Source organism: Lepus europaeus, chromosome 16 (genome assembly GCF_033115175.1).
Source record: "Lepus europaeus isolate LE1 chromosome 16, mLepTim1.pri, whole genome shotgun sequence".
Classification (NCBI taxonomy): Eukaryota; Metazoa; Chordata; class Mammalia; order Lagomorpha; family Leporidae; genus Lepus; species Lepus europaeus.
The window spans coordinates 89,549,806-89,679,702 of NC_084842.1; the positions used below are offsets into that span (position 1 = coordinate 89,549,806).

At 68.6% G+C, this 129,897-nt stretch overlaps 4 protein-coding genes across 4 annotated transcripts in view; 1 reads left to right on the forward strand and 3 right to left on the reverse strand.

The window, feature by feature from the left end:
* The window catches only part of LRPAP1 (LDL receptor related protein associated protein 1), an 8,078-nt gene extending 1,011 nt beyond the window's left edge, over nt 1-7,067 (forward strand). The window contains exons 2-8 of the mRNA XM_062213457.1: nt 1,805-1,949; nt 2,592-2,716; nt 4,444-4,564; nt 4,935-5,093; nt 5,542-5,624; nt 6,237-6,413; nt 6,803-7,067. Coding sequence (XP_062069441.1) covers nt 1,805-1,949; nt 2,592-2,716; nt 4,444-4,564; nt 4,935-5,093; nt 5,542-5,624; nt 6,237-6,413; nt 6,803-6,865 — 873 coding nt within the window. The 3' untranslated portion in view covers nt 6,866-7,067. The remainder of the gene's footprint in view (nt 1-1,804; nt 1,950-2,591; nt 2,717-4,443; nt 4,565-4,934; nt 5,094-5,541; nt 5,625-6,236; nt 6,414-6,802) is intronic.
* Nucleotides 7,068-10,143: 3,076 nt separating this feature from the next.
* On the reverse strand, nt 10,144-29,461 carry DOK7 (docking protein 7). The gene is made up of 11 exons (XM_062213198.1): nt 29,370-29,461; nt 29,250-29,295; nt 23,512-23,742; nt 21,322-21,522; nt 16,560-16,679; nt 15,458-15,577; nt 14,369-15,090; nt 11,664-11,685; nt 10,771-10,788; nt 10,406-10,549; nt 10,144-10,280 (listed from the first exon to the last, which is right to left on the reverse strand). Exons 1-11 carry the CDS (start codon nt 29,421-29,423, stop codon nt 10,144-10,146), a joined length of 1,815 nt encoding a protein of 604 aa, XP_062069182.1. The 5' UTR covers nt 29,424-29,461.
* A 3,394-nt stretch (nt 29,462-32,855) lies between these two features.
* On the reverse strand, nt 32,856-38,740 carry HGFAC (HGF activator). Its single transcript, XM_062212934.1, has 14 exons — nt 38,589-38,740; nt 37,990-38,170; nt 37,804-37,900; nt 37,628-37,704; nt 37,040-37,162; nt 36,833-36,964; nt 36,260-36,370; nt 35,992-36,166; nt 35,816-35,904; nt 35,129-35,384; nt 34,517-34,656; nt 33,820-33,960; nt 33,605-33,753; nt 32,856-33,102 (listed from the first exon to the last, which is right to left on the reverse strand). Exons 1-14 carry the CDS (start codon nt 38,691-38,693, stop codon nt 32,920-32,922), a joined length of 1,959 nt encoding a protein of 652 aa, XP_062068918.1. The 5' UTR covers nt 38,694-38,740; the 3' UTR covers nt 32,856-32,919.
* A 3,999-nt stretch (nt 38,741-42,739) lies between these two features.
* RGS12 (regulator of G protein signaling 12) lies at nt 42,740-121,442 on the reverse strand. The gene is given in 18 exon segments (XM_062213199.1): nt 42,740-43,783; nt 44,521-44,674; nt 47,050-47,129; nt 49,049-49,145; nt 50,020-50,146; nt 50,285-50,358; nt 50,435-50,629; nt 51,540-51,616; nt 54,613-54,766; nt 54,937-55,116; nt 55,538-55,681; nt 56,050-56,142; nt 57,979-58,148; nt 70,522-70,543; nt 89,387-89,467; nt 89,469-89,504; nt 101,707-103,589; nt 121,381-121,442. Coding segments are annotated over 17 exon segments (3,981 nt in total). The 5' UTR covers nt 103,513-103,589; nt 121,381-121,442; the 3' UTR covers nt 42,740-43,292.
* Between the last annotated feature and the right edge of the window lie 8,455 nt (nt 121,443-129,897).

Here is a 129,897-nt window from a genome sequence, read left to right on the forward strand (position 1 = left end):
CCACCCACCCCCTGCCGGTCCAGGGCGCCCGGCTGCCTCACTGACCTGCCCTGAGTCTCCGCCGGCATCGCTGTGGCTGCGGCCGGCGGGGCTGTGCGGGCCGGGGCCGGGACCTGCGTGCCCTGTCGGGCCCCTTCCAGCCCTCAGCAGCCTCCTCGCCAGTCGTTTTGCCGAGCAAACGTGGGATTGTTCCAGGGGGGCTGCGCCCGCCGTCTTCCCCCCCAGGCGGGGAGGGGGCTGTGTCCCAGCTGCGCCCTGTGGGCGAGCCCCCAGCCCTGGCTCCCGTGGTCGCCCAAGTCTTCCAGGCACATTGCTGAACACGGGGCAGGGGTTTGAGCACGGCCCCCTCGCCGCTCTGCCCGGGCTCTTCCTGGGGCCTCACAGCGAGGAGCTGTGGCACTGCCGCCGCAGGTGCCACCGTGGGGCTGAGGCCACACCTGTGACATCCGTGTGTCACCTCGCTCCAGCCCGGGCTCCTGCCACGCCTGTGACATCCACGTGTCACCTCGCTCCAGCCCGGGCTCCTGCCACGCCTGTGACATCCACGTGTCACCACGCTCCAGCCCGGGCTGGGGTGACACGCGAGTGTCACGGGCGTGGCAGAAGCCCAGGCTGGGGTGGGGTGACACACGGATGTCACAAGCATCCGAGCGGTGGCAGCAGGAGCCCAGCTGGTTGGGAGCTGTCAGGGTCTCACGGCCCCGTGCAGGCCTGGCGGCGCTCTCCTGCTCTGGCGTTGCTGTGTGCTGGTTAGGGCGCTGTCGCGGGGAGGGTCCCGAGCAGGTGCGCGCGGAGCTGCTGCAGGGTCTCCCATCGCCTGACTGGGAACCGGGGAGCGGGAGTGGAAGGATGGACGCCTGCCGGGACCCCAGGTGCCGCCTGCCTCCGTGTGTCCCGTGTCCTTCTTCTCTGAGGTTCCACCGGCCTGCCGTGGCCTTCACCCTCCCCAGGGGCCCCTCAGAGCCTGGGGCAGGTGGACAGGACGGCGGTGCTGGGGTGAGACCGCCAGGGGGACAGGACATGACGGCGGTGCTGGGGTGAGACTGCCAGGGGGACAGGACATGATGGCGGTGCTGGGGTGAGACCGCCAGGGGGACAGGACATGACGGCGGTGCTGGGGTGAGACCGCCAGGGGGACAGGACAGGACGGCGGTGCTGGGGTGAGACCGCCAGGCGCAGGGGGCTGTGGCTGCCCCGGCCAGCAGATGAGCTGAGGGGCCTCTCGCGCTGCCCCGGTCACCTGCGCAGCACCTGGAGGCCATCGCGGAGCCCGCGGGCCGTCACCAGCCCTCCCGGCCAGTCTCCAGGCCCTGCCTGCCCTATGCCGGGTGCGGCGCTGCTTGGCCGGTGCCATCCGTGTCCCGGCAGGGGAGGCAGAGGCTGGGTGGAGACCTGCGGCTCCAGCTTCGTGTTCTGGCCTGGATTTCTGGGGGCATTGAGAAAGCAGCAGATTGTTGGAAAGTTCCAGAATCCGCCCCAGGGGGGCTGTGGGTGGTGCTCAGCTGGGAAGGGCAGGTGTAAGCCACGGGCGGCATGGGGTCCTGGGGCCGGCGCGGCCGCTCCCTCCACCCGGGGGCCCCATTCGGGGCCCCTGCACCCACGTGGGAGACCAGCTGGCATTCCTGGCTGCGGCTGGCCACGTGGGCACTTGGGGAGTGAGCCACAGCCTTTCAGGCAGTTGTAAACCGAGTTCGCAGGGGCGACCGCACAGGGAGTGACCCTGTGGCCGCTGCCCTGCTCAGCCCAGTCCCGGCCGTGCCCCCGCGCCTGCCGCTTGTCACCGGCCTCTGCTCTCCGTTGGCAGCTCTCCCTGTCGCCCGTGAAGCTGGCCGAGTTCCACGCTGACCTCAAGATACAAGAAAGGGATGAACTCAACTGGAAGAAGCTGAAGGTCGAAGGCTTGGACGAGGACGGGGAGAAGGAGGCGAGGCTGGCGCACAACCTGAACGGTACCTGCTGGTGCCCCGGGGACCCCGCGGCCCTCAGCCAGGACACGGCCGTCAGTGCGCACCCTCGGCCCGAGAGCCCGGGGCACCTGGACACCCAGGGGACGCAGGGGTGTCCCCAGCCTGTGGGGTTCAGGGGCAGTGCCGAGCACCGCAGGCAGGGGGGCGACTGTTCTCCCAGACCCCTCCCTCGGCAGGCCAGGCGCCCGCCCCAGGCGGCTCTGTCCGCAGCGCCCAGGGAGTGGCGTGGGCCGGCTGCTTTCCTCATCTGTGCCCTGGGGACGCTGTCCCGGCCCTGCTCCCTGCCCTCGCCCGCGAGCTGGGCACGGCGCTCGTGAACCCAGAGAAACACTCCCCGGGGTGGGGACGGAGAGACAGCCGGGAGGGCCCGGGCAGCGCAGCCCAGAGGCCACGCTTCCGCCCTTGCAGCCTCCGTGCTGAGCCTGGGCTTTGAGGAGGGGGCGCGAGGAGGACCCAGGGGGAACGGCTTCCCAGCCTCCTGACTCAGAAGGACTCGGCAGGCTGGGGGACTTGGGGCCTCGGGTCTGTTCAGGGCTTCCTCCCCACCACATCCTGGTGGCCCCTGGGAAGGAGGCAGCGTGCCGGGGGCTGTGGCCGATGGACACACCCTGCCCTGCCCTGCAGTCATCCTGGCCAGGTACGGGCTGGACGGCAGGCGGGACGCCCAGGCGGTGCGCAGCAACGCCGTGGAGGACGGCGCCCCGGACGAGGGGCTGGACGACCCCCAGCTGGAGAAGCTGTGGCACAAGGTACCCTCCCTCCGCCCTCCTGCTGGGCTCGCCTGCCGCTGTGGCCCTGCCTGGCGTCTTGTGCACCTGCCCCATGCAGGTGTGGGAAGGGGTGGAGCCATCCTGTGCCAGCTCTTTTCTGGGGGAGGGGGCAGCCCCAGTGGTGCCCTGCGGGGGCTGGCGGAGCTGGGTCCCCCACAGTGGCCATTCACTTGCCTCAGTCTCCCCTTTGTGCCAGCCCCTCTTCTAGAATCTGGCTGGGGGGGGGGGCACCCACCATTCTGTGAACGGGAATTGTCTCTGCTGGTGAAGTGGTGTTGTTGGGAGCCGGGGAGTCAGGGAGCTGGGGAGTCGGGGAGCTGGGGAGTCGGGGAGTCAGGGAGCTGGGGGGCCGGGAGTCGGGGAGCTGGGGGGCCAGGGAGCCGGGGAGCTGGGGAGTCGGGGAGCTGGGGAGCTAGGAGGCCGGGAGTCGGGGAGCTGGGGGGCCAGGGAGCTGGGAGCCGGGGAGTCAGGGAGTCGGGGAGCTGGGGGGCCGGGAGTCGGGGAGCTGGGGAGTCAGGGAGCTGGGAGCCGGGGAGTCAGGGAGTCGGGGAGCTGGGGGGCCGGGAGTCTGGGAGCTGGGGGGCCGGGAGTCAGGGAGCTGGGGAGTCAGGGAGCTGGGGGACCAGGAGTCAGGGAGCTGGGGGGCCAGAGAGTCGGGGAGCTGGGGGGCCGGGAGTCGGGGAGCTGGGGGGCTGGGAGTCGGGGAGCTGGGGGGCCGGGAATCGGGGAGTCAGGGAGCTGGGGGGCCGGGGAGTCGGGAGTCAGGGAGCGGGGAGTCGGGGAGCTTGGGGGCCAGGAGTCGGGGAGCTGGGGGGCCTGGAGTCGGGGAGCTGGGGGGCCGGGAGTCTGGGAGCTGGGGGGCCGGGAGTCGGGGAGCTGGGGGGCCGGGAGTCGGGGAGCTGGGGAGTCAGGGAGCTGGGGGACCGGGAGTCAGGGAGCTGGGGGGCCAGAGAGTCGGGGAGCTGGGGGGCCGGGAGTCGGGGAGCTGGCGGGCCGGGGAGTCGGGGAGCTGGGGGGCCGGGGACCTGGGGGGCCGGGGAGTCGGGGAGTCAGGGAGCTGGGGGGCCGGGAGTCAGGGAGTCAGGGAGCTGGGGGGCCGGGGAGCTGGGGGCCGGGAGTTGGGGGGCTGGGAGGCCGGGAGTCGGGGAGCTGGGGGGCCGGGAGTCGGGGAGTCAGGGAGCTGGGGGGCTGGGAGTCGGGGAGTCAGGGAGCTGGGGGGCCGGGGAGCTGGGGGCCAGGAGCTGGGGGGCTGGGAGGCCCGGAGTCGGGGAGCTGGGGGACCGGGAGTCGGGGAGCTGGGGGGCCGGGGAGTTGGGGAGCTGGGGAGTCAGGGAGCTGCGGAGTCGGGAGCCGGGAGTCGGAGCCCCCTTGGTCTGGAGGGACGGAGCAGTGGAGGGGTTGGGAGTGGGAGGGCCCCGGCTGCGGTCCTGCCTCTGCCGGCTGTTACCGCACAGCCTGGGAGGCCAGCGGGGGATGCTGAGGGGGCAGCTGCGGCCACTGCCCCGCCCTCAAGTCCTCCCGCTGCTCAGCTCCGCCCCCATCCCCCCCCCCCCCCCCCGTCGAGCCTGGACACACCCGGGAGGAAGGAGCTTGCGGCGGCCCCTTCTCCCCACACCTGACGCTGTCTCCCTGCCGCGCCCACCGCTAGGGCAGGGCCCTGGCCAAGCCTGGGCGAGGCACTGACTGCAGGTGCGGCCCCCTCCCAGGCCAAGACCTCGGGGAAGTTCTCCCGTGAGGAGCTGGACAGGCTGTGGCGGGAGTTCCTGCACCACAAACACAAAGTCCAGGAGTACAACATGCTGCTGGGCACGCTGAGCCGGGCCGAAGGTGCGGGGCGGGGCTGGAGGGCGGGTGGAGGGGCGGGGCCCGGGCGGAGGGGCGGGGCCGAAGAGGAGGAGCCCGGGTGGAGGGGCGTGATTGAAGGGGCGGGGCCCGGGTGGAGGGGCGGGGCTGAAGAGGAGGAGCCCGGGTGGAGGGGAGGAGCCCGGTGGAGGGGCGTGATTGAAGGGGCGGGGCCGAAGAGGAGGAGCCGGGATGAAGGGGCGGAGCCTGGGTGGAGGGGCGGGGCTGAAGAGGAGGAGCCCGGGTGGAGGGGAGGAGCCCAGGTGGAGGGGCGGGGCTGTGGCGGGGCGGAGCCCGCCGAAGGCCAGGACCCGCACGGCCTGGGGGCGCCCCTCATGGCCGCTTCCCCGCGCAGAGCTCCAGGAGAACGTCATCAGCGCCGCGGACATGAGCCAGGCGCAGGGCGAGGCGCTGCAGAGCAGGCACCGCGAGCTGAAAGACGGCATGCGCAGCATCAGCCAGGGCCTGGAGCGGCTGCGCAGGGTCAGCCTCCAGGGCTACGGCGCCGAGGCCGGTGAGCTTGGTGCTCGGGCGATGGGCGGGGAGGGGAGGGCGGGGAGACCCTGGCTGGCTCGGAGCCCGCCGCCCACGGCCTCGCACCGAGCGGGCGGGCAGCGCAGCCTGGGTCTGGCTCGCGTCTGCCCCTGCGGTCGGGGAGCTCGGTGTGTGCTGGGCCAGCTGCCCCTGCAGGATCGGACGGCCACCCTCGGGGGCTCCCGCAGAGGCGGCCCCCTGGCTGGCACTGCTGGTCCACGGCGGGAGGCCCAGGCCCTCGGCTCTCACTCGCTCTAGGAGCCCGGTCCCAGGAGCGCACTTCCGGCAGGGTGTGCACAGTGGGCCCTGGGCCCCTCCATGGAGCCCCCACAGGCCCTGCCTGTCACCTGTCCCACCCCGCATACCTGTGGTCACCGTCCCCCGGGCACTGGCTGTGTGGCCACCCAGGCGCTTGTGCTCCTGTGCAGAGTTCGAGGAGCCCCGGGTGATGGACCTGTGGGACCTGGCGCAGTCCGCCAACCTCACCCAGAAGGAGCTGGAGTCGCTGCGGGTGAGGCCATGGGGCGGGGCGGGAGGGCTGGCTCGGGTGGGGCCCCGGACGCCACGCCAGGAGTCGGGGGCTGGTACCCAGGCCCCTGGGCTGCGGACCTGCTGGTCCACATGGAGCTGCGCCCCGGGAGGGGGGGGGTCAGGGTCACTGGAAGGGGCCCGGGCAGCTCAGCGGCGCCCCCTGCTGCAGGAGGAGCTCAAGCACTAGGGGGCCAGGAGTCGGGGTCAGGGTCGCAGGCAGGGCCCGGGTAGCTCAGCGGCGCCCCCTGCTGGAGGAGCTCAAGCACTAGGGGGCCAGGAGTCGGGGTCAGGGTCGCAGGCAGGGGCCGGGCAGCTCAGCGGCGCCCCCTGCTGCAGGAGGAGCTCAAGCACTAGGGGGCCAGGAGTCGGGGTCAGGGTCGCAGGCAGGGCCCGGGTAGCTCAGCGGTGCCCCCTGCTGCAGGAGGAGCTCAAGCACTAGGGGGCCAGGAGTCGGGGTCAGGGTCGCAGGCAGGGGCCGGGCAGCTCAGCGGCGCCCCCTGCTGCAGGAGGAGCTCAAGCACTAGGGGGCCAGGAGTCAGGGTCAGGGTCGCAGGCAGGGGCCCGGGCAGCTCAGCGGCGCCCCCTGCTGCAGGAGGAGCTCAAGCACTTCGAAGCCCGGGTGGAGAAGCACAGCCACTACCAGCAGCAGCTGCAGCTGGCGCAGGAGAAGCTGCAGCACGCGGAGCGCCTGGGCGACGAGGCACACGTGCGCCGGAGCCAGGAGAGGCACGCGCTGCTGCAGGAGAGGACCAAGGAGCTGGGCTACAAGGTGGGCGCGGTGGGCCCTGCCGGGTGCTGGGGAGGGGCCCTGTCCCGACCCCGCCCCGGGCATTGAGGTGATGGGGAGGGGGCCGTGTCCCGCCCTCACCCCGGGCACTTCGGTGATGGGGAGGGGGCCTCTCCGGGATCCCTCTGGTTGTGCTGGAGTGGGAGGGAGGGCACCTGGCTGCCTGCCAGCTGTGGCCTTGGCGGCTCAGAAGCAGCTGGGGACGGGTGGGGGGGGGGGCTGCTTTGGGCTCTGAACTGAGGACAGAGGCAGGGAGCTGGCGGTGGGTGGGCACCTGCACCTGCGGGAGCAGAGGGTCCAGGCTGCGGGGTGGGCGTGGTCCGGGTGCCGGGTGGCGGGGATGTGTGCTCATGACGGCCGCACCCCGGCAGGTGAAGAAGCACTTGCAGGACCTGTCGGGCAGGATCTCGCGAGCTCGGCACAACGAGCTCTGAGGGCGGCGGCGGCCGGTCCCCGGCAGGCACTCGCCGCGGTGCCCCCGGAGGATGCACCTCGCACCCGATCCCCTGGACAGTGGCTTCCTCCCGCGCCCCCGAGAGGACCTTCCCGGGCACCGGACAGTGTGTGTGTGAGATGTCTCTGCCCCTGGAGACGCCGGGTACAGCAGCCTAGAAATACACCAGCGCCTGGACCTCAGCGCCTGGTCTGCCTGGTCTCTGGCCGCCGCGCCACGGGTTCCGTGAGGCAGATCGCGGCCGGGCTTGGGGTGCCTCCGCCGGGCCCTGGAGGAGGGGCTTCCTGGTGGGCTGGCACAGCTCCCGGTGCGGCGCTGGTTAGAGGCCGCACCCCAGCTCCAGCGTGCGTCTGCCACAGCCGCAGGTGCAGCAGGCCGGAGCTGGCGGCACCCAGCACACCACGCCGGGCCTCCGCGTGGTACCTCCTTCACGGTGGCCCGTGGCCAAGCACGGCTCTGGTGGGCCACACAGTCCGGGGTGCAGGTGCGAGGCCTGGGATCAGGCTGGCTGGGCGCCGGGGCTGTCCCCAGCCAGGGAGCCGGCAGCAGTGAGTGGCCGGGGCGGGGCTGTGAGCGCGCCTGCCCCCCGGGCGCCTCCCTGAGACCTCGGTGGCTCCCTGCCCATCACAGACGTGAGGGGGCGCTGCACACGTGTGTGCATGCGTGTTTCACGCCTCGGAGCCGCGTTGCTGAGCCCTACCAGGTGCGTCTGCTCAGCCCCAGCCTCTGCCCGAGTGGCAGCCCCGAGCCTCGGCCCCCAGCGTTTGTGGAGAGTGGCGCTGTGGCTGGTGCTAGCGGCGTCTGACTGGCGAGTGCTCTGTGAGAGAGGTGGGGGGGGGCGGGGGACAGCAGCCGATGGTGCCCTCCCCTGCCTACCCCCAGCAGGGTGCCGCCCCCTCCCAGAGGCCGTCCCCGCGCATGTCTACCCGTTCTTCGGCTTCCCCCAGCTCACCGTCCACGCGCTGACCGCCGGGGTCTGTCCGGCCGCCTGCTCTCCTTCACACACTGACCGCCGGGGCCTGTCCGGCCGCCCTCCTGCTGTCCACGTGCTGACCGCCGGGGCCTGTCCGGCCGCCTGCTCTCCTTCACACACTGACTGCTGGGGTCTGTCTGGCTGCCCGCTCTCCTTCACGCACTGACCGCCGGGGTCTGTCCGGCCGCCCACTCGCCTTCACGCACTGACCGCTGGCGTGGATGCTTGCTGACGCTGACGCGGGTCACAGCCAAGCCGAGGTTCCCCGTCTTCAGTGGCTTACAGAGCTGGCGTGGCACAGGTGTGCTGTCTCGGAGCCACGTGGCTCCCGGGCCCAGCCGGCGCCCCCCCAGCACTCCTCTCTCGAGCCCCGTGGGCCCTTGGCTCCTCGGTGTTTCCATGCCCACGTGCTGCTCGGGTGCTCGGCTTCTGGGCTGAAGACGGTGAGTGCGCGCCCATACGGTGCCCGGCTGTGCCGCATCACACAGCTCTGGGCTGGCTGTGCCGAGCCCCGGAGGGCAGCGGATCTCTGCCAGGGGCCTGCTCCTGCGTCGCCTCCCGTGCCCGGCACCCTCAGCTCACACGCTGTCCTCCGTCCCACTGGGTCTGTGGCCCACTTCCTGCCACACTGGGGGGGCAGCGTCCTGCCCTCACACCAGGCGTCAGGGAGCTGTGTGGTGTAGGCGCCCGTGTTGGGGGAGCCGGGGTCAGAGGCGTGGCCGTGGTGGGCGACAGGCTCAGGTGTCAGGGGGCCTTGCACCCGGCCGCGGCACCCCGCCCACGGGAGGCCTCTGTCGCCGTGTCGGCTCGCTTGCTCTGCCGCGGTCCGCACATCCCTTCTCGGTGAACAGAGGACTCAGGCCTGAGGCCGTCTGTGGCGTTTTCTTTGTTGCCAAGGTTTTTATTAGGAATTCAGTGTTTAAAAATCCCCACCCCCAGGCTGGCGTGGCACGGCGTGGGAAGCCACTGCTGGCCACGCTGGCTGCCTGGGTTGCAATGCCAGTTCCTGTCCCAGCTCTCTGCCGATGTATCTGGGAAGGCAGCGGATGGCGGCCCCAGGACTAGAGTCCCTGCCACCCACGTGGGAGGCCTGGATGGAGCTCCTGGGTCCTGGCAAAGCCACAGCTGTTGGGGACACTTGGGGAGCGGACCAGCGGGTGGCAGCTTTGCCTCTCTGCCTTTCAAACAAACTAAACCTAAACCTCCAGCCCAGGGCCGTTCCCGATGGTGCCAGGTCCCTCTGCTCGGTCCTGCCGGCCCTCCCTGGTGCCGTAACTCAGGTTACAGAGTTGGGCAGACACCCAGGCAGGAAGGGCAGAGGGCTCCCGGCCCCGCGACCCCCCGGGGCGGCAGGGGTCCGGAGTGTGGCATGCGGTCGCCAACATCCCCATCCTGTGACCTGGGCACCGAGGGACCGGGCCGGGGTTCCTGACCTGACCGGGGGCACCGCCAGGAGAGGAGGGAGAAGGGAACTGTAAGGCGGAAGCCACTGGTGGCGCCTGGAGCCAGAAGCCCCCTGGGACCCTGCCCCGTGCAGGGCAAGGGCAAGCGCGAGTATCCACACTGGCCGCTGAGCCCCAACCACCCTGCACCGCCGTCACATCCAGCAGTCCAGCCAGGTGGCGGCCCCGCCCCTGGGACACTTCCCCACAGCCTGGGGCCACGTGCCCTGTGAGCCGGCCGTGGACGTCCTTGGCTGGGGCCTGCTGACCTCACCGTGAGCCCTGGCTCCCCCAGCACAGCTCCTGCCCTGGCCTCCTGTCACCATCTCCAGGTGGGCGTTTCCCCGGGAGGTGGCTCCGTCGCCACCCAGCGCGGGCACAGAGCCCGGCCATGGGGAGTGGAGTCCTGTCCACTCTGTAGCTGGGAAGCCCCAGGTCTGGCCAGTCATGGGATGGGAGCCAGGCTGTGGGCTCTGCGTCCTGAGCAGGGTGCCAGGTGCTGTGGCGTGGAGGTGGCTTGTCTCACACGCAGCTCGTGTGGAGGCATGGTCTCCAGCCCAGGTTGGTGGGGGGTCGGGAGGCCAGTGGTCCTGACCTGAACCATGTGCACGGCCGAGGGTCCCACGCACGGAGCACGTGACGCGGCGACTCGGGCTGGGGCACGGGTGGGAGCAGAGTGGCCAGGGAGGGAGCCTGCTGCACGTTGACCCAACCCCAGTGCCTCCTGCGCCCCTGCTCCTGGGCCTTCCACGGCCCCGCCCTGTTCCAGGACACCCGCGTGGGGAGGGGGAGGGGAGCCCCCCGCCCCGTGTGGCTATCCTTGTGGGGACGCGTCCGTGTGGGTCAGCGCGGGGCCCCCTTCCTGCGCTCCTCCAGCTCCCACAGCCGCTCCTGCCGGGCCTGCGCGTGCTGGGCGCCCACCCGCTGCGCCGTCTCTGTGGCCGTGATGTCGATCTGGGCGTAGCGGGAGGCGCCTGCCCCTGCGAGCCGTGGAGGGAAGGGGCTGTGGTGGGTGGTGGCCGGCACTGCCCACGCCAGGCTCCCGGCTGCACCCCGGGCCCACGTGGGAAGGGGCCTCCCTGGACACTGCCCCCCAGAGACCTACCTCGGACCCCGGTCACAGCCTCCTGCAGCTCCAGCCCCAGGTAGTACAGCTGCTTCCTGCAGGAGGGGCTTGCCGGGAGGTTTGCGTAGGTGGGCGTCAAACTGCCACCCCGCTCGGGCCCCGGGGAGCCTGTGGGGAGAGGGGCTGTGAGTCCCCAGGCAGGGCGCCAGGGCTGGCTGACCCCTGAGGCCCCGCCCGCCCCCTGCCTCCTCCAGGAGCCCAGGGGTGCTGCCTGCACCTGCTGCCACCTGCCCCTGTGGCCCTTCTCCCACGTCTTCCCATGCAAACCCAGCAGGCCTGGCCAGGGCGGGGGAGGGGCTCCTGCTGCCTGGACACACCAGGCCTGTTCTTCCTCCGGGCCCGACAGGGAGCAGTGGCCGGGCCTCAGGTCACGTCCACTGAGCGAGGTTGACCTCCAGGGTCTGGCACAGGAAGCAGAGGCCTGCGTGTCAGGAGGAGCCCTCTGCTGGACACAGGGGGCCTGACCTGGCTGCGACCACTGCAGAGCCGACCTCCAGGGGCCACCTGCGGCCAGTCCTGCCTCTGTCCCCAACGCAGCTCTCTCCCAGGTTCCCAGAACCTGCCATGTTTGTAGCACCCGGGATCTGCCAGAGTGACCAGACGGGTAGGCATAGGGAGAGCTGGGCCATCTCGCCTACCGCACCGCAGGGCCCCCCAGCGCTCTGCCCCCGCCTGGCCAGAGCCCACGCCCTCCCCGGAGAGCCGGGCCACCTAGCCTACCGCGCCACAGGGCCCCCAGCGCTCTGCCCCCGCCTGGCCAGAGCCCACGCCCTCCCCGGAGAGCCGGGCCACCTAGCCTACCGCGCCACAGGGCCCCCAGCGCTCTGCCCCCGCCTGGCCAGAGCCCACGCCCTCCCCGGAGAGCCGGGCCACCTAGCCTACCGCGCCGCAGGGCCCCCAGCGCTCTGCCCCCGCCTGGCCAGAGCCCACACCCTCCCAGGACTTGCGAATCCGCTGCTGCACCCCAGACCAGGCCCTCGCCAGGCCTCTCCCAACTACCTGGTGACCAGCCAAGGGAATCATGGTAGGCTGCCTGGGGGCAGGGGTGGCTGAGTGTGGGGGCAGGGGCCTGGGGCAAGTCTGGGGGGGTTCAGCCTGGACCCAGGGGGATGCTCCTAGGGTATGGAGAGCACAGCACAGGCGGAGCCCCTCCCGTGCCCCCTTCCCCCGCCCACCCCAAGCTGCTGGGAGCTGGGCTCCAGAGCCAGGTTCCTACCTGGATCCACCGCCACAAGGCCAGGGGCTGCGGCTTCTGCGCCCTAAACAGGGAGAGGCGTGGTCAGTGTGTCCACCGGCTCCCCTCAGCCTGCCCCGGAGCCCCCAGGGTGACCGCCAGCGGGACAGGAGGGGGCGGACCCGGGCCGAGTGCCCGCCCCATTTCTGAGCTTGGTTATGTCGGTGCACAGCCTGCAGGGGTTCCCCGGGATGAGCACGGCCCCCCAAACCACACTGTGACCTCTTCCTCTGAGGTGGGCAGTGGCTGCTTGGAGGAGCAAGGAGGGGACAGCCGCCAGCCTCGGCCAGGAGGAGGCCTGGGCTGATCACCAGGGAGCCCCGTGTCCCCCGCACTTCTTTTAAATCTGCTTGGACTGTAGTTGAAAGGTGGAGAGAGGGAGAGAGATCTTCCGTCCACTCGTTCACTTCCCCAAGTGCCCACAGCAGCCAGGGGCAGCCCAGGAGCCAGGAGCTCCATCTTGGCTCCCACAGAGTGGCAGGGGCCCACGCACTGAGCCATCGCCGGCTGCTCCCCAGCTCCCCAGGGTCAGGCCTCGAAGCCTGGCTGTCTGATTCCTGACACCTGAACCGCTGCGCCACACACCGCGTGCCTCCGCCGGCACCTCTGGGGCGTCCTGGCCACCAGCACTGGCCCAGGCGGAGTGGAGGGAGCTGGTGGCCTCAGCTGGGGGCGTGCCCCAGGACCAGAAGGTATCCCCCCACCGTGCGCCTCCGGGGCGCCTCCCCTCGGGCAGCAGCCGGGCAGGGTGGCCCCCACACGTTGGCGTGGGCAGAGGGCAGGAGGCCTCGCTCAGGGCATCAAAGCTGCACCCTGCGCCCTGCCTGGAGCGAAGTCGGGGTTTATGGTGGGCGCTGAGCTACCAGGAAGCCGGGACCCGGGGCCTGACCGCCCGAGGACAGGGTGAGGGGCCCCACAGGGAGACGCCCGCTGGGGCTCTGGGTACCGAGGCCCGAGTGCACACAGAGCCCCCTCCCAGGAGGGCCCCTGCAGCCCGGCCTCTCCGGCTGCACCCCGCCCGCCAGCCCGGGGCTGAGGCACTTCACGTGCTCGCTCTCACGTATGTCCTCTGTCACGCACGTTACACACGCTTTCTCATGTTATCTCAGCGCTCACGGATCTGTCACAGCACATGTTAACTCTGCAGGTCATCTCATGTTCTCTGGCACGCTCCTGTCACACGTTATCACACGTTCTGTCACATGTTCTCAGAGTATCTCAGTGCTACCTCACATGTTATCCATCATGTTATATTCTCATGTTATCTCACATGCTGTCATGTTGCCTCTCGTACGTGCTGACGTGCTAGCCCACATGCTACGTCTCACACGTTATCTCAGTTCTACACGTTCTCACATGCTCTTACATGCTGTCACATGTTATATATGTTCTCTTGGACATGCTCACATGACCTGTCACACAGGTTATCAGGTGGTTTCACATTATCACGTGTTACATCACATGTTCACACGTTATCAATGCTACCTCATGTTACCTGTCACGTGATCACATGCTGTCCTATGCCTCGCATGTTAGCCCCTCGTGTGCTCTGACATGCTATCATATATGTCCTCACATGTTCTCATGCTCTTACATGCTGTCTTGCGTGTTACCCCTCACGTGTTATCTCGCAGGCCCTCAGGGCAGCCCCAGGAGGCAGGGCCTCCTCGGGGGGAGGTCCTCAGCGAAGCAGAGACGCGCTGGCGCCACCTGCTGGCGGGGCACGGAAGTGGTGCAGCCCTCAGGGCGGCTTGCAGGAGCCCAGCCAGGAACCCAGCAGGTCCGTGGCACGGGTGACCAAGGTGGCTGGAGGGAGCCGCAGTGGGCCGGGCGGGGCTCCCTCTGCCCTCACCAGCCCCTGGCCAGTGTAGGGAGCATCTGGGACCTCACTGGACCTCACCAGGAACACGCTACACACAGGTGTGCACACAGGCACACGCAGCACGTGCACAGAAGCACAGCACATGCACACACAGCACTTGTGGGGACACACACATGGGCACACACGTGACACGCGCAGCACACGCATGGGCACACAGGCGCTCGTGTCACGCATTCCCCAGGCTCTGGGGACATCTGGGGCAGCCTGTCCTTGGTGCCCCGGTGGCCTCCCTAGGGGTCCCGGGGGAGGGGGTGGGGCAGGCCACAGGGAGGAGGACAAGGCGGTACGAAAAGAGCACTTTATTTCCAGTCTGAGAATGTTACAAACAGAGACGGGGACAAGGACAGGGCGGCCAGGATGGGGCCGGCTGCCATGAGCGCCCCGCGCCCGCCCCACCAGCTTGGAGGTGGGGCCCCTGGGCCACAGGGGAGGATGCAGTGCAACTGCCCCGCCCCCCCCAGGGGCTCGGGGGCGGAGCCATGGGGCCCACCCGCGAGTGCTGAGGGGACGTGGCGGGTGGCCACGCGAGCTGCCCAGGAGGCCTGGCCCCGGCGGGCCCAGGGAGCACCTGCTGCTGGGGGCAGGAGGGGGGCTGCTCTGCGGCAGTGACCGGCAGAGGTAAGCAGCGGTCACTCACAGAGCAAGAGAGGGACAGGGCCAGCCCTCGGAGGTCCCCCGCCCTCGGCAGCCCCCGAGGCCCCACCCTCCCCAGCCCCTCCCCGCCGGTCAGCGGCTTCTGCGAGGGGTCGGCGCCATCCAAAGGGGCCAGCACCCGCCCCCTCGCAGCCACAGGGCCCGTCCGTGGCTCTCAGGGAGGGGACTTTACCTTGAGACCTCCACAGATGGGACACGCAGCAAAGAAGGCTGGAAGTGGCCCGGTCGGGGGGCCGCCCGCCTCCCAGGGCTCGCTGGGGGCCGGGCCGGGCAGCTCGGCCTCACCGCCCATGGCCTCGGTCGCCTGTCCCCGCCGTCTCACGCCCGGCCAGCCAGGACAGCCGGTGGACGTCTGGCCGCCTGCGTCCCCGGCCGTGCCGTCGTGGGGCCCGCCCTTCACGGCGGGGCTCTGGTCCCTGGGGGCCGGGCGCAGGCTGCGGGGCCGGTCGTAGTGTGGCCGCAGTGCCGCAGGCACCTGGTACTCGGCGGCCCCGGGCGGGCAGGTGCACAGGCTGGGCTCGGGCACCCCGGCAGCCGGCGGCAGGCTGAGCAGCGAGCCGAGCTCCTCGCCCGCCCGCCACACATCCGGGCTGCTGCCCGTGCAGGACGAGACGCTGCCGCAGCAGGAGGAGCGGCTGCCCGTGGCGATGCCGCTGTCCGAGGAGCTCTGGCGGCCGACCTCCTGCAGCTGCCGCGGCCGCAGCGGCTTGGGGGGCGGCCTCGAGGCGCCCAGCACGGTGTCCCCGGGGGCCTGGGCGCCCGCCAGTCCCGGGCCCTCCTGCGACGTGCTGGCTGAGGACGAGGACTGCTCGGGCCACGGGGTGAGCCGGCTGCTGGCGCTGACGTCCGAGTGGCTGGCCTCTGAGGACGAGCTGGACAGGCTCCGGTCGTCCCCTGGGACAGGCAGGAGCAGGGGCTGAGCTGGGACAGCTGGGCCCCGCCCTGGCTCCGCCTCCCCTCCAGGGCCCCGCCCCTCTGACGTGGCCTGCCCTCCCACTGGGGAGTCCCCCACGCGCCAGCCCCTGCCGCCCTCGCCAGCCATCTCTCTGGGCTCCTGGAGGAGACTCGGGGCCATCTCAGAGCTTAGGAGAGGCGGCCCGTCCACCCGCCACCGGGGCACAGGCCACCTGAGCTGACCCACGGAGGCGGGGGCAGTACAATCCAGCGGTCACGGCCACTGTGTGTGGAATGCCACGTGAGGGAGGGAGCGGCTGGCTCCAGGGCAGGGGGTGCCGGGACCCCAGGGCGGACCGGGCCCTACCTCCGCTTCCCGGCCGGCCCGCGTGCGAGAGGAGGCTGAGTCTCTTCTCCAGCTCCAGGGCCTCCAGGGCCTCCTGGGCCACACGCTCCCCGGCCGGGGAGGGCCCCCTGGCGCTGGGGTCTGCAGCACAGAAAAGCACAGTGAGGGGGCGGTAGCCCCCCCCAGCCTGGGCCCCTGTGCTGTGGGCGGCCCCCATGTCTCTGCTCATCAGAACCCTAGGCCACACAGCCCTGCCTCAGCACCCCCAAAGTCACCAACCTGCCCCAGGCGCCTGCACCTGCCGGGTCCCCGCCGGTCCCGTCAAGGGGGGCGGCTCCCCCACGCCCACGCCTCCAGGGCCCCACCCCCCGAGTGAAATGCCCCCCAGCCCCGCCCTCAGCTGTGTCCAGGGAGCAGCGACCCCGCCCCCTCTGGCCTCAGTGTCCACGTGGGTCAGCAGAGAGGTTTCCGAGCCGAGTGGGAGGCTGTGCCTAGTGGAGGACCTCCAGGCTCCCACACTGGGCATGGGGTTTCAGTGTGACACCCTGCCCATACGACAGCGGCCCCCAGGCCCCCCCCCCACACACACACATACAGTCCGCCCTGCAGGGGCTGAAGCCACTACCACCAGCTCAGGGTGACAAGGCCCTCCCACACCTGTGACTCCTGGTCAGCCCACCCCCCACTGCAAGGGGACAGCCGGCAGCTCCAGGTGGGCTGAGCCCCTCCCCACCCCCAGCATCCTCTGCTCGCTGCTGAGCCCGGCACACGCCCTCCTCACCTGGGACCACCTGCAGGGGCAGCAGAGGCCAGGTGCCCTCCCGCATCTCCCACTCCCACTGCAGGGCGAGGACTGGAGGGAGAAACCCCGGGCCACATCCACGCCCTGATGCCCACCATGGCTGCCGTTGAGAAAGGAGCCAGCAGGGGGCGCTGTGGCACCGTCCAGCCCAGCCAGGGCAGTGGTGGAAGGACTTCGACCACGAGCTGCCCCTTCCTCCCAGGCAGCCATCCCACCAGGGGCCCTGGGGTGCCCTCAGCAGCGGGGGGGAGTGACCCCTAACTGGGCTGAGGAAGGCGGGGCAGCAGCCCCCAACCCGCGGGGCCCCGCCCCTGAGCCCACCTGGGAGAACCGGCCGCAGCCCAAAGGGGCCCTTGGTGGGCGAGATGCCGCGGACAATGCAGTCGAACAGGAAGCTGATCTGCTCCCCCTCAGCCGAGGACAGGAAGAAGACCCCGGCCCCTGCAGAGGGAGGATGCAGGAGACGGGTCAGCCTGGCCCGGCACGGCTGGGGAGACCCCTGCGGAGCGGGCCGGGGTCTCAGAGTGGGGTCGCAGGTGCTCCCTCCACACTCCCGTCCAGGTCCCCGCCACCCGACTCTGCTGGGCTGGAGCTCCTGCACCCCAGTGAACCCCACCGCACCCCACAGTCCCACCAGGCCTGCCCACGCCTGGCCCCCAGGGGCAGCCCCGCCTCCCTTACCTGGGACAACGCAGCCCCCAGGCGCCAAGGTCGGCACCACCCTCCCACGATGCCTGGGTGACCGGCAGGGACAGGCAGCTGGGCACCCGGCTGGGGCCACGCCGCGGGGACAGAGCACTGCCCGCCGGTCCACCCCGACGTGGGGCAGCAGCTGCCAGATCTGTCCCCGCCCCCCACCCCCGCAGCCTCAGATTCCACCGGCCCCGGGGAACGGCGGTCCCCACCCCACATATCCGCTCAGGGTGAGCGGGTAGCCCAGAGCCGGGGCACATGGGCAGGCCTGTGAGATGTGTGGCACAGGTGGCCCCACCCCACTGGTGACAGGGCCACCACACTCGTCCAGCCCCCTGGCCCCCGAGCTCGCACGGAGAAGCCCTGACCACACACGTGTCCCGGGCACCGGCTCCTCCCACCGAGCTCACTCAGCAGAGGGGAAGACCTCATGGACACGGCCTGGGTCACTTGGGCAGAGGGACAGGGGGCAGGTGCTCGGGGCCTGCATGCCCAGGAGCCCAGAGCAGTGAGTCAGCAGGGAGCCACGCCCACAGGCCACGTGGGCCCAGGCGCCTGGCCGGCGGCCTCCCACTGGGCTGCACCGCGCCCAGGGTGAATGAAATCCCTGCTGGCCGAGTGAATGGGGAGGCCGGGCTGGCCGGGCACGTGGCATCCAGCGCACACCCCTCCCGCTCCGGCCTCTGCCCGTTGCCCAAAGAAAGGCAGGCGCTCCAGGGACGGCTGGGCGCTGCCGCAGGTGCAGGGTGGCGGGGCCTCCGGCTGTGCCCAGCACTGCGGTCCTGGTGTGCCCCTGGCAGCCCACACTGCCTCAGCTTCACCCCAGGGGACGCCCCCGAGCTGCCTGTCCACGCCCACACAGCCAGGAAGCGGGCCCCCCTGGACACCACGCTCAGGGCAAGGGGCCACTTGTGCAGCCCAAGAGCAGAGGCAGGAGTGGGGCGGAGGCTGATGGCCACCCCAGGGATGCCCGTGGCTCAGAGAGGCCTGAGGGCGTGCCCCCGCCCCGAGCTGGGGGGCAGGGGGCGGGTGCTGGCGGAGAACTCCCGCCCAGGACCGCGGCCCGAGGGCAGGAGAGGAGAAGGCCCTGCAGGCGTCTCCCGTCTGCTGGCCGCCAGCCGGAAGCTCCCGCCACTGCCCCAAGTCCCACTCCGTGCCCCACCCGTCCGGCCCCAGCACTCACAGGGCTGGGCCTCTGATCCTCGGCTTACAGACAGCTGGCAATGGCCACAGCACAGTCAGTCCCCCGACTATAAAAAACCACATTACCGAAGGCATGGAGCCGGCCCGGCATTCCACGCCACACTCCCCGAAGACATGGCCCGACGCCGTCCATGCCTGCAAAGCTGTGACCTCAGGGCCTGGGGGACCCCTCTCTGCGTGGGGAGGTGGTGTCTGGCCGGGCCCCGGGATACAGCAGGGCTGTCCCCCCTGCCGCCCTTCCTGGCTCATTCCCAGCCCCTCCCAGCACCCCACAGGCTCTCAGCAACACCCAAAGCTCCCAGCGCACCCCGGCCCACAGGACACACCTGCACCTGCACGCCCTTGGCCGCCAAAAATGCTGCTGGCCTTTCACGACCCCTGACCCCCGGCCACAGTCTCAGGGAGCTCACCCCGGGGTCCTTCCCTTCTCTGGGGTTGGCCTGACACACCCCCATTTGCCTCTCGCTGCCCCCTGGCCGCCGCCTGGCCCTGGTCCCTGCCCACGCAGATGCCCTCCACAGCAGGCCGGGTCCACCCCGGCCCCGGAGCTGGGCCAGCCTGGGACTTGCTCTCCAAGTCTGAGACCAGGCCCTCCGGGGCCCAGGAGCCTCCTGCTGCCCTCTGGGGCCACCTCCTGGCGAGAAGCCCCTGTATCTCCCCCAGACCCCTTGGTGACCGGGCCAGCTCCCGCTCACCCGGAAAAGCCTCACTGAGGCCCCTTCTCCGGAGTGCACCCCGACTGCCTCAGGCTGGGGTCTGCACCCTCAGTGCGCGCTCTGAGGCACCCCCAGGCCCAGCCTAGGGAAGCGCTGGGCTCCCAGGGCGCGGGGCCCAGGGCGCCAGCTGCTGGAGCCGCCCCTGCTGATTCGCCAGCACCGGGGCCCTGCTCCTCTGTGGATGGGGCCTGGCTCACCAGACTCCCCCACAGGGACAGCAGCAGACGGGACTCCCTGTGGGTGCCCCCTGCAGACACCCCGCTCAAACCCCCACCCTCAGCGCCTTGGCTTCCCTGACACAAGGCCACCTCTGCAGAACACCGCCCCCATCTCTCCCCACGCGGCTCCCACACAGCGCTGAGGCTGCCTGAACCGTCCCCAGGCCGCCCTCACCGCGCCCAGGGCCTTCCCAGCCGGGGCTCGGGGGACCACACACAGGCTGTGACCACAGAAACAGAGAATGGGCCGCCCGGGAGCCGCCACAGGCCCCGGTCCCCAGCCCTCCCCTGCCGGGTTCCGAGCAGGCCACAGTGCCCACATGGGCTCCACGGAGGGAAAGCATCCAGCCTGAGGCACCGAGCCCCAGCCGAGCCCCTGCACCCTGGCCGGGACCCGAGTTCCCAGCACAACAGCCCTGGTCACCCCATCCCCCCACTGACCGCGCCCACCCCACCTGGCCAGGGCAGCACCCTCTCCCTGCTCCTAAGAGCCGGCTGCGAGACACCAAGGACAAGTCCCCGAGGGAAATGGCGATGCTACCTTCACTCGGCCAAGACCCCAGGGCCCTCCGACGACCCCACTGCAGATCCCTGACAGCCAAACAGACATGGCCAGCACAGACCCGTGACCCCACCTCAGAGCGCCCCAGGCCCGGGCGCCCAGAGCTGGGCACGAAGCCTCTGCCGTGGAGTGGGTGCTCGGCGTCCCTGCAGGTGCGACTGAGTTCTGAACCTCAAGAGGAGGTCCTGTGGCCTGTCCAGGCGGGCCCACAACCAGGGACAGGGCCCCATGGGACAGGAGACTCCCAGAAGGTCCTGTGGCCTGTCCAGGCGGGCCCACAACCAGGGACAGGGCCCCATGGGACAGGAGACTCCCAGAAGGTCCTGTGGCCTGTCCAGGCGGGCCCACAACCAGGGACAGGGTCCCATGGGACAGGAGACTCCCAGAAGGTCCTGTGGCCTGTCCAGGCGGGCCCACAACCAGGGACAGGGCCCCATGGGACAGGAGACTCCCAGAAGGTCCTGTGGCCTGTCCAGGCGGGCCCACAACCAGGGACAGGGTCCCATGGGACAGGAGACTCCCAGAAGGTCCTGTGGCCTGTCCAGGCGGGCCCACAACCAGGGACAGGGCCCCATGGGACAGGAGACTCCCAGAAGGTCCTGTGGCCTGTCCAGGCGGGCCCACAACCAGGGACAGGGTCCCATGGGACAGGAGACTCCCAGAAGGTCCTGTGGCCTGTCCAGGCGGGCCCACAACCAGGGACAGGGTCCCATGGGACAGGAGACTCCCAGAAGGTCCTGTGGCCTGTCCAGGCGGGCCCACAACCAGGGACAGGGTCCCATGGGACAGGAGACTCCCAGAGGACGGAGCAGGACAAGGCAGCCTGGGGAGCCCCCACTGCTCCTCCCCCAGGACCTACCTGGTCTGACCATAAACAGCCAGCCGAGGGCCGGCGCTGCAGGCCCCCGCCGCGTGCCCACTGAGGGCACCCACCAAGCTTCAGGCCGGCAGCCAAGCGGAATGGGCGGCGGGGACCCACACAACTCCCAGAGCCGGAACAGGAGCCGGCCCGCCCCAATGTCCGTGTCTGGGACACGTTTAACAGGGCTCCAAGGAATGGCCCGGCCCCCACACAGCTGGCCAGCGCCCCAGGGCCCTCTGCTGCCCCCACAGGAGTTCCAGGGAGGACAGGGTCTCTCTCCAGGGGCTCCCGGCAGCTCCAGGAGCCTCCCGTGGGCGGCCTCCTCTGGCAGGTCCAGCCCGGGCTGTGCTCACCACACAGGAGGAGGACCTGACCCTCAGCTCCCAGTGCCTTTGTCAACATCCCCCCCCCCGCCCCGCCTCGTGAGACCCGCAGTCACCCGCCAGCCCCCGGCCCTACCTTGGGCTCGCCCCTGCCTGGGCCTCGAACCCCACGGGGACCGCACCTTCTCGGGTCTCCCCTCCCCTCCCGCTATGGGGAAGGCAGCGGCTGGAGCCCCCACCTCACTCCCTCCCGACTGCTGCGGGCCGGGTCCCAGCACCAGCTCCGCCCAGCGCCACGACCCCCAAGGCCCGCGGACCCCCGGCGGACTTTGCCAAGGGCCTTGGAGCCCCGCCCACGTGCCCACGCCCGCCCCGGGATCCGTGGGCGGGGTCGTCAGGGCACCTCCTCGCCCCGCCCAGACCGGCGGGCAGCGGACACGCCCCCACCCCGGGCCGGGGGCCGCGCCTGCGCAGGGGCGCCAGGGCGCTCCAGCCGCCGTACTTACAGTACCCACACCTGGTCCCGCCTTCGAAGATGAATCCGCTGGGCACGGCCCCGTAGCGCCGCAGGTCCGACAGCTTCCACTGCCCCGTGACGGCCGGAGGGACGTCCCTGGCCAGCGCGAGCCCGTCGTTGCAGAGGTGCAGGGTGGCGGGGCCGCTCTCCAGCTTCGTGCCCGGAGCCACCGTCACGTGGAACCTGTGCACTGAGGCCGGCAGGGGCAGAGGCATCACCGGAGGAGGCGGCCGCCGCCGGGGTCGCCGGAGCGCGAGGCAGAGGACCACAGCCCGCTGGAGGCTGCACGGACTCCCTGCTCCGTCCTGTGGGGACCGGCGGCCGGGCGGCTGACCACCGGGCCCTGTCCGACAGAGCGGACCCGGCTCCCACAGAGGAAGCTCTGCGGCCCAGGCAGGACCTGTCCCCCGGCACCTGCTCCAAGCGGCGGCAAGGGAGGGCCCCTTCTGCAGACGGATACCCCCAGGCTCGGGGAGGCCCCAGGCTCGGGGAGGTCCACCCAGGCTCGGGGAGGCCCCCACCCTGCAGCCCCCCCACACACGGGGAGGCCCCCCGGCCCTGCAGCCCCCCCCACACATGGGGGAGGCCCCCCACCCTGCAGCCCTCCCCAACACACAGGAGGCCCCCCACCCTGCAGCCCCCCACATACACGGGGGAGGCCCTCCAACCCTGCAGCCCCCCCACACACACGGGGAGGCCCCCCCACCCTGCAGCCCCCACACACACATGGGGGAGGCCCCCCACCCTGCAGCCTCCCCACACACGGGGAGGCCCCCCACCCTGCAGCCCCCAACACACGGGAGGCCCCCCACTCTGCAGCCCCCCCACACACGGGGAGGCCCCCCACCCTGCAGCCCCCACACACACATGGGGGAGGCCCCCCCACCCTGCAGCCTCCCCAACACACGGGGAGGCCCCCCACCCTGCAGCCCTCCCCAACACACAGGAGGCCCCCCACTCTGCAGCCCCCCCCCACACACAGGGAGGCCCCCCACCCTGCAGCCCCCCCCAACACACGGGAGGCCCCCCACCCTGAAGCCCCCCCCACACACACGGGGAGGCCCCCCACCCTGCAGCCCCCCCACACACGGGGAGGCCCCCCACCCTGCAGCCCCCACACACACACAGGGAGGCCCCCCCACCCTGCAGCCCCCACACACACACAGGGAGGCCCCCCCACCCTGCAGCCTCCCCACATACACGGGGGAGGCCCCCCACCCTGCAGCCCCCACACACACACAGGGAGGCCCCCCACCCTGCAGCCCCCCCCACACACAGGGAGGCCCCCCACCCTGCAGCCCCCACACACACATGGGGGAGGCCCCCCACCCTGCAGCCCCCACACACACGGGGGAGGCTCCCCCATCCTGCAGCCCTCCCCCCACACACACATGGGGGAGGTCTACCCACCCTTCAGCCCCCCCACACACGGGGAGGCCCCCCACCCTGCAGCCCCCCCACACACACAGGGAGGCCCCCCACCCTGCAGCCCCCACACACACGGGGAGGCCCCCCACCCTGTAGCCCCCCCACACGGGGAGGCCCTCCCACCCTGCAGCCCCCTTCCCTGCAGCCCACACACACACAGGGAGGCCCCCCACCCTGCAGCCCCCACACACACACGGGGAGGCCCCCCACCCTGCAGCCCCCCCACACACGGGGAGGCCCCCCACCCTGCAGCCCCCACACACACACAGGGAGGCCCCCCACCCTGCAGCCCCCCACACACACACGGGGAGGCCCCCCACCCTGCAGCCCCCCCCAACACACAGGGAGGCCCCCCACCCTGCAGCCCCCACACACACATGGGGAGGCCCCCCAACCCTGCAGCCCTCCCCCACACACGGGGAGGCCCCCCCACCCTGCAGCCCCCCACATACATGGGGGAGGCCCCCCACCCTGCAGCCCCCACACACACACGGGGAGGCCCCCCACCCTGCAGCCCCCCCACACACACGGGGGAGGCTCCCCCATCCTGCAGCCCTCCCCACACACACACATGGGGGAGGTCTACCCACCCTTCAGCCCCCCACACACACACGGGGAGGCCCCCCACCCTGCAGCCCCCACACACACACAGGGAGGCCCCCCACCCTGCAGCCCCCACACACACGGGGAGGCCCCGGGACAACACGGGGCGGGGGAGCCCCAGCCGGGACCCGGCCCCTAGCTCACTCACCCTCGCCCAGTGCGTAGCGGATGCGGGTGTCCCAGGCGCACATGGCCTCGCGGCTGTCGAAGCCCAGCATGACGGCCTGGGACAGGCAGACGATGGCCAGCGTGTGGGCCAGGCCCTCGTAGGGCAGGCCGGGCTCCAGGCCGCAGATGTCCTCCAGGGTGAGGCCGCTGCGCTCCCGCAGGCCCTGCGCGCGCTCGGCCTTGTCCTTGTAGACCAGCATCAGCAGGCAGTCTGCAGGGCGGGGGGCCTGTCAGGACACCCAGGAGCCCCGGCCCAGCCCCAGCCTCGCGTGCAAGGTGGGACCGTGCCCCCGGGAGGCCAAGGGGGTCCTGCCCGCTCGCGCCAGGCCGGCGTCCGGCACGCTGGGCCCCAGCCCCTTCCTGCCCAGCTGAGCCTTGCCCCCGTACCCTCCAGGGCAGCTCCGTTCCCCCGAGGCCACAGTGTCCGTCACCATGGCCATCACAGTCCCTCGGACACCACCAAGCATGGAGCAAGCCCACTGCAGCCCGCCCAGCCCAGGGCCCAGCTCAGACCCAGCAGGGCTCGTCCACCTGCATGGCCCTGGGCAAACCGCCGACCGCTCAGCTGGGAGAGCGCCCGGAACGGGCAGTACACCTGCGCCAGCACCCAGACGGGGCACCCCCAGGCAGCAGCCAGGCCTGATGGACAGGTGTTCTGGGTCCCCAGGCCCCCAGGGTAGCCCACGTGGTGAGGGCTTGGGTTTGGGAGACAGCCCCGAACTGTGCCCGAAGCTACAGGGGCAGAGAGGGGGCTGCGGGGAAGACCAGGCCAGGAGGACGTGTCCACTCCACACCTCTGGAAAGCTGGCGGCCACTCTCCCAGCAGCCGCCCTGAGCACCGGACTCCCAAGTGACTGGCCAGGTCCACGCCCAGATCAGCTCAGAGCCACACATCTCATGTATGCAGCCCCTGCCAGCCCAGTCCACCAAACCTGGACCACAGGCCCTGGGGCCAGGGAGTTCACTGTCTCCATGGCAACCACCGTGGTGCAAATGCAGCCACAGCCGGCACACCCAGCACGGGCATGGCTGGGACCCCCTGGGAAGCCCCAGCAGCGGTGTGCCTGCCGGCCTGCTTGCTCATTTCCAGGGTGGGGATGAGACCCGCCCCCCTGCAGCAAGGCCCTGGGGACCACGTGCAGGGCAGGGCGTGGAGGCCTCCGCCGCCAGCCACACGGCCACGTCCCCAGGCCGCACCCTGGCCGCTCTGTCGGCACAGGGGACAGTCGGATGTCCTGTCCGGGGAAGCCCACCACCTCCTGTGCTCCTGAGGCCACAAAGCAGCCAGAGCCCACACAACGCGGACTTAGGAGCAGAAGCAGGGGCCGCGACCTTGGTCTGCTGGCTCCCGGCCTCCACCAGCCCTCCTCACCCCTCCTCCGCCCCTCCCCCGGGGCACTGGTTCCAGGGCCACAGGCAGGAGCCCGCATTTGTGCCCCACACACTTTCTGGATTCCTGGGACCTGAGAACCCATGGGCGCCTGCGTGCGTCTGCAGGGTCTCTGCGGGTGTCATGGAGCCCGGAGACCCAAGTAGGGTCATCCCTGGACAGAGGCAGGGACCGTGTGAGGAGGCCACACCCCAAGGGGCACCTGCAGCTCTGAGCTCCCACCTGCCTGAGGGCTGTGTGGGGGAGGGGCCCCTGCAGGAGCCTGCGGTGAGAGGGGCCAGGTGGGCGTGGACAACAGCCCCCGCAGGGCCAGCAGGGAGCCCAGCAGCTGTTCCAACTGCTTCCCCTTGCTGCCCCCCCCCCCCAGCCCACGCCACTGGAAGCGAGGCGATTAGCAGCCAGCTGCTGCAGTGAGGGGCAGGAGACTCGGGGGCTGGGTCGGGGTCCGGAGACCGGCAGGGCCAGGCCCCTGTCTTCCTGGGATGCGGCCGCCACTGGCCGCCTGCGGCCGGCTGAGCGCCTTGAAAGCACAGGCCCTCGAGGTGTCTCCCGCCCCGTGGCTGAGGGGGCCCTGCCAACCCTGGCCACCCCACACCCCACACCGCCCCCACGTGTCCGGCGGCTCCCAGGAGATGGAGCCATCGCTGGACTGGGTGGTGGTCCCACAGCTGCCTCACGGCCCGTTCATGTCATCTGAGAAGTGGGCACAACGTCCAGCCTGTGATGACAGGCCAGGCCATGGACAGTCGGGCCAGGTGTGCTGCCGGGGGCCATCACTGGACACTCAGCAGGATATGGGGTCGGAGGGCCCTGCCCAGCCCCGCCTGCCAGAGACTTCCGCCCTGCTGGAAGCAGCGAGGCAGGCAGCCACGGCGGGCCGATGTCCCCATGATGGCCACCAGCCGGCTCAAGGTGAGTCCTGCCGTCTCCCCACTGTGGCCCCTCAGAGCTCAGCCTGGGTCTGACCCCGCCTCCCCGCGGGACCCAGGGGACAGAAGCGGCTGCTGCAGGGCTCACCCCCGCAGGGGAGCCGGCCACAGATGAGGGCAGAGAGCAGGCACTGTGTGGCGAGGGGCAGGGCCGCCAGGGAGGCGACACAGGGCTCCCGAGGGGACGGGGATCCAGGGTCAGGTGGTGACTGGGCACAGAGCTCTGTCCCATGGCCAGGGAGCTCCACAGGGCTCTGCAGGGGGCCCAGGAGGCAGTAGCGGGCCCTGAGGGGACCACGCCCCAGGCTGCAGGGACCATGGCAGCCTCCCTCCCCCCCAAGCCTGCCCCCGCTCCCGAGGCACCTGCTGTGCAGGAGGGGCGCACCGGGGCCAGAACTAGGGGTGCTTCCTGGACACACGGGACCCCGAGTGGCGCAGCGGACAGGCAACTGGACAGGCGTCTGGAGATGTAAAAATAACCGTGCACTCATGAGCACACGGAGGCCTTGACGGCCGGCGCGAGGGCTGCCGGGAGGGTGAGCTCGGAGGGGGAGGGGGAGAGGGGCTGGGGAGAGGGGAGGGGAGGGGGGAGGGGGAGGGGGGAGGGGAAGGGGAGAGAGGAGGGAGAGGAAGGAGGAAGTGAGGAAGAGGAGGAGAAGGGAGCTCTGGGCGGGGCTGAGGGAGAGGAGGGGGAGGGAGAGGAGGAAGAAGAGGAGGAAGAGAAGGGAAGGGGAGGGAGAGGAGGAGGGAAAGAGAGGGGGAGGAGGGGGAAGAGGGAGAGGGAGAGGAGGAGGAGGGAGAGGAGGGAGAGGAGGAGGAGGGAGAGGAAGTGAGGAGGAGGAGGAGGGAGCTATGGGCGGGGCTGAGGGAGAGGGCGGGGTGGGAGAGGCCCAGGCACCCAGGAGCTGCAGGAGGCCAGAGGAGTGGGGTTGGATCTGTCCCGTGGAGGTCACGGCGACCTTGACCTTGAGGCAGTGCCCTCCTCCCTGAGCTAGGCAGGCACCTGTGCAGGGCTGTGCGGCCTCACACAGGTGGGCCCTGCCCGAGAGCAAGGCTTCCGCTGATGGCAGCCACGGCAGGTGCAGGGCCCTGGGCAGGAGGGCCCGCGACGAGGGGTCAGCGCCCGGGGCGCCTCCTTGAACCGAGGCTTGGCCCCAGGTGCTCCGAGTCCCTCTGCTGACACATCCAGTGATAGTTCTGCGGCCGCCACCCCACCGTGGCCCTGGCCCCAGCTGAGATGTCCCCCATGGTCACAGGGAAGGAGGCAGAGGGGCAGACTCCAGGCCCTGTCCCCCGGGAACATGGCCCCTCCGTGCTCAGCCCTCCTGCAGGGAGCAGAGAGGCCAGCTTGTGAGCTGGGAGGTCTCCGCCCTGCTCCCAGGCCGCCTGCGCCAGGCCATGCCGAGTTCGAGGACCTCCGCCGAGATGGACAGCGGGGGGCCCAGGGAGACGCCGGGCAGCAGGTGCTGGCCCTGCAGTTGGACGTGGCCAGGATGCCCGGGCGCCCCAGCAGCTCCCTCAGTCCCCTGCCTGAGCCCTACAGGACCAGGTCCAGGGTCTCTCCTGGCTGGCTGGGACCCCAGGGACAGGCCCTGAGGGAAGCAGTGCAGCACGTCCTGCCCGGGAGGCCCGGCAACCACCTCAGAGCACCTGGCCCACCCCGGGGGCAGGCGGAGGGGCTGAGGCAGCAGCCTGTGTGTCCCGGGGGAGCCCCCTGCCAGGGCTCCAGGCATGCACGCCCCACCAGGACGGAGGGGCACCGAGCAATCCCACCCACAGAAGAGCTCCATCCCTTGGGGGCCGCCACGCTGGGGACTGTGGCCACGGGACCCCAGGGACCTCTTCTGCTTCCTCGGGCTCCCCCGACGTCACAGCCGTGTCACCCCGACACTTCCCACCCCCCTCTCTCACCAGAGACGACCCTCACAGGCAGGACAGCACGGGTGGGGGGCAGGCAGGAGCGGGTAAGAAGCTGGCTGTCCCATGCTGCCGGGAATGGTGGGGGAGGGGCCGCCCCAGGCACCGCGGGGGGTAGTGGGGGGCAGGGCAAAGAGCCCAGAGGGGCCTGCGTGGGCCCTGCAGGGGCAGGGAGGGCCGGACAGGATGGGGGCAAGCTCTGTGCAGAGGAAGGGGGCGGAGCGGGCCAGCTCCAGGATTCGGACAGGGCTGCTAAGGTGACCGGCCCAGCAGTGGGTGTGTCTGAGCTTGGGGGACCCACACAGTGACATGGTGGGGACAGGGCCAGGATGGACATCAGCCCGGGGCAGGGGCACCTGCTGCCACACCCTGCGTCACCACCAACCCCCTTCCAAACCCAGCTCCGCCTCCAGTGTGCCCCCCCCGCCCCACCCCATGGCTCATGGCCTCCAGCCCACACTATAAGCAGGAGAGGTGCCAAGGCCACGGAGGCCACTCAGAGGCTCTCGGGCCCTGGGGACCCCCACACACCCAGGCCCCCGGAGCCCTCCCTCTCCTCCCCCAGGGCGAAGGCCACACCTGGGGATGCTCCCCTGGGAGGAGCACCTGTCCTGGGTGCTCTCTCCAGAGGCCTTGCCCAGGTCCCCGCCACCCCTCCAGCCGGATACCGCCCCTCCAGTCAGTCCGGCAGTGCCCCCCCCCCCCCACCAGAGTACAAGGACCCTCGCCGGCCGCCAGCTCTGGACCCCTCGGGTCCAAGAGAAGACACCTGCCGCAGTCGGGGCCTGAGCCCGAGACAGCCCCGCCCGCGGCCAGCGCAGGGGCCCAGAGCCGCCCCCCCGCCCCAGGCCTCTCTGGAGGCGGAGGACGATGCCAGCCTCGCACGTGCACAGCAGCCCCGCTGGCGCTCGCCGACCCCGCGGCTGGGCCGGCTCCAGCAACAGCTGCGGCTGCGGAGTTGGCGCGCGGCCGCGCCCCGAGCCCAGGAGCCGAGGCGCCGCACTTGGGGGGCTCCTCCCGCACTGGCCGGGCGGGGCTCCGCCTCTCCTCCCACAGCGCTGCTCGCCCCAAACCAGGAAGACGCCCCCGCTCTCCCACGTACCGGCCGCGCCTCTGCCCCACTCAGGCTCCCGCCCCTCCGCGCAAGCCCACCTCCCCAGCGGGCGGGGGCCGCCTGCTCTCGGTCGCGGGGCTCCAGGACCGGTGCACGTGCAACCTCCAGGGCCAGGCGGCCCGGCCTCCTCGGGGACGGGGAGCCCCGACCCCCGCGGCGGGGAGGGGTGCGGGGCGCCGCGCGGCCGGGCGCTCTCCGGTTACCCGGGGCCGGGTTACAGCGGCGCGACCGCGCGGCTATTTCGGGCGAGCTGGCGGCGCGCCCCGGCGGCCAGGGTCCGCGGGGCCCGGGGTCCGCGAGGCCGCGGGTCCGCGGGGTGCGCGCCGCGCCCGGCCGCCCGCCCCGCCGCCCGCCGGCCCCGCGCTCACCTGCCACGGGCGACGGCTTGCGCAACACCAGCCACCTAGTCTTCCACTGCGGGGACAAGGGGGCGCGTGAGCGGCCGCCCGCGCACGCCCCCCCCGCCCGCGCCCGCGCCGCGCCCGGACCTTCTTGCCGTCCCGCAGCTTGACCTGGCCCTCCACCAGCGCCGCTCGCGTCATCTTCGGTCATGGTTCCGCCCGCCCGCGCCCGCTCCGCGCCCGGCGCCCCAGCCCAGGGTCACTTTCAAAATAGCTCCGGGCCGGGAGGGCGGGGACCTGCGGCGCCGGGCGGGCGGGGCGAGGGCGGCGGACGCGCGCTCCCCCGGGCTCGCTCCGGGCAGGTGCGGGACGTGGGAGCCGGCAGCTTGCCCGCCCGCTGCGCTCGCCGGCCCCGCTGCTCGCTGTCCACCCTCTGGGCCCCGCGCACAGGCAGACAGGCAGAACCACGGGTGGGGTTGGGGGGCGGGGAGACGTGCTTCCCTCCAAAGGCGCCAGGACAGGGGGACAAGAGGCTTGCAAGCGGCGCGCCGGTTTCCCAGCCCACCTGCTCTTCGCTTCCTGGACCCCGCCCCTCCCTCCGGCCCAGGGGCCCCGCCGGGCCCCCTGGCCAGTCCCCAGGCCCTCTCCCGCTCTGAGCGGTGCCCATCTCCCGTCCTTTCTCCCATTGTGCCCTGAGCACCTGGTGGCCAGGACTACCTGTGCAGGTAGCGCGGGGTCACCATGCCTGGTCTCCCCGCCCCCTCCACAGCAGCCCCGCCCCCGCCTGGCCTGTGGGCTCAGAGTTCCTGGATTTCCCCTCCTCCAAGGCACAGCCCCCACGGTCCAGCCCGAGCTGTCGAAGCCAACTCGGTTCTGCTGGACACCAGGTGCTCTGGGGAGCCTGGCGGGCCCACCCAGGGGCTCCAGCTCTGCCCTCCACGTCTGCCTCCAGCCCCCAGGGCTTCGGGGAGCAGCAACAGAGGGGTCGGAGTGCCGGGCGAGCAGCAGAGCGCCCGTCCACCTGCCGTCCTCAAGGCCACGGCCGCGGGGATGGGGAGAGGAGAGCAAGGCAGAGCCCTGAGGGTCTTCATCCCGTCCTGGCCAGGCTGGGGTCTGCCCCTCTACAGAGGCACACTGGGGCCCGGGGTGGGGGCATACGACAGGGCTGCTTCTGATGCGGCAGCATTGTCTTGCTGGGTAAGGCGATGAGGACCCCAGGCCCCGGAGGCAGCTCTGCGTCTCCCCCACCCCCAGCCGTCACCTGTGCCACCAGCGCCTTCTGCAGAACAGTTGCTGGCCACAGAGCCCCATTCATGCTCCCTGCACGCCTCAGGCCTCAAGGGGCTGGCCCAGGACAGCCGGCATGGAGTCGGGTGGCAGTTGGGGGCTGTAGCCACGGCCACATCCGCTGCCCTGGGCGCCTGGCACTTGCTCGGCCCCCGGGGAGGGGCAGAGCCCGGCTGCATTCCGAAGCGCTGGCTCGCGCCCAGGCTCCAGCCACGTGTGGCAGCTGCACCTGCTGCCACGCTGGCCCGGGGAAATGCAGGCGCCATGGGGACAGACAGCTCCCTCTCCGGCTCCACGTGGCCCCAGGGCTCTGAAAGGTGGAGACAGCTTCCGCCTGTGGAGGAGGAGGCCGGCTCCCACGCTGGCCAGGAACGCCGTCTGTGGCCAGGGGTTGGCTCCGGTCCCTCTGCCTGTCTCCCAGCTGTTAAAGCCAGGGTCGCTGGTTGCAAACACTGGTCTCTGAGCCAGAAGGGGTTAACTAGAAGGCGGTGGGGCACTTGGGGAGGTGGGCAGGAGGAAGGGGCCCTGGCCATGCCACGGTGCAGCCGGAGACCACGCCTTGGGCATGGCTGCCACCTTCAAGGAAGCTCACGGCTGTCGTCAGAGCAGCAGTACTGGCCACGCAGCCACGGGCACTGCGGCCACCCTGCCACTGCCGGCGGCCCTGGCGCCCCATCGGCCTGCTGCCTGGTGCACGTTCAGTGTCTTGGAAGCTCCCGCTTCTCTGACGGTGCTGTGGTCGGGAGCCCAGGGGAACCTACGTCCACGTGAACGCAGGTTTTACAGACTCGAGTGGTGACAGGGACTCAGGCAACTGACACGGCCAGCACCGTGCGCTGGGGTGACCCACTACCGTTCCCAGCGTCCGGGGGAGAAGAGGCCCCCAACTCCCCTGGCCTGCAGTGCTGGACAGCATCTCCCAAGCCTTTGCACTCATCGCTCGGTGAGACAGAGGTGTTAGGGATACACCTGGGTCCCCAGAGTTGGGGGCCGGAGCCCCAGTGAGGCTGTGTTGGGAGCCAGGTCCTTGAAGGTGGTTGTTAGGGCGGGAGGGGCCTCCAGGGTGGGCCCTGGTGAAGGTGGACGTGTCCCTGCCCCCATAGTGTCCTCAGCACACCCAGGAAGGCTGGGGAGGGCCCAGAGCACCCTGTGTGCGGGAGCCCCCAGCCCGGCTGCTGAAGCCCCCAATCGGATGTCTGTTGGGGCGGCCGGGGCGGTGTTGGGAAATGCATCCCGAGTTTCTGTGGGAGTGGGCTTGGAGGCGGGCCCGTGGGGAGGGCCCAGGGTCCGAGGGAGCAGGGAAGGGGGTCCCGCGCTGGCGCTGGCGGCTCTCGCCATGGGACACCCATGCCAGCACCCACCCGGGGATGCCCCAGCCTCCCAGACCATGAGCCAAGCAAGCTCCTGTTGTCTGGCCTTGTCTATTTTGTCACAACCTCATGGGGATAAATGTGAATAATTAGGTAAATTCATAACAGTGTGCATTCCTTGAACTGGCCCAGGAGGAGGAACCTGTCACCAAACAGCCCGTGGAGGAGACGCCAGGCCAGGCGATTCCATGGGCAAATTCTCCCAGGCGATCCGATCCCACCGGAATCCCCCACGGACACACTGAGGACTGCTGTGAGGCGGGGGCGAGCCCAGGGCTGCGGATGGAAGACCCCGGGTGCCGTCAGAGCCACCCCCCGCCTGTCCCCCGTCCCCAGGCACCCCACAGTGTGTGGCCCAGGGAGCGGGGCAGGGCTGGCCTCCGAGCACTGCTCTGCCCCCAGAATCCCTGGAGAAGCGTCTGAGCCGCTGGCCGCCATTCTGTGGCCTGACCCCAGCCCTGTTCTAAGGGGCTGGGCGGCAGCGTCTGGCCTGCGGGGGAGAGGACCCCCTGCGGGGCCCCCAGGAGATGGGAGGAGGGGCCGGTGCACCTGCTCCCCAGTGGGGGTGCTGGAGGCAGGGCCAGGCTCTGGCCACATGGAACAGCTGGAATCGGGCCCTCCTGCAGCCCAGGCTGAGCACGGGCTGGGGATCCCTTGCGTGGCCCGCCTTCCTGCACCAGTGTTGGGGTGTCCTGCCCTACTCCGGCTCCCTGCCCCACACAGCTAGGCCTCAGCGTCCTGGCTGGAACCGGGGGCCTCCAGCTCACAGCCAAGGGGCAGCTGCCCGTCAGGCCGATTCCGCACTGCTGTCCACAGCCTGGGGGAGCCCCCAGGCCCCGGGCCACAGGCACTGCTCCCCTCTGGGGAGGACCTGGCCTGGGCCCCTTGCCTGCCCCACAGGCAGCAGCCACCAGTCTGGCTCTGGCCCAGCCTCCAGCCACGCGGTCCACAGATCGGGGATCAGGGTGGGCGGGGGTGGTGGGATTCTGTTTATTGTCCAGGGCAGGGCCTGCAGAGCAGGTGGGAGGCACCCCTGGGGCTCAGGAGGGAGCCGCAGGCCGCTTGGAAGGCCGAATCCGGTCATTGATCCAGTCCACGTAGTTGGTCACCCGGGTGTAGACGCCGGGCTTATTGAGCCTCCCACAGCCGTCGCCCCAGCTGATGATGCCGTACAGGTAGGCCACGCCGTCCTTCTCACAGGCCAGGGGCCCGCCCGAGTCGCCCTGGACAGAGAGCCGGCTCAGAGCCCCGCCCCCCGCGGCCACACGGCCAGGACTGCCCAGGGCTGTTGGGCGGCTGGGTGGGCGGAAGCCCTCTCCTCCCCCGCCAGGCCGGGCTGACCCCTCCCGCCCCCCACGGCCCACCCCTGCCTCCCCGGATTCAGTGGGCAAGTGCTGGCTCCTGAGGTCAGGGCTGCCACGGGGCCTGGGCTCAGTGCAGGACACGCGGGGTGGGTGACCGGCTGAGTGGCAGGCGCCTGTCTGCGCTCCCTGTGTGAGCAGCGCCCCCCCACACCAGGAGACTCCAGAAGTCCTGGGTGCTGCCCGGCTGGCCCAGCAGGGTCAGGCGCGGACGGGGGCGGGGAGTGGGCGGGGCGCGGGCTGGTCAGGGCTTGGGCGGGGCAGTTGTGGGAGGGGGGGCTGGTGGGCGGGGCAGGGGAGTGGGCGGGGCGGGGCGGTTGTGGGCGGGACCGGGCGGGGCGGGGCGGGGCGGGCTACCGCTCACCTGGCAGGCGTCCGACTTGCAGTCGAAGTAGCCGGCACAGAGCATGTTGGGCGTGATGTCGGCGCCGTACACCTCGGGGCTGCTGCACTTGTGGTCGGCGACCAGGGGCACCAGTGCCTCCCGCAGGACGCTGGAGTAGCCGCTCCCGTCTGCGGACACGGCGGCTCAGGGCGGGCCCCGCAGGCCGCGGCTCTCCCGGCCCCGCCCCCACTCACTCTCGTCCTCGTGGCCCCAGCCGGCGATCTGGCACTTGTGTCCGGCGGGGAAGACGCTGCCCGGCTCGGGCAGGCAGATGGGCTGGACGAACTGGGAGCGCACGGCGCAGCGCTCGCCCCTCTTCTTCAGCCGGATCAGGACTGTGCGGGAGAGGGGTCAGAGGCCAGCGGGGCGTGGGGCCCCGGGGCAGCCACCCCTACCGCCGCCCCCTCTGCCTGCTGAGCCCCGAGCTCGGGGCGTGGGGCCCCGGGGCAGCCACCCCGCCGCCGCCCCGTCTGCCTGCAGAGCCCCCAGCTCGGGGCGTGGGCCCTCCCGGACGGCCACCCCCGCCGCCCGCCCCGTCTGCCTGCCGAGCCCCCAGCTCGGGGCGTGGGCCCTCCGGGACAGCCACCCCCACCGCCGCCCCGTCTGCCTGCCGAGCCCCCAGCTGGGGGCCTGGACCCTCCGGGACGGCCACCCCTACCGCCGCCCCCTCTGCCTGCTGAGCCCCGAGCTCGGGGCCTGGGGCCCCGGGGCGGCCACCCCGCCGCCGCCCCGTCTGCCTGCCGAGCCCCCAGCTCGGGCGGGGCGTGGGCCCTCCGGGACGGCCACCCCCGCCGCCGCCCCGTCTGCCTGCAGAGCCCCCAGCTCGGGGCGTGGGCCCTCCCGGACGGCCACCCGCCGCCGCCCCGTCTGCCTGCCGAGCCCCCAGCTCACCCAGGTCGTGGTCGCTGGGGCTGAACACGGAGTACAGGGAGTAGGGGATGTACTTCTCGATGCCGAACACCTGCGTCACGGCCGTGGTCTGGTTGAAGAGGTGCTGGCCCAGGACCACCGTGACGCTCTCCTTGCGGGGGCTGGGAGGGTGGGGGCGTCCGCTTGAACCCTGGCCCCGCCCAGTGTGGGGGAGCAAGGAGGGGCTGGAGCCCCACCCCGCCTGGCCCCGCCCCACCTCCTGGCTGTCCATACAGCCCCTTGCCCCTGCTGGGCAGAGCCTGCGCCGCCCTGGTCAGCCCTCGACCTCAGCCTGGGTGGTTTCTGATCTGCAGGGAGGGTCTCCACCCACCTGGGGGTGAGCACCAGCAGCCCCGGAGCCCAGCCACCGGCACCAAGCCTTCGCCACGGCTGGGGGCCGGGGACAGCTGGGCAGCCACGTGGGGGCACGTGTGGGGTCCTCACAGCCCCTCCTCACCAGCAGCCCCCCGCCGTGCCCCCGCCTCTAGAAGCTCTGGCAGGGGCGGGGGCTCAGGGGCTCTGAGCAGGTAACAGCGAATGGCCAAGCAGGTGGGGCGTGGGGCAAGGCGGGCCAAGGGGCAGACGCGCGGGCACCTGTTGGAGAAGCAGTGGGCAGCAGACACTACCCAGCAGGTGTGCACCAGGCTCCCTGTGCAGAAGCTGCTCCCGATGTAGATGGCGGCCAGCCAGGGGTGGGAGCCGGGCAGCGAGGAGGAGCCGCCCACAATGCGGGGCCGCAGGAAGCTCCTCTTCTTGTGCCTCTTGCCGCAGTTGGGGCGTCCAGCTGCCACCGGCTCAGCCAGGGTCACCAGCACCTCGGAGACCGGGGGCTGGGATCTGGCCTGGGACTCTGGGGGCAAAGGTCACCGGGTCACAGCTCCAGGGCTGGGGGGCAGGGACGGGCCAGGGAGAGTCCTGTGGGGCCCAGTACTCACCCTCCTTAACCCACGAGGGGCCAGGGCCCAGGCCCTCACTTTCCTGATCCGCAGGGCCGGGGAGATGGACCCTCAGGGGGCTTTGTTCCTGGGACCCCACAGCCCAGCACGTGAGCCCTGGGGGGCACCTGCTGCGCGTCCACTCACCTTGCCCAGCCTCCAGCTGCCTGGCCGGGTCACGGCTGCCCCTAGGGCTGAGCCGCGTGCTGCTCACCCCACTGCCAGCCCGCTCACCACCCTGGGCGCCATGCTCCCACCAGCCTCGGCTTGCTCATCCCTCGGAGCGGGCAGTGGCCGGGGAGGGGCTGGGGTGGGAGGGTGACAACCCCCCCGGGGCCGGGCGCACCGCGGCAGGCCTCCAGGCGGCAGTACTCCCAGGAGAGCGTGTGGTCCTTCATCACATAGCACCAGGGCCGCTCGTCCCCGTCCGGGTTCCTGGGGACACAGATGGTGGCAGGGGTGCCCCCGCCCACGCAGCCCTCCTCCCCAGCAGGGGCCCCGGTGGCCTGGCCTGCAGCTGACCGGCAGTAGGCGTGGGGACCCAGGCCGAGCAGGGCCGCAGCGGCCACCGAGTCCACGTGCAGCTCCTGGTAGAGCAGGTCGGAGTTCCAGGGCAGGCAGCCGAGGCCCGAGGCGGCGGTGTCGGCCACGCCGCGGTACTCGGAGCCGTTCCCCAGGAAGCAGCGCTGAGCGGGCACTGGGGGTGCACGGCAGGCCGTGAGGCGGCCCCGCTGGCTCCGCCCCGCCACTGGCCCTCAGGCGCCGCTCGGCCTCGGCCCCGGCCACTCACCGACGTTGCAGAGGCGACCCGCGTAGCCGGGTGGGCAGGCACAGATGGTGGTCCCGGTGGCCACCAGGAGGTGGCAGGTGCCCCCGTTCAGGCACGGGCTGCTCATGCAAGCTGGGGCAGCACCAGAGGCTAGGCCCAGGCCCTGGGGCCCCGTGGAGGGGGACAGGGTCCGGGTCCCTCCCTGGGGCCCCTGGTGCAAGGGGTGGGGCCCCTGGGGGGACGGGGACGGGGCAGCACCCCTGCCTGGCCATGCGCACCTGTGTGGCGGGCGAGCTGGGGCCCCGTGGTGGGAGCAGGGCCCCTGGTGGGGTGGGGGACCCTCGGGTGGGGTTGGGGCAGCACCCCTGCCTGGCCATGCGCACCTGTGTGGCGGGCGAGCTGGGGCCCCGTGGTGGGAGCAGGGCCCCTGGTGGGGTGGGGGACCCTCGGGTGGGGTTGGGGCAGCACCCCTGCCTGGCCATGCGCACCTGTGTGGCGGGCGAGCTGGGGCCCCGTGGTGGGAGCAGGGCCCCTGGTGGGGTGGGGGACCCTCGGGTGGGGTTGGGGCAGGCACCCCTGCCTGGCCATGCGCACCTGTGTGGCGGGCGCTCTGGCACTGAGCCCGGCCGCCCACGCAGTCACACTGTTCCACGTGGCCACGGTGCACGCGTGCCCAGCGCTCGCCCAGATCCAGGTACTCGTGACGGGTCTCGTCGAAGCATTTCTCTGGGGGCGGCACGGTGCAGCCGGCTCAGCTCGTCCGCCCCCACCCCAGCCCTGGCGGCCCCCAGCCCGGCTCACCTGTGCGGCAGTCCTTGCCGGTGAAGGCCACGGGGCAGGTGCAGTGGAACGACGCGGGGTCCTGGGAGTGGGAGCAGGAGCCCCCGTTGTGGCAGGGGCTGGAGGCGCAGGGATCCACAGCAGCTGCGGGCAGCAGGAGGGGCCTGAGGGGGCCCCCAGGAGGCAGGTCCCCGCCCCGCACTGAGGCAGCGCACCCCCAGATGTGCACTCGGCTCCCTCAGTATGGGGCGGGTCCATTCCCTCCCCAGCGCCTGCCCACTCCCTCTCTCGGCCCCGCCCCCGCGCCTGGGCTTGCCTCTGTGGCCACAGGGCTTGGCGTCACCACCAGGGGGCGCCTTGGCACCAGCAATGGCCACACAGCCACACAGGCCCAAGAAGGTGGGATTCTGGGGACCCCTCTCCTCGATGTTGTGTCCTGAGCTGACGGCCCCACCCCTACTTGGCACCTTGACCCTGATACCCCCTCCCCAAACTAAACTCGTAGCTGGAGCTCAGGCTGCACCCATACACACACACACAGAGTTGCAATACACACACACACAGCTGCACACACACGCACACACACAGCCCGCCAGCCTTGGCACCCACCTGAACCCTCTGGGGGCGGGGTCTCCACGCAGTAGCCCCAGGCCCGGTCCCGGTCGTAGTTGTGAGTCGTGGCACACCTTGGGGGCAATGCCAGGGAGCCATGGGGCCCCAGCGCTGACCCCAGTCCTCCATCCCCCGTGACACCCGCCATGGCCCCCACCCCGCTGGGGACCTACCACTTCCGGTGGGCGCCGCCCGCCGCGGTGCAGGAGTGCAGCATGCGGCCGCCGTAGCGGAAGGGGAACCTGCAGGGCTGCCCGGCCTCCGTGAGCACTGCAGGGGGGGGGGCGGCAGGGCGTGGGGCTCGCGGCTCCACGCGGCCCACCACCCTCTTCTCCAGCCTTCCAGGACCCCGGACCCACCTGGGCCCCCAGGGCCACTGCTCGACGGAACTGCCCTGGGCAGGGGCGGGAGCCCCCCACCTCGGGGTCCCTCTGTCTCCTGGGCACTGGTGGCTGGGGTCTCGGGGGCCACGGAGGTCGCCAGGGTCACGGGGGTCCCAGGGGTCACTGTGGTCTTGGGTTCTGGGGGCTCTGTGTAGTTCTAGGTGGAGCCCAAACTGCTGTGAGGCGTGGGTGTGGGGCGCCAGAGCCGAGAGTCCTCCCGTGGGGTCCCAAGGCCTCTGGGCGGCCTGTCCCCTCCCCCATATGGGGGCTGGTTAGGGTCATGTCCCCGCCCACGCAACCCATTGCCCCAGGGCTGAACCCCAGATTCCATCTGGGCTGGACAGCCCCTCAGGGCCCCCCTGCCCCCCTTCCTCAGATATTAGGGCCCAACAGAGGCCCAGCGAGCGGGTGGCCCCCATACCCACAGGATGGACAGCTCCCTGTGGGCCCAGCCACGTCAGCCCCCCCGGGAGCCAGCTGCCTCACCCCTGGCCCAGGCCTCCCTCTGGCCTCGTCCCAGGGACCCTGAGTGGGCGCAAGAAGCCCCGGGCCACGCGGCGGTGGGGGTCGCTCACCCTGCCGGCCTCAGGCTGCGCCCCTGTGGGCAGCAGCAGCAGGAACAGGAGGGGGCACAGCCTGGGTCGGGGGTAGGGGCAGGGGACCCAGGCCCGGCGCCCCATGGCTTCCGTGAGCTGGCGTGCGGGGTAGCAGGGGGCGGGAGCAGAGCCGCAGGGGCAGGTGGGGGTCAAGGTCGCCTGGCAATGATTAACCCCAGCTGCCTCCCGCGCAGAGCCGTCCCCGGGCGCACCGGCTGCTCTCGGTCAGTGCCCACTGTCCTGGCTCTGACACTGCCGAGCTACCACCCCCAGCCTAGGGCTGCCCCGCCCTCAGGCCCACGTGGGGCCCAGCCCGAGGGCGCCTCCCTGGATGGAGCAGGGGACCCTCCGGGAAGCAGGGGCAGCCCCCCCGGCCAGCTTCAGTGACCCAGCGACTCCCCCGCTTGGCTCCTGGGGACTGGCCTGGCAGTGCGGCAGCCTTGCGGCGTGCCCAAAGCTCCACGTGGGTCCTAGGGCACTGTGGGTGCTGGGTGCACAGTGAGTACTGGGTGCTAGGTAGGAACTGACATAGTGGGTCCTGAGTGCACAGTAGGTATTGGGGGCACAGTGGGTACTAGTACATAGTAGGTGTTGGGTGCACCATGGATGTGGGATACACAGAGGGTACTGGTACATGGTGGAGGCTGGTAGCAGGGCACAGTCGATGTTGGGTATTGGGCATGGTGGGTGCTGGGTGCACAGTGGGTACTGGTGCACAGTGGCTGCTGAGTACACAGTGGGTGCTGGGTGCATGGTGGGTGCTGGTGCACAGTGGGTACTGGTACATGGTGGAGGCTGGTGGCAGGGCACAGTTGATGTTGGGTATTGGGCATGGTGGGTGCTGGGTGCACAGTGGGTACTGGAACACAGTGGATGCTGAGTACACAGTGGGTGCTGGGTGCACGGTGGGTACTAGGTGCACAGTGGATGTTGGGGGCATGGTGGGTGCTGGTGCACAGTAGGTTCTGGGTGCCTGTCTTCCATTCCTGTGGCTTCCCTGGCCCTGTCCAGTGTCGCCCACTGGTGACCACCGGGGCAACCCAAGGGCTCGCCACGCTCTCGGCCAGGGGCTGCTCCTGAGGAAGCTGCTAGCCGACCGCACACCTGCTGCCCCGTGGGCGCCCGGTGACCTGGGCGGAGGGCTGGGCTCTCTGACGCAACCCCGCCCCCACGTGGCCCCGCCCACCAGCCTGGGCCACCCCTTCTGGCCGACTCCACGTGCCTGGTGCTCTTGTTAGAGATTTATTTATTGACTTGAAAGGCAGAGTGACACAGAGGCAGGTCTTCCATCTGCTGGTTCACCCCCAGATGGCTGCCACGGCCAGGGCTGGGCCAGGCCGGAGCCAGGAGCCGGGAGCTCCACGCGGGTGCAGGGCCCAAACGCGTGGGCCCTCGCTGCTGCCTCCTGGGCCGTCAGCAGGGAGCTGGGCCGGAAGGGGGAGCGGTGGGCAGCTGTGCCACACCGTGGCTTTGCCTGCTGTGCCGGACAGGGCAAGGGGACGGCAGGCAGTGGAGCCGCGCCCCCGCCCGCTGACGCCATGCTGGAGAGGGCCGAGGCGCCCTGCAGGCGGTGGTGTGGTGTGGACAAGCTCGGGCACCGAGGCCACGCTCACCACCTGCAGGGCCTGGCCCGGGGCGCCTGCGGCCGCCTCACCCCCTCCAGCCCTCTCCTCCGCCTCCTGCCATCACGGCCCTGGCGGCTGGCCCAGTGTCCCCACCAGGCTGCCCCCGGAGGCCCAGGGGCCAGGCCAGTCCCGTCCTCTCCCAGGTGCTCAGGGTCCCACTTCCCAGGACGCACGCGGCTGCCCCTCGAGGTTGGGGCCCCGCACGTGTGTCCAGTGGGGGACTCCAGGACAGGGTCTGGGCAGCTTCAGACGAAAGTGGCGTGGTATGTGCTGGCCGTGGGCGGGGTGGGCTCGCCGGGGAGGGCTGGCCTTGGGGGCCCGCCGGCGACTGCCCTCCGGGGGCTTGGCTGCATCTCCATGACGCTGCCCCCCGGGACAAGGTCCACGCCGGCAGTCCTGTCCACTGCCAGGCCTCGGCCGCCACGGGCCCCGCCTCCTGTCAGAGAAGAGAGACACTGTCACTTGCCTGGGCTGTCCTGGAACCCGCCAGACCCGCCCACTCCCCGGAACACCCCTCAGCCCTCCCGGGGCAGCACAGCACGCCCCCCTCCCTACATGTGCAGGCCCCGCCCATGCGGCCATCTCCCGGGAGGCTCTTCCAACCCTGCTCCCCTCCCCTCTGCTGCTGTCCCCCAGCGGGGGGAGGGGCAGTGGGCAGGGCGGGACCGCGGGACAGAGGGGGCGTGTCTCCACAGCCTCCCAGCCCCCACCCTGCCTACTGCCTAGTGGGGGCCTGGACCCAGGGGGCGGGGGCCACACCTGGCCTCAAGGCCCTCGGGCCTGGCCCCGGCTGCTCCCAACTCCTGGCCACTGGTGTGCACCTGCCACCCAGCCGCCAGACATGGGTTTTGCTGGGGCCTGAGCAGTCCTCTGCTGGCGGAGCCTAGGCCAGCCCCCGAAGCCATCTCCCCATCTGCTCCGGCACATTCCCCGCTCGGAGGAAGGAGCAGCCGGCCTGCGCCTCCCACGGCCCCTCCCTGGGCCCCCGGGTGCCGGGCCCTGTACCATAGCCCCAGGCTTCAGGAAGCAGCCTCAGGGGGCAGGTGCTGGCCCGTGGCCTCGGCAGCAGCAGCACCAGGGCCTCTGGTCACCAGCAATGCCCCCCCCCCACCAAGCCAAGCCCGCCCTTCCTGCCTGCCCAGCCCAGACAGGCTCTCCTGAGTCACTGGCAGCCCCAGGCTGTGGGGCAGGCCCAGGTGGGGCCTGTCAGCCCAGCTCCCCGCCTGCCCAGAGGGGCACGTCCTCAGCCCCCCAGGCCTGCTGTGCGGGATTCTGGCCTCAGCTCCAGGCCCGGGGCCCACCCTGCTCTGCACCCCCAGTCCCGCCCCCACCTCCCTGTGGCCTTAGAAGCTCCCAGGGCACAGGGGACCCTGAGGAAGACCCCAGGGGGCTGCAGAGGGAGGCGGAGGCCAGGGACCCCGCCATCTGCCCACAGCCTGGGCGTCCCCGTGGCCTTGGCCTTGTCTACAGTGCATCCCGCTTGGCTGGGGCCGGGGTGCTGGGGGGAGGGCAGACCTCTCTGTGGGCCACTTGCAGGTGGAGCAGGGGCCTTTGGTGGGTGCAGCCGGGGGCAAGGTTGTCACAATGGGGCAGGAGCGGGGCCTACGGGGAGACCCCCGGAGGGCTGGGCAGGCCTGGGGGGGGGGTCTCAGGGTGGGTGCATTAGGCACCAACCACAGGGCCACCCACCCAGGCTGCCCCCAGACACCTCACAGTCCTGGGGTGGCCACCCTAGGGCTGCTGTGTCCCCGAGAAAGCCAGGCCCTCCCACTCCCATCACGGAGTCTGCCCTGTGACCTGAGGGCCGGGCCATCTGCCACACAGGCAGACACAAGGGGGCTCCGTGGGAGCCCACCGTGGCCGGGCGGGGCTTGCAGGGCGGGTGCCCCGGGGGCAGAGCCAGGCCCTCAGCAGCTGCTCAGCAGGGCTGGGTCCAGTCTGGGGCCAGGGGGCTCCCGGGGCTCCAGCCGCACCAGGACAGTGGCCTGGCTGCCTTCCCCGCAGGGCGCAGGGCATGGTTGGCCCTGGGTCACGGCCACCCTGGCGGGTTAGGGTGTGTGGACATGAGTGTTGTGGCCACACACCAGAGGGACCCTGGCAGCTGAGACCCTGGGGAATGAAGGCTCCGGGTCCGGGGCCTCCGTCCTTGGCCAGGCCCCTACCCCCTCCTGCGGCTGCTCAGTGCGCAGGGCTGGGCCGGGGGAGGAGAGGACTGAGCTGGCTCTGCCGGGGCCGTCTGGGACTCGGACCGCTCCACACTCACCCCGGCCCGCAGCTTCCTAGCTGGGAGGTGCACCCGACTCCCCCTCCCTGGGAATGTGCAACACCCGAGGGAGGGGCTGTGGCCTGGAGGCTCCCCGACGGCCCTGCCAGGAAGAGGCTGGCTCGGAGACGAGGCGGTGCCCACTGCTGCCCAGGACGGGTCTCCCGGCCCCTGGGCTCCCACATCCCTGGAGTGAAGCGAACGTGCAGGTGCGAATGAAGAGTTTCAGCCGAGTGCAGCGACAGGTCTCGTGTTTATTGGCCTGGACACATGCGTGGGGCCGCGGGCTCCGGGGCCCAGGGAGGTACACACGCGGACATGCAGACGGGCCGTCCCCGCCCCGGGAGTGCAGCGGGGGGCGTCCTTGGCGCCCACAGCGACGGGCAGATCTGAGTGGAGTGCACCACGGCCCGGCCCCGGAAACACCAGAGAGGTGCTGGCAGCGGGGCTCCGGGGACGTTGTCCCTGCTGGCTGCGCCGGGGGCCTCGCTCAGTTCTATGCCCCGGCCCAGGCCGCACCCCCAGCTCCCACGGAAAGCTCGGGCTCCCACCAGAGATGCCCGCGGGCCACTCCGGACCGCTCACTCCAGGACCCGCCACGGGTCTGCTCGCGGCCCGGCCCTGAGCCCCTCGGGACAGGCAGGTGGCGCAAAGCTGCAGGAGCCACGGAGCGCGGCATCGCGTGTGCAGGCTTGGACGCCGCTGCTCCCCAGCCCCTCCTTCCAGAAGAGGGGAAGGCGGCGCAAGCAGCCCAGGAGCCGCCCCCGCGGCGGCCGCGCCTGTGCTGGGGCAGGGTCAGAACGTGGAGGTACCTGGTTGCGGTGGTCCGGGGGTGTCCTGGGGGCTGGGGGGTGGCGGCAGCAGCGTGCTGTTGGGGCTGCCGATGTCGCCCTCCCCCACCAGGGTCAGCTCAGCCAGGTGGTCGTCTTCCACAGTCTGGATGGCCGTGGCCTCCACTTCCGGCGACTGCCTCTTCCAGATGTGCGTGGCCCCCTCCTGTGCGTGGGGGGCAGGGGGCAGGGGCGCGCAGAAGGGCCCGGGAGGCCTCGGCCCAGGCGGGGTGGTCCCAGGAGGCCCGGGGGGGCTGTGGGCGGAGCCAGAGCTGGTGGCGGGGCTGCCGCTGGAGTCGCGGGCCGAGCCCCCCGCCTCGCTGAGCGGGGACGCCTTCTCCGGGGAGCGCAGGGGCAGGCGCAGGAACTCCGGCAGCACCAGGTCCTCCTTCCTCAGCAGCCCACGCTGGTCCTCTGCTCTGCTGCTCTGCGCCTTGGAAATGAGCTCAAAAAACTCTATGGGGAGGGAAGCCACACGGGCCACGATTAGGCTCTCGGGGCGCACGGTCGCCCCACAAAGCTCTGGTCGCCGCGGCCCTGGTCTGCACGTGGCCAGCAGAGCAGCCTCACCCACCAACCGGGGCGCTGCTCTCGGCACTGGAACAGCCACGCGCGGGCTCACACCTGGGCACAGGTGCCGCTAGGGAGGGCACTGCCACGCCCGCCTAAGCCAGCCCCCCCCCCAGGACGAGGCGGACGCCACGGCGGGACCCAGGGGCAGAGCAGTCAGCTGGGGGAGCCCCTCGGGGTCACCCGCCGGGCACCACAGGCCTCCACGCCCCGCCTGCAGCCCCCGCCCGCTGGAACAAGTTCCCCACAGCGTAGACGCCAACTCAATTTCACTTTGGGTTTCAAAACAACCACAGGAGCCTCAGGCCGACGTTTCCTCTCAGCGGTGCAGTCTGGGAGGGGCTGCACTTGTGCTCGGGGCCCATGGGTCTCCCTGGGGCCAGGCTTGCAGCCAGGCCGTGGGACAGCGGTCGGTTGTGATGCCCTGGGGGTGCCGCTCTTTGGTGAAGGACCTTCTCTCCCTGCCAGGGTTCCTGGCCCCCCCAAGCCCGGGCCGTGCCGCCCCCGGAGCTCTTGTCAGGGCTGGGCGTGGGAGGGGGAGGCCAGGAGCCCACCCTCGGTCCCCCAGAGCAGGTTTTGACGCCTGTCACTCAAGATCGTGCAAGGTGGAGAAAGACACGTACCCTCCGCTTCGTCCAAATTAATTTTCTGATATTTTTTTTTCCCAATCTTTGCAATAGATTCTTCTCTCTTTGAAAGCCGGGGATCCCTAGCACCTTTTCCATTGTCTCCTTTTATTTTAATAGAATTAGACTTGCCTAGCGCTCGCTCCTCTCCCTGCGTCAGAAGGAAAGCCAGAGCTCGGTGTACATCCCGCACAGGGCAGCGCCAGGCCACACAGCCCACCCGCACACGCGTGCCAGGGACGCACAGCCCACCCGCACACGCGTGCCAGGGACGCACAGCCCACCCGCACACGCGTGCCAGGAGCGCACAGCCCACCCGCACACCCACACACCCACGCACATGTGAGCCAGGGACACACAACCCACCACACACACACACACATGCGTGCCAGAGACGCACAGCCCACCCCACACACGCGTGCCAGGGGCGCACAGCCCACCCTGCACACGCATGCCAGGGGCGCACAGCCCACCCCACACACGCGTGCCAGGGGTGCACAGCCCACCCCGCACACGCATGCCAGGGGCGCACAGCCCACCCCACACACACGCGTGCCAGGGAGGCACAGCCCACCCCGCACACCCACACACCCACGCACATGTGAGCCAGGGACACACAACCCACCAAGCACACACACACACATGCGCCAGGGACACACAGCCCACCCACACGCCCACACACACGTGCACACATGAGCCAGGGCCACACAGCCCACCCGCACACCCACACACCCACGCACATGTGAGCCAGGGACACACAACCCACCAAGCACACATGCACACACGTGCCAGGGCCGCACAGCCCATCCTGCACACGCACACCAGGGACACACAGCCCACCCCGCACACATACACATGTGCCAGGGCTGCAAGCCCACCCCAACCACCCACGCACATGCACACACGCGTGCCAGGGACACAGCCCACCCCGCACATGCACACACACACGCCAGGAATGCACAGCCCACCCCACACACCCACGCACACACGAGCCAGGGCCGCACAGCCCACTCCGCACACATACACATGTGCCAGGGCCACAAGCCCACCCCAACCACCCACGCACATGCGCACGCCCATGCGCACACACGTGCCAGGGACACAGCCCACCCCGCACACACATGCACACATGCACCAGGGACGCACAGCCCACCCCGCACACCCACGCACACACGTGCCAGGGACGCACAGCCCACCCCAGCACAGAGTGAGCCGGAGGCTGGCATTCACAGCTGGGAGAGACCCCCAAAGAACGGGGTGCAACCCTGAGCAGGAACCTCAAGGGACAAAGGCTCATCAGGGGGGCCAGGGGCTCATGGAGCTGCACCCTGGAGGAGGGGGGGCTGGTGGAGCTGTACCCTGGAGGAGGGCTGGTGGAGCTGTACCCTGGAGGAGGGGGGGCTGGTGGAGCTATACCCTAGAGGAGGGGGCTGGTGGAGCTGTACCCTGGAGGAGGGGGGGCTGGTGGAGCTGTACCCTGGAGGAGGAGGGGCTGGTGGAGCTGTACCCTGGAGGAGGGGGGGCTGGTGGAGCTGTACCCTGGAGGAGGAGGGGCTGGTGGAGCTGTACCCTGGAGGAGGAGGGGCTGGTGGAGCTGTACCCTGGAGGAGGGGGCTGGTGGAGCTGTACCCTGGAGGAGGGGGCTGGTGGAGCTGTACCCTGGAGGAGGGGGCTGGTGGAACTGTACCCTAGAGGAGGGGGCTGGTGGAGCTGTACCCTGGATGGGGGCTGGTGGAGCTGTACCCTGGAGGAGGAGGGGCTGGTGGAGCTGTACCCTGGAGGAGGGGGCTGGTGGAGCTGTACCCTAGAGGAGGGGGCTGGTGGAGCTGTACCCTGGAGGAGGGGGCTGGTGGAGCTGTACCCTGGATGGGGGCTGGTGGAGCTGCACCCTGGAGGAGGTGGGGGCTGATGGAGCTGTACCCTGGAGGAGGGGGGGCTTGTGGAGCTGTACCCTAGAGGATGGGGGGCTGGTGGAGCTGTACCCTGGAGGAGGTGGGGGCTGGTGGAGCTGTACCCTGGAGGAGGGGGGGCTGGTGGAGCTGTACCCTGGAGGGGAGGGCTGGTGGAGCTGTACCCCGGGGGGGGGGGGCTGGTGGAGCTGTATCCTGGAGGGGGTGTCTGGTGGAGCTGTACCCTAGGGGGGGCTAGTGGAGCTGTACCCTGTGGGAGGGGGGCTGGTGGAGCTGTACCTGGGGGGGGGGCTGGTGGAGCTGTACCCTGGAGGGGGGGCTGGTGTAGCTGTACCCTGGAGGAGGGGGGGGCTGGTGGAGCTGTACCTGGGGGGGGCTGGTGGAGCTGTACCCTGGAGGGGGGGCTGGTGGAGCTGTACCCTGTGGGAGGGGGGGCTGGTGGAGCTGTACCCTGTGGGAGGGGGGGCTGGTAGAGCTGTACCCTGGAGGAGGAGGGGCTGGTGGAGCTGTACCCTGTGGGAGGGGGTGCCTGGTGGAACCAGAACCGTAGCCTGGCGGGGAGGAAGCAGGGCGGGGTCTTTGCAGAGCCGCAGGTGGGGTGCAGGGAGGGGATTACCGTAGCCGAGTGACTCCTGGATCCGGAAGCTACAGCCACGTTCGGTTTGACTGCTACACCTCTCTGTCTCTCTGTGGATGCTGAAAGAGACAAGCTTTATCCGACAGGAAGTCACAAGCGCATCTCAACAGTGAACACAGCTCCGCCACAGCGCTGCAGGAAGCCAAAGCGAGTGGCTGTCCCTGCGTCTCGTGCTGGCCTCGGCCAGGCTCCGGCACTTGTCCCTGCCCAGTGCAGGTGGCCCCTGGGGCCGGTGTGCAGGACGGCAGTTTCTCTGCACACCTAGCGACACTGAGCGCGCATCCCACGCGCTATTTGGGGCTTGTATTTTTGGTTTTTAAAGAATTTATGTATTTGAAAGGCAGAGTTACAGAGGGAGAGAGAAATCTTCCACCCTCTGGTTCACTCCCCCAAAAGGCCACAATGGCCAGGCCAAAGCCAGGAGCCAGGAGCCTCGTCTGGGTCTCCCAAGTGGGTGCAGGGGCCCAGGGACACAGGCCACCCTCTGCTGCTTTCCCAGGCACACTAGCAGGGAGCTGGATCGGAAGTGGAGCAGCCGGGACTCCAGTGGGCGCCCACGTGGGATGCCGGTGTGGACAGCGGCAGCTTCACCCGCTAGGCCACAGCACCAGCCCCCTCCATGTGCAGGTGACTCGGCTCCCTAATGCCCAGGTGCTTGAGTGCCAAAGCCGTGGTTTGGCGGCACTGACAGGGTGGAGACGTCCATCACGGGGAAGCAGCCAGGTGCTTGCAGCTGCCGGGGCACAGCGACACCCCGCCTCTGCCTCCCCCTGGGCACGCACCACGAGCCTCCCAGTGCGAGCCAAAGCCAGCCCCTCCTTAGCCCAGCCGCTTGTCTCACGTCCTTTGTTAGTGGGAGCAGGAGCTGAGAACGACGCGTCTCTAGACAGGACCTCCACCGGCATCACGGTCGAGACCTCTCTCCAGCCCAGACCCAGCCAGACGAGCACCCTGCTCCACACAGGGCTGCGCAGCCCCCTCTGACCCCTGGAGCCGGCGGGAGCCGCAGAGAAGGCACGGGCTGCGCCGGGGCCACCAGCCACCCAGACACCGGCATTCTCTACAGCAGGGCACAGGCTGGCGGAGACCCTCCCCTCTTCAGCGAGTGGGGGGCTGAACGGGAGCCCCACTAGCAGGAGTCCCCAGTGGGGCGCAGACAGGTGTCCCATGCCTGCCCTATGCGATGCAGCTCAGGAGCCCCAGGATCGCCTGGGCCACAGTTGTCAAGGGGCCAGGCTCTGGTGAGGGAAAGGCAGCCCAGGGCTGTCTGGAATTGGCTCTGGGCCACTCATCCCTCCTGGACAGTCCTCCCCTGGAGCCCTGGGCGGTGCTTGAGGCAGGCAGCCCTGGGCAGGGCTGGGCTTCACCCTGGCGCACCACGATGCAGTGCACACAGCAGTGTGCCCAGCAGGACCCGGCCACAGCAGCTACCCTGCAGCCTCCCGCTGGCTGCCCACGCTCTCCCGGCAACCTGCAGCAAGGGAGTGCGGGCCACAGCCCAAGTCCTCCTGCCCTGCCCACCCCACCCCCGCCGCACCCTCCCGACCAGGCCCAGGATCCCACACCCAGTCGACCCCATCACCTCCATTCCCCGGGGAGCCTCCTTCCTGCCTCTGCCCGGCGTGGGCTGCTGGCTGCGGGGGCATGGCCTGCCCGGCTCCTCCCCTCACCGCGCCCCTCGGACACTCTGGCTGAACCGCCAGGTGCAGCCTCCGCCCACTGCCTGGACAGGGCTACCACGCCCCAAGGCCCCATTGCCCTTCTGTAGAGCGTGGCCAAGGACGCCTTCCAGCAGGTCTGCGAGTGAGCTGACGTGAGCACGGCGGGGCTCAGGGCACGCTGGGGACGCAGGGCTGCTCACCCCGCGGGCGCCCCGTCTGAGAAATGCCGCGGGACGGGGCAAATGCTGTTGTGGGAGCCGGGGTCCCGGGCGTGGTGAGGGCGGCAGGGCCTGGGCTGGGGTGGCGGGCGCCCTCACCTCTCCCCCGGGAAGGGCCCCGCTCCTCCAAGATGACCCGCTGTCCATCCAGGCTCGAGATGGGGGCGCCGAGGTCCAGGGGCTCCTTCTCTCCACTCTAAATGCAAACAGAGGGCGTCATTTACCCAGCATGGAAACTCCTGGAGCAGTCGCCCGGGACAGTAAAGCAGTCCCAGGCCTGCGGGAGTCACACACCCACTGGCCCCACTGGACCGGCCGCCTGCCGGAGCACCGGCACCCCCCTCGGCACAGCAACACTGGCTGAGTCCTGACACCTGGCTCCAGTCCTCAACTGAGGAGGCTCGAGGTCGCCTCCCCGCCCCCCGCCCCAGGAAGTGCGGACTGCGGCCTGGGCCAGGGCTCCTGCCGGGCCCTGCTCCCCTACGGCATTCCTGGACACCAGGGGGCCCACAGGACCCACTTAGGTCAGGCCAGTGTAACCACAGGGTGCACGGGGATTCACACCAGGGGGCGGCCCTGGTCAGCCTGGCCTGCGTCCCCCAAGCACGGGCAGGGAAACCGAGGCAGGAGGAGCGAGGCAGGGGCGAGGCAGGGCCCTGAGCGGGGCTGGCGGGAGGGGTGGGGCTGGCGGGCAAGGCTCAGAGCCATGGAACCTGTGCCTGGTCTGACGGCACAGGGCCACCTGGCCTGCTCTCCTCCCGCCCCTCCTGCCCCGCCCAAGACAGTGATTGGCTGGGGGCCTGCTCTCCTCCCGCCCCTCCTGCCCCGCCCAAGGCAGTGATTGGCTGGGAGCCTGCTCTCCTCCCCCTCCTCCTGCCCCGCCCACTGCGGCCAGCAGCCTGCTGAGTGCTCGCTTGGACGGGGAGCCGGCGTGGGGCATTTCAGGGTCACTTGTTTCTCATTTCAGCTTCCTTGGACCAAACCCCAGCCCGGGCACAGGGGGGCAGGACCTGCCGAGGAGCACAGGGGCTGAGGACGCGAGGGGCACACAGCGACCCGGCGACACCCACCAGCCTCACGAGCAGACTGCCCAGGTCCAGGCCGTACTTGGCCACGACAGGCCGCAGCACCTCCGTGACCGGCTTCGTGGGCTTGGCCTTCAGTCCCACTGACCGGTTAATCGGAACGAGGTCCAGCCTGGGGGGGGACAGTGACACACTTGGGAGCACCTGCGCCGCCTCTGCCCGGCTCAGCCGGCCACCACGGCAGCCCCCCGGGCAGCGCGGCCCCTGCCCTCCGCTCCCGCCCGTGGCTGGCCGGCCACGCCCCTCTTACCGAAACAGGGTGCGCTTCTCCAGACGCAGGTCGCGCGACTCCAAGATGCTACTGTCCTGGTGCAGCACCAGGGGCTGTGGACAGAGACCAGGACTCAGTGGGCGCCCGCGGCGGGAGGGCGGGCGGAGCCGGGCCGCGCGGCGTGAGTACCTTGTCCCCGCCCACGAGGAAGAGGTCCACGGCCGCCCCGTTGATGCCGTGCTGCTCGCAGAGCCCAGCCAGGACCTCCTTGATGGAGAAGCCCGACCTGACGGCCACGGCGCAGGACGTCCCGTCCGGGAGCTGGATGCAGCACTGCTTGGCGGCCTTGTCCCTCTCGGGAGCCAGGGTCCTGCAGGCCTCCGGCTGGGCACAGGGAGACAGGGCAGGCGCCGGGGTTACAGGGGCGAAGGCACCTCCCGAGGCCAGCAGCTACGGCTCGCAGCCCAGGGCCCCCCTGGCTCAGGAGGCAACCCCAGCTGTGCGGGACCCTCCTGTAACAGCAGGCATGCCTTTTCCTTGGCTGTCAGCACAGCCCCGGGCAGCCTCCCCAGGTATGGGGACGGCTCGCTGCGTGGCCACGGGAGGGGCTCCCTGCAGCCACCACGGCGGCCAGCAGACCAGGGAGGTACACGGCCCGGCGGGGACCAGGCGGCCTCCAGCTGCCCGGCCAGCAGGAGTCACCAGAACCCTCCCGGGTGCCCACGACCCCCGCCCCTGCCTGCCTGTGCCCTCCCGGTGCCCCACGACCCCCACCCCTGCCTGCCTGTGCCCTCCCGGTGCCCACGACCCCCACCCCTGCCTGCCCACGCCCTCCCGGGTGCCCACGACCCCTGCCCCTGCCTGCCCGCGCCCTCCCGGTGCCCAGGACCCCCACCCCTGCCTGCCTGTGCCCTCCTGGGTGCCCACGACCCCTGCCCCTGCCTGCCCGCGCCCTCCCAGGTGCCCATGACTCCCGCCCCTGCCTGCCCACGCCCTCCTGGTGCCCACGACCCCCGCCCCTGCCTGCCGCACCCTCCTGGTGCCCACGACCCCCGCCCCTGCCTGCCCGCGCCCTCCCCGGGTGCCACGCACAGAGGGGACAGCAAGACCAGGCGCCTGGTTCAATGTGGGAGGTCAGCGACATTAGTTCTGTTAGAAAAGAATATCGGGAAGAAACCCAGAGCCCTTCCTAGGGCTCCTGGCAGGGTCTGGGGGGCCTGGCCATGGCAGGCGGGCCCTGGGCAGGGGCACTCGCTCTGTAAGCCTGGGTGTTCTGTGGGTGGCGGCGACTCACCAGGTCCAGGCTCCCCGCGGAGGACACGGAGCCCTGGGACTCCCGGCGGCACAGGCCTCCGTTGGCCTGGGCGGCGTCTGCGGGAAGCAGCCACTCAGAGCCAGGCCCCCCCTTGGCCGGCTCCCACCCCACCCCCTTTAAACAGGACACAGACCACCTACCCCCGCGTCCAGTCATCGTCCTAACTGCGGCCAGCCAGAGCCGGATTGCAGGGCACCTGCCCCACCCACTCCCTGACAGCTCCACGGCCTGTGCCGGGTTCCAGGCAGCCACTGCACAGCCGCCGGCCTGGGACACACCCCCAGCACACGCCTGGGACACACTCCCCCAGCCACACCTGCCCGAGCCTCAGGGCTCGGCTTCCCCGGAGGCCAGGCCACAGAGCCTACGGGCACAGCCCACAGCCTGAGGCTCATCTCCGAAGTGTGCACCCAGCCACCTCTGCTCTGAAGACCCCAGGGCGGGAAGTGAGAGGGCCGTGCTGCCCAGGAAGGCCAAGCTCAGCACCCCCCACCCCGCCCCCGGCTGTCACTGCTTCTGACAAGAGACTCCCTGGGGGCGGCGCTGTGGCGCAGCGGGTTAAGCCATGCCTGCAGGGCCGGCATCCTGTGTGGGCACTGGTTCAAGTCCCGGCTGCTCCACTTCCAATCCAGCTCCCTGCTGTGGCCTGGGATAGCAGTGGAGGACGGCCCAGGTGCTCGGGCCCCTGCACCCTTGTGGGAGACCCAGAGGAGCTCTGGACTGGCCCAGCTCCGGCTGTTGCAGCCGACTAGGGAGTGAACCAGTGGATGGAAGACCTCTCTCTCTCTCTCTCTCTCTTTGTGTAATTCTGACTTTCAAATAAATAAATAAATCTCTAAAAAAAAAAAGAGAGAGAGAGAGAGACTCCCTCCCAGCCAGGCCCAGCCCCTGCGTGGGCCCCTCTCTCTAGACAAGACGAAACTGGGGGAAAGTGACCCAGAACAGGCGGCCTTCAAGATGTCCAAGACACCACACCCCGGTAACGCTTTCCACCCCAACCACACTGAGACATTTCAGCAACAACGAGGACGCACGGGCACACACAGAGCCAGCAGGAGACACACACACACACACAGGGGACACACACATACACACAGAGAGAGCAGGACACACACACACACAGGGGACACATGCACACACACACAGAGCAGGACACACACACATACACGGGGAGACAGAGACACACACTACACACAGCCAGCAGGAGACACACACAGGGGAGACACATACACACACAGGAGGACACATACACACACACAGCCAGGAGACACACACACATAGGGGAGACACACACACATAGGGGAGACACACACACACAGGGGAGACACACACACAGCCGGGGACACACACACACAGGGGAGACACACACACAGCCGGGGACACACACACACACAGGGGAGACACACACAGCCGGGGACACACACACACAGGGGAGACACACACACAGAGGACACACACACACACACAGCCAGGGGACACACATACACACACAGCTGGGGACACACACATAGGGGAGACACACACACAGAGGACACACATACACACACAGAGGACACACATACACACACAGTGGAGACACACACACACAGAGGACACACACACACAGGGGAGACACACACACAGCCGGGGACACACACACAGGGGAGACACACACACACAGCCGGGGACACACACACACAGGGGAGACACACACACAGAGGACACACACACACACAGCCAGGGGACACACATACACACACAGCCGGGGACACACACACAGGGGAGACACACACACAGAGGACACACATACACACACAGGGGAGACACACACACACAGGGGACACACACACACAGCCGGGGACACACACACACAGGGGAGACACACACACACAGCCGGGGACACACACACACAGGGGAGACACACACACAGGGGAGACACACACACAGCCGGGGACACACACACACAGGGGAGACACACACACAGTGGAGACACACACACAGAGGACACACACACACAGGGGAGACACACACACACAGCCAGGGGGGCCCAGGCAGAAGGACAAGGCTGGGTGCAGGCACGGACGGCGGACTCCCTCTGCTCTCCGTATTTTCCAAGCTTCCTACCGGAGGCTCCTGGTCCCTCCCCAGGAAGTGAGCAGCAGCGGCCCCGAGCCACGGGCTGCCCAGCCCCTCCTCAGCCGATGCTGCCCCCCGCCCCGGCTCTCCCCGCGCCCGCAGGCACCGCTGCCCCCCCAGGCTCTCTCCCCGCGCCCGCACGCACCGCTGCCCCCCCTCCCCGCGCCCGCACGCACCGCTGCCCCCCCACGCTCTCTCCCCGCGCCCGCACGCACCGCTGCCCCCCGCCCCCCTCGCTCTCCCCGCGCCCGCTGGCACCGCTGCCCCCCCCCCGCTCTCTCCCCGCGCCCGCAGGCACCGCTGCCCCCCCACGCTCTCTCCCCGCGCCCGCACGCACCGCTGCCCCCCGCCCCCCTCGCTCTCCCCGCGCCCGCAGGCACCGCTGCCCCCCCCAGGCTCTCTCCCCGCGCCCGCACGCACCGCTGCCCGCCCCGGCTCTCCCCGCGCCCGCAGGCACCGCTGCCCCCCCCAGGCTCTCTCCCCGCGCCCGCACGCACCGCCTCCCCCCCAGGCTCTCTCCCCGCGCCCGCACGCACCGCTGCCCCCCCAGGCTCTCTCCCCGCGCCCGCAGGCACCGCTGCCCCCCCCAGGCTCTCTCCCCGCGCCCGCACGCACCGCCTCCCCCCCAGGCTCTCTCCCCGCGCCCGCAGGCACCGCTGCCCCCCCCAGGCTCTCTCCCCGCGCCCGCACGCACCGCCTCCCCCCCAGGCTCTCTCCCCGCGCCCGCACGCACCGCCGCCCCCCCAGGCTCTCTCCCCGCGCCCGCACGCACCACTGCCCCCCCCCCCCCCGCTCTCTCCCCGCGCCCGCACGCACCGCTGCCCCACCCAGGCTCTCTCCCCGCGCCCGCACGCACCGCTGCCCCCCCCCAGGCTCTCTCCCCGCGCCCCGCACGCACCGCTGCCCCCCCAGGCTCTCTCCCCGCGCCCGCACGCACCGCGGGGCCGGTCGCCGGCGTCCTTCTTCTTCTGGGACCGCCCGGCGCTGCGGGTCCGCGACCAGGAGAAGAACGCCGCCCTCCGCCTCTTCTCGCTGTCGTCGGCGCCCAGCTCCTCGTTCAGCGACCGGCCCGACTTGGATTTCCCGCTTAGCTGTCGCGAACGGACACCGTTCAGTCCCCACAACCACCCCACACTGTGCGGGTGCCAAGGGGCCGCGGACCGGACGGCAGGCAGTAACCTAGCGCCTCGATGGGCTCAGCTCAGGGGTCCGCCAGGCCCCGCCCCCGCCCCCACCCTCCTGGGCAGGTGCAGCCGGGCACCTTTTTCGGCGTGGACACGGTGGAGTGGTCGGAGCCGGCGCTGTGCTTGGACGCCGGGCTGCTGGGCACCTGCTGTGCGTCGGGGAGGCCGCGGCCCTCCACTTCTGCCAGGATGCACTCCTGGTACAGCTGGGATTTCAGGAATCGAGTGTAACTGTCGAACTTCATCAGGTTGAAGATCTGCGGGGAGAACACACCGGGAGGCACGGGTGGCCTGGGCCCGGCAGACTCCGGCCACCGACCGACGCGGGTGCGGCTTCACGTCCATCCACCAGTCACCAGGCCGTCAGGCAGCACCGGGCAGCCCAGGTAGGCCCAGGGCAGCGGGAGGCCGTGGGGACCCTGAGGCAGCCTCCCGAGGGGCCGGGGGGACCCAGGCTGCCAGCAGCGCCAGGTCAGGGGACGGTTTCCTTCCCCAGACTCCAAGGTGTGTGCAGAGAGGGGCTTCAGAACAGCTCCTGAAAGCGACCTCCCTCCGGGCCCCCGTGACCGTAACCAGCGGCGCACACGCATGTGCGGGCCCCCTGCTGGCCTCCGGCCCTCCCAGCCGTGGGCCCTGCAGCGGAGCCCCGGGAGCCCGCGGGCCGGGTGCGGGCGGCACCTGCAGCTGCTGCTCCTTGAACATGTCCGGGTGGGGCGCGCTGAGAATGTCGTCGGCCAGCTGGGCCTGGCTGTCGATGTTGACGGGGGTGGCCGCCTTGCTGCACAGGAACCGGCGGAAAATCTCCTGGGCCCTGGAGGAGAGCTGACGGCAGAAGCGGCTGAGCCCGCGCGGGGCCGGCAGCTCCCCTCAGTGATGGGCCAGGCCAGCAAGAGCCTCCCCGGCCCCGAGCCCGCTCCTCCACGCCCTGGCCCCGACTCCAGGGAGGGAGGTGCAGAGCTGGGTCTGTCAGGCCCCCGCCTCCCTGAGAACCCGCACACCGGCGCCGTCCCCAAATCGTAACTCGCAGCGGCAGCCCGGACGCACAGCCACGTTCAGGCAAAGTTAAATCTCACACAGGTTTGAACACTTGGTCGGGAGAAGAAATGCCTTTGTGCACACCTTGTGGGGGCCTGCTCTAGCGCCCGGAGGCCCGGGGGCACCGCCCTGCCCCGCTCGGGCGCCCGGCTCACCTCCCGCTTGTCGTGCGCGGGAACATGGCTGAAGCACTCGCAGGCCTGCCAGAACAGGATGTTCTCCTCGCTGAACTCCTTCCTCAGGAAGTCCTGCGAGACGCGGGGCGCGGGGTCAGGGTGCGGAGTCGGGAGACGCGGGGTCGGGAGACGCGGGGTCAGGGTGCGGGGTAGGGAGACGCGGGGTCGGGAGACGCGGGGTCAGGGAGACGCGGGGTCAGGGAGCGGGGTCGGGAGACGCGGGGTCAGGGAGATGCAGGGTCAGGGAGACGCGGGGTAGGGAGACGCGGGGTCAGGGAGACGCGGGGTAGGGAGACGCGGGGTAGGGAGACGTGGGGTCAGGGTGCGGGGTAGGGAGACGCGGGGTAGGGAGATGTGGGGTCAGGGTGCGGGGTAGGGAGACGCGGGGTCAGGGAGACGCGGGGTCAGGGAGCGGAGTCGGGAGACGCGGGGTCAGGGAGACGCGGGGTAGGGAGACGCGGGGTAGGGAGACGCGGGGTCAGGGAGACGCGGGGTCAGGGAGACGCGGGGTCAGGGAGACGCGGGGTCAGGGAGCGGGGTCGGGAGACGCGGGGTAGGGAGACGCAGGGTCAGGGAGACGCGGGGTCAGGGTGCAGGGTTGAGGGGTGTGGGGTCAGGGGGTCAGGGAGACGCAGGGTCAGGGTCCGGGGTCGGGGGGACGGGGGGGTCAGGGTGCGGGTTTGAGGGATGTGGGGTCAGGGGGACGTGGGGTCAGGGTGCGGGGTCAGGGAGACGCGGGGTCAGGGAGACGCGGGGTAGGGAGACGCGGGGTCAGGGAGACGCGGGGTAGGGAGATGCGGAGTCAGGGTGCAGGGTTGAGGGGTGTGGGGTCAGGGGGACAGGGGGTCAGGGAGACGTGGGGTCAGGGTGCGGGGTAGGGAGACGCAGGGTCAGGGAGATGCGGGGTAGGGAGACGCGGAGTCAGGGAGACGCGGGGTAGGGAGATGCGGAGTCAGGGTGCAGGGTTGAGGGGTGTGGGGTCAGGGGGACAGGGGGTCAGGGAGATGCAGGGTCAGGGTCCGGGGTCGGGGGGACGGGGGGGTCAGGGTGTGGGTTTGAGGGATGTGGGGTCAGGGGGACGCGGGGTCAGGGAGACGCGGGGTCAGGGTGCGGGGTCAGGAGACGCAGGGTCAGGGTGCGGGGTAGGGAGACGTGGGGTCAGGGAGACGCGGGGTCAGGGTGCAGGGTCGGGAGACGCAGGGTCAGGGAGACGCGGGGTCAGGGAGACGTGGGGTCAGGGAGACGCGGGGTAGGGAGACGCAGGGTCAGGGAGACGCGGGGTCAGGGTGCAGGGTTGAGGGGTGTGGGGTCAGGGGGACAGGGGGTCAGGGAGACGCAGGGTCAGGGTCCGGGGTCGGGGGGACGGGGGGGTCAGGGTGCGGGTTTGAGGGATGTGGGGTCAGGGGGACGTGGGGTCAGGGTGCGGGGTCAGGGAGACGCGGGGTCAGGGAGACGCGGGGTCAGGGTGCGGGGTAGGGAGACGCGGGGTCAGGGAGACGCAGGGTCAGGGTCCAGGGTTGGGGGAACGGGGGGGGGTCAGGGTGTGGGGTTGAGGGGTGTGGGGTCAGGGGGAGGCAGGGTCAGGTTGTGGGGTCAGGGGACGTGGGGTGGGGGGAACACGGGGTCGGGGGACACGGGTCAGGGGTGCGGGGTCAGGGAGAGAAGTGGGCAAAGCCTTCAGGGCTGCCCTCTGCCCCGACAGAAGCCCCCTCGATGGCCCTGGAAGACAGCTGCCCCCCAGCCCACACCCTGGACCCCGGCCCTGCCCCAGCCCTGGGCTCCATACTGCGCAGGGGGCTCTCCCCACGGAGGGGGCGGGGCTGAGCCCCCAGGTGCAGGGGCCAGAGGCGCCGCAGGGCGGTGCCCAGGCCGGAGCCCGCCCCTGCCTCACGGCCCTCCCCTACTCACAGAGAAGTACCGGACGCCGAGGGGGTCCTGCAGCAGCCGCTCGAAGGACACGGCCCAGCTGGCGACCCTGCGCTCCCGCAGCCGCCGGCAGCTCTGCACGCTGGGGAGGCTGGCATTGCTGCTCAGGCTGCTGCTGCTCACGCAGTCCTTGAGGTCGGCGCCGGTCAGCTCTGTGGGCGGCAGACACTGCACCCCTGCCCTGGGCGCCACGCCCGCCCCGCTCGCTCCAGGCACAAGCACGCGTGGGCCCCATTGTGTGGCCCTGCGAGGGGCACGGGGGCCTGCACACGGGCCACTGCTCCATGCAACAAGTCCGGTGTTTCTGAAAACCCATTTGTGGGTGACCACACGCACCCCGGAAGGGGGGCTCCCGAGTGTGCACAAGGTGGCACCGAGCCCCTCAGTGGGTTCACCCATCACCGGGTCTACCCGCTGGAGCAACGGGGCAGGGACCCCATCCCCAAGGGGACAGTCGGGAGCAGGGGACACTGGCCAGTGCGAGTGGCCACTCAGGGACCGTGCCACTGCGCACGAGCCCATGCCCGGAGGGGCCCTGTGCCGTGGCAACACTGCTGACCACACGGAAGCCCCCACTCACTGCCCCTCCAGGCACAGGTCGGACCTGACCACTGCTGACCGCGGGACGAGTCCCCAGGGCCAGCAACGGCTGTGGCTCCAAGCCAACCCCATAAGCAGGAGGCAGTGGCCACATCCCCCCGCCCCGCACACCCTCTCCCTCTGGGGCGCAGCCCAGCAGGGCGGCCAGGCTGGGCGCTCACAGCTCCACAGGCACTGACACAGAAGGGAGCAATCAGACCGAGATCAGGTTACACCAACTGCTACAGGAAAAGGCTGAGATGGGACCAAAGGAGCCGCAGGCGAGGATCAGAAAAAAGACAACTTGGCCTCCGAATCTGCGGCCAGCGGAGGGACGGCCGGGCCCCCCAGCTCCCCTGCACCCCGGGCCCCCCAGAAACGCCAGGCCTGACAGGAGCCTGCACGTGTGCACGGTCCCCCACACCCACGCGCACGCTTTCTGGGCCGCTGGGCCGTGGGCTCTCCTGAGAGGGACATGGCCCGCGGCTGGGTCAGGAGGGCCGGAACACGAGACGGACAGACCGAACCACAGAAGCCCACGGCAGGGCCAGCTCCACCTCCTCGCACGCTGCGGGGACACCCAACACGCTGGGCAGAGCTGGCCCACGAGCAGACCGCAGCCAAGCCCCCTCCAACGCACGCTGCAGGCAGCCCCGGGACCAGCACCTCCTGTGGAGGACGGAAGCAGGCCGGGGGCCGGAACACGAGGAGGGCGCGGAGGCTAAGGAGGTGACGGGGCCGCGCAGAGGCACACGCCGAGGCCGTGGCCCCGTGCTGTCCTGTGTCGCGGCCTCAGCAAGGTCTGAGCCCAGGGACCCCCCCACCCCGCCTGTTTCTGGTAACTTCTGCCGTCTGTGCCGGACGCTCCTGCACTGGCCCCACCCACGGGCGCACACTGGGGGCGTCCAGGCCTGCCAGACCCTGTGAGCACCGGGCCGGGAGGAGGTGACCGCAGTGGGAGAAGCAGGGCCCGGGGGAGGACGGTGCGGCACTTCCCCAGCAGGACCCAGCAGCAGGGGCCCACGTCCCCCTCCTCAACGCCGCACACACTGATCCTCGCTAACTGTCTTCAAACCCTGCAAAGTCTGAGCCCTGGGGCCGGTGCCGAGGTGCGGTGGGCAAAGCCTCCACCTGCGGTGCCAGCATCCCAGAAGGCGCCAGTTCGAGCCCCAGCAGCTCCACCTCTGACCCAGCCCAGCTCCCTGCTAACGGCCTGGAAAAGCAGTAGAAGACGGCCCAAGAGCTTGGGACCCTGCCCCGGTGTGGGAGACCCAGAGGAAGCTCCTGGCTCCTGGTTTGCAATCACTTGGGGAGTGAACCAGTGGAAGGAGGGAGACCGCTCTCTCTTCCTCTTTCTGTCACTCTGCCCTTCAAACAAATAAATCTTAAAAAAATAAAAGGGGGAGGGGGGAGAAGTAGTAGGAGCCTCAGAACCTCTTGGGCTGAAGGGAGGGTGAACAGGGGAGCCAGCAGGGCGTGCACCTGCCAAGGCGGGAGCCGGGTCCAGGGGCGACACAGAGGGCAGCAGGGGGTGGGCTGGCCCCGGGAGCAGGGGGGTGGCGAGAGGGGCCTGTGCAGGGGCCCCCGGAGGACGGCAAAAGCGGCGGAGGAGAGATTTTGCCTCTCAAGTGGAAGGCATGTGGAGGCTCCCGCCTCGGCATGGCCACAGAGCCCCGCAGGACACAGGACACCCCCATCCTGCACCCACGCTCACTCACGGTCAGTTTTAAGTGGGAGATGCCCACACCCTCCCCCGTGCCCGGACAACTCGTTTTTATAAGATTTGGCAAATACTAATTACCTTCTTTTTTGAGGTTTCTTTACTAATGAAAGAGTGTCAGAGAGGGGGAGAAAGAGAGACAGCTCCGTCCACCGGTTCACTCCCTAAATGGCCAGCACCAGGCTGAAGCCAGGAGCTGCACCCCAGTCCCCACATGGACCCCCTGCTGCTCTCCCAGGAGCATCAGCGGGACTGGCGCTGTGCGAGGTGCAGGGCGCGGTGCGGGGCGTGGCGTGGTGCATGGTGCGGTGCATGGCGCGGTGTGGGGCGTGGCGCGGTGCATGGCGCGGTGCATGGCGCGGTGCATGGCGCGGTGTGGGGCGTGGCGCGGTGCAGGGAACGGTGCGGGGCGCGGTGCGGGGCGCGGTGTGGGGCGTGGCGCGGTGCAGGGCACGGTGCGGGGCGCGGTGCGGGGCGTGGTGCGGGACGCTGCTCTCGAGCGGCCCCGGCCGGGAAAGCCTCATTGCGAAAGGAACCTCAGTGTCCGACAGAGGGACCAGGACCCACTGCCAGTGAAATCTGCCAGGGTGCTCCCCTCCGGGCAGCCCAGACACAGACGCCACAGCCAGAGGCCCCGGCGGGGACCCCAGCGTGGACACGGGAGGCCTGGGGGCACTGCGGGGGCCCCCAACCTGGCAGCGTGATGCCGGGAACCAGGGCACGGTCCCTCAGCTCTGACACCAAAGACGCACGCGTTCCTGCGGAAGGCCGTGCCTCGGCACATGGCCCCACACGGCCCCACACGGGGTCCCACACACGGCCCCACACGGGGTCCCACACCGGCCCCACACGGGGTCCCACACCGGCCCCACACACGGCCCCACACGGCGTCCCACACACGGCCCCACACGGGGTCCCACACACGGCCCCACACGGCGTCCCACACCGGCCCCACACACGGCCCCACACGGCGTCCCACACACGGCCCCACACGGCGTCCCACACACGGCCCCACACGGCGTCCCACACACAGCGTCCCACACACGGCCCCACATGGGGTCCCACACACGGCCCCACACGGGGCCCCACATGGCCCCACACAGGGTCCCACACGGGGTCCCACACAGCCCCACACGGGGTCCCACACACGGCCCCACACGGCGTCCCACACAGGGTCCCACACAGCCCCACACAGGGTCCCACACACGGCCCTACACAGGGTCCCACACACGGCCCTACACGGGGTCCCACACACAGCCCCACACGGCGTCCCACACACGGCCCCACATGGCGTCCCACACACGGCCCCACACGGGGTCCCACACACGGCCCCACACGGGGCCCCACATGGCCCCACACAGGGTCCCACACGGGGTCCCACACACGGCCCCACACGGCGTCCCACACACGGCCCCACACGGCGTCCCACACAGGGTCCCACACGGCGTCCCACACACGGCCCCACACAGGGTCCCACACACGGCCCTACACGGGGTCCCACACACAGCCCCACACGGGGCCCCACATGGCGTCCCACACACGGCCCCACATGGGGTCCCACACAGGGTCCCACATGGCGTCCCACACACAGCCCCACACGGGGTTCCATGCATCTCCTGCCGCTCACCACACTGGCCTCAACTCAAGTGCCAGGGCTGGGCGTGGAGCCGAGCCACGGGGTCAGGGACGGGGTCAGCAGGGTGGCCCCACCCGACAGCCAGCGCGAGGGCCCCGCGCATCTTCCCCACGTGCGGTCGCCAGTTCCTGCACCAACGCCGACTCTGAGCCCCCGACTTGCAGCATGAGGGGCCGTGGAGGGAGGCTCTGCCGAGAGGGGCTGTGGCGGCCCCTTCCCCTTCGCCCCAAAGCCTGCGGTGGGGACCCACCACAGCCGTGCCCGGAGGGCCTGCCCGCCGGCCGCCTGGTCCCCAGGGGCTGCGCGGGTGACACCGCACGCCTGCACTCCACCAGCCAATGCCCCCCCCGCCCCAGCCCTCCGGATTTCAGATTTGCTGAAAACTACACCAGCCGCGGCACTTCTGTGGCCGCTTAGACACGCGTGTTCCGTGTGGCCCGTGTTCATCTCACCAGGCGTGGCATCCAGACTGTCTCCCAACCACAACTCCTGCCGCAGGGACACAGCGGCAGCCCCTCCACCAGGCGACACACCTGACACCTGCTCCGGCGGCCACAGGCGCAGAGGGGGCGGGGCTTTACCTGGGTGGAGCTGATAAGAGCCACTGTGATGCCATCTAACCAAATGCTTCCAACCATTCACCATGAACCACCCCTCTGCGTCCATACCAGGCTCAGCCGGCCCGGCCCGGGCAGCCCCGGGCGCAGGCCCGGGCCCCACCCAGGGACATGGCTCCGTACAGAGGGCCGAGCGTGGCAGGGCCCGGCGCACAAAGCCTGCAGGAGCCGGCATGCATAATTCACCACAGGCCCTGGGCGCCGCGGGCAACCGAGCTGAATTATTTACTGCCGCGCAGCCGCGGCCGCCCTGCGAGACCCGGGAACACAAGTCCGCCGGCTCCCACGCTTACTCCGCGTGTGTCTGGGGTTCAAACGTTGAATTCCACAGCCAGGAAACCTGTCTTCCAAGGAGAGCAAGATGAGGACCAGCAGCACACACCCGGCCTCGTCCCGGCAACTCGACCCAGCTGGGCCGCTTGCCGGGCAGACACGCCAGACCCGACTGCAGACGCCGCCGGGAGCCCTGTGGGCACACGCAAGGGCCCGGGCCGCCCCTGCCCTCACCTCCCCAAGCCCCAGGCCCCAGACCACGGTGACGGCGGGCACAGCGGGCACGCACATCTCCGTCTCCACGCTCTCCAAGGAAGAAATCCCCAGACAGGGCCGCCAGCTGCTTCTTCCTGCTAGGATTTTTATTTGAGAGACAGCGAGGTCTTCCATCCGCTGGTTCAGTACCCAGTTGGCCGCAACGGCCACAGCTGCGCCGATCCGAAGCCAGGAGCCACGAGCTTCCTCCAGGCCTCCCACGTGGCTGCAGGGGCCCAAGCACTTGGGCCATCGTCCACTGCTTTCCCAGGCCAGAGCAGAGAGCTGGATCGGAAGAGAAGCAGCCGGGCCTCAAACCAGCCAGCGCCCAGTGGGATGCCAGCACCGCAGGTGGAGGATTAACCTCCTGTGCCACAGCGCCCCTCCCCACGTTTCTGAAGTCTGCAAAGACCCCCTTGCAGCAGAGCTGGGAGAGACGGGGCCCGCAGCCCTGAGCCCCAGCCTGGCAGGGCTCCTGCGAGGGCTGCACGGCGCCGGGACTGCGGGACTTTGGGGCGCTCGTCAGCACGGGGGCTGCTCCCCTCCCCGGCAGCTCGTGCCCTCTTTTGGAGTGAGTTTTAATTCTGCTGTGATTTCAAACTTGCAGAAAGATGAGCAGAGGGAAAGGAACCCGCACGTGCCTTTCACATCCGGCCCTCACTGCGCGCCAGCCACTCGCACCCACACCTGCGATTCTCTGGGAGCCCAGGGTGCCCAGGGCCCCCCACCCATGCCGGTCAGCGCAGACTTCCTGAGAATGGCGACGTCCCCTCTGAGAGCTGGGCACGAAGCAGGACCCCGGGCCAGTCCAGACTCCGCCCTTATCGGCGATCTCCCGCCGCCCAGGACGGGACCCAGGATCCCTCTGCTCCCGGTCTCTGGTCTGCTTCCATCTGGAACATCCTCCAGCCATTCTGCCGTGTCTCCATGGCCGGCACATCCTCGGATGGCCCCTCCGCGCAGCTGTGGTCAAGTTCCCCGGCGATCTGGGTGCGCTGAGTTGCGGCAGCTCCGTCTCACGGTGAGGACGCCGGGCTGCTCGCTTTGGCAGCTCCTCACCAGCCCGGGCCCCTGTTCCGGCTTCCTCCGAGGGCTTCCACGCTGGGTGCGTGCTGTGTGGCGCAACGGCCTTCCCCTGGCTGACTCGGCACTCGCTCCCCGGAGCACCTCCCCTGGCCTCTCTGCTTGAGGCTGGCACCTGCGTGTGCCCACGAGTCCTTGTTGGACCGAACGAAGACCGGGCTTCAGTGGCCTCTGGGCGTTCCGAGACTTGGCTCACAGTACGGCCAGTGCAGCCGCACCCCTGCAGCCTCCAGCTCGCGTCCAGCCGCCTTCCCACTGCTCTCAGTGCCGCCCGCCTGTGGGCAGGGGAGGCTCCCCGGGCCGTGTTTGCTCTGGGCAGCTGCCGATGCTAGAGTAGCAAATACAGCCAAGGCTCTCCGGGCCTGTCGAATCAGACCCGAGTCTCTTCCTGCGCCTCGGCCGCCCGGCTTTTGGTTGTTAAAGGAAAGCGAAGCTCCAGCCTCCCCTGCTGCGGCCCAGGACCTCCTCTCCATCCCAGGGACTCCGAGTCGCTTTCCTGCCCAGGAGGAGACGCCACAATCTGGGGACAGGACACGTGGGGACACCCCCATCCATCTCCACATCCACCATGGGCGCTGGCTCCGTCCCTGCTGGTCCCTGTCTGTCCCGGGAAAACAGAAGACGCCCCAAGCACTTAGGCCCCCCCTGCCATCCACGCACGAGACCGAATGCAGTGCCAGGCTCCCGGCTTCGCCCTGGCTCAGCCCCGGCCCTGTGGCCATTTGGGGAGTGAACCAGCAGGTGGCAGGTTTCCCTCTCTCTCTCTGTAACTCCGCCCTTCAAATAAACAAATAAATCTTAAAAACTTAATAAAACCTTGAGTTCACGGTGACACCTCCAGCTGCCGTCCCGAGATGGCGCGCCTTCTCTTCCCTGTCTGTTATCCTTCCCCAGCCATGGGGGCAGGGGGCTGGCGCCCACTACCCTTGTTGGCTCAAACCCAGAATACGCAGAAAGTAGCCAAAACAAACCCACACCACTACAAAAACGGCTGGAGCCTCGTGTGTGCCTACGGCTTCTAGCTGAGCCCCCCGAGCACGCGCCTGGGTTCCGCCACACAGGGAACCTGCCCCAGCCTCAGGCCTCGTCAGCCCAGGGCGCAGTCACCGCCCCCCCCCCCCCGGCCCCGGGCACCACGGATGGCAAAGGAGGGAGACGGCGGCTCTGGGCCACACGACGCCGACGCCGTGCCAGGGAGAAGCCGGCACTTGCAGAGCCCGGGGCTGGAAGGCAGGAAGAACCTCCTTCCGCTTAGGGGAACCTGAGAACCTGAGACAGGCGCTAGCACGCCGCTGCCTCTCTCCCGGCCCTCAAACCACCGGGAGGTGGAGTTCTTAACTCACTCAAGTTCTGCCCAGAGACGCGGCAGCGCACGGGGGGCCGCCCAGGCCCCCCCCCAGCCCCCGGCCCCCTCTCCCTGCCCCAGCGGTCACCCCCAGAGCCACCGCTTCCCTCCCCAGTGATCAAGGGCGATGCTTTTCCAATTCAGGCAACGAGGCCCTTTCCCCAAGGGAACCTCACGGGACCTCGCGAGGGGCCGGCTTCCGGGAGGACGGGGCCGGGGACTGGGGGCTCCTCACCGCGGCGGAGGCCGGCCTGATGCTGTCTGCCAGCCGCCGCGGAGGCCCGAGCACAGTTCCCAACCTGCAGGGAGGCTCCTGTGGCGGGCGAGCGGGGCACAGAACTCACCCTCCCCGCCCCCCCAAGACTGCACGGCCCCGGGGGAGGCGCAACACCCACCAGAGCTCGCGGCCCCAAGAGGAAGAAACCTAGATTCCGGATCAGCCCGGAGGCAGCCCTGCCAGCGCCCGGCACCTACCCAGGGCACAGCGAGGAGTCCTCCTGGCGGGGCCACACGAGGGGCGGAGCAGCCGCTGAAAAGGGCCAGTGTGGGAGGCACCAGGTGAGCCAGGAGCCCCGGACTCACAGAGGGGGGACCCAAGGCCTTTTCAAAGATCAGCCCCGACTGAATTCATTTGCTATGCGGGAAAGCTTTTCTGTCACCCGCCTATGATGAGTTCCCGTGTGAACTGACTTTGTTTCGATGGATAAAGTATTTACCCTTTTTGAGGATAACCCTCTATTCGCAAGCCAGCGGCCACACAGGCGCTGACACTTGGCAGCTGTGGCCTGGCCCCAGCTAGAGGACCCCGCCCGAAGCAGAGGCCTTGAGACCCCCGTGCTGGGCTGGGGAGGATGACCCCGAGCCGCTCATTAAGCCCTCCTGTGCCCAACACGAGGCAGACCGTGCACGCCAGGGCTGGGGCCGAGGCCGACAGGCCACGCCCATCACAGGAGGGGACGGCCACGCCTCTCATCTGGCTGTCCTGTCAAAGACCCACTGGGGCTCCAGCAGCCTGGACGCGGTCAGGCCTGCTCTCTCCTCCCGTGGGCAGCTGCTCTGCCAAGCCCGGGCTCCTGACGGGGGAGCAGACGGGGCAGTGGGCAGGCGAGCGCCATGGGGACACCCCCTCCTCCCCAGCCCCACGTGGTCCCCCACCACGGGGCGGGAGGGGCCGAGCCTGTCCAGCCGGGGCCAGAGCTTCCCCCAAACAGCACAGAGGCCGCACAGAGCCCTGGAGAGGGGCCGCTGAGCGCTCCCCGTCCCAGCCTCCCAGCTCCACCAGGGCCCTCCTCACTTTGGCCAGTCAACCAGAAATTCACCCCAACCTACGTCAGCTCCACTTCTGCAACCCAACCAGATCAGGACCGGCGCTGGGCGTGGCTATCCCTGGCCGTGGCTCCCCGGCCAGCATGGCACACGGCCACTGGAAGCTGCCTGGCGATGCTGGTGACGTAGGGGCCAAGAGCAGTCCACCCCACACCAGGGGAAGCTGGGTGCGCGTGCCTTCAGCAGCTCTCTGGACGACGGTGGGGCCACAGAGGGATGGCACACACCTGAGGCGTGCGGCCCACGCCCCCGACAGCTCCCAGACCGGAGGCGTGGGGCACCGACCCCCAACCAGTGTTCAGCTGCTCCTCCTGGCACCGGCTTCACTAAAGTTTTGTTCGGCGCCAACACTGCGGCACAGCGGGTTAACACTTTGGCCTGAGGCTCCAGCATCCCATATGGGCGCTGGTTCAAGACCCGGCTGCTCCACTTCTGATCCAGCTCTCTGCTGTGGCCTGGGAAAGCAGTGGAAGATGGCCCAAGTGCTTGGGTCCCTGTACACGCATGGGAGACCTGGAGGAAGCTCCTGGCTCCTGGGCTTCAGATCGGCGCAGCTCCGGCCTTGCAGTCAATTGGGGAGTGAACCAGTGGATGGAAGATCTCTCTCTCTCTCTCTCTCTCTGCCTCTCCTCTCTCTGTGCAACTCTGACTTTGAAATAAATAAATACATTTTTTTTAAAGTTTTGTTTTATTCTGTTTTTCCCTGGAGAAGGGAAGCTGCCCACTGTTCCAGGGGAGGGGATGAGGAGGTTCTAGAAGATTCTGGAGCTAACAGCCCACCCCAGGGGGGAGGGGTGGAGTCACTGGCTTTATTACTTTCGAACATCTGTTTGTTTGGGCTCGCAATATACATAGTTGCTAACAAAACTCGCTCCAAATATCTCCCAGAATGCATCCTGGCAGAAATCAAGTCTCGGAAAAGGAAAGCCTGGGCCCGCCTGGCGCCCCCGACAGGCGCACCCACGTCCCCTGGGCGCCTGCTCCCCGCCCACAAGCAGGCTGCGCAGGGCGGGGGCGGAGCCAGCTGACCAGCGAGAGCTCCCGGGGCTGCCCTGAGCATGCAGGCCGCTCCCGGAGGTTCACCCTCCACGGCCGGCCACGCTCTACACGGAAGAAGAAAGCAGTGGAGTCCGGGGCACTGAGCCCCCAGGACCCACGCGTGGGCCACGCCTGAGTCCCAGGGAGAGCCAAGGACGCCGCAGGCACAGCCCAGGCCTGTAGAGCTGGGCCCCTGCTGCGGCCGGGAGGCGTGGGTGAGACGGGCATTTCTGTGCACGAACCCAAGCCAGCCCCCGAGTGTCAGCCGCCCAGCTGGCCCCACACAGGGGCAGGGCGGGGCGACGGACCAGCCACAAACTCAGTGAGAACAAAGGGGAGGCCAGGCGCTCACCCGGCTTCGCAGGAGGGAGGCCCGACAGGTTGTGCGGAGGCCACACCCTGGTGCACACACAGAAGCGATGCCCAGGGCCGGACGCGGGTCAGCTGCGCTGGGCACAGACAGACAGGCTCCCGCTCAGGACCGGGGGCAGGCAGAGGCGGCCGGGGCCTGGCTGCCGCCGCAGGGATGCCCTGTGAAAGGGCAGAGAGATCGGGAGGCAGAAACCGAGACCTGGGCAGCCAGGGAACAGGTGGCTGAGTGGACACAGCCTGGGGGCCGTGGCGCCCACTGGAGGGCACGGGGACGGTGGCGAGGCTGGCAAGTGTGTTCATCCGAATGCCAGGGCCTCCGCTGTCCCAGGGGACGCGGCACAGGGAGCTCCTGGCCAGCAGAGATGCTGGGGGGTGGGGGCGCTGGGGCCTGGCGGGCTGCACTGCCACTCACCACATTCCATACCAGAGCACCGGTTGGAGTCCTGGCTACTCCGCTTCCGATCCAGCTCCCTGCCAATGCACACGCTGCGAGGTAGACGGCTCAGGGCTTGGCCCCCGCACCCACGTGGGAGACCCAGATGGAGCCGCTGGCTCCTGGTTTCGGTCTGGCTGTTGCAGACATCTGGGGGGTGAACCAGCAGGTGGAAGAGCTGTCTTTCACAAATGAACACAAACAAAGCGGACCCCAGCTGCTCGGCCTCTCCAGCCGCTGGCGTGGTCCCTCGGCCAGAGCCCCGCGTGGCTCGCTACAGGAACCAGGCTCCAGCCGCCCTCTCCCAGGGCAGCCGCCCCAGACCTTTGCCTTCTTCTTCTTCTTTAAGATTCGTTTATTTATTTGAAAGGCAGAGTTACAGAGAGAGGTCTTCCATCTGCTGGTTCACTCCCCAAAAGGCCACAAAGACCAGGAGCCTGGAGCTGCATCCGGGTCTCCCACGTGGGAGCAGGGCCCAAGCACGTGGGTCGTCTTCTGCTGCTTCCCCAGGGGCATTAGCAGGGAGCTGGATTGGAAGTGGAGCAGCCGGGACTCAAACCGGCGCTTCTACGGGATGCCGGCATCACAGGCTGCGGCTTCACCGGCTCCACCACAGCGCCGGCCCCCTTTTCCTTCTGAGAACAGGGAAAAAACATACTTACTGACAAACATCTCAAAAACAGCATTGTCCAAGTTCCTTAAAATAAAACCACAAAACCCGACGGGGAGACTCGCACACAGAAACGCGCAGGCGCTCGCCGCGACACACGGGCCGGGAGTGGGCCCTCGCGAGCCTGCAGGGATCGCTGTGTGCAAACACAGCCCCCTCCCCGCTCCGCACACCGTGGAGGCAAGAAGCCGAGGGTGGGAAAAAGGCCGACAGCAGGAGCGGCAGAGGGGGAAAGCCCCCGGGGCCGGGGAACCACGGCCCAGGCATCCGAGGCGAGCCCCCCCCCCCCCCCCCCCCCGCCGCCCGGGGGCTGCTCAGGGACTTCCCACACTTGCGGGCTGGCTCCAGAGAATTCTCTGCTCTGAATGACAGACAGAAAGGAAGTGCCCACGCTCGGCCCCGCTGGGGTCCCCGCGCCTCAAGACGGCTGCACGTGAGCCAGCCTGGAGGACAGAAGCCGCCCGCCGCGCGCCCTGCAGTCCCTCCCAGCGACACCACGGCCATCACCACTGCGTAAAACAGGAAACACACCTCCACAGACACAGCCCGGGCTCCTCGGCTTCCCAGGGCCTCTGCAGGCCAAGGCTGGCCGTGGCCGCTCCGTGGCTGCCAAGGAAAGGGTGCCCTCGCCCTCACGCCCACCGCCCCGGCGCTCCCACGGAACAGCCGGAAGCCTTGGTGCCACGGAGCCGCGGAGACCACGGAGCTGCGAGGAATCAGACCGAGACGGGGATGACATCAGAGAATCTGTGTGACCCCGCCCCCTGGCCCAGGTCGGTCCCATGGACAGAGCTCCTGTGTGCAGAATGACTGAGAGACACAAAGTCCGCCTCGGCCCTCCCGCACCCGCGCCCACGGGGGCGAGACCGCTGAGAAGCCGCCCTGGGCTTGCATCACTGGCAATGCAGGCGGCAGAGGCCTCTGTGTGGAGGGCCCGCACCTGGCCACCCGGCCCAGCGCACACAGGCGGCCCCGGCCCCTCGCCCCTCCTTCCCGGCAGGAGTAAACACGGGTCCCTGCTCCTGTGATCTGACCCAGCCCAGGTGTGGAGCCTTCCCAGGCGGGGGCAGGGGCAGGCCCACGAACACCGCCCCCACCTCCCCACGGCGGCCAGGGAAAGGCAGGCGCGCGGGAGAGCCACCAAAAGCCGAAAACGTGCAGGAGAAAGGGCGACTTACCACCATCCGACACGGTTGCCGACTGAAAAAGAAGAGAGAGAGACATGAGTTAGTGGCGCCTCATGGCCGCCTGCAGCGGCTGCGTCCCCGGCCCTGTCCAGGCAGGTGTGCGCACGGCCTGAGTCAGGAGCACCGCTCCCACCTCCCGGCCAACCCCGCCCAGCGGTGACTCCCCGAGGAGGAAGTCCATCGTTTTCACAAGAAGAGAACAAAGCCCAAACAGTGGACCCGGGGTCTCCGCCTGGGACCGCTCCCGCCACTCGCCCCCCCCCCCCCCCCCGCCCTGGCCCGTCTGGCAGCGGGGGGGGGGGGGGGGGACCCAGGGAGGGAGTCGTGCTGGGGAGACAGACCAGGGAGGCGGGGAGCGCGGGGACAAGAACCAGCATGTCACCGGGAGGCGCAGGCACCCAGGCAGCCTGGCTGGGGGGAGGGGAGCAGTAGAGGGAGGCGGAGTGGCAGGCATTCCACAGAACCAGAGCGGCCAGTGCCCTGCCGAGGGACCAGGGACCGAGGGTCCGAGGCTGACCCGGTGCCCTGGGGCTGCACTTCCTGTCTGACAGCAGTCCTGACTTTACCCGCCGCCCCCAGCCCAGGGAAGCGGCCGGAGACCCTGGCACCAAGGGCCGCCGTGGCTGCACTGCCCCACGGGGCATCGTCCCCACGCCCATGGTGAACTTGACCCTCTCCAAGGCCACGCAGAATATCGGAAACCCCGCTGGGGCTGGCGTTTGGCCCAGCGCCACCCTCCCGAGTGCCTGGGTGTGACCTCGCTTCCTCCTGACGCACCCGTGCGGGGTGGCGGCCAGGGATCAAGGACTTGGGTGCCTGCCACCCGTGTGGGAGATGTGAATCAAGGCTGACGCTCGTGGCTCGGCAGGCACCTGGGGGGTGAACCGGCAGGCGGGAGTCCTCTCTCCGCCTCTCAAGGAGTAACTAACTGAAAATATTCTTTGTCGGAAACATCTGAAAAATAACCCAGAAAACGTGGCTTTCGCAGCTAGGAGGCAAAAGGTGACTGCAGTGCCCAGAGACCCGGGCAGGGGGCGTCCCGGGACCGGGGTGGGCGGGGCTGTGGGTAGGCAGGATGCCCCCAAGAGCCGGGATGCAGGGGCTGCTCACGGGGCAGGGCCCCCTCCCACTTTTTAAAAGTTTTAGATTTACAGAAAAAAGACAAAATGCCTGGGAGTCGCTGGAGGAGCGGAGGGGGGGAGGGGGGGGAGGGGGGGAGGGCAGGGCCGACCCGAGGGCTGGTCCCAGTCCAGGGAGAGGCCAGCACACACCCCCTGGAGAAACACGGACAGGAAAACTCACGTGACCACGACACCCTGCCCCAAGACTCACAATGAAAAGGGGAAGTCGGGGCAGATTTAAAATTAACCAAGCGACGCTCCCGGGGAAGCACAGGTGCCCACGGGGAGCCTCAGCCGAGGTGGCAGAGGCCAGCAGGGGGCGGAGAGCTGGGGTCTGGGAGACTGAACCTCGGGGTGCAGCAGGGTGAGCAGAGGCAAGGGGCAGCCCCCACCCCGCACTGCCTCACGGTGCCTGCCAGGGCCGGCAAAGGACCCCGGGCTCAGAGCTGAGACCCCCGGGGCCCATCGCTGCCTCGGCTCCGCCTGCCCCGCCCCCACCTCTCCACCCACCCAAGCAAGGTCCTCGGGGACTATTTCTTTAAAGATTCATTCCGGCAGAGCGACCCAGAGAGAGGGAAAGACAGAAACACACACACGTCTTCCATCTGCTCCGCAGTCCCCAGATGCCCACAGCAGGTGGCCCGGGCCAGGACCTCCCTGGGTCTCCACGTGGGCCACCTTCTGCTGCTTCCCGGGCCACAGCAGGGAGCTGGGTCGGAAGCGGAGCTGCAGGACTCGCACCCGGCACTGCAGGATGGGAGGTGAGCACCCCGGGGGACAGCTCACCCCTGGCGGGGACACGTTCGCTGTCACCTATCTCAGCGCACGTGCTGTCAGAGAACAGGGGACGAATGGCTTTTCCTGTGACATTACTTAATTTGCCAAAAAACAGCTCACGACTGCCACCGGTGACTGCTCTGGTGTCATTTACGTGTGACAGTGCCGGGAGCGAGAGCCGGGCAGCTCTGACCCCTGCGCCCCTCACAAGGACACCAGGGCGGGCGAAGGGGCTTCGGGAGGGGTCGGTGCCCGTGCCCAGTGGGGCAGGCGGGTGGGGACCAGGGCTGGAGGGAAACAGCTGCGGGGGATGGGGCACCTGTGGCTGGGGGCCTGTGTACCTGGGGGCCTGTGTACCTGGGGGCACCTGTGGCTGGGGGCCTGTGTACCTGGGGGCACCCTGTCTGGGCACACGTGTGGGGCACCCGTGTCTGGGGCAAATGCTGGGTGTAGGAAAGGGGTGCGGAGGGGCAGCTGGTCACCCCCAAATCATTCCCACAGCCTTGGGGTTCACGGCACAGCCTGTTCTGCTTTTTGAGCCCAGAGTCCAGAACCTGCTGCACTGAGCCCCGGGGGCCCGGCCCCCACGCCGCCCCCACAGACGGCTCAGCCGGCTGCATCGGGTGCGTCAGGGACTCTAGGAGGCAGCCCCCAGACTCCCACTGCGTCTCAGGGCGGGAGAAGAAAGCAGAGTGACTTCCGCAGTGTAATTACAAATATTCAGTTTCCGGTACGAGAATTTGTGAAAGTGTGAAGATGAGGCCCGACCCCCCACGCGCACTGCCCACGGCCACACCGCCGTCTGCTGCCCTCCGGCCCCCTCGGGGCACAGCGCCCCTCCACGCAGTCGCCACGCGGTTGAGTCATGCACCCCCATCAGCCCACAGCCTACCCCCGTGGGAGGGGGACCCCGTGCAGCTCTGGGCTCCTGGCTCCAGCCCGGCCCCTGCCCGGAAGAACCCTGTCACCCTGCCTTTCAATAAATAAACAAATCTTTCAAAAAACATTTTTAAAAACTGGACTCTGGCCGGCATCTCCTTGGCCCACCACCCTCCTGCCTCTACGCTCGAGGTCAGCGGCTCGCGCACCCCCAGCCGGACTGGGGCGCCTCCCACGAGGCTGAAGCTGGCGCACGCCCTTCTTCCCAAAGCGGGACATTCCGCGGTGCACCTGCCCCCAGGACAGGCGCCCAGGCCGCCTGCACCGCTCCTCTCAGGGGCCCCCGCCTGTGCTGGGCCACCCCACCCCACCAAGGGGGCGATGGTCCCAGGCCGCGACAGCCACAGGGCGGTGTGGACGGCCACTCTCCCATCCGGCTGCTGGGTCTCCACTGGGCTTCCCGGCCCTCACACAGCTCATCCTAACGGCTCAGTGGACGTGTGGTCATTAGGATGACTCGGGCTCCTATCTGACGGCCGCAGTTGGCATTCCCCGGCAAGTCCCTGCAGGCTCGGGGTCCGGCCGTCTCGTCCACGAGGCCTGGCAGATCTCTCGGTGCAACCCCAGCCTGCCCTCCACGTCCGGGCGTCCGGCCCCTTGGCGCTCGGCAGCCAGGTTCTCTCCAACAGCAGACTTTCTCGCTTTGCTTTTGCGGCCAGCGCCCCCTGCTGTGCACTCGCCCGTCTGCAGGCACCGCCAAGACCTCCCACTCTCCTGGCATCGTCACGGCTCCGATCACAGGCTCAGGTCCTCAGCTCACCTGTGCTGGCCTCTGTGGACGGCGTCTCACACGGGTCCCCAGACCCCCGGCCACCCCGGCCACCCCGGGCCACCACGGACCTCGCTCACTCCGATACCCGGCACGCAGCTGCTCCCAGACCTCCGTGCCTGCACGTCACACTCACAGCAGTGCAGGCGACGGGAGCAAGGTAGCACCGTGCTCCAGTGCACACGGCACCACGCCCAGACAGCTCCCGGCAGCCGCAGCCCGGCTCCAGGCTCCACTACGCACGTTTCTGCCGCAGCCCGTCGCCCGCCTGAGCGCTCGGGGCGGCCCCGGGCTCTGCTCGCAGATCTGCCCGGCCACATGCACTCCTGGGTATTTTACTTTATTTTATTTTTTAAAGATTTTATTGATTTGAGAGACGGAGTTATAGACAGGTAGAGACAGACAGAGGGGTCCATCCGCTGGTTCAGTCCCCAATTGGCCGCAACGGCCGGAGCTGGGCTGACCCGAAGCCAGGAGCCAGGAGCTTCTTCCGGGTCTCCCATGTGGGTGCAGGGGCCCAAGGACCTGGGCCGTCTTCCACTGCCTTCCCAGGCCACAGCAGAGAGCTGGATCGGAAGTGGAGCAGCCGGGACTAGAACCAGCAACCATAGGGATGCCGGCGCCGCAGGCAGAGGCTTAGCCCACTACGCCACAGCGCCGGCCCCAAGGGCATTTTGTCTTGAATCAAGGTTTTGAAAGTTTTAAGTTGTTCCTACGAAGGGTGTCCGTGAAGAACCTACCTCCGTCAGGCTTTATCCTGTGGAATTCTAGAATACACAGCGTCCCCGACACAATCTCCCACTTGGTCATAAAAAATATGAACTAACCACTTATTTAACCAGAGGCTGCACCTCGCTGGAATGTGGAGAGTGGCCGAGTACAAAGAAAGAAATATAAGCAACAAACTGCTAAGACCCGGACAAGGCAGCAGCACCTGGCGTGCACTTATGCCGCAAAGTGTCCGCTCGCCGTGGGCCTCCCCGGGCTCGTTTGCCTCATTCCGTCTGCTTGAAGGCGAAGCAGCAGACAGAGGGCTCCCACGCCCACGCGGGCCGGGCCAGCAGGGGCCCCCGGGACAGAGCGGCGCCTCCTGCTGTTCCCCTGGGTGCAGGGCCAGGCCGAGGGGCGGAAAGGTGGGGGATGTAGTTTTGGGGAACCCCCTTCCACAGGGCGCAGGACCGAAGCAGCACGAAGAATCCGTGCAGCCAGTGAGGAGGGGGTCCCAGCAGCCCAGGGGAGGTCGCGGTGCACAGTACAGCCACCCTGGCACCATCAGCACCCTGGACGGGGCTCCGGTTCAAGTCTCGGCTCCTCCACCTCTGCTCCAGCTGCCTACTGATGTGTGTCCCGGGAGGCAGCAGGTGAGGGCCCAGATACCTGGGCCCCTGCACCCACACGGGGGACCCGGATGGAGCTCCTGACTCCTGGCTTTGGCCTGGCCCAGCCCTGGCCGTTGCAGACATTTGGGGAGTGAACCAGTGGACGGAAAGTATCTCTGTGTCTGTGTCACTCTTTTTCTTTTCTTAAGAGAGTGACAGAGGGAGTGGCCCCAGGCTCAGGGCCTGCCCTGTGCCCCAGGCTGGCCGGGCACCCAGGACACAGCTCCTAGCGGGGACCCCACCCAGGGCCCCAGGGAACGTGAGCGCGAGGCAGCCAGCATGCAAGAGTGGCCAAGACAGGCTGAGAGGAAAGAGCTCATCAGTTTGGGCTAAAAAGGAGAAATTCAGTCAAATGCAAAAGTGTCCACAGAGCCCTTTCAGCTCAACCCACGCTGCCCAGAGACGGCGCAGCCGGGGCGTCCGCCAGCGCCACGGCCCCCGCAGGGCTCTCACCTCGCTTCTCACGTCCCACGGCGCTGGCAGCCCCGCTCCACCGCCCCCACCAGCGCCCTCCCCGGGCCGGGGCTCTCCTGAGGGGGCCGCCTGGCTGCTGGCCAACTCTAGGCCACCCTCAGCAGCCCAGCGGGAAAGGAAGGGCGGGGGGGGGGCCGTCCGTGCCAGGGGCCCTGGACGACCCCTGGCCACGCGCCCGTCTTCCCGCGTCCCCGTCCCTCTCCCTTAGCCGCGTCTGCGGGGCTCAGCCATGCCCGGACCCGGGCGCACAGCCCCCCACGGGAGCCCCGGCCCCCCACCCTGCGCTTTCCTGTGTGCGCCCTGTTATCCTCGAATATTGAGCAGGACCCGGGGTGGGGGAGGGGTAAAAGCACCGGGGTCTCCCGAAAGCTCTGGGTGGCAGGAAGTCAGCTCGCTCCACCTGACGCGGGCGCCTCCCTGTGCGGCGCCGACCTCCGACCTCCGGAGAGCGTTCTTGCCCTGACCGCCTGGCCCTCCAGGTCGTGGCTCTGGCGTCTCCTCGGTCATCTCGCTTCAGCAAGGGGACACGGACGTTCCCCAGGGAATCGAGGTCGCCCGGCTGGCGAGAGCCTCGAGGGTGGGCAGCGTGAGCGGCAGGGGCTTCCGTGGGAGCTTGCAGGCCGCAGACACAGCCCTGGGACCCCCCAGGACCCAGGGGGCGGCTCTGGACACGGGGGCCCTCTCACGCTACCCCCGGCAGCCGAGGGAGGGCCGGCACCCGGGAGAGGGAGCCCCTGGCGCCCGCGGCTCCAGCAGCAAGCCCATCGGCCAGGTTCTCACACACCCACGGCCATGCCAGTTTTAGGAGTTTGCAAAAGTCTCCGAGGGAGCCCGGATCGCGTGTGTGGGGAAGCGCACGGGCGGATCCCTGGTGGCATTTTCTACTCAGAATGAAATCAGCGCTGTTAAAATCTGCTCTGACAGACCGTGCAAAGGGCAGTGCCGCCTGCAGGCGGCGCCATCCTCGGCCCAGCGCGGCCACGCCCCACGCCGCCCGCTGCCGGCCCGGCACAGCTGGCCCCATTCCACCCGACAGGGGCGACAGCAGCTCATCTCCCTCCACCACGCCCGCACCGGGGCACCCCCAGGCCGGTGCCTTCCCCTCCTGCTCCCCAGAAAGAACCAACGCCAAAGCAGCCCCCGCCACCGGCGGGCTCTTCGGCACACACTGCGAGTCTGTCTGCCCTCACGGTGACGGTGACGGGCGCAGCCACAGGAGGGAAGGAAGCGGTGTTCTCACTGCTCTCAAACCTCCGCGAAGACCTTCTGCGGCCAAGTTCAACTTTATAAGCCCAGAGAGTGACCGTCCCCAACCAGCACACTCCAGCCCGGGAATGACCGTCCCCAGCCAGCCTGGGGGTGACCGTCCCCAGCCAGCCTGGGGTGACCGTCCGCAGCCCCCACAGCCCCAGCCCAGGAGTAATCATCCCCAGCCAGCCCGGTGGTGACCGTCCCCAGCCATCCCGGGGGTGACCGTCCCCAGCCAGCCTGGGGTGACCGTCCGCAGCCCCCACAGCCCCAGCCCAGGAGTAATCATCCCCAGCCAGCCCGGTGGTGACCGTCCCCAGCCATCCCGGGGGTGACCGTCCCCAGCCAGCCTGGGGTGACCGTCCGCAGCCCCCACAGCCCCAGCCCAGGAGTAATCATCCCCAGCCAGCCCGGGGGTGACCGTCCCCAGCCATCCCGGGGGTGACCGTCCCCAGCCAGCCCGGGGGTGACCGTCCCCAACCAGCACACTCCAGCCCAGGAATGACCGTCCCCAGCCAGCCCGGGGGTGACCGTCCCCAACCAGCACACTCCAGCCCGGGAATGACCATCCCCAGCCATCCCGGGGGTGACCGTCCCCAGCCAGCCCGGAGGTGACCGTCCCCAGCCAGCCCGGAGGTGACCGTCCCCAGCCATCCCGGGGGTGACCGTCCTCAGCCAGCCCGGGGGTGACCATCCCCAGTCAGCACAGCCCCCTCAGCCCGGGGGTGACCGTCCCCAGTCAGCACAGCCCCCCAGCCCGGGGGTGACCGTCCCCAGCCCCCACAGCCCCAGCCCGGGGGGGGGACCATCCCCAGCCCCCACAGCCCCAGCCCGGGGGGGACCATCCCCAGCCAGCCCGGAGGTGACCGTCCCCAGCTAGCCCGGGGGATGATCGTCCCCAGTCAGCACAGCCCCCCCAGCCCGGGGGTGACCGCCCCCAGCCCCCACAGCCCCAGCCTGGGGGGGACCATCCCCAGCCCCCACAGCCCTAGCCTGGGGGGGACCATCCCCAGCCAGCCCGGAGGTGACCGTCCCCAGCCAGCCCGGAGGTGACCGTCCCCAGCCAGCCCGGGGGTGACCGTCCCCAGCCAGCACAGCCCCCCCAGCCCAGGGGGGACCGTCCCCAGCCCCCACAGCCCCAGCCCCGCACAGCAGATCCAGCTCTACAGAACTGGAAGCGTCTCCAGCTGGCACTCAGTGTGTCCACACAGTCCCTCTCTCAACACCCATCAGAGCTCTGCGCATGGCGAGGGAGAGCAGCCCCGGCTGGCGCCGGCCACAGCACCGACTCCGACCCCACGATGCAGCCCGGCTCATTCCCGCGCTGCCGTCCACTCCGCGGCTCGGGGGCTGCGGGGGCTGCGGGGGCCGCGGGGGCCGCGGGCCTGACTCACCTGCTGCTCACTCGCAGCCTCCTTCTCGCCCGACAGCCCTTCTTCCAAGTCCATCTTCGCTGAATGAAACTTCCGTGCCGGCCAGGCTGCGCATCTATAAGGGACCACGTGGCCCCGCAGGCTGCCCGTGCGTCACAGGCAGGAGGACCCTGCCGAGGGATGGCAGGGCGCCCCCTCGTCGCCGTGGCAACAGGACACTGCCGGCAGCCGCGGTGCCAGGGCTCAGACTCCGTCTCAAAGGCGCACACAAAGACGGCGGCCGCGCCTGTGTGCAGCGCTTCCTCCGGCGGCCCGGGAGAACGAGCCGTGGCTGCCGGCACCTGCTCGTCATCACAGCCGCCGGCGGCCCTGCCCCACACCGCCACGCGCCTGTGCCCGTTCCCGGGGCCAGCCGTGGGGTCCGGCGTGGTCCTGAGCCCCTCTCCGGACGACAGCCCACAGATAGCAGCCAAGAGGGAGTCGGAGTGGATCCTGCTTCGAACAGAGGAAAGAAGCCATTTCTAGACGCCGGGGCCATCACACTCTCTCCGCCTCCTGGGGACCTGGGGGTGAGCGGCTCACCCCAAGGTGCTTCGTCACTGTCCAAACCCCACCCCCGGGACCTCGCCTCAAACCCAGCCAGCTCTGCGGGGCTGGTGCTGTGCCACAGCCGGTGAGCTGCCGCTCGCAACACCTGCTTCCCAGGTCGGAGTGCCGGCTCTGCCCACTTCCATTCCAACTCCTGCGAACACACCTGGGAAGGCAGCAGAGGGCGGCCGAGCGCTGGAGCCCCTGCAGTCACGTGGGAGACGCGGATGGAGCTCCTGGCTCCTGGCTCCCGGTTTGACCTGGCACAGCCCTAGCTGAGTTGGGTTTCTGGGGAGTGAACCAGTGGATAAGAGATCTCTCTGTCTCTCCCTCTTTGTTACTCTGCCTTTCAAATAAATGAATAAACTTTAAGGATTTATTTTTATTTTATTTGAAAGGCAAAGTTACAGAGAGGAGGAGAGACAGAGCAAGAGCGAGGTCTTCCATCCGCTGGTTCATTCCTCAAATGGTCGGAGCTGGGCTGATCCGAAGCCAGGAGCCAGGAGCTTCTTCCTGTTTCCCACGCGGGTGCAGGGGCCCAAGCCCTTGGGCCATCCTCCACTGCCTTCCCAGGCCACAGCAGAGAGCTGGCCTGGAAGAGGGGCGACCGGGACTCCAGCTGGTCCCCATATGAGATGCTGGCGTTGCAGGTGTTGGCTTAACCTGGTAAGCCACAACACGGGTCCCATAAATAAACCTTTTTTTAAAAAAAATTATTGGCCGGCGCCGCGGCTCACTAGGCTAATCCTCCGCCTGCGGCACCGGCACACCGGGTTCTAGTCCCAGTCGGGGCGCCGGATTCTGTCCCGGTTGCCCCTCTTCCACTCCAGCTCTCTGCTATGGCCCGGGAAGGCAGTGGGGGATGGCCCAAGTGCTTGGGCCCTGCACCCGCATGGGAGACCAGGAGAAGCACCTGGCTCCTGGCTTCGGATCAGCGCGGTGCGCCGGCCGCAGCGGCCATTGGAGGGTGAACCAACGGCAAAGGAAGACCTTTCTCTCTGTCTCTCTCTCTCTCACTGTCTACTCTGTCTGTCAAAAAAAAAAATTTTATTTATTTCAAAGGCAGAGAGAGAGACAGAGACAGAGAGACAGAGAGAGAAAGATATCTTCCATCCACTGGTTCACTCCCCAAATGGCCACAACAGCTGGAGCTGGGCCAGGATGAAGCCAGGAGCCAGGAGCTTCTTCCGGGTCTCCCGTGTGGGTGCAAGGGCCCAAGCACATGAGCCATCTTCTTCTGCTTTCCCAGACACATTAGCAGGGAGCTGGATCGGAAGTGGAGCAGCCAGGACTTGAACCAGCGCCCATGTAGGAATCCGGCATTGCAGGCAGCGGCTTCACCTGCTACAGCACAGCGCCAGCCCCGTAAACTTTGTAAAAGAAAGAGAGAAGAGAGCTCTGGGACCCCTCCCAGCCCTGGGGGTCCGGACGGGGCTTCGAGCCGGGACACACAGGCTGCCCCGTGTTCTGCTGTGTTCAGACGGGGCTTCGAGCCGGGACACACAGGCTGCCCCGTGTTCTGCTGTGTTCAGACGGGGCTTCGAGCCGGGACACACAGGCTGCCCCGTGTTTCGCTGTGGGCCAGCCCACGCATCCCCAACATGAACACCCAGCAGGCAGTCCCCGTCACAGGCACACACAAGGGAAGAGCCCAGACGAAAGTGGTCAGCGGCTCAGCCGGCCTCGGCGGCAGGTGCTCTTCCTGAGAGGCCTGTGGCCATGGGCTGAGAAGTGGCCGGTGTGTGGGGCGGAGGGTGGGGGCCCGGCGGGCGGCGCTCGCACCTCCTCCTCTGGGCGGAGAGACGGAGGACTGAGGGCGAGGCGAGAGGCAGAGGGGAGCGGCCCCCGGCTTCAAGGCAGAGGGGAGCGGCCCCCGGCTTCAAGGCAGGAGTGCGCCTGTCACCAACCCGGCAGCGCAGTCAGAGCGCCGGCTGGAGGGGCCCCGGCAGCCCGTTCCCAGCAAGAGCCGTGTCCCAGCTGTGCTCCAGGGCCCCCCACACGGTCACGGAAGTGGTCCCGCTGTTCCCACAACGCTCACCTCGGACACAATGTGGGTGCCGCGGCGTGTGCAGGAGGAAACCCAGCCAGTCCCGTGTGTGCGGCTGCTCCACCCAGGGCCCATGTGCCACTGTCCCCTGGGGTCCTCCGTGTGGCCAGCCTGGCTCACGGCCGGGACCAGCTCCGACCTGAGGTCCTGCCAGGGCTCCTGGCCGCAGGCTGGGGTGACAGGAGGTCACCCGGAGTCCAGGAGCTAACTATGACGCCGGGACAGCCCCGGGCCTCGGCCTGCATGGGGCACCCAGCACAGCCCCACACAGGAGCACACGAGGCGCCGGGAGGGGTGGGGCGGGGCGGGCTCAGTCTCCCCCCCCCCTCCGCCCCCCCCCCCCCGGCTGCAGCTCACAGGCTGCGGGGCAGCAACAGGAAGTGTTCACTGAGCCCCTGGAGCCCCGGGGCCTGGGGGGCCGAGGCCTGGAGACCCTCAGGACAGGCACCTCCCGGGTGCAGGGCCAGCCTGCGAGCCTCCAGCAGCCATTCAAAGGACTGCGCTGGACCCCTCCGAGGGAGCCGTGGGGCCTCCCATCTGCCCCACGGGGCCCCCCCGACCGCTGTGCGGCCCCTCTCCCCCACTTTCGGTCGGCCGGCCGTAACCCCCCAGCCCGGCCAGGAGGCAGCTCCGGGAGGCGGGGCTCGGGCTGCTGTGCCCACTCGAGTCTCTCCAGGGCCAGGGGCTCAGGCACCAGTCATGGAGGCCGGGGCGTCCGACCGCGGGCCCCCAGTTAACAGGGCCTGCAAGGGGACCTCGGGACGCCCACCTCCCTCCCTGAGTCCAAGTGCTGGGGCCCCTGCACCTCCTGCAACCCCAGAACGGAGCTCCAGCCTCCTGCCTCCAGCCTGGCCTGGCCCTGGCTTTGCAGGCATTTGAGGAGCGAGCCAGCGGATGGAAGACCTCTCTCCCTCTCTCCCTCTCCCTCTCTCCCTCCCTCTCTCGCTCGCTCGCTCTCTCTCTCCCTCTCTCTCCCCTCCCCCCCCGATTGTCATTCAAATAGATGAAAATGAACATTTTGAAAACCAGGGAATGAAGATAACCTCTCACGTAAAGAGTGTACAGGGGGCCGACATGGCACAGCGGGTAAAGCCTCCGCCTACAGCACCAGCGTCTCCTGTGGGCGCCAGTTCAAGTCCCGGCGGCTCCACTTCCGACCCAGCTCCCTGCTCGTGCACCTGGGAGGGCAGCGGGGGATGGGCCAACGCCTGGGCCCTGCACCCACGTGGGAGACGGGGGAGCTCCTGGCTCCTGGCTGCTGGCTCCTGGCTCTGGTCTGGCCCAGCCCTGGCCATCGAGGCCATCTGAGGAGTGAGCCAGCAGATAGAACATTCTCTCTCTCTCTCTCTCTCTCTCTCTCTCTCTCCCAGCGTGGACTGGCGTGTGAAGGCCGCGAGGAGGACAGGAGAGGGAAGGCAGAGCGAGCCGTGTGCAGAGCCGTGTGCAGAGCGAGCCGTGTGCAGAGCGAGCCGTGTGCAGAGTGAGCCCATGTGCAGAGCCGTGTGCAGAGTGAGCCGTGTGCAGAGTGAGCCCGGGTGCAGAGCCGTGTGCAGAGTGAGCCGTGTGCAGAGTGAGTGCAGAGCGAGTGCGTGTGCAGAGTGAGCCGTGTGCAGAGTGAGCCTGTGTGCACTCTGTGTGCACAGCTGCCCCTGGCCTTGGCCAGCTGAGGTCAGAGAAACCAGCGTTCCTGTCCATGCAGCGCTGCAGCTGGCGTGGGTGTGCGTCCCTGGGGCAGGGCTGCGGGCACACAGGACGGCAGGTCTGGCCACAGCTGGGGCCTCAGTGCCCAGGCAGAGTCGGGGCAGACTGAGGACCCGGGCCGCGCACTGGACGCCTCTGATGGCCCTGCCTTGTCCCCATAGCAGCCATCCCGGGCCCGGGGCTCCCACGGGCACACAGCGTGGCACCTGCCCACCCCACCCCAGCCCCCGCCAGCTGCCTGCACACTGCCATCCCCTCCGTGTCCTCCGTGTCCCTGGTCCTGCTGCCGCCGGTCCCCAGGGTCACTGGGAAACCTGACCGCACCCCAAGGCTCGGGCTCCGGACAGCGGCCACGGGACTGCAGCGGCCCTGCACTGCCCTCTGTGGCCTGAGGCCTCTGCCGGGCTGCCACTCGCTGCCACGGCGCCTTCCAAACCATGTGTCCACCAGCTGGCCACGCTGAACACAGGGAGTGCCGCCCTCACGGCCACCACACGGCGCAAAGCCCTCCCTGAGCCCCATCACTGCTCATCTTCCGGCCGCACACGGCGTCCCTGAGGGCACCACCTCCCTGGCCACCACTGTGCTCAGCTGGGCCGGCCAGGACAAGGGGCAGGTGACGGGACCGGTGCGCGGGCTCAGGCTGTCCCACAGCCACGTCCTGCCCGCAGCCCTTTTGTGTTTTGTGGCCTGGACAGCTGACCACCGGCGCCCACTGAGACAGAACAGCAACGCTCCCACCAGCAAGCCCCTCCCACAGGTGAGGGACAGACACGAGCCCAGGACCAATCACCTCGTCCCGTGCTGCCACCATCACAGGAGACCCAGGCACCGGGGCGACCTCTGAGCTGGCGTCGGAGAGCAGCCGCGCCTCCCCCGGGACCCAGAGCCCCTGCGACAGCCGCAGGTCCACTGAGAGCAGCACCCAGGACCACTCACCACACTCACGTCCTGCCCTTGTACACTCACCCTCACACACCCACACTCACACTCACCACACTCACGTCCTGCCCTCACATACTCCCAACTCACACGTACCCACAATCATGCCCTCACACACTCACATGCACCACACTCACCCCCTCTCCTGCACACGCACTCCCACATGCACCCACACTCACCCCCCCTCCTGCACACTCACTCCCACATGCACCCACACTCACCCCCTCTCCTGCACACTCACTCCCACATGCACCCACACTCACCCCCTCTCCTGCACACTCACTCCCACATGCACCCACACTCACCCCCTCTCCTGCACACTCACTCCCACATGCACCCACACTCACCCTCTCCTGCACACTCACTCCCACATGCACCCACACTCACCCCCTCTCCTGCACACGCACTCCCACATGCACCCACACTCACCCCCTCTCCTGCACACGCACTCCCACATGCACCCACACTCACCCCCTCTCCTGCACACTCGCGTGCTAGCTCCACATGCCCAGGGTGCTAGCACACCGTACTCTCGGGATCCCAGCCCCGGCTGCCAGCTCCACCTCAGGCACAGCACTGCCCACGCCCAGCTGTGATGAGGGAGCAGCCGTGGACACTGTCTGTGGACAAACCCCAGTGGGCAGAGTGCAGAGTGCCGGCAGCCCCCTGGGCGTCCCCAGGCTGCCTGGGCCAGGCTGGCCCTGTCGGCACACCCAGCCTGGGCCCCCACTTGGACGCCTTTTCAGGCCCTCGGTGCCACCTGTCTCCCCACCCCTCGGGTCACTGCCTCCTCAGGGCCTCCCGCCAAGGTCACCACCAGAGTGCTCCCCCAGCGGCTGCCATGGTCCCACATGACCTCTGGCCTGCACCTCGCCCGGCTGCCCCAGCACAGAGCCCCAGTGCCCCGCCCTCCCTGCGCTCAGGCTGCTCAGGGCGCAGGGTACACCCATGCTCCTGCGGCCCCTGAGTGGTTGCTGGTCCACGAATCCCGAGAAGAGCACAGGGTGGAGGCACAGACACGCCGACTGCACACACGGATGCCCCAGGCTGTCCAGTGAGGTGAAAGGCCTCACGGCATGCAGGGCACCCTGCAGCCGACCCCCAGGAGCACAGCCTACAACCCCGGTGCTCAGCGGGCAGCCAGCCCTGCGCCAGTGCACACACCCTCCCCCACCCTTGCTCAGGGCACACACTCGCTCTCTGGGGGCACACTCGCTCTCTGAGGGCACACTCCCTCTCTCTGAGGGCACACTCCCTCTGAGGGCACACTCACTCTGAGGGCACACTCGCTCTGAGGGCACACTCACTCTGAGGGCACACTCACTGAGGGCACACTCGCTCTGAGGGCACACTCACTCTGAGGGCACACTCAGTCTCTCTGAGGGCACACTCACTCTGAGGGCACACTCACTGAGGGCACACTCGCTCTGAGGGCACACTCGCTCTGAGGGCACACTCACTGAGGGCACACTCGCTCTCTAGGGCACACACTTGCTCTTCCACATTAAGAAAGCCACGGCCCACTCCCACAGCCCCGGCTCCTTGGCACCGACACCGCACACCTTGCTCTCCTTCCACATGGTGGGGACTGAAATGGCTCCAATGGCGGGGCCTTGGGAGCACTGCTGTTCTGAGCTCTTGCACACATGCCTGGGCACATGAGGTGGCCACCCCTCTATGTGCTGGGTGCCCCCGCTCACATCCACCCGGCCCTGGGCATCACCAGCCTCCCCTGTGCCTGCTGTCCTGGCGGGTGGACCCCTGCTGCGGGGCGTGCTGCACCCCTGCACCGCTGGCTAAGCCTGTCTGCCGCAAAACCCACTGCCCTGGGTGTGGGGGAGGTGGAGCTGCCTCTGTGCGTCTTCCTGCTCCACACACAGCCCGCGTGTCCACGGCGTGGGGGTCCGAGGCCAGGGGAGGTGGAGCCGCCTCTGTGCGTCCTCCTGCTCCACACACGGCCCGCGTGTCCACGGCGTGGGGTCCGAGGCCAGGGGGGGTGGAGCCGCCTCTGTGCGTTCCTGCTCCACACACGGCCCGCGTGTCCACGGCGTGGGGTCCGAGGCCAGGGGGGGTGGAGCCGCCTCTGTGCGTCCTCCTGCTCCACACACGGCCCGCGTGTCCACGGCGTGGGGTCTGAGGCCAGGGTGGGTGGAGCCGCCTCTGTGCGTCTTCCTGCTCCACACACGGCCCGCGTGTCCACGGCGTGGGGTCTGAGGCCAGGGGGGGTGGAGCCACCTCTGTGCGTCTTCCTGCTCCACACACGGCCCGCGTGTCCACGGCGTGGGGTCTGAGGCCAGGGGAGGTGGAGCCGCCTCTGTGCGTCCTCCTGCTCCACACACGGCCTGCGTGTCCACGGCGTGGGGTCCGAGGCCAGGGGAGGTGGAGCCACCTCTGTGCGTTCCTGCTCCACACACGGCCCGCGTGTCCACGGCGTGGGGTCCGAGGCCAGGGGGGGTGGAGCCGCCTCTGTGCGTCCTCCTGCTCCACACACGGCCCGCGTGTCCACGGCGTGGGGTCCGAGGCCAGGGGAGGTGGAGCCGCCTCTGTGCGTTCCTGCTCCACACACGGCCCGCGTGTCCACGGCGTGGGGTCCGAGGCCAGGGGAGGTGGAGCCACCTCTGTGCGTTCCTGCTCCACACACGGCCCGCGTGTCCACGGCGTGGGGTCCGAGGCCAGGGGAGGTGGAGCCACCTCTGTGCGTTCCTGCTCCACACACGGCCCGCGTGTCCACGGCGTGGGGTCCGAGGCCAGGGGAGGTGGAGCCACCTCTGTGCGTTCCTGCTCCACACACGGCCCGCGTGTCCACGGCGTGGGGTCCGAGGCCAGGGGAGGTGGAGCCGCCTCTGTGCGTTCCTGCTCCACACACGGCCCGCGTGTCCACGGCGTGGGGTCCGAGGCCAGGGGAGGTGGAGCCGCCTCTGTGCGTTCCTGCTCCACACACGGCCCGCGTGTCCACGGCGTGGGGTCCGAGGCCAGGGGGGGTGGAGCCGCCTCTGTGCGTTCCTGCTCCACACACGGCCCGCGTGTCCACGGCGTGGGGTCCGAGGCCAGGGGGGGTGGAGCCGCCTCTGTGCGTTCCTGCTCCACACACGGCCCGCGTGTCCACGGCGTGGGGTCCGAGGCCAGGGGAGGTGGAGCCGCCTCTGTGCGTCCTCCTGCTCCACACACGGCCCGCGTGTCCACGGCGTGGGGTCCGAGGCCAGGGGGGGTGGAGCCGCCTCTGTGCGTCCTCCTGCTCCACACACGGCCCGCGTGTCCACGGCGTGGGGTCCGAGGCCAGGGGGGGTGGAGCCGCCTCTGTGTGTCCCCTCCTGCTCCACACACGGCCCGCGTGTCCCACGGCGTGGGGTCCGAGGCCAGGGGGGGTGGAGCCGCCTCTGTGCGTTCCTGCTCCACACACGGCCCGCGTGTCCACGGCGTGGGGTCCGAGGCCAGGGCGGGTGGAGCCGCCTCTGTGCGTTCCTGCTCCACGCACGGCCCGCATGTCCACGGCGTGGGGTCCGAGGCCAGGGGGGGTGGAGCCGCCTCTGTGCGTTCCTGCTCCACACACGGCCCGCATGTCCACGGCGTGGGGTCCGAGGCCAGGGGGGGTGGAGCCGCCTCTGTGCGTTCCTGCTCCACACACGGCCCGCGTGTCCACGGCGTGGGGTCCGAGGCCAGGGGGGGTGGAGCCGCCTCTGTGCGTTCCTGCTCCACGCACGGCCCGCATGTCCACGGCGTGGGGTCTGAGGCCACGCTCTCTCGTCTACTCTCTCCCCGTGCACCCAGCAGTGGGAGGCTCGGCTTGAACGGCTCTCAGCTCACGGACGGCTGGAGGATGGCGAGGCCGACCTCTCTGAGCACCGTGGCCAGGCCTGCCAGAGCCGCCCCCGTGGCAGCAGACGCCTCCCGGGACAGACCACGCGCCAGGCCACAAGCTGGGTCTCACAGACTCGAGAAACAGATGCCAAGGGAGCACAGCACCTTCTCCGAGCAGCACGGGATGGAGTCAGAAACAGCGCCTGCCTCCGCCGCTCAGCATCAGCCGCCGGCTGCCCGTGGGGCGCCAGCTCAAGTCCCAGCTGCTCCTCTTCCGATCCGGCTCCCTGCTGATGTGCACAGAACACGACAGAGGATGCCCAAGTCCCTGGGCCCCTGCACCCACGTGGGAGACCCAGACGAGCTCCTGGCTCCTGGCTCCTGGCTTCAGCCTGGCCCAGCCCTGCCCATCATGCCATCTGGGGAGTGAACCAGCTGATGCAAGATCTGTCACTCTTTCAAATGAATAAATAAGTCTCCCTGAAATCCAACAATCCGCCAACGGCAGACGATCACGGGGCCAAGGGCAGCCCCCCAGCCGTCACCGTCCTGCCTTTCAGACGCAGAGGCCAGAACAGGACGAGGAGGACGGCCTGGGGCGGCCACGGCGAGTGTCACTGACCGGGAGTCTCCCATGCGCCCCCCAGGGACCGGTGCCCAGGCATGCCCAAGCAGTTTGTCGCAAAAGGGCCTGCCCAGACCTTCCTGCTGACCCAAAGCCACGTGCACCACGGCCTCCCTGTCCAGTCCGCAGACGTGGGGATGAACTAGAAGCTGCTGAGGGCCGCAGCCCCCTGCACTGGCCTGGTGCGGGGGCTCACCACTGCTGGGGGGCAGCCCACCACAGGGAGGGCCACCGACTGCAACACACTCTCGGTGGCCCCCGCCACATCTGTGAATTGCCGTCCCCAGGAGGCGGTGCCTGGGCGTGCACCCCGCCTGGGAACGCCTTCTTTCCGCTCTGTTAGAAAGGCGTTGACCCCCGTGCACTGACACGGCATAGCCCCCACGCCCCTCACAGCCTACCCTCGGCTCCCCTCGGCCCCCACAGCACTCATAGCGCCTGCAGCACCGGGCGGGTGCTGGTGGCCCAGAGGGCGGGGCCGGCCCTAGACACCCAGGGGTCAGAGGCTCAGCCCAAGGCACAGCCTAGAGGCGCAGACCCCCCCACCCCAGGGACCCTGCTCGCTCCCTCTCCTGGGCTCACGGGAGGCAGTCAGTGAGAGGCGGGGCTCAGGCAGGGAAGGGCAAGGAGTCTGGCCACGTGGGCTGTCGGCCCTCCCTCCTGAGAGACCCAGAGCCGGGAGCCACAGGCACGGTGAGGGCTGGCACAACCCGACAGCCAAACCTGGGCCCTGAGCCAGGCCGGCCAGGGCCCACCGTGAGCAGGCACGGGCACGGTCCTGCGTGGCCCAGCAGCAACACCTGCCACAGGTCACAGCCATACCTGGGTCACACAGGGCACTCCACAGCAGGAGGCAGTGCCGCATCTGACCGTGGCTGCCCCACGGGACCCCGGAGCCCCACCGCGTGGAAGCAGGCCGGGCGCCGTGACAGCCCCCGCCTTCAGCAGCAGGACGGCCGCCACCCCCACCCCCACCCCCGTTACCTGGGGCCCCACGCCTGTGCCGCAGAGGACGCGAGGAGCCGGTGCAGGGTGCGTGGGCGGCGTGGGCGGCAGCCCGCCCAAGGCCACTCACCTCCAGGTCGTCCAGGGAGCGTGTGGCGCTGAACCTCTTGGACCTCGCCGCCGACCTCCGGGCCGCCGGGCGCTGCGCGGTCCTGTGCCGGGCCCGCTCCTCGCCCGCATTTCGAGCCCTGGAAGCAAGGGGGAAACGTGGGGTCACCCTTGTGGGAGGACGCGGCTCTGCCCCGGCACTGCGCAGGAGACAGCAGAGCCGGGGCAGCCCGGTGACCCCAGGGGATCCGAGGACGAGACCGCCCCAAGCCTGCCCCTCGCCCAGGGAGTCCTTGGAGGGCGGCAGGGGTGATCGGGGAGGGGCCCTGGAGCTCCCAGCTGGACAGAATCCCACACGCTGTGGGTTCCCACGCACAAATGGCCGCTATGTGGCTTCCTCCGGGAAAGTTCCAGAATCAGGTCCAGTGACGCCTCCACTCGGCCAGGCCCCTGCACCTGGCACAGCCCACAGCCCGGCCCTGCCCTGGGCCCACCCCTGCCCGCAGGCCGTGCCCCTCCTCCTGCGCCCCCGCACCACAGCCCGCACGGGGGCCCCTGCAGCTCCCCAATTTCAGAATTCCTGCCCGGCTGCCCACGGACACCCGGGTGCCAAGTGTCCCCAGCTCTGTCCAGCAGGTCCTCCAGCCCTGTGCTCTCTCGAGGTCTCCACTGCCCAGGACCCTCCCCAGGAACTCTGCTGTGTTACACAGCTCTGCCTCACGTCCTCTCCCTTCTGCCACCTGCCGCCCAGCAGCCCTGGTGCGCCGGAGCCCTGCGGGCGGGCTGTGCCTCGGGCGGGCTGTGCCTCATTGGGGCAGGTGCACCTCCTGAAACACCACCTGCTGTGGGGCCCGGAAATTTAAAGGAGAAAAAACAGGTCCAGCAAGCAGGGAGGCCGGGAAGCTTCGAGCCAGGCCTCCCGGGCCGCTCCAGCCTCCCCACGGCGCTCCTGCCACCGGCTCTCGGCCGCCCCCTCGCGGACAACTCGGAAAATCGCCACCACTCCTGCGCCCCGGCTGGTCTAATTCAGAAGCTGCACAGAGCGCCCTGAGAGTCAGTGGACGGAGCACCGCAGGAGGCCAGCGCGGCCTGCGGCCCGGGGGCTGCATGCAGGTGCCAGGGCACGTCAGGGAGACCCCAGGGCCCCTGCAGAAGTCGCCACCCACAGCAGTGGGGTGGGGCTGGAACCGGGCGCCGTTCAGCCCAAGAGGTGAGGTGGGAGGGGCGGGCGGGCTTGCTCCTGCGACACCTGGTTTCTTTCGACACACAAAGACTGGTCACAACTTTAATTCTCAGATACACACAAGACTCACCCTGCCACCCAGTGCATGGCACCAGAGGCGTTCACTATGCGACCATCACCACCCGCCGTCTCCAGAGCCTCAGCTCCCCAAACGGAAACGGCCTCCCTGGGGCGCTGTCCCCACCGCGGGCCTGGCACCCCCACTGCTCCCGAGGGGCTTCGCGAGAGCCACGCGGCGCCCCACCCCCTGTGATCGGCTGTGGCACTCGGAGCAGCAGCCACACGGTCCCTCCACACGGAGCGCGCTCAGAATCCCCTTCCTTTCCCGGCTGGGTGCCGCTCTCCGTGCACCTGTCCAAGGGCGCTCGGTCACTCCCACGCCGCGTCTGCACGGTCCCTGCTGCCGTTCCGTGGGACGGCCACGTTGTCCTCCACGGCAGCCCACGACCTGACACTCCCCACAGTGTGACAGCGGCCACCCTGCTGCACCTGCCCGACGGGGCTGGCCCTCAGCACTGTCCCTCTGCATGCCCTCGGTAGAAACGTCTATTCAAGGGGCCAGCGCTGTGGTGCAGCGGGTAAAGCCACCACCTGCAGGGCCGGCATCCCATGTGGGCGCCGGTTCGAGTCCCGGCTGCTCCACTTCCAATCCAGCTCCCTGCTGTGGCCTGGGAAAGCAGTGGAAGATGGCCCAAGTGCTTGGGCTCCTGCACCCACATGGGAGACTCGGAAGAAGCTCCTGGCTCCTGGCTTCGGATCAGCGCAGCTCCGGCCATTGAAGTCATTTAGGGAGTGAACCAGCGGATGGAAGACTCTCTCTCCCTCTCTCTCTCTGCCTCTCTTCCTCTCCTTCTCTCTGTGTGTAACTCTGACTTGCAAATAAATAAATAAATCCTTAAAAAAACACGAAGTGTCTATTCAGGGGCTTTGCCTATTTTTAGATCTGCCTGTTTCCCTCCTTTGTTGGCGAGCGGAGGATTCTTTGCACGTTCTTGACTTGACCCCACACGCACACGTGCAGTTTCACATGTTGACGTAATGCAGTTTTCCCGTCTCCCACGCGGCCTCACCCTGGACCAGGAGCCCAGCGGGACAAGGCCAGGCCCGGCAGTCACCAGCACGTGGCGAGACACCCTGTGTGGGGGAGACAGCAGAGCCCTGGGGGGCAGCCGCCGCCTCTCCTGTAGCATGGGGGTGGGGGGCTGCTCGGGAAGGGGGGGGCCCACAGCAGCCGTCAGCAGCCAGCACCACACAGGGAAGGGGTGGCTCAGTGCCAGCGAGGGCGGCACGGGGACAGGAGGGAGTGGCTGGGACCTGGGCCTCTGCGAGGCAGGGCCACGTCCACATGTCAGGGGAGCAGGACCAGCCCGGTAGCACCAGGAAACCGGGGGCGGACAGTGGCACAGCGGTTAACCTGCCACTCGGGAGTGAGGGTTCGAGTCCCAGCCGCTCCACTTCTGATCCGGCTTCTTGCTAACGCGCCCAGGGAGGCAGCCGGCGAGCCCGGCTCCAGCCTGGCCCTGGCCGCTGTGCGTGTATCTGAGCTCCTGTCACAGGAATGAGTCTTAGAGAACAAGGGGCAGACGACAGGACGCCTGGACAGGGAAAGAAGCCCACCCCGGCCCGCGGCGCCCAGAACCCGCGCGCACCGTTTACTAAGGCGCCGCTGCTCACGCCAGTAAACCACACAGAGTAGAGAACCCAGTCCGAATGGAGGAAGCCACGCGGTTCTGCCGGAAATAAAAAGGAAACAGAAAGAAGCAGACGCCGCCCCGCACAGGAGGGGTCGGCCTCACGGCTCAGACTCCTCCAGACGCAGCAGGCACGTGGCAGGCCACGAGGCCCGCACAGCACGCGGGCCTTCAACGCTGTCCCGAACCTCCGAGAGGGGCAGGCCCAGCCGAGGCAGGGACCTCCCTCTCCGAGGGGCGGCCCCCTGTGACACAGACAAGCCCACACCCCGGGTCAGGGCCTGCTTGAGTCCCGGCTTCTCCACGCCGCTAATCCAGCCTGGGGGACCGCGGACAACGGCCCAAGTCCTTGGGTCCCTGCCGTCTGTGTGGGAGGCCAGCCCTGCCCTGGCTCCTGGCTTTGGCCTGGCCCAGCCCTGGCCGTGGTGGCCATCTGGGGAGTGAACCAGTGGAAGGAAGACCTCCCTCTGTGTCTCTCTGTCACTCTGCCTTTCAAATAAATAAATACATCTTTAAAAAATAAAGCTGTAATACCTTCCAAAGGAATGCTGAGGGTGCTGACCGAGAACGGGGAACCCAGAAACAAACCCACGTGTAGGAGCACCTGCCTCGCGACAGGGGGCGCCACGGAGCTGCGCGTAGAGCACACCCATCCCCCACACAGGGACCACCACCTCCATCCACTTGGTTCTTCTTCTAAAGATTTGTTTGTTTATTTATTTGAAAGGCAGAGAGGAAAGAGCGAGAGTGAGAGCGAGCGAGCGAGAGAGAGAGAGGGAGAGAGAGAGAGCGAGAGAGTGAGGGAGAGAGAGAGGGAGAGAAAAAGAGAGAGAGAGAGGGAGAGAGAGAGGGAAAGAGAGAGAGGGAAAGAGAAAAAGAGAGAGAGAGGGAGAGAGAGGGAGAGAGAGAGAGAGGAGAGAGAGAGAGCGAGAGAGAGAGAGAGAGGGAGAGAGAGAGTGAGGGAGAGAGAGAGAGAGAGGGAGAGAAAAAGAGAGAGAGAGAGGGAGAGGGAGAGAGAGGGAGAGAGAGAGGGAGAGAGAGAGAGAGGTCTTCCATCCGCTGGTTCACTTCCCAAATGGCTGCAATGGCCGAGGCCGGGCCAGGCTGCAGCCAGGAGCCAGGAGCTTCCTCCGGGTCTGCCCCTGGGCCATCTTCCACTTCTTTCCAGGGCACAGCAGGGAGCAGGATCCGAAGTGGAGCAGCCGGGACTCAAACTAGCGCCCACACGGGATGCCGGCACCGCAGGCAGAGGCTTTACCGGCTATGCCACAGCACCGGCCTCTATCCCACTTGGTTCTATTCATAGAAAATTAACGCAAATAAACTATTTAAAATGTCTTTATTTCTTTTCCATTTTCTTTGGAAGGCACAGAGACGGAGATCTTCCATCCGCGGCTCCAGTCCTGAAAAGACTGCCAGAGCCCAGGCAGGGCCGGGAGCGAGGCCTCCGCCCAGGCACACCAGCCCACGGCTGCCAGGGCCCAGGCAGGGCCGGGAGCAGAAGCAGGTGCACTGGACGTGAGGCAGGCACCTGACCACCTGCCCCGGACACCTGACCAGGGGAAATCCTCCTGACCTAAGGTCATTCACTGTGCACTCCTGGGGGGAGGGGGCACCTCTGTCTCCTGCTCTCCTGGGGGGAGGGGGGAGGGGGCACCTCTGTCTCCTGCTCTCCTGGGGGGAGGGGGAGGGGGCACCTCTGTCTCCTGCTCTCCTGGGGGAGGGGGAGGGGCACCTCTGTCTCCTGCTCTCCTGGGGGGGGGCACCTCTGTCTCCTGCTCTCCTGGGGGGAGGGGGCACCTCTGTCTCCTGCTCTCCTGGGGGGAGGGGGAGGGGGCACCTCTGTCTCCTGCTCTCCTGGGGGGAGGGGGCACCTCTGTCTCCTGCTCTCCTGGGGGGAGGGGGAGGGGGCACCTCTGTCTCCTGCTCTCCTGGGGGGCACTTCTGTCCCCCACAGTCCAGTGAGAACAAAGGATCAGCCCCTCTGGCCCTCGCCAGGCAGAAGGAACTTCAGGACCGGGTGGGCTCTTTGTCTGGGGTGGGCGTGTCCAGGGAGCCCTGGGCATTGCTGCAGGGTGGAGGGAGTATGGGGGTGGCTGCTGTACCCTCCCGAACAGAAGCGGGTGGCCACTCCCTGCCGGCCCCTCCTTCAAGCCGAGCCATGCGGGGGCTCAGCACTCCTGGTGCACAGTCCCGGCCACGCCCTGCCCCTCCCACACAGCCACAGCGTGGTCGTCACCGTCTCAGCACCCAGGGCTCCCGCGGCCAAGGGGTGCATGGCCCCCTGTTCCCGCCGGCCTGTCCTGTCGGCAGAGCCTGGGGGTCCCTGGAACCCCAGCCAGTGAAGTCAGAGGGGCACGGGGCTTCTCCCTCAGGGAACCCGGGCCTCAGGGTTGCGGCCACAGCCCCTCAGCCCCCCTCCCTGCCACTGCGCTGGCACAAGAGCCCCCGCGGCGCCCTTCCCTGGGTGGGCCCAGCGCGGGGACCGACCCCACCGCCGGCTGCAGCTGCAGGGCACACACAGCTGAGCCGGGGCAGCCGCTACTCTATGCCTGAAATGGCGCCAGCCTTCTGGCTCACAGTGGGGTGCTGGGGTGAGGGGACGAAGGGAGAGAGACGCGCCCCTCGCCCACCCCACCCCCACCCCATGCCCCAGGTGAGCCCAGCTCCCCTGAGGGTCCCAGGCCGGTCTCCCTCCGGCTGCACCAACAGCCTGTCTGACCTCACCCTGCTATGCAGGGCGGCGGCCGGGGCCAGGCGCTTCCAGGACCTCCCAGGGCAGTCCCCGCTCCTGCCCGCCTTCCCTCTGCTAAGTTCTCTGAGCCCAGAGCAGACCTCGCCCTCTTGCCTTCAACAAAGAAACCCAAGTTCAGGTTCACAGAATTGCAAGTGGAAGCCGCGAGGAGGGAGCCCTGGGCAACACTGCACCTTCACAGGGACTGGGGCCGGCGCCAGGAGCGCTCACCGTGAGAGGGGCTGGGCTGGGCCCTGCACCTCCGCCTGGGCCGCCCACATCCTGTACCGCAGGGCCTGGCCACCCCACCCCCTGGTTCAAGTCCTGTGCAGGTGGGAGCAGCAGGTGACGGCTCAGGGACGTGGGCCCTGCCACCCACGTGGGAGACCTGGATGGAGCTGCAGGCTCCCGGCTTCGGCCTGGCCTGTCCCGGCTGTTCCGGGCCTTTGGACGTGGACCCAGCAGACGGACGACCTCTCTCAACTGTTTCTGCCCGTCTTTGCAATAAAATGAGAATGAACAGAAAAAGTGGCTTTGCCGTTCACCGTGGCATCGCCAGGAGCGCGTGCACAGTGGCGCCCACACAGTGGAAACGCGGAGCACCCTGCACCAACCCTTGGAGCGGCACTGCCCTTCCAAGCCGTCCGCAGAGGCCTTCCCACCAGCGGGCTCCACAGGCAGGCGGGGCCGCCGGGCTACCACAGCCCCCCTCGCTGGAGACCGCACACAACCACAGGGGGACGGTGCCATGGCATGAGCGCCTCCGGGAGCCCGGGCTGGGGACGGACGCTGTCGGCTTCCCCGCCCACTCCTCACGGCTCCCACACCCCGGGGACCCCAGCCCCACCGCGGGGCGCATGGCACTGCTTCCATGGCACCAGCTTCGTCTGCACGCACGGCCCGTGCTGCCTCCTGTCTGGCCTGGGCTGGCGAGCAGGGCAGGCTCAGCCTGTGGGGGCAGCGCACACAGGGCCCTCGCCAGGGGCCTTGGGACTCCTTGGCAGCCTCTTCTAAAACTTCTCACTAAAAAATAAAAAAATAAATTAAAAAAAAAAAAAAAAAAGGCCAGTGCCGCGGCTCACTAGGCTAATCCTCCGCCTGCGGCGCCGGCACACCGGGTTCTAGTCCCGGTCGGGGCAATAGATTCTGTCCCGGTTGCCCCTCCTCCAGGCCAGCTCTCTGCTGTGGCCCGGGAAGGCAGTGGAGGATGGCCCAAGTGCTTGGGCCCTGTACCCCATGGGAGACCAGGAGAAGCACCTGGCTCCTGGCTTCTGATCAGCGCGGTGCGCCGGCCGCGGCGGCCATTGGAGGGTGAACCAACGGCAAAGGAAGACCTTTCTCTCTGTCTCTCTCTCTCACTGTCCACTCTGCCTGTCAAAAAAAATTAAAAAGTAAAATAAAATAAATAACTAAATAAAAAATAAAACTTCTCACTTCCCAGGAAAACTGCCCAGAGCCTCTGCCTGTGCCGCAGTCCCCGCCCACGCCCTCAGGGTTTGCTCTTACACCAGAATGAAAGGAAAATAATATTTTCCCCTAAAGGAGCTTTTTAGTAAATAAAATCTCTCTCCAACCCCATCATAAAAAACGAATGCAAGGTCAGAGTCTCCCGAGCGCCCCCGGCTCTCCAGGGCCACGGCGGGCACTTCCTGTGCTTGGCGCGTCCGCCCCGCCACGCCCAGCACCTGCGAGGTCAGGTGCACAGGCTCACTTGGAGCTGAGACGTCTACACAGACACAGCCCACGCTGCAGGGGTGCATTTGGGGGCCGGGGTGGCTCGCACACGTGGCAGCGCCTGCCCCCGTCTCACATGGCCATGGTGTTCTGGCTGCGCGCACGCCTGTCCTGCTGCAGCCTGCATTTCCCGGCGTCCCTTGCAGGTGCAGGGCAGGGGTTGCGCGGGAGCCGGCGCCACAGGAGGCCACCAGGCTCGTGAGGAGGCCGGGCGTCCTCCCAGCCCTGGACAGCGCTCGGTTTTCCCGGGAGGGGCAGCTACTATTGCAACTTTGCTGTCACACCACTGAAGCTCATTTTTTTTTTAAATTAATTCATTTATTTGAAAGTCGGAGTTACAGAGAGGTCTTCCACCCACTGGTTCACTCCTCGATGGCTGCAACGGCCGGCGCTGGGCCAGGCTGAAGCCAGGAGCCAGGAGCTTCCTCTGGGTCTCCCCGTGGGTGCAGGGGCCCGAGTCTTCTGGAAATTTCACTGATGCTACACCTCCTGGCAAACACAGCCATGGCTCGGGCCGGTAGGAGAGCCTGTCGGGGAATGCCTGCCACATCCCGGTACGTGGAGGCCAGCACCCCGAGAGCCCTGGTGACCCCAGGAGGCACAGACACGGCTCCCAGAGGGCGTGCAGGAGGCCAGACAGCTCTCGGGCCGTCGGGAGGCTTCTGGCGCACCGGGCTCTCGGCTGACAGCTCAGCACTTTGGTAAAGGAACTCATTGTCTCGCTCCCGCCTCCAGCGTGACAGCCCGAGTTCTACGGCAGACAGATGCGCGAGGTATGCAACCATTTTTTTTTTTATTAGACAGTGAGAGAGAGAGAGAGAGAGAAAGGTCTTCCTTCCGTTGGTTCACCCCCCAAATGGCTGCTGTGGCCAGCGCACCGCGCTGATCCGAAGGCAGGAGCCAGGTGCTTCTCCTGGTCTCCTATGGGGTGCAGGGCCCAAGCACTTGGGCCATCCTCCACTGCACTCCCGGGCCACAGCAGAGAGCTGGCCTGGAAGAGGGGCAACCGGGACAGAATCCGGCGCCCTGACCGGGACTAGAACCCGGTGTGCCGGCGCCGCAAGGCGGAGGATTAGCCTGTTGAGCCGCGGCGCCGGCCCCAGGCATGCAACTTTTAAATGCACCTTCATTTATAGGACCCAATTCCATTTCTTTATTTAAAAGATTTAGTCATCACTCCAAAGGCAGAGTGACAGGGCAGGGTGGAGAGAGAGAGAGAGAGGAGAGAGAGAGAGAGAGAGAGGCAGGGAGGGAGGGAGGGAGGGAGGGAGGAAGGGAGGTCGGTCGGTCTTCCATCCACTGGTTCAGTCCCCAGATGGCTGCAACAGCCAGGGCTGGGCCAGACCGAAGCCGGGAGCCTGGAGCTCCACCTGGGCCCCGTGGACGGCAGGGGCCCAGGTACTTGAGCCACCGCGGCTGCCCCCCAGGGTGTGCACCGGCACAAGCTGGCTAGGACGTGGATGGGGACGCCGCTGTCTCGGGGTCGGCTTACCCCAGGGCGCCACAGCGGCCCGGTTTGATTTCCACCCCTGGGCCCAAATTCCCTGTGGGGCAGATTTAAGCCAGTCAACAACAAGGGGTCGGGTTCACCCCGTCTCAGCGAGGTCCGCACTCGCTCAGCCGCCACGGGGCTCGCGCTGCGCCCTTCCCTGTGGCTGTGACGGCGGCTCCTGTTCCAGACCCAGCGTGTGTCGCTGGGCCCCGCTGGCTCTGCCACCCTCAGGGGTCGCTGTGCCCCCTCGGAACCCCGACGCCGGAGCCCCAAGCCCAGGACCTCAGACAGCAACCATTGACAAGCAGCTAGAGTGGGGTCACCGGGGCTCTCGCCCAGCGCGACCGCGGTGCTGGGAGTGGGCTCTCAGCGCCCCAGCTAAGAGGCCGCACCTGAGGGCCTGGCCTTGAGCCCCAGCTCCGCTCTGGGCCAGCTTCCTGCGGGTGCACACCCGGGAGGCAGCGGACGGCGGCCAAGGGCGTGGGTGCCCGCTCCCCACGCGACACCCGGAAGAAGCCTGGCTCCAGTCTGGTGGCCAAGGGCGTGGGTGCCCGCTCCCCACGCGACACCCGGAAGAGGCCTGGCTCCTGGGGTGGCCAAGGGCGTGGGTGCCCGCTCCCCACGCGACACCCGGAAGAGGCCTGGCTCCTGGGGTGGCCAAGTGAGTGGGTGCCCGCTCCCCACGCGACACCCGGAAGAGGCCTGGCTCCAGTCTGGTGGCCAAGTGCGTGGGTGCCCGCTCCCCACACGACACCCGGAAGAGGCCTGGCTCCTGGGGTGGCCAAGTGCGTGGGTGCCCGCTCCCCACGCGCGACACCCGGAAGAAGCCCTGGCTCCAGTCTGACGGCCAAGGGCGTGGGTGCCCGCTCCCCACGCGACACCCGGAAGAGGCCTGGCTCCAGTCTGGCGGCCAAGTGCGTGGGTGCCCGCTCCCCACGCGACACCCGGAAGAGGCCTGGCTCCAGTCTGGCGGCCAAGTGCGTGGGTGCCCACTCCCCACGCGACACCCGGAAGAGGCCTGGCTCCAGTCTGGCGGCCAAGTGCGTGGGTGCCCGCTCCCCACACGACACCCGGAAGAGGCCTGGCTCCAGTCTGGCGGCCAAGTGCGTGGGTGCCCGCTCCCCACACGAAACCCGGAAGAGGCCTGGCTCCAGTCTGGTGGCCAAGTGCGTGGGTGCCCGCTCCCCACGCGACACCCGGAAGAGGCCTGGCTCCAGTGGTGGCCAAGGACGTGGGTGCCCGCTCCCCACGCGACACCCGGAAGAGGCCTGGCTCCAGTCTGGCCAAGTGCGTGGGTGCCCGCTCCCCACGCGACACCCGGAAGAGGCCTGGCTCCAGTGGCGGCCAAGGGCGTGGGTGCCCGCTCCCCACACGACACCCAGAAGAGGCCTGGCTCCAGTCTGGCCAAGGGCGTGGGTGCCCGCTCCCCACGCGACACCCGGAAGAGGCCTGGCTCCAGTCTGGCCAAGGGCGTGGGTGCCCGCTCCCCACGCGACACCGGGAAGCCCTGGCTCCAGTCTGGCCCAGCCCATCTAGGGAGTGAACCAGCGGATGGAAGACCCCTCCCTTTCTCTCTCTAATTTTTAAATAAATCTTTCAGCACAATTTTCAAAATCCACTCCACGGGCAGTTTAAGAACTTGGCTTTGCTACTTAACCTGGTGTTTTAGTTAACATTAACCGCAGCATCCGTTCTCAGAGTGACAGACACGGGACGAGGCCACCTGCCCCGACTCCAGCGTGTCAATCATCCCTGGTCACGAGCCGACGCTTCCAAAGCCAGGGTCTGGCGCTGCGCACACAGGACCACCTGTGCCGCTGTGCTCAGACCGGTACCAGTACCAGACACCCAGCCCGGCCCTTCCTGCAGCTCAGCCCAGCAGGCTCCCATGTCCCCTCACCCACTGGCCAGCTCTGCCGACAGAGCTTCCTGCCCCGATCGTGGACACCTGACCGTGGACACGTGACCTCACATCCAGGAACTTGCGTGTCCTGTCGGAGGTGAGAACCACGTCACCCAACCTCGTCCAGGGGCCCTCGTGAGGCAGCTTGGCACCACCACAGCGGGCTCCCCACAACCAGCACCCCACAGCCGGCACCCCATAGCTGCACCCCACAGCCGGCACCGCCACAGCCGGCACTACTACAGCCGGCACCCCACAGCCGGCACCCCACAGCCGGCACCCCACAGCCAGCACCCCACAGCCGGCACCCCACAGTCAGCACCGCACGGCGGGTCGGCGGGGCGGGGTCTGCTGCAGGTGGCAGTGCAGCAGCGGGAACCGAGGCTGCACCCCACCCTGCCTACTCCAACGCCCGGCCCCCACGGGGGCTGAGCCCAGGGCCAGCAGCTCCCGTGCCGATTGGTCGCCGGGGTCTGCTGTGACGGGTCTGCAGCCTCCCCGAGGACCCCACCTGCCAAGGGTGACGCCGCCGGCAACGGGAAGGTGTGGGCAGCGCCAGGACCCTCCAGGCCCTCCTGCCGGGGCAGCGCAGTCACTCCCACAGCGCTGGTACCCAGAGAAACGACGGGTTCCCCATTTCAAGAACAACTCAGCCGCCCCCCGAGGCCCGGCCCGCACAGCCCACGGAAGCCGGCCGGGCACCACGCTGGGCTCCACCCCGAGGGCTCGCATCTCTGGAAACAGGAGGGGCGGGCGGGCGGGCGGGCGGCACCCGCGGCCCAGCCCCTGCCGGAGCCCCCCTGTGCGTGCTGGGCTGAAGTCCAGCAGCCGCGTGCAGGCCCCCAGCTGGGCTGTGCTCGCCCGGGGCCACCTCTAAGCCCACGGCGTCACATGGGGAGCACACGGCTTCCCCGGTGTCCCTGGCCCAAGCCAGCCCCAGGAGCCTTTGGGGGTCACCTCTGCACATTCGCAGCACTCAAAGACAAAAGCGGAAATACATACAGAAACAAAATTCCTGGAAAGCCGACGGAGCCAACGCCGGGCCAACCTCAGCCCGGCCCCCGCAAGGGGAAGTCCGAGGAGGCCGCTGGCTCTCGCCCTGGCTCTGCAGGGAAGGCAAAGCCCCAGGGCACAAGGACAGACCCCGCCCAGACCCAGTCTCCGGCGGGGGAGGCAGCCGGGGACTGCCCCGGGGGGCTCCACCATGGGGCCCACAGCTCTGCGGGCATCGCGTGCTCCCACCCCCAGAGGATCCCTCTCACCCCATGGAAGGCTCAGGCTGGGGGTCACAAACAAAATGGACTTCGCAGGGCCCACGTGGGAGGAGCCAGCCAGCCACGGCAGCAGGGGGAGTGGGAGGAGTCAGGCCCCGCACCAGCTGAGCAGCCCTGGCGCCACCCTCCAAGCGGCTGACGTCCTGCCCGGGGCCATCAAGAGGAGTCAGAGCCGGGGCCACCAGCAGCGAGGACAGGCAGGGGCTCCGGCGCCCCCGTGGCAGCCGGCAGAGGGCCGTGGCAGGCGCCTGGGCCGCCCCGGGAGACTCACCTTCTTGTCGTCTTTGCTCTTCCTGATGCTCCGATGGGGACTGAAGAGGCTCTGCACGCCCAGAGCCTTCCTGGGCCAGTCGGCGCTCTGGGCGCCCAGCGGGGGCTGTGGGAAGCTGCCGTCCACGCGGTAGCGGTCCGCGGGGATCTTGCTCATGGGAGGGGGCAGCGTGCCGCAGTTGACGCTGGACCAGCCGTCGGTGGAGTCCGTGTAGGACTCCTGGTCGCTGGCGTGCCCGCACTGCCAGTCCTGCAGCACGTGTACCGGCAGCCACCGCTGGCTGGCGCCCCGCCTGGAGGGAGGCACTGAGCTCCGGGAGGCGGCGGGGGGAGCCTCCCCGTGGCAGGGGGGTCCCAGGTGCTTGCCCAAGTCCCGGGGCCTGTCTGCCTGGGGGGTGGCTTCGAAGGGGGCGCTCCCCTCGGCGTCATGGCAGAAGCCCCCGTTCCAGGGGCCACCCCAGGACTGCGAGAGCCTTCCACCGGCCGCCTCCCAGCCGGCACTGCCGGCCCCTGGGCCGTGCCTGCTGGAGCTCGCGCCCAGGTCCACCACCAGCACCCGGTTGCTCTTCTCCTCTTGGGTGAAGTTCCCGATGCCACTGTCGCTGTTGCTGCCAGTGCTGTTGCTCTGGTGGGCGTCGGCGTCGCCGTCCAGGAAGGCGCGGGCCCGCACGCCCTCGATCAGCTCGCCCATGTCCCGGTACAGGACTGACACGAACTGCAGGACGGGCAGCGAGGACGCTGGGAACTCCAGGCAGCCGCTCGTGTCGGGGTCGGCCGTGCACGCAAAGCCGAAGCGCCGCGCGATGCCCTGGTGCGCCCTGTGCTGGAAGAGCTCGGGGTCCACCATGAACACGTGGCAGGACGTGCGCAGGGCGCCCTCCTCCTCCTGCGCCAGGCCCCCACCCGCGCTGCCCTGCATGGTCACCAGCCCGAAGAAGCGCCTGTCGTCGGGGCACACGGCGCTGAAGGCCAGCTTCTCGGCCGGGTACTCGGCCACCACGCCGGCCTTGTCGGCACACAGCTGCACACGGTCGTGCAGGATCCTCATGGACACGAGCGCGTGGACCTTGTGCTCCGCCCGCAGCCGCCGCATGCAGCCCCGGATGGCCTGCCAGCTGTCGCACTCCAGGTTGGAGCTGGTGGACGGGAGCTCGATAGAGCCCAGGTAGCCCACGACCATGGCGACGTTCAAGATGCTCGCGTCTAAGCCGCAGTCGCCGGGGCCGAACGCCGGGTCATCGTGGACGGCCCTGGGTGCCTCCTCCCGGGACGGCGTGCTGGGGCCCGGGTTGCCGGGAGCTGCCGACTCCGAGAGGGACCTGTGCGTGAGCGCCGAGGGCTCCGAGCTGCCGCCGCAGAGGCCCGGGCTCTCGAAGATCATGCTGAAAATGCCCCCCGACTGCACCTCCTCCACCACCCTCTCGGCGCGGTTGATGCCCAGGGCTTTGGAGTCCAGCCGGGGCTTCCACCAGCCCTTCCCGTCGTGGAGGCCGCCCTCGTCGTCGCTGGAGCAGGAGTCGGCGCGGCCGGCGCCCTCCCCGACCACCATGTGCAGCACACCGGAGCACTGGCCGATCAGCTTCACCACGTCCTCGTGGGAAGCCTTCCGCACGCTGGTCTCGTTGACGGCCAGGATCTGGTCCCCGGGGCGGAGGCCGACACAGTCGGCGGGGCTCCCTCGGACCACGCAGCTCAGCACGCACGGCGCCTGGCCGGAGAGGGTGAAGCCGTAGCCGGCTCGGCCTCGGGCAACTTCCACGCTGCGCACCCGAGGGGGCCGCTTCCCGGCCTCCCCCGCTCTATACATGGTGGCGCGCGGCCAGGGCCCCAGGCATGTCTCCAGCGTCCAGGGAGCCGGGTTCAGAGGGCGCCTGACGCAACACCCTACGGAGGAAAAACAAAGAGCTCATTACTGAAGACCCCGCGCCGTCCGGACACAGCAGGGCCACCAGGACGCCTGTCACCACGGGGACACCGCCACGGCTCAGCTGCCCGCCTCCAGCCAGAGCTGCGCCCGGCACAGCCCTGACGCCTGTCTGCACTGACCCCTGGGGGCTGCACAGTGCAGACGCTGACACACAGGCACACACGTGTACACACGTGCACACACACTCACCTAGACGTAGACTCACACACGCACACCCTGACACACAGAGCCTGCAGGGGGCCCAGTCGGCCTGCGCGGACCCTGGGTTCAAGGCACCTGAAGACCTGGTGCAGCCCCTTATTCGACCATAAAGCCCCCCACATTTCCACAGGGCGAGGGGTCTCCATCTTCCCTCCTAGCCCGAGGCCCTCTCGCGAGCAAGCCAATGTGAAGGAAAGACTGTGTGGGACACACAAGGCCTCCTGCGCCAGACCAGACGACAGACAAGCACAGAGGCCCTCACCACACACCCCCAGCCACCCCCAGGGGCCACCCCTGGCCACCCCCAGGGGCCATCCCCCGGACACCCCCAGGGGCCACCCCCCGGACACCCACAGGGGCCACCCCCCCGGACACCCACAGGGGCCACCCCCGGACACCCACAGGGGCCACCCCCCCGGACACCCCCAGAGGCGACCCCAGCCATCCACAGGGGCCACCCCTGGCCACCCCCAGGGGCCACCCCCGGACACCTCCAGAGGCCAACCCCCGGCCACCCACAGGGGCCACCCCCCCGGACACCCCCAGGGGCCACCCCCCGGACACCCACAGGGGCAACCCCCCCGGACACCCCCAGGGGCCACCCCCAGAGGCCAACCCCCGGCCACCCCCAGAGGCCACCCCCCGGACACCCCCAGAGGTGACCCCAGCCACCCACAGGGGCCACCCCCAGAGGCCAACCCCCGGCCACCCCCAGGGGCCACCCCCCGGCCACCCCCAGGGGCCACCCCCGGCCACCCCCAGGGGCCACCCCCCGGACACCCCCAGGGGCCACCCCCCCGGACACCCCCAGAGGCCACCCCAGCCATCCACAGGGGCCACCCCCGGCCACCCACAAGGGCCACCCCCCGGACACCCCCAGAGGCCACCCCAGCCACCCCCAGGGGCCACCCTCGGCCACCCACAGGGGCCACCCCCGGCCACCCCCAGGGGCCACCCCCGGACACCCACAGGGGCCACCCCCCCGGACACCCCCAGAGGTGACCCCAGCCACCCCCAGGGGCCACCCCCAGCCACCCCCAGGGGCCCCCCCAGCCACCCCCAGGGGCCACCCCCAGAGGCCAACCCCCGGCCACCCCCAGGGGCCACCCCCCGGACACCCACAGGGGCCACCCCCCCGGACACCCCCAGAGGCGACCCCAGCCATCCACAGGGGCCACCCCTGGCCACCCCCAGGGGCCACCCCCGGACACCTCCAGAGGCCAACCCCCGGCCACCCACAAGGGCCACCCCCCGGACACCCCCAGAGGCCACCCCAGCCACCCCCAGGGGCCACCCCCCTGAACACCCACAGGGCCACCCGCCTTGCGCATACGGCGTGAAGTGCTGAGCCCGGGCCTGGCGACAGCTGGCACACGCTCGACACTCGAGCAGGAACAGGCCCTGACCCCGCGCGGCCCGGGATCGAATGCACAGCTCTCGCCGCGGCTCATGCAGAATTAAACACGGAGGAGCCGGCGGAGACGCCTGGGTTCTCACTTCTCCCAGCGAGTCCGACAAGAACTGGGAAGCCGTCTGGGAGCCCGAGGGGCAGAGCGCAAAAGGCGGGATCTCTCCCTGCCTGCAGCCCGTGCCCCCGAGAACACCCCGGAGGAGAGGCCCCGCGGGGGCCGGGCCCTGACCCCTGGAGAACACCCAGAGACTTGGGAGAAAATCAGAGATCCACCTCCCGCTCCCTGAGACGCGCCCGACCAAACAGGGGCACAGGTCGGCGCCAGCAGCCCCGCACAGCCCCCACCTGCCTGGGCCCTGCACCCCCGGGGGAGACCCGGATGAAGGCTGGCTCCTGGGTTTAACCTGGTCCAGCTCTGCCCGCCAAAGCCGTCTGGGGAGTGAACAGTGACGGAAGAGCGAACTCTCTCTCTCTCTCTGCCTTTCGAAACAAACAACAAATCTGTGAGGAGCCCCGGCCCCCCGCCCCCAGGACGCGGCCAGAGGCGCGCTCAGAGCTCAGTCAGGAGGGTGGGCAGGGCAGGGGTGGGAGCCCGGGCCGAGCGTCCGGAACCCTCTCCCAGTGGACTCCCCCAGCTCGTGCTCAGTCCCCCAGCGAGAAGTTCTGACAACACACAGGTCGTGCAGTCAGCCAGGGGAGCCCGGCAGAGACGCCGTGTGCGGGGTCTTCACGGGGGCTGGTCCTGTGGGCACGCTCGGCCGGGCTCGTTCTAAACCTCAGACTCCCAGGACAGCAGGTGCAGCACGAGCCCCCTTGTCTGCACAGGCAACCGAGGCCCGTGTGGGCAGTGGACACCCTCCCAGAGCCAGGCTCTGACTCCAGCAAGGGGCTAACCTTGTGCGCAGGCCTCTCAGACAGCGAGGGGCTAACCTGGTGCGCAGGCCTCTCAGACAGCGAGGGGCTAGCCTTGTCACAGGCCTCTCAGACAGCGAGGGGCTAACCTGGTGCGCAGGCCTCTCAGACAGCGAGGGGCTAGCCTTGTCACAGGCCTCTCAGACAGCGAGGGGCTAACCTGGTGCGCAGGCCTCTCAGACAGCGAGGGGCTAGCCTTGTCACAGGCCTCTCAGACAGCGAGGGGCTAACCTGGTGCGCAGGCCTCTCAGACAGCGAGGGGCTAGCCTTGTGCGCAGGCCTCTCAGACAGCAAGGGGCTAGCCTTGTCACAGGCCTCTCAGACAGCGAGGGGCTAACCTTGTGTGCAGACCTCTCAGACAGCGAGGGGCTAACCTGGTGCGCAGGCCTCTCAGACAGCGAGGGGCTAGCCTTGTCACAGGCCTCTCAGGCAGCGAGGGGCTAGCCTTGTCACAGGCCTCTCAGACAGCGAGGGGCTAGCCTTGTCACAGGCCTCTCAGGCAGCCGAGGCCCATGCGGGCAGTGCGCACCTCCACTCGGCTGGGGCCCCACACAGGCCTCTGTGCTCCCTCTGCACAAGCTCACTTTCAAAAGCGGTACACGGGCGATTTTGTTGTAAAGATTAAAAAATAGTCTTTTTTAAAAAAGATACATTTATTTATTTATTTGCAAGTAAGAGTTACACAGAGAGAGGAGAGGCAGAGAGAGAGAGAGAGAGAGAGGTTTTCCATCCACTAGTTCACGCCCCAATTGGCCACAATGGCTAGAGCTGTGCTGACCCGGAGCTACCAGCCAGGAGCTTCCTCTGGGTCTCCCACATGGGTGCAGGGGCCCAAGGACCTGGGCCATCTTCCACTGCTTTCCCAGACCATAGCAGAGAGCTGGACTGGAAGAGGAGCAGCCGGGACTAGAACCCGGCGCCCATATGGGATGCCGGCCCTGCAGGCGGCAGCTTTACCTGCTACGCCACAGCGCTGCCCCCAAAAAAACTAACAACCGGCCATTTAAACAGTGTTACGTTTTTAAAATAGCTGCTTTAAAGTTGTAGGACAAAGTCTTGTTCTTGGGATAGAGTTTCCAGTAACAGAATCACAACGTGCATGTGCACCCACACATACATGACACACACGCGCGCACACACATGTGCACCCACACACGTGACACACACGTGCACACATGTGCACCCACGCATACATGACACACGTGCACACATGTACACACACGCATACGTGACACACACGTGCACACATGTACGCAATGCATACGTGACACACGTGCACACACGCATACATGACACACGCAGGGGCACACACAGGCGCGTGCACACACGTGCACATACGCAGGGCACACACAGGCACACACGCAGGGGCACACACACATGTGCACACACGCAGGGGCACACACAGGCGCGTGCACACACGCAGGGGCACACACAGGCGCGTGCACACACGCAGGGGCACACACATACATGCACCCACACACACACGTGCACACACGCAGGGGCACACACAGGCGCGTGCACACGCCCGCTGAGCAGTAAGACGAAGCGGAAGTCATCCCTAGAAACCCTCCCAGCGCTCAGAGATGACAGAGCAGCGCACTTAGCGTGAGTCGGGTAAAACCTGACACCGCTCGGCGTAGCGACGGCTGCATGACAGTAGCCAACGCCAGGACGGCCTCAACTACGGCACCGACACACCGCAGCTGACCAGGACGCCTGCTGTGGGGCCGTCACGGGGTGACACTCCACGGCGGTCCCTCAGCCCCCGGGCCCCGCGTCCTCATCTCTGGAAGCCCAGGGGCCGCACGAGAGCGAGGTGGGGCCACACACACGGAGCCAGCACGGGCAGCAGGGGGCGCCCTGGCTGAGCTGGGCCGCCAGCAGCCGCAGGAGGCGCACGCGGGGGGCAGCGGGGGGCGCCCTGGCTGAGCTGGGCCACCAGCAGCCGCAGGAGGCGCACGCGGGGGCAGTGGGGGGCGCCCTGGCTGAGCTGGGCCGCGACGGGCAGCGGGAGACGCACATGGGGGCAGCGGGGGGCACCCTGGCTGAGCTGGGCCGCCACGGGTAGCGGGAGACGCACACGGGGGCAGCGGGGGGCGCCCTGGCTGAGCTGGGCCGCCACGGGTAGCGGGAGACGCACACGGGGGCAGCGGGGGACGCCCTGGCTGAGCTGGGCCGCCACGGGTAGCGGGAGACGCACACGGGGGCAGCGGGGGACGCCCTGGCCGCAGGAGGCGCACGCGGGGGGCAGCGGACACTCGGGACCAGACTCCCAGGCATCTGCTCTCCGGGGTACAGCACGGCGGCGGCGGTCACCACAGGCGCCACCGTGGCCGGGCTGCAGCTCTCCTGCAAACAGCCCCGGTGCCTCCTCCAGCCGGCGCGGAGTCCTGACACCTGGGCCGGAAGGCTGGCCATGGCTGCGGGGCTCACCCGGACCGTCCACCATGCCTACGCTCCGCTGCTTCTGAGGCCAGCGCTTGGCACGGCAATGACGATGCTGCCTGGACACCTGCACCCACTGCCAGTGCCTGGGCCCCAGCCCCGGCTCCGCCCGCACTCCCAGCTTCCTGTCCGTGCACAGCTGGGACGCAGCAGTGACGGCTCAAGTCCCAGGGCCCCTGCACCCGCGTGGGAGACCAGGATGGAGTCTCTGGGCCCCTGCACCCGTGTGGGAGACCAGGATGGAGTCCCTGGGCCCCTGAACCCGCGTGGGAGACCAGGATGGAGTCCCTGGGCCCCTGCACCCACGTGGGAGACCAGGATGGAGTCCCTGGGGCCCTGCACCCACACGGGAGACCAGGATGGAGTCCCTGGGCCCCTGCACCAGTGTGGGAGACCAGGATGGAGTCCCTGGGCCTCTGCACCCGCGTGGGAGACCAGGATGGAGTCCCTGGGCCCCTGCGCCCGTGTGGGAGACCAGGATGGAGTCCCTGGGGCCCTGCACCCACACAGGAGACCAGGATGGAGTCCCTGGGGCCCTGCACCCACACAGGAGACCAGGATGGAGTCCCTGGGGCCCTGCACCCACGTGGGAGACCAGGATGGAGTCCCTGGGCCCCTGCGCCCGTGTGGGAGACCAGGATGGAGTCCCTGGGCCCCTGCACCCGTGTGGGAGACCAGGATGGAGTCCCTGGGCCCCTGCGCCCGTGTGGGAGACCAGGATGGAGTCCCTGGGCCCCTGCATCCACACAGGAGACCAGGATGGAGTCCCTGGGCCTCTGCACCCGCGTGGGAGACCAGGATGGAGTCCCTGGGCCCCTGCACCCACGTGGGAGACCAGGATGGAGTCCCTGGGCCCCTGCGCCCGTGTGGGAGACCAGGATGGAGTCCCTGGGCCCCTGCACCCGTGTGGGAGACCAGGATGGAGTCCCTGGGCCCCTGCGCCCATGTGGGAGACCAGGATGGAGTCCCTGGGCCCCTGGGCCCACGTGGGAGACCAGGATGGAGTCCCTGGCCCCCTGCACCCATGTGGGAGACCAGGATGGAGTCCCTGGGGCCCTGCACCCACACAGGAGACCAGGATGGAGTCCCTGGGCCCCTGCACCAGTGTGGGAGACCAGGATGGAGTCCCTGGGGCCCTGCACCCACACAGGAGACCAGGATGGAGTCCCTGGGCCCCTGCACCCACGTGGGAGACCAGGATGGAGTCCCTGGGCCCCTGCGCCCGTGTGGGAGACCAGGATGGAGTCCCTGGGGCCCTGCACCCACGTGGGAGACTAGGATGGAGTCCCTGGGCCCCTGCGCCCGTGTGGGAGACCAGGATGGAGTCCCTGGGCCCCTGCATCCACACAGGAGACCAGGATGGAGTCCCTGGGCCCTGCACCTGCGTGGGAGACCAGGATGGAGTCCCTGGGCCCCTGCACCCACGTGGGAGACCAGGATGGAGTCCCTGGGGCCCTGCACCCACGTGGGAGACCAGGATGGAGTCCCTGGGCCCCTGCGCCCGTGTGGGAGACCAGGATGGAGTCCCTGGGCCCCTGCACCCGTGTGGGAGACCAGGATGGAGTCCCTGGGCCCCTGCACCCGTGTGGGAGACCAGGATGGAGTCCCTGGCTCCTGGCTTCAGCCTGGCCCAGCCCTGGCTATGTGGACATTTAGGGAGTGAACCAGCGGATGGGAAACTTCTCTTTCAAAAATGAAATGAAAATTTTTCTTAAGAACTTCCTAATCCATGTCGTTCACCTAAATTACATTACACAAGTTCACCTGGGGAACCCACTGGGACCCAGGCACCCTCCGGTGGGCAGCAGCCCGCCCCGCGCCAGCCGGACCGGGGGCTCCAGCTGCTCCCCCACCGTCCAGGCAGCTCGGGAACAGCCCGGCTCCTCCCTGTGCGGGAGAGGGAGCCGCTCCTGGCACGGAGGCCCCGCTCGCACAGGGCACTGCCCTCCGCCAGCCACCGCCACAGTCCACCGCCATCCCACCGTCTCACTCAGTACGACGGCGACCTGGAAACAATCAAGCGTGGGCGAGTCCCTGGCACTCGGTGTCCGCACCACACCGCCCGCGCTCCCGCCCGCCCTCCGGCTGACACAGCAGTGACCGCCCGCGTGCTGGCCTCCGGCGCCCACCAGCCAGGGCCTGGCCCCACCCCAGCTGCCGCAAACTGGGAAGGGAGCCACACAGGGCGCGCTCAGTCCCCCGGCTCTCTGCCTCTTGATAACGGGTAACAACCAAACCCGCTGGGCCGGCTGCTCTCCGCTTCCGACCCCGCTTCCTGCCGGCGCGCCCGGGGGGCAGAGCGACGGCCCACGCGCCTGGGTCCCGCCAGCCGGTCAGGACCCAGATGGGGTTCTGGGCTCCTGGCTGTCGTGGGCATCTGGAACAGGCAAACGAAGGTCTCTCTCTCCCTCCCCTGCCCGCCCCCTCCCCTCTCCTCCCCTCCCCCTCTCCCTCTCCCTCTCCCCCCTTCTCTCTGTAACTCTGCTTTTCAGATAAATGAGCTTGAACTCCTCCCGCTGGGGCAGCGCAGAGAGCGCCTGGGTCCAGGGCCTCTGTCCCAGCCCCTGCTAAGGCACGCCAGGGGCGGCCGGGGCGGCCAAGCGGTCAGGATCATCCTGGGGAAAGCCGGGCGGCCCCAGCGGTCAGGGTCGTCCCGGGGGCGGCAGGGGCGGCCCCAGCGGTCAGGGTCATCCTGGGGGAAGCCGGGCGGCCCCAGCGGTCAGGGTCGTCCTAGGGGAAGCCGGGCGGCCCCAGCGGTCAGGGTCGTCCCGGGGGCGGCAGGGGCGGCCCCAGCGGTCAGGGTCGTCCCGGGGGCGGCAGGGGCGGTCCCAGCGGTCAGGGTCGTCCCGGGGGCGGCAGGGGCGGTCCCAGCGGTCAGGGTCGTCCTGGGGGAAGCCGGGCGGCCCCAGAGGTCAGGGTCATCCTGGGGGCAGCCGGGCGGCCCCAGCGGTCAGGGGGCAGCAGGGGCGGCCCCAGCGGTCAGGGTCATCCTGGGGGAAGCCGGGAGGTCCCAGTGGTCAGGATCATCCTGGGGGCAGCCGGGCGGCCCCAGTGGTCAGGGTCGTCCTGGGGGCGGCAGGGGCGGCCCCAGCGGTCAGGGTCGTCCTGGGGGAAGCCGGGCGGCCCCAGCGGTCAGGGTCAGTCCTTGCCTCCCACGCGGGAGACCTGGAGCCCCACATCGCGTTCCAGCTCCCCCTAGGCCCTGGCCCCGGCCCTCAGCAGACAGGAGCTCCCTCACTCCAACAGCGAACTTTTTAAATAAATCAGTGCCATTCTGATGGATTTCTGAGCGCCCGCACTGAGTGAGCGCCTACTGCATGCCAGGATGCGCTGCAGACACTGAGTGAGCGCCTACTGCATGCCAGGCTGCGCCACAGACACTGAGTGAGCGCCTACTGTAAGCCAGGCTGCACCACAGACACTGAGTGAGTGCCTACTGTAAGCCAGGCTGCACCACAGACACTGAGTGAGCGCCTACTGCATGCCAGGCTGCACCACAGACACTGAGTGAGCGCCTACTGTAAGCCAGGCTGCACCACAGACACTGAGTGAGCGCCTACTGCATGCCAGGCTGCACCACAGACACTGAGTGAGCGCCTACTGCATGCCAGGCTGCACCACAGACACTGAGTGAGCGCCTACTGTAAGCCAGGCTGCACCACAGACACTGAGTGAGCGCCTACTGCATGCCAGGCTGCACCACAGACACTGAGTGAGCGCCTACTGTAAGCCAGGCTGCACCACAGACACTGAGTGAGCGCCTACTGCATGCCAGGCTGCACCACAGACACTGAGTGAGCGCCTACTGCATGCCAGGCTGCACCACAGACACTGAGTGAGTGCCTACTGTAAGCCAGGCTGCACCACAGACACTGAGTGAGCGCCTACTGCATGCCAGGCTGCACCACAGACACTGAGTGAGCGCCTACTGTAAGCCAGGCTGCACCACAGACACTGAGTGAGCGCCTACTGCATGCCAGGCTGCACCACAGACCCTGAGTGAGCGCCTACTGCATGCCAGGATGCGCTGCAGACACTGAGTGAGCGCCTACTGCATGCCAGGCTGCGCCACAGACACTGAGTGAGCGCCTACTGCATGCCAGGCTGCGCCACAGACACTGAGTGAGCGCCTACTGCATGCCAGGCTGCGCCACAGACACTGAGTGAGCGCCTACTGCATGCCAGGCTGTGCTGCAGACCCTGGAAGCTCCTAAGCTGAGCAGGGCAGAAAACAAGAGCAACAAACAGCCCTGACCCAGCACCCAGACTACAACGGCGAGCGTCCGGCCGCCCCGAGGAGACCACAGGGGCCCCCACACGGCCGCCCCCCCCAAGGAGACCACAGGGGCCCTCACACGGCCGCCCCCCCCCCGAGGAGACCACGGGGCCCTCACACGGCCGCCCCGAGGAGACCACAGGGCCCCCACACGGCCGCCCGCAGAGACCACAGGGCCCTCACACGGCCGCCCCCCCAAGGAGACCACAGGGCCCTCACACGGCCGCCCCGAGGAGACCACAGGGCCCTCACACGGCCGCCCCCCCCCCCGAGGAGACCACAGGGCCCTCACACGGCCGCTCTGAGGGAGCTGTGGACTCGGAGGCTGGGTTGCTGATCCTCTGCCCGGGCGTGGGACCTAGAGCACGGAGAACACGTCACAGCGCCCGTGCCGCACGGTCGCTCCAGAGCCGGGACCCCCGTCAGCACAGCTGACCCCGTGCCACCTTCTCCAACTGCGGCCGCCTGCCGGAAGACCCCCGCCCACGCCCACCCCCTGGCGATGCCAGAGCCGTGGGCACCCACGTGAGGGTCACGCACGCTGGAACCCAACACCTCCTGCCCACACGCTGGGCCCTTCACACGGGCCTCGCAGGCCACTGCCCCTCGAGGGCCCCAGGAGACCCCAGGCCTGACGGGGCAACCTGCTCAGGACAGGCTGCCGGGCTGGGGCCAAGCGCACCCGAGGACAACGGGGCCAAAGCCAGGGTGGCAGAAGGCGAGACAAGGAGGACCCGCCACTCGCAGCTCAGACTGACGGAGACCTCAGCCGGCCTAAAACCAACGCGGCCAAGGAGCACAGAGGAGGCAGGAGCCACGAAACCGGGGCCCCCCACAGCGGCGGGGACAAGCAGGCGACAGCGGCGGGGCCGAGCAGCACTCACACCAACAAATGCGGACACACACAGAACTGCAGACTCCAGAAAAAGCGACCAGAAGAAAAATACAACCCAAATACTCCTCTGGCCACAAGGGAATTCAAATGAATGAAGATAAAGGCGGGGCAGGTGCCGTGCTGTCGCAGGTTAAGTCGCCCGAGACGCCCACATCTCTATGGGCGCCGGTTCTAGTCCCGGCTGCTCCTCTTCCCATCCAGCTCCCTGCCGTGGCCTGGGAAAGCAGTGGAAGATGGCCCAGGTCCTTGGGCCCCTGCACCACGTGGGAGATTGAAGAAGCTCCGGGCTCCTGGCTTCGGCCTGGCCGAGCTCTGGCCACAGTGACCATTTAGGGAGTGAACCAGTGGATGGAAGAGTCGCGCTCACTCGGGCTCTCTCTCATCTTTCATAAATAAAAAAATAAATCTTTAAAAAACTTTTGAATAAATAAATAAAATTTTAAAATGATGGTTCAATATAAAGGAGAATTTCTTTCAAAGATTTATTCATTTATTTGAAAAGCAGAGAGAGAGACAGAGAGACACAGAGAGAGGTCTTCCACCCGCTACTTCAGTCCACAGATGGCCACAACAGCTGGAGCTGTGCTGATCCGAAGCCAGGAGCCAGGAGCTTCTTCTGGGTCTCCCACCTGCGTGCAGGGGCCCAAGCACTTGGGCCATCTTCCACTGCTTTCCCAGGCCACAGCAGGGAGCTGGATGGGAAGTGGGGCAGCCAGGACTTGAACCGATGCCCATGTGGGATGCAGTGTGTGCTGGGGGGACACACGAGGAGGGGCTGGGGGCTGCTCTACCCTGCATCTCGGCTTCCCCTAAGTGTCGGGCCTGAGTCACCGTGCAGCCCCTCCACCGACTGCGCCGAGCCGAGGCAGGTGCCCTGGGGCCAGGGCCAGAGGGGCTGGTGCCCTGCGCATGACCGTCATGTGGACAGCACGGCCGGGCACGCCCCACAGGGGCAGGCGGAGCGCAGGGCAGCGGGCATCTCCTGCTATCCAGGGGAGGGGACAGCCTGCGGAGGCTCAGGCTGGGGACCCGGGGACATGCACCTGACCCAGCGCTGGGCGCCGGGCAGCTGGGGGGACGGCAGCGCTCAGGGCCGCCCCCGAGGCCCCCGCCCCACGCTGCCCACAAAGCTCACCCCCACCTCCTGCCACCCGACAGGCGACACGGGCTCACTCACCCTCTCCCCATGCCCTCCAGAGCTCAGCTGCAAGCCGTGGGCTTCCCACGGCGGCCATGGCCCCAGCCAGGGCCACGAGGGCGAGCCTCTGCCCACAGCCTCTGCCCACAGCCTGGGAAAGGGCCCTGCGGAGGCCGCCAGCAGCCCACACCCTGGCCACAGCCCCGGGGGAGCCGCCCAGGACTGCGGGGGCGCACGTGGCTCCAGGCCCTAGGAGTGGCCGCCCAGGAGCGGCCCAAGCTGCCCGTGCCCCCACCAGAAACAACGAACAGCCCCGTGCTTCCTGCTGGGGGTAGAGGACCACGAGGAACTTCCGAAAGTGTCCCCTGACATCTGCTTGGTCACAAGTGACAGCCCCGCTGGGGCCAGGCGCTCCGGAGCGGTGTTTGTGGGGGTGGCCGAGGCCCACAAGGGACGGCTGCCCGCAAGCCCCAGCGCACAGAGGCGGCGGTGAGGGCTCGAGCGCGTGGGTCCCTGCCGCCCACGTGGGGACCTGACTGTGCCCGACCCCAGCTGTCGCAGGCATCTGGGGAGTGAACCAGTGATGGGAGATCCGTGTGCGTGTGCGTGCGCGTGTGCCTTCCAAATGAGGAAAAGCGGGGGCCAGCACTGTGGTGTAGCGGGAAAGCCGCCGCCTGCAGGGCCGGCATCCCATGTGGGCGCTGGTTTGAGTCCCGGCTGCTCCACTTCCTATCCAGCTCCCAGCTATGGCCTGGGAAAGCAGTGGAAGACGGCCCAAGTCCTTGGGCCCTGCACCCACGTGGGAGACCCGGAAGAGGCTCCTGGCTCCCGCCTGGCCCAGCCCGTCCGATGTGGCCATCTGGGGAGCACGCCTGGAGGCCACCCTGCCTCTCTGCCGTGGAGCTGACCTCCCGGACGTGATCCTGCTCCGACAGAGGGGCTCCCCCGGCTGCCCCCAGCCTGCTGCCCTCCAACAGCTTCGGCCCCCAGATCTGCCCCGCAGTGACCAGCAGAATTATCAGTGAGCACAGGTTCTGAGTAACGCGCGAGACGGCAGGGAAGACGACGCCACGAAGCCGGCTCTGGCTCAGCACGCGGGCAGGCAGGGTTCGCAAACCTCCATTCTGGAGGCCGGCACGGGCGAGGCCCCCTGCCTTCCCCCGGCCTCCACCAGGAGGATCCTACTGCGGCCCCGCAGCTGCGGCCTCGGTGCTGGGCAGCCCGGCAAATGCCCATCCCTGGAGAGACGCGGGAGCTGGACAGACGCTGCTCATTTTTCTGGACACAGGAGGGACGTGGCGACACGGACAGGAAGCGAGGGGAGAGACGGCCAGCGCGGTCCAGGCTGGCGTCCCCTGGCTCCGGGAGAGCCCACCGCAGAAGCCTGTGCACCCCAGCACGAGCCGGGTCCGGGACGAGCCAGCTGCCCCCAACCGAGTGCAGAACCAGAGTGGCTTCTCCCAAGGACAGGGACCCCAAGGGCCTCCAGGGACAGCCCCCCCCCCACAGGCGGCCCTGGGTCCCTGCAGCCTGGCACGCGCCCCTTGCCCAGCGTGCGCACAGGCTCAGCGAACAACCCTGCTTTGACTGCCAAGGTTGTCCAACTGCACCAAGACCCCGAGGTCCCCCCGCTCCCCAGAGGCGACCCCCTCACCAGGAAGAGCCCGCGTCACCCTCACCCAGGGCGGTGCGGCTGTCCCCGGCAGGTGCAGGCACCATGGGACCCTGGGGCAGCTGCAGGGGCCGGGATCGCGGCACAGGCGAGGGCAGGGGACCAGGGCAATGGGGACAAGAGGGGTGGGGCTGCAGGCCCAGCTCTGCCACCCAGCAGAGGCCCCACCCAGCCCTGCCTCGGTCGCTCGCTGAGGCGGCCACAGATGCCCTGCCCCGCCCCTCCTCTGCGCCCACGGAGTGACCACTGGTTCAGGCTTCACCGCTCAGCCGGCCTGTGGAGGTCACTCCAGAGCCACGTCCACACAGACCCCTGTCCACACAGAGCCACGTCCACACAGACCCCTGTCCCCACAGACCACTGTCCACACAGATCACTGTCCCCACAGACCCCTGTCCACACAGACCCATCCACACAGACCATTGTCCCCACAGATCCTGTCCACACAGACCACTGTCCCCACAGACCACTGTCCCCACAGACCACTAACCCACACACCACTGTCCACACACACCCTGTCCACAGACCACTGTCCACACACAGCCACGTCCACACAGACCACTGCCCACACACACACCCTGTCCCCACAGACCACTGTCCCCACAGACCACTGTCCACACAGATCACTGTCCACACAGACCACTGTCCACACACACCCTGTCCACACACACCCTGTCCACACGGACCACTGTCCACACAGACCACTGTCCACACAGACCACTGTCCACACACACCCTGTCCACACACACCACTGTCCACACACACCCTGTCCACACAGACCACTGTCCCCACAGACCACTGTCCACACAGAGCCACGTCCACACAGACCCCTGTCCACACAGAGCCACGTCCACACAGACCACTGTCCACACACAGCCCATCCCCAGACCACGTCCACACAGACCACTGTCCACACACAGCCCATCCCCAGACCACTGTCCACACAGACCACTGTCCCCACAGACCCCTGTCCCCACAGACCCCTGTCCACACAGAGCCACGTCCACACAGACCACTGTCCACACACAGCCCATCCCCAGACCACTGTCCCCACAGACCCCTGTCCACACAGACCACTGTCCATACAGACCCCTGTCCACACAGAGCCACGTCCCCACAGACCCCTGTCCACACAGAGCCATGTCCACACAGACCACTGTCCACACAGAGCCACGTCCACACAGACCACTGTCCACACAGACCCCTGTCCCCACAGACCCCTGTCCACACAGAGCCACGTCCACACAGACCACTGTCCACACAGAGCCACGTCCACACAGACCACTGTCCACACAGACCCTGTCCACACACAGCCCATCCCCAGACCACTGTCCACACACACCCTGTCCACACGGACCACTGTCCACACAGACCACTGTCCACACACACCCTGTCCACACACACCCTGTCCACACACACCCTGTCCACACACACCCGTCCACACAGACCATTGTCCACACACAGCCCATTCCCAGACCACTGTCCACACAGACCACTGTCCACACACATCTGTCCACACACACCACTGTCCACACACACCCTGTCCACACAGACCACTGTCCCCACAGACCCCTGTCCCCACAGACCACTGTCCCCACAGAGCCACGTCCACACAGAGCCACGTCCACACAGACCACTGTCCACACAGACCCTGTCCACACACAGCCCATCCCCAGACCACTGTCCCCACAGAGCCACGTCCACACAGACCACTGTCCACACACACCCTGTCCACACAGACCCCTGTCCCCACAGACCACTGTCCACACAGAGCCACATCCACACAGACCACTGTCCACACAGACCACTGTCCACACAGACCACTGTCCACACACACCCTGTCCACACACACCCTGTCCACACAGACCACTGTCCACACACACCCGTCCACACAGACCACTGTCCACACAGACCACTGTCCACACACAGCCCATCCCCACACACCTGTCCACACAGACCACTGTCCACACACATCTGTCCACACAGACCACTGTCCACACACATCTGTCCACACACACCACTGTCCACACACACCCTGTCCAAACAGACCACTGTCCCCACAGACCCCTGTCCCCACAGACCACTGTCCACACAGAGCCACGTCCACACAGACCACTGTCCACACACACCACTGTCCACACACACCCTGTCCACACAGACCACTGCCCACACACCTGTCCACACACACCTGTCCGCACACACCCATCCCCACACACCTGTCCACACACACCCGTCCACACACACCCGTCCACACACACCTGTCCACACAGACCACTGTCCACACAGACCTGTCCACACACCCTGTCCACACAGACCCCTGTCCACACACACCCGTCCACACACACCTGTCCACACACACCTGTCCACACAGACCCCTGTCCACACACACCTGTCCACACACACCTGTCCACACAGACCCCTGTCCACACACCCTGTCCACACACATCTGTCCACACACACCCTGTCCACACACACGCTGTCCCCACAGACCACTGTCCCCACACACCCGTCCACACACCCTGTCCACACACACCCTGTCCACACAGACCACTGTCCACACACATCAGTGTCCACACACACCCTGTCCACACAGACCACTGTCCCCACAGACCACTGTCCACACACACCCTGTCCACACAGACCGCTGTCCACACAGACCACTGCCCACACACCTGTCCACACACACCCGCCCACACACACTCATCCACACACACCTGTCCACACACATCTGTCCACACACCCTGTCCTCCCGGCAGCAATGTCCTCCCGAGCTCGTTCATTGCCTCAGCCGCCCAGCGCCTTGGGGGCAGCCCCAGAGACAGGTGTGGACAGGCAGCAGCCAGGGACACAGACCCCGGGCACCGGCTGCCCTCCTGCCCCTGCTCTGCGGCTCCCGGCGACTGACGCCCACCACGGGGCACCGCGGGGCACCACGGCGCACAGGGCCCTGCGGGGGCAGTGACCACCTCGAGCTCCAGCGGCCACCAGGCCCAAAGGCGGCGGAGCACCAGGAACTCCGGAAATCTGAGAGCAGAGAGGAAGCCCCAAGAAGTGGCTCAGACGCGGCCAGGGGCCGAGCCAGCCCTGCGCCTGGGCCCTGCACCACACGATGGCCCGGAGACAGGCGGGGCACCGACGGGCAAGGTGCCAGACCCCCGGGCCTCACCAGTCACAGGTCCTCACAGGGACGGCCGGGGAGCAGTGCCACCAAGGAGCGAGGGCCACCAAGGACCTCCCACCTCCCGCCCAGGGACGGGCAGAGTCATTCCCGCTGGGGGCGCGGGGGCAGCTCCGGCACAGCACAGGGAGAGTCAGAGTGCTGAGACCGGCGTGTGCGGCCTGCAGCCTGCTCCTGACGTGACCGGCCGCGTGGGGTGGTGGGCGGAGCCTCCCACAGGAGTCCCGGCTGCTCCACTTCCCACCCGGCTCCCTGCTGCGGCCCACGTGCGTGGGAGACCTGCCGGAAGGTGCTGGCTTCTGGCCCCAGCCTGGCCCGGCCCAGCCCTGACTGCTGTGGCCAGCTGGGAGCCAGCGGTGACAGACCGCTCAGTGGCTCCCTGACCCTCAAATAAGTAAACCTCCAAAAACGAAATTCAGGGGGAGCCGAGCCTGAGGGCAGAGGCTGGCGGCCAGGGAGTCGCTTTGCCCCCCACGTCTCTGCTACCGGGCAGCGCTGGCCCCACGGTCCCTTCAGGGGCCACACCCTGACCCTCTGCAAGAAGCCGGCCGTCACCCTGCGTGCCCACCGCTCTGCCACCAGGCCCCCGCACCTCGAGACCCTGCAGCTCAGCGCCCCCGGCCGCCCCGTCCTCTCCGGGCCCCCACAGCGCCGGGCGCCACCTCCAGCCCCAGGACCACGGCCGTGGGCAGGCGGTTCCTCGGGCAGAGCTCTGACCGCCACCTGTCAGAGCGAGACGGAGCCACTCCTGCCCCACGGCGCCCGGGCCCAGCCCCTCTGCCCCCTGCACCAGCGCCCGCTGGCCAGGACATCAGAGCACGCTCTGCCCCTCGGAAGCCTGGGCAGCCCCGGGGACGCCGGCCGAGCAAGCCCGTGCCGGGACCCAGCAAGCGTCCAGGCCGCTGAGAGCCCAGGTGTCCACACTCCGCCCCCACCAAGACCCTGTGCACACACCACCACTCGACTACACCCTGTCCATCCCACCCACACTGCATCCCGTCTACACCCCACCCTCTATACCCTGTATGTATCCCTACCCCGTCTACACCCCACCCTGCCTGCACACCCCCGTCTACACCACAGTCCACACCCTACCCTGTCTACACCACACTCCATCTACACCCTACCCTGCCTGCAGCACACACCGTCTACACCACACTCCCATCTAAACCATACTCTACAGCCTACCCCATCTACACTTACCCCGTCTACACTGTCTGCACCCGTCCCGTGTCTACACCACATTCCACCCGTCTACACTGTCTACGCCGGATGCCACCCGTCTCCAGCCTCCTCCCTGGGAACGGCCTCAAACAAACACTGCGGCCGCCGGGTCGGCCCCGGGGGCAACTCGGGCCCCCGCCCGCACTCGGGAGCCGCCGCGCCCGGGCCGGGGGCTCCGGGGCCCGCGCCCCGCGCCCGCCCGGCGGCCGCCCCGAGCCCCGCGTCCGGCCCACGACTTCCCGGAGTTGGGCCGGGAACAAAAGGACGCGGGGCGCCGCCCCCGCCCCCGCCGCGCCGCCCGCAGCCGGGCGGGGGCCGGGCCGGGCGCGAGCGCGCGGCCCCCGAGCCAGGGCGGAGGCGGCCCCCGGCCCTCCCGCGCCCGCCGCCCGCACCTACCGGGCCGCCCGCTCGCTCCCGCGCCCAACGGTCGCCGGGGCCGCCGCCGCCGGGGTCGGGCGGAGGGCGGGGCTCGGGGCGGGGCCAGCCGGGGGCGGGGCTCGCGGAGGGGCGGGGCCGCCGGGCGGGGCCTTGGCGCTCGCGCGGGGGCGTGTCCGGGGCGGGGCCGGGGGCGGGGCCGGGGAGGGTGTCGGGGCGCTGCGGGCCGGTCCAGTGTGGACCCGGCGGAGGAGGCTCGCGGGCCGGGACCGGACGGCCGGGCCCCCGCCGGGGAGGGGCGGGGGAGGCGGGGCCCGGGGCGGGACTTCCGCTGCGCGCCCGGGGCGGTGCGTCCAGCGAGGGTGCGGACGGGGCCCCGCTGCGCGCCGTCCGGCCCGGGTCTCCCGCGCCTGCTGGGCGGAGGGCGAATGGCCGCCTTCCGGCTCCCGCTGCGCCCGAAACGGCTCTGCGTGGGCGTGGGCGCGGGAGCAGGGCGGCCCTGGGGCGGCAGATGGCCGAGGTGGGGCGCGCGGGAACCGCACGTGCGGGCGTGCACCTGCGGAGACCGCGGTGGCCAGCACCCACTGGGCGTGCACCTGCTGGGCGCGCGCTCCCCTCCGGTGCAGGCAGGCTGGCGGCACAGGATGGGCATCGCCCCGTGCCCGGGGCGCTCAGCCCCCCGACCTGTCCAGAGCACCAGCCTGCCCGCCCCAGCAGGCCTCTGAGAGCGCAGTCCCCGCCTGTGCGGCCGCGGTTCCCGCCTTGTCGTCGTGACCCGGACTTTCGTGGGAGTCCCCTGGCATCACCGGGGAGAAGTCGGGGAGCCCTGAGTAGTGCGCCCAGGGCAGCTAAGTGGACAACGCCAAGCCTGGCCGGGGCGGGGGCTGGTGCATTAAATCCCAACAAATCCACAGCGAAGCCTTGCGACCCCTCCCCTGCCAGCGTGGCTGGAAGGCCTTGCCGACGACCTGCGGGGTCTTCTGGAAGCCGGGTGTGTGGGCCCTGAGACGGGGCCCTCCCCCGCCTTCCCCGGCCTGCGCCCCTCGGCGCCCCTCCTGTCTGCTTTCTGGGGAGCTGGCCTCTGGCCCTTGTCTCCGCGTCCCCTCTCAGGCTGCCCCTCCCCGAGTGCCCTTGGCAGGTCCTCGCCGTGCGGGCCGTGCTGGCAGCCCGGGTCCCAGGAGGCAGCAGGTGCCGCTTCCCCAGCGAGTCATCTGAGAAGAGCAGCGAAGCCTCCCACTTCCCAGGGAGCAGCAGGGAGGGCTCCTAGCACCTGGAGGGCGAAAGGAGCCGGGGCAGGGGCGCCTGATCGGCGGCCAAGGCCACAGCCAGCCCGTCTGACCCGATGGGGCCAGAGCGCTGACCGCTCCTCCACCTGTGCCACCCTGTGTCCCCAGTGGGTTCTGGGGAGAGCGGAGCCGGCGGAAGCAGGCCACACCCCAGCCCCCAGGGCCCAGGGCAGGGAGAAGGGTAGAGCATAGCACCAGGGCTCCTCTGGCCTTAGCTCCACACCTGAGCTGGGTGGGAGAGAGAAAGTGGCTCCTCCCCAGGGCTGGAGGAGCTGCCCAGGGCTGGGGGAGGGGTGGAAGGAAGCAGGCTCCATCGGCCACCAAGATGAGCCTGGTGAGCCCTGTGCCCACTCCTGAGTCTGGGGTGGGGGCCTCCGGTCCCCTGGCTCTGCCCCCTTTGTCTTCACTCCAGGAGTTAGGATGGGCCAGGCAGCGGGCAGCAGCCCCCCAGAAAGCCACCCCCGCCCTCCAGTGTCCAGGTGACCCCAGCAGAAGGGCCCTGGCCAGAGTCAGGGTGGGAGTCGGGGCCATGGCACAGCGGTTAAATCACTTCCTGAGACACCAGCATCTTATATGGGCGCCGGTTCTAGTCCCGGCTGCTCCACTTCCGATCCAGCTCTCTGCTGTGGCCTGGGGAAGCAGTAGAAGATGGCCCAAGTCCTTGGGCCCCTGCACCCGCATGGGAGACCCGGAAGAGGCTCCTGGCTCCTGGCTTCAGCCTGGCCCAACCCTGGCCCTTGTAGCCATTTGGGGAATGAACCACAGATGGACACTCTCCCCCCACACACTCTCTGCCTTTCAAATACATAAAACTTTCAAAATAAAACTTTCAATAAATATAGCTCAAAAGGAGGAGGAGCAGAGGCAGCTCGGGACGCCCCGTGGGTCTGTGTTGCAGACAACTGTCACCTCCCCCAGGGCCGCGGGGCAGGAAGGAGGAACGCCCAGGCCTTTGGAGGGTGGCTCCCTGCAGGGTTTGCGCTGAGCCTGGTGTGCCAGGCTGGACGGGGCTGGGGGAGCTTTCTCCACCGAGGGCCACGGGGGTCTCCGTCACATCATTCGCAGGCCGCACACAGTTGTCCCCGTTAACATTAGCCTGCTCCTGTCTCCGACCGCCTCGGCAAGGGGCTTGTCCATCAAACACAGGGAGGGCTCAGCAGAGGGGCACAGCGTCCCGAAGAAGACCCCTTGGCCGGGGGAGAGATGGCTCAGGAAGGAGGGGCTGGGGGACCCGGGATGGCCCTGGGGCCGCCCCGCACCAGAGACCAGAGGACGAGGTTAGCTTGGGGCCCAGCGGGTTGGGGAGAAGCACTTTGCAGATTGGGTGTGGGGGCTGGGGTGGCAGCCTCTGGACAGGTGATCCGGGGCTCAGATCCGGGGCCCCCACTTGTGGGAGGGCGAGTGCCCCTTCCTGTGGGCTGCAGACCCCACGGACGAGGTTCCCTGTGTCGTGGAGTCCCCATCAGTGAACAGACGGAATAGGTTAAGTGAAGCAGGGTGGGTTCTGGCCAGGACAGGTGCACCTCGTCCACACAGCACACTGTGGCCAAGCAGAGCCACGCGGAACACCCGCAGTGAAGCCGGGCGTGTTGTCACTGGACGCCACAGAGATGAATTAGCCAGACCGGCTGTTCCCACGCCCGTGCCCGCGGGGCAGGAGAGGGGCCGGCCGCACTGCGCACCGCCTGTGCCGTCGCGGCTGCAGCCTCGCTCCTCGGTTGTGAGAGAATCTCCTGGGCTGGGGACACGCTCGTCCGGGGAGTGTTTCCCAAACACAGAGTAAATGTGAACTCAGCCAGAAAGCTTCACCACGGAGCGGGAAGTGGAGGCCTTAGAACGACCCGATGTCGCGGTCGCCCTGAGCGATTCTGCACCGGCAGTGGCCCGGGGGCTTGGCCGGAGCCCGGTCGCTGCGTGGCGAGCACTTCCGGGGGCCGCTTTTCTGAGTACTGAACGTGTCTGCCGGGGGACAGGGCACACGGCTGGCGGCACTGTCCCCGGTCTGATTCCCCCCCCTCCGTGAGTCCCTGGGACAACCCCCCCAGCCGTCGAGAGAACCTCCAGGGCTGGGCAGAACCCGCGTGGCAGGGTGAGAGCCCCCATGGGCACCAAGGCTGTGCACACATTAGGCACCGAGCAGTTGCCCAGTGACTGCAAAGACTGAGGCTTGGGGAGACCATCTGTCCGAGACACACAACTGCTGCGCTCCCCCGGCTGTGGGGGCCCCAGCCTGGCCTCCCCGAGCCAGCCCCGAGCCCGGAGAAGGCACCGCCTGTGCCACGGCAGCCACGGGGACCCCGCGGGGCGGCTGAGTGAAGCCGTGGCTCAGCGAGAGGCAGGGGCTCTGCTCAGTGCAGCAGCGAGGGCTGCCGAGGACCCCAGTCGCCGCCCAGGCACAGCGGGACCCCCGCTGCAGAGGGTGGGGTCCCCGGGGTGCAGACTGAGCTGCGGGGCCTGCTGGCCTCCCCTGGATTTGCAAGAGTGTGGCCGTCACCGGGGCCTGGGGGCCAAGGCGGACCTGCAGGATTGGAGCCATGACAGAGGGCGCCACTAAGGCAATGCAGGTGAGCATAGGACCCGCCAGGGCCAGCAAGGCACAGCCCTCCCCGGGAGAGTTCAATCCCAGTGTGGGCGGAGCCTAGCAAAGCCAGGGGGTGGAGCTACCTGGGACCTCGGGGCTCCACCCCCAGAGCGGCGTGCACAGGGTCAGGTGTGGACTCAAGGAGATTATTCTGCTGGGTCTGCACTCAGCGGGGGCCTGACACAGGATTCCTCCGGCCCTCGTCTGCCTTTGGGAGTGGGTGCACCTGCCCTGTGCCTACCCCACTGTTGCGTAGCTGGCTTGATTTCCCAGGCCACAGCCGGGCGGTGCCTGCCTCAGCTGAGTCCTCTGTGCGTCCCACACACACCCTCGGGCTGCGACCAGGACTCCAGACTTGAGTTGAGGCCCTCGCCAGCCGCAGGGCATGCAAGGGGCCAGATAACGGCGGTCGGCTGTTCCTCACAGATCACCTGGCCAGGGCCCTGGGGCGCAGCAGGGTAAGCCGGCACCAGCAATGCTAGTGTCCAGTGTGAGCACTGGTTCGAGTCCCAGCAGCTCCACTTCTGGCCCAGCTCCTTGCTAATGCACCTGGGAAAGCAGTGGAAGATGGCCCAAGTCCTTGGGTCCCTGCACCCGCGTGGGAGACCCAGAGGAAGCTCCTGGCTCCTGGCTTCAGCCTGGCCCAGCTCCAGCCATTGCAGCCACCTGGGAGTGAACCAGCAGATGGAAGACCGATCTCTCTCTCTCTCTCTCTCTCTTTCTCTCTTTCTCTGCCTCTCCTTCTCTCTCTGTGTAACTCTGCCTTTCAAATAAATAAATATTTTAATACATTTTTAAATAAATCTTAAACAATAGTCATAATAAAATACATTACATACATTTTGTTACAGAAAAACAGACCAAGACAGACCTTAGAGGAGCGGCTCTGGGCCACCTCGGAGCTGGGACGGCACTGCTGCGCAGGAGCGGCCCGGCCTCCTGCGTGAGCCTGAGGCGCCAGGGCCAGAGGGAGCCGGCGCACAGCCCACGGCCAACGCCACACACGGCCCCGGGAGAAAGCACACGAGCTGCCCAGACGGCGTGGCCCTGGGTCCTCCTCTGCCGTGGAGCCCCCGGTCCCCGGCAGGCCTCGGTGGGACTTGGTGAGCAGCCGGGAAGGCTCCCGGGCTGGCAAAGGCAACGCCATTCTCACCAGATCCCCGTGCCCTCTGACAACACGGCCCGGGGGGGGGGGGGGCGGCAGGGCTCCGGCCAGGCGAGGGAGAAGCCGCGGCTGCACCAGGCCCTGGCTCCTCCGCGAAGCTGAGGCGTGGGAAGAGTCCAGAACCCCGCTCTGCGCACGGGCACTTCTCAGGACACACACATCTGGAGCCCCCCCCACACTGGGGACGGATCGGCTCCTGGCCGGGACTCCATCCTGGTGCCCTGAGCAGGCCGTTCGCGAAAAGGCTGCCTTGGGAAGGGAGCAGAGAGCCCACCTGGAGCCCCCGGCGGCAGAGCCAGGGGCAGGGGCGGTTGGGGCCCCTTGGAGCTGCGAGGCACGGCACACAGTCTGAGGCGCCGGGCTGAGTGGGGAACAAGTGGCCGCCACCCGGGGGCCCAGGAGCCTGCAGGACCTGTGGAAGCCCAGGGCCAGGCGCCACCCAGCGCCCCTCCCCTCCCGAGACCCCCACCTCCCCAGGGTGCCTCTGTCCCTGGCACAGCTCTGCCGGCAAGGCAAGGACGGGTGTGCGCCGCGTGCCGGGCTGGCTGCAGCCTCCACTCCCGGCCCCTGGAGGCCCCGGCGGGCGCTCCCCACCCTGCGAGCACCCCAGGAACGCCCTGTGGTTCTCCACGGCAGCCGGGACTCGCCAGAGACAGAGCCCGCTGAGGGGGGGAGCGAGAGGGAGGAGGCTGGCCCGTCCGAATCGCAGGGAGTGGGGGCCGCAGACCCTGCCCCCACCCCCGCCCCGGGAGCCTCTGCCTGTTCTCTCAGGGGCACCGGCCGGCTGCTGCGCTGGTCCCTGTCTGAAGACAGCTTCCCGGGCCGTCCACGCTGGCGTCTGACCAAACCCGGACGCAGAGCCAAGCGACTGACACACGCAGTTGGCTGCGGCACATCTCACGGTGCCGGCACTTGGCTGGGCCCTGCTACAACAGGTGCAGGGGCCCACGTGCGGACCTGACCGTCCTGAGGCCCTGGGGTGCCCCCAGATGGTCCTTAGTGCCCCCTACACACAGCAAGAGCGCGCTGCCCCCAGGGAGTGCCTGACGAGCACCCACCCCACCCCAGCAGGCTGGGCAGTGGCCTCCTCACCTCCTCTCGCAAAGCTGAGCCTGGGCATCCCCGAGAGCCTGACAGGTTGTCAAGGGGCCCCAGGCTCGAGCGTGCAGCTGTGGGCTTCTCCCTGCTGGGCCCTGGGACCCGGTGCCGCCCATTCACCCCGAGTCCTGCTCCCCAGCGGCCCCCTGCCTCTCGTCCAGGGCTGGACGGGTCCCCTTGCTGAAGTCCCTGTCACCTCCATCTCCATCCCCCAGCCCACCTGCCCCCCCCCCACCCGGCAAAGCCCCCCGGGCTCCTCCCCAGCCCCGCCCTGCAGCTGCGTGGGGGGGGGGGATCCTCTGGGGCTTCCCCACCCGGGCCTCTCGCTGGGCCTTCCAGCCGCGAATGTCTCCTGGTCTCAGCGGCTGCTCCACCCTGGCCCCATGTTGGCATCACCAGCGTCGGGCGTCTCCCAGCACCGCGGACACAGCCCCGTCCCTGCCCTGGGAATCGCAGTGCCGTGGTGCACAGGGGACCGTCGCCGTGTGCCCCCGCCGCCCCCCCGTTAGGGAAGTGATCGTGTGGTCAACAAACGTGGCAGCGAGGCGACCTCGGTCCACCCACGGTGTCCTTTCCCGGGCTCGGGCGTGCACGGCGCACGGAGAGCGGACTGGAGGTTTGTGGAAGGAGGGGTCTGTTTAGGAGGAAGCGTGCGGGACACACTGGCCCTCGGCGAGGCCCTGGGCTGGCAGTGCCCGAGGACGACGGCGACCAGGGTCCACAGAGAGCTGGAGCTCCAGGCGTGCCGGTGCCACAGCCACCCAGAAGCCAGTGGCTGAGGGGCACAGCTGGGCGTCAGGCCTCACGGAGCAGATCTGCAGAACGTGGAGCCCACCTGGTGAGCAGCGCACAGGATGTGAGAGGGGGAGCACCCAGGAGGGGGGAGCACCCAGGAGAGGGGGAGCACCCAGGAGGGGGGAGCACCCAGGAGGGGGGAGCACCCAGGAGAGCGGGAGGAGCACCCAGGAGGGGGAAGCACCCAGGAGAGCGGGAGGAGCACCCAGGAGGGGGGAGCACCCAGGAGAGGGGTAGCACCCAGGAGGGGGGAGCACCCAGGAGGGGGGAGCACCCAGGAGAGGGAGAGGAGCACCCAGGAGGGGGGAGCACCCAGGAGAGGGGGAGCACCCAGGAGAGGGGGTGCACCCAGGAGGGGGGAGCACCCAGGAGAGGGGGTGCACCCAGGAGGGGGGAGCACCCAGGAGGGGGGGAGCACCCAGGAGAGCGGGAGGAGCACCCAGGAGGGGGGAGCACCCAGGAGAGGGGGAGCACCCAGGAGGGGGGAGCACCCAGGAGAGGGGGAGGAGCACCCAGGAGGGGGGAGCACCCAGGAGAGGGAGAGGAGCACCCAGGAGGGGGGAGCACCCGGGAGAGGGGGGAGTACCCAGGAGGGGGAAGCACACAGGAGAGCGGGAGGAGCACCCAGGAGGGGGGAGCACCCAGGAGAGGGGGAGCACCCAGGAGGGGGGAGCACCCAGGAGAGGGGGAGCACCCGGGAGAGGGGGGAGTACCCAGGAGGGGGAAGCACACAGGAGAGGGGGAGGAGCACCCAGGAGGGGGAGGAGCACCCAGGCATCCACCAGCGGGGGTGGGTGAGGACGCAGGGCAGCACAGCTGGGTGATGAGGCTTAAGCCTCAGCTGCGGCGCTGGCATCCCTATGGGCACCGGTTTGAGTCCCGGCTGCTCCTCTTCCAGTCCAGCTCTCTGCTGTGGCCTGGGAAGGCAGTGGAGGATGGCCCAAGTGCTTGGGCCCTGCACCCGCGTGGGAGACCCAGAGGAAGCTCCTGGCTCCTGGCTTTGGATCTGCTCAGCTCCAGCCATTGCTGGGAGTGACCCAGCAGATGGAAGACCTCTCTCTCTGTCCCTCTGTCTGTAACTCTGCCTCTGAAATAAACAAACTATTAAATACACACACATACACACATACACACACATACACACAGATAAACACACAAACACACATACACATACACACATACACACATACACACACAAACACACATACACATACACACACATATACACACATACACACATACACACATACACATACACACATACACACACATATACACACAAACACACATACACATACACACACATACACACACATACACATACACACATACACACATATACACACATACACACATATACACACACAGACACACATACACATACACACACATATACACACATACACATACACATACACACATACACACACATACACACACATACACATACACACATACACACAGAGAGACACACATACACACACATATACACACACAGACACACATACATACACATACACATACACACACATACACACATATATACACACACATATACACATACACACACAGACACACATACACACACATATACACACATACACATACACACA

Bases quoted from the DNA above. Each gene is read 5' to 3' on its own strand.
- DOK7 (XM_062213198.1), bottom strand. From the start codon at position 29,423: ATGACGCGAGCGGCGCTGGTGGAGGGCCAGGTCAAGCTGCGGGACGGC. The intron at 29,296-29,369 runs GTCCGGGCGCGG...TTGTCCCCGCAG, and splicing joins AGCTGCGGGACGGCAAGAAG to TGGAAGACTAGGTGGCTGGT. The intron at 15,578-16,559 runs GTGGGCTCAGGG...TCTGTGCTGCAG, and splicing joins GCTGCGGCCGGTTCTCCCAG to ACCCCAGCGCCAGGGGGCCC.
- HGFAC (XM_062212934.1), bottom strand. From the start codon at position 38,693: ATGGGGCGCCGGGCCTGGGTCCCCTGCCCCTACCCCCGACCCAGGCTG. The intron at 37,163-37,627 runs GTGGGTGCCAAG...TGCTGCCCGCAG, and splicing joins CCCGCCCCCAGAGGGTTCAG to CTGCTGTGGATCCCTGCGCC. The intron at 35,905-35,991 runs GTCAGCTGCAGG...CTGTGTCCCCAG, and splicing joins GGTCCCCACGCCTACTGCCG to GAACCCGGACGGGGACGAGC.